The following is a 143,505-nucleotide window of genomic DNA, read 5'->3' as shown; positions in this document are numbered from 1 at the left end:
AATATTGATGATGGAGTTGTTTATTAATTTCATAAAATATTCTCTAATTTATTTTTTATTTGGGGTTTTCATAAACTGTGAGCCCAAAATTATAACAAATAAAGGCTTGAAATATCTCACTTTGCATGTAGTGGGGAAATAATATATTTGTTTCACCTTAAGTTGAATTTACTACGAATGAAGTTTTGCAATATATTCAAATTGTCCGACCTTCACCTGTATATTATGACATCAATAAATAAGAGCATAATATGTGTCTGTATTGGTTCAATACGGAACGCAACTTTTAATTCTTAATTACGTAACATTTCCGTATTTTAAGGGACGGGTGGCAACCCTGATGTAGACTGAATTTCTTTTGTACATGCCGAAAGTCAGTTTCGTAATTTCCCTTTTTAAAAGAGACTTTTATTTGGATAATAATAATAATAATAATAATAATGATAATAATAATAATAATAATAATAATAATAATAATAATAATAATAACACTAATCTTGTGAAAATGCAAAGACAAAAACAAACACCTGCTTTGTGTTTTCATCATGTTTATTTTATTTTTTTTTACTTTTTCTTTAAAAAAATGACAGGGACCAAGTGTTTTGGAAGCCCCTCCCTCCCGCTCTGTTCCCCAGCCGGCTAGATCGACTCTAAACAACCAGCAAAGAAAAATAGTTGTATGGACAATTGATAATATACACCCCATATACAGCAATACATAGTGGTCTACCATAATGTTACCAATAATACGCAACCTCCAATGAGGCCTTAATTCAAACTGCTGCCACTGATGTGGTTCAATTCAATAGCAACTGACAACCGATGACGGCTGTGACTTTGACTAGTGTGGGCGGAGTTCAGGGTGCCAACAGCTGCCTTTCTTTACACGACCAATGGCTCAGCTGATCGCCGAAACAGATGGCGTCTTTTTTTAATCTGTGTGAAGACTCAGCCGCTGACCTGAACTCTCCCTTTAAACCACTCAGATTCAGTCAAAGTGCAAAGTTTAGGAGGCACTGACACACCGCTATGAACGCCGCCGACGGTCTCCATCCTCAACTCTCATCTGGATGAGAGAAAGATTGTGTCTGGTTCACGTAAACCAGTTCAAGATGCAGGTCCAGACACAGGAAGAGGACTTTATGAGCCTGACTGTAGTCAGTCTGCCGTTTGGTTTTTTCATAGAGTTAAACTTTTTTTTTTTTTTTAAAGAGAAAAAGAAATCCACCTCAGTTCCAGCAAGTTCAAGTCCCGTTTATGAATTTGACTTCAATGTTTCTTGAACATTTCACATCAGCTCTCATATGGTAACAGCCAGTGACTAACCGCGTGAATGTGTGTGTGCGTATGTGTGTTTGCGTGTGCCAGTGACCCCCTGCAGTGGTAAATACAGCATAGAGAAGTAGGTGCATGAAATAAAGACGGAGCCTGTACACAGTGTGAGCGACCGCTTGTCCATCCGTGTGCGTCTGCGGCTACAGGCACGACTCCCAGTGCAGTTGCAGGTCCGTGCTGTCCAGAAAATCTGCCGAGAACACGCTGGGCGGAGTGTGGGGGGCCAGGGGGGCTAAACTTGTCCCTCCATCCCTTTCCCCCGCCGCCCCTCCTCCCCCGCCCCCCCCTGCGTGGCCCTCGCCCCCTCCGGCTGCGCTCCCCACCATGGGGATGTCCAGCCACTCCATGCTGTCCAGAGTCGGGTCGCCGAAGTCCAGCCCCGGGGAGTGAGGGGAGAAGCCCAGGTCCGACGTGTCCATGGGGGAGGGGGGGTGCTCCAGGATGCTGGGCGTGCTCAGCATCTGGCTGTGCAGGTCGTCCATCAGCGTCAGGCCGCCGTCCGGCTCCATGCCCAGCAGCGAGGAGCCCGTGGTGCTCTCCAGGAAGTCCTCCAGGCGCCCGCTGCCGGTGCAGGCCTCGCCCACGGACGACCGGGGGGACAAGAGCGGCTCTGCCATGGTGGGAGGGGAGAGGTGGAGCGGGGACGGGGCGGCAGCCGGGGAGGGGGGGTCGGAGTGGAGCGGGGCGAGGGACGGGTCTGGGTTGGCCTTGAAACCGGGGATTTCTGAGGGAAACGGATAAACGCCATTAATACAAGCTGACGGATGATATGTTGTACATAGGGCTGTTCGATTTTGCCCAAAAATAAAATCTCGATTTTTTTTCTCTCAAAATCCGATTTTCGATTACGATTATTTTGTGAATTGACAAAAGGCAAAGAAATGATTTCAAATATGCTGTTTTTTTATTGAACATTTGCCCCATTGGGGTTTAAGTGCAAACTTTGCTCTTATTAAACCAAAAATGAATGAATAAAGTGCAAAACTCTGTAAAATAAGCACCTGCAAATATACAGTAAGTTATATTTCCAATTAAATAAAACAAGACATTTTCTAATTAAACTAAACTGGGTCTTTGCATGCTAAATAATAATGCAACCCATGAAGGAGGTAGAGGTGTGTAATGTCAGTCATTACATTTGCTATTCACATTTGCAAGTTTTTTGCAAGGAACACGAGCCGGTCTACCGCATCTGGCTTGAGGGATGCCCGGTGGCATGTTACAACGCCCCCTCCTACACTAAAGAGCCTCTCCCATGGGGCACTTGTCGCAGGTATTGAGAGGTATTTCCATCAATCATTAATATTGTATCAATCATTAATATGTGTGCAAACAAGGTTAAAAAAAAAAAGTGAAAAATCGATTTTCACGTTTTTCACGTTTTAACATCGTTCTAATTACATAATCGCGATTACGATTTAAAATCGATTAATCAAACAGCCCTAGTTTTACATTTCTCTTCTTAAATTTTGCCACGGAGTTTATTACCTCCACTCTTGAGCAGGATGTCAAACAGGTCGTCCATCTGCTGGCTGTTCACGCCATTCTCCTGCAGGCAGAGAGGATCGTTCATCAGACACCGTTCACACAAACAATCCAGCCCAGCTTTCACTTCTGGTAATATATACGGGTTAAATGGCAAATAAAGTGTGATTTTTCAAAAACACGCTGAGGAGAACCCGGCCACAACAGCATTTTTTATCTAGCTCTCAAATAAAGCAAAGCAAAGCAACTTATTTGGGCTTTTCCCTTAGAACAGTGGATCTTTGAGCTCCTCGTGCTGATTTGGCTCTCGTTTGACAACAGATCCCTGATCATCGGGGCCCGGGACCTGCTCTGTGGGAGTATTTCCTTGACACTGTTTGGCTTAAGGTTTTTCTCCCACAGGGAGTTTTTACCTGCCATTGTTTATGTTATGTTTATGTAATAATTGCTCGTGGTTTATGTTCTGGGTCTCTGGAAAGCACCTAGAGACAACTTCTGTTGTAATAGACCAGTGGTCGGCAACCCGCGGCTCTAGAGCCGCATGCGGCTCTTAAGCGCTGCCCTAGTGGCTCCTGGAGCTTTTCAAGAATATTGGACCTTTTTTTTTTTTTTTTTCCTTTTTTTTTCTTTTTTTTTCTCTTTTTTTCTCCTTTTTTCTCTTTTTTTTCTTTTTTCATTTTTTTCTTCTTTTTTCCCTTTTTTCTCTCTTTTTTCATCCTCTTGCCTTTCATTTTTAATCTCGACATTTCGATTTTTTTCTCAAAAATTTGACTTTTTTCTCAACATTTCGACTTCTTTCTCGACATTTCAACTTTTTTCTCGAGATTGTACTTCAACATTAATCTCAACATTTCGACTTTTTTCTCGACATTTTGACTTTTTTGTCGACATTTCGACTTTTTTCTCGAGATTGTACTTCAACATTAATCTCAACATTTTGACTCTTTTTCGGAATTTTGACTTTTTTCTCAACATTTCAACTTTTTTCTCGAATTGCATAATGAAAGAAAAATCTTCCCCCAGTTATAACTAATATAGAAACATGCAGCATGTGTTTGCCTTCATTCTAACGCTGATACAAGACTTCAGAGGCTTCACAGGCTCCAGACATATTTGTTTTTTGTGTTTTTGGTCCAATGTGGCTCTTTCAACATTTTGGGTTGCCGACCCCTGGGATAGACGCTATATAAATAAAATGTAATTGAATTGAGTAGCTGGGGAACAACAACGTCTTGGGTTGGGACATTTCGGGACGGGATGGAGATGGAAATCGATCAGCGACCTTCCAGCTGGAGGTCAATGGGCTCCCACTATTATTCTATTTGCTTCATATGATGAGAAACATGTAATTTCAAAACTTTCGTCTTCCATTGTAGGACATTATTTTCACCCATTTCTTAGATTTTGAAGGGATCTGTTACGTGGCATCTATCTTCAGCCATGTCCACTTCTTCACAAACTTTAATCTAAGTCAGCTTTTTGTCGAATTTTACAAAAAAAAAACAACATCGACAAAGAACAAATGTAGTTTTCATCCACTACAACAGGACACGTTGTTTAAAAGCCTTTTTACGACAAGTGCAGTTCTCATTTTCTCACGAAGGGTAACACTTGACTGACGGCGCTATTTATTCTCCCTGCAGACGTTTCACGTCTAAATGCGGCACATTTATAACGGCAACAAGCTGCATTCTGGGAACCCGACAATGACGAAAGCAGAGTCAAATTGCACGGGCAGAGAAATCAGAAAGGAAACGCATAGAGTGGAGCGCGGAGGAACACTACATGCTACAGATGAAAAGGCAGCGGGAGAAGATGTGACGCTGAAGTGTTGGTTAGGAGTTCAACTCCAGCTTCTCCATCTGACCTCCATCTTTGGTAGGGCAACACGAGTGCACAGCTCAGAGGCAGAAGATGGAAAACCGAGGCACACACAAAACAAACAACAAAATCAATGCAGCAAGCATGAAGGAAAGAAATGACAAGCTCGAGGACATACTTTGGAGTGCTGAGAAGGAAGGAAGGTGCTGGGTTTTGGAGAGGGAGGGGTGAACAGTGTGTGTCGGTCATAAGGCAGACATACTTCCTCTCTCTGCCAGGGTGGTGTGATCAAGAGATGAAATGAGGGAAGAGAAACAAAAAAAAACAAGGAAAAAAACAAGGAGAGAGTTTAGAACATGTGAAGAGGGGTGTCTGAGTGAGAGAAGAGACTGGTGGGATCTCCTCCGCAGAGGTGTCATCTCTACCTTGAGAGAGGACATCAGGTGGCTTTGGCTTTCAGTGTCTGACATGTCGTCGAAGAAAGGGTGCAGGTTGGGTGGAGCGGTGTGCGGCAGGGCGGGCTGGGGGACGCCGTTGGCATCCAGGTGCAGCCCTGCTTTCTGTCCCTGAAGAAAGACACATTCAGACTAAACAATGGCCCATTTGATCACTTTAGATTTCTCTCAATCTCTCCAGTGACACCTGGTGTCTGACGTTACAATCTTACATTCCTCTCATTGGATGCGTTTGTTGGAAATAAGATACGTTTAAAAGGAAAAAATTGAATGTATAAAGGAAGCATCTTCAATAAGGACAAATTAAAAAGGAAAATAATGTGAAAATTTACCTTTTTGTTTGGTTGGCTCACAGATTCGGCCTCTGGCTTTTCTTTTGATGGGTTGTCAGTGCTGGGGAGTTTACTGGGAGTCGACTGCAATCTCTAAAAATCACAATAACATATGAATATTTTGATTTACTGTTATGATAGCTTGCCAGAAAAAGTAAAAACATCATACAGTTCAAAAATAGTTTAAAACACATCATGATTAGTAAATACCAACAAGATTAAAGGATAAGACGCAAGAGAGAGAATTATGGAATTATGCACGGAATAATTACTGATCTTTTTGTCCTTGTTTTAATCAGGACTATTTACTATTTATTTTTCCTTTTTTTTCTTTTCTTACTGGTTCTCTGTTGTTACATATATTTTTCTTTCGTGTTTGCTTCTTTTTTGGGTGGAAATGCTAGAAAGCATTTGTTATAGAAAGTTTAAATAATAACAATGTGAAGGTTAAAGGGTAGGCATTTATAAGCTCAGAGCTTCAGCCTACTCCTTTTCGATCCAAATGATTACACGACATGTTATGAATGAGTGTACCATACTGAGCACGTGATCGAAATAAATAAATAAATAAATACTGGATCCGTCTACCAGAGCAGCATTAACGGCAGGCTACGAGACAAAAAGCCTCAGTCTCTTCACAACTTTACAAATTAAAAGGTCAACACCCTCAAAGTGAGCTTGTATTTCTACGTTTCAGGCGGTGCAATCCTCGCCGTTACCTGCAGCGTGATGCGTCCGTTAGTCTTGGCCAGTGAGGAGATGCCGTTCTGCCCCTCTGTGCCTTGACTGGTCAGAGCGATCAGGTAGTGATTGCCGTTGCTATCGGTGACCAGGGTGGGAGTGCCGTTCGCCTTGAAGAGGTCGAGTGAAATGGCTTGAGTGTGGAGCGGCGTGCCGTTCTGTTGGTTGATGATAACTGGAGTCACCTGGAAACACAGACCAAACACCGTGTTTCTCTATTTTAGTGCTGTTGCCGTTTTTTAAGGCTCTTATGAACACAGTTCAAATCATGTGATGGCTGCATCACCTGTTGTGTCGTTGCTGCTGCTGCTGCTGCTGCGGCTGCTGCTGCTGCTGTCTGCTGTTTCTGCAGCCTGTGCTGAGCTCTCTGCAGCTTCCTCTGCTGGGCTTGGCTCGCTCCGGGCTTGTGGCCCGTCACAGTCTGGTTTTGGATCTGCAGCTGAACCTGCTTCAGCTGAACCTGGTTCTTCTGCTGGGCTTGGACTTGCCCCTGGGTTTGCTTGACCTGGGTCTGTTGCACCGGCTTCTGCTGTGCCAGTTTCTGCTGTGCTAACTTCTGCTGGGCCCGGAGCTGTTTCTGCTGGGTTTGCTCTATGATGAGCTTCTGCAGTTGCTGCTGCTGGAGCAGGATTTGAGCCTCTTTCTTCTTCTGCAGCTGCAGTTGTTTTTGAGGGTTGGGTTTTGCCTCCGCCACCTTCTGCAGCTGCACCTGATTCTGCGGCTGCAAAGGTTGCGGCTGCTGCTTCTGCTGCTCGGCCTGCTGGACCTGGAGCCGATGAATCTGCTGCAACCTCAACAGGGTTTCTTGAGAGCACTGCATCTGCTGAGCCGGCTTCTTTGTCTGGGCCTCCTCCGTTACTCCCTCCATCCCGTCCGCAGGCTCCACCTCCTTCTTCACCGTCACCACGATGCCGTTAGGGAGCGTCGGGGGCTGAATGGCTGAAGCTTTTATTAGAGTTTGGAGTTTCACCTCCGGGGATGTTCTGCTCTTCTCACTCCCCTCCTTCTTCACCGCTATCCCCCCGCCCGTTTTGCCTTGCTCCAGCTGGGACCTCAGAGTCTCCACCAGTCTCTGCTTCTGCCTCAGCATCCTGGTCAGCTCCTCGATCTGTTTGTCCTTCTCCTGGAGCATCATGTCTTTGTCCAAAGAGGACGTGTCCATCGCCATTCCACACAGAGTCTCTGGCAGCTGGACCGAGGAAGGTGAAGACTTGGACAGGCTGCACGAGCTCTGAATCTCCTCTTTAACTACGGAGAGTGTGGAGCCGGTCGATGGATGTTGAGGGGAGTGGTGAAGCGTGAGCTGGGTGAGGGGAGAACTCACCTTAAGGTTAACAAAACAAGACAAGTGTTAGGGCTGGGCGATATGGACCAAAAGTCATATCTCGATATTTTCTAGCTAGATGGCGATACTCGATATATATCTCAATATTTTTTCTGTGCCATAATTGGGGTTTCCCCCAAAGCATTATAGCATAGCATCTCTGTTAGCTTCATTTTTTACTGAGGCTAACCCTTAAAAAAACAGTCAGTTTTAATACAAAGCCTCGTGCCAAATGTCACACAGGTTCCTTTATTAACAGAGGTCTGCATAATATCAAAATGTATAAAACAAATGAAATAAAAATAAACTGCCTGCATATATAGAATAAAAATGCTTCTTGAATAAAATAAAACAAATATCCCTTTCCTGCATAACAATTAAATTAAAATACACTGTGCAATTAATACAATGTAGACAGTAACAGGCAGACTTTTCCACTGAGGTTGACAGTTGTGCAAATAACAAAACATTTGTGCAAATCTCAAATAAAACATTCAAGTCAATTTGTCACAAAATAAGCTATATCAAAATCATTAAAAAAAAATGTAAAAAAAAAAAACATTTTTTTTTTTTAAATCGATATAAACGATATTGTATCGTACCATATCGTGTTTGAAAATATATCGATATATATTAAAATCTCGATATATCGCCCAGCCCTAACAAGGGTGTTAATGGAGGACAAACTTCTAGCAAGAACAAAGAAGACCATTTCCAACTCACCATCTCCCCAAACATGTCTCCATTACAGCTCGTCTCATCGGGACTCATTCCAGCCAACGAGCGCTCAGATGGCGTGGGCGACACCGGAGGGCTGGAGCTGGTGCTGCCGAAGCGCATGACCCGCCCCGGGACAGCCTGGCCCAACGAGGACAGCGCTAGCTTGAAACTGCTCTCTACAGACGGCTGCTCGGGGGTGGAAGACGGGTTCGAGGACGTGGTGGTGGAAGCGGCAGAGACGGCCCCCTGCTGGCCTGATTGCGGTGCGCCACTTTTCAGAGCCGCTGCGGTGCCATTATTTTGTTCTTGGTAGTTGCGGAGCCTCTCAATCAGGTCATTCTTAGTGCCAGAAACGGTCAGGCCTCGCAATTTCAGTTCTTGTTTCAGCTCAGCAACCTGGAGGAGGAGAAAGCAGAGAGGAACTTGAAAAAGGGGCTGTTGACCTAAAATGAGTATTGACGGATCCAGAGAGGTCTCAGTTCAGCTGAACTTTACTTAACTGGACCTTTAAAGGGCACAGACGTGCTAATGTTTCAGGTAAACACATGTTTTATTTCTGAATTGTGGTGAAAAGTATCAAATTCAAATCATAAGATTTCAAACTTTTAAACCTAGACATCAAAACTATTTTTAATTTATGTTACTGTTTTTGAGAAGAAACTGAAGCATTTCTAATAGTGAGCTGAAAAGTTGCAAATTAACACAGAGTAACTATGTGATTAAGTAAAGGAAGCAACAATCTGATTTAAGACGAGTCTTTTCTTAAACTTGATGTCATATGAAAGCAAAAAGCTCAGCGAGTATCCGTGTGAGTCTTGTAAACGCTTATAAAAGGCATCGAGGCCTTTAGATGTTTAATCAAGCCTGTTTCAGGCATGTGCAAAAGAGAGTTGGCACAAGTTTCTTCAAATTTTTTATTTGACTAAAAGCTTTGTTAAAAAAGAAACATTTAAATCCAGAGGACTCTGGAAATCTGTCCACTAAAACATTTTGTTTCTCAGCATTTGAAAAATAGTACCAAACAATATAAAAACCTCTGGCAGGGATAAACCTTATACTTTTATTGTAAATTATTTTTCAGGGGAATTTAAGGAAAATCCTGTTTACTATTTATTTCTACTATTTAATTATTATTTCATGAGTGCAAACTTTCATTAGGATCTAATACAAAGGATCTGAACAGCAGCAATTTAAATAGTAATAAACAGCAGCAAAATGTAAATGGATGCTCGTACAAGCATTTCTTTCCCTTCTCCTCCACTGCGTTACAAGTCCGTACAGGCCGACTACCACTGTCAAGTTAAACCAACTTTATTCATCAAGCACTTTAAAAAACATCAACCACTGACCAAAGTGTTGTCACACAAACTACTGTCACCAAAGGAGACGAGTTCATGGCCTCGATCTCTAACTGTTGCCTATTTTGCCGTCACTATATAAGTACCGGTCCAGTTCTGTGTGAGCAGAGGTTATTCTAGGTGGACTGTCGCAGGTGCTGACATTAAGTACCTAAACCTGCACACGTATAGCCCATTCTAACTCAAAAACTGCATCCATTCAAGTTGTTTTGGTCCCTAACAAAAAACTCACTACATGGGTGTAATTTCTGGTACTGAGAGAAGTTTAGTTACTTTGAATTCGTCCAGGTTGGCTGGCAGCGTAGCCGGTTTGGCTCCTCCCACTCCAGGCTGACTCTGACGAGTGTTGGAGGTCTGACCTGAGGGGGCCGTGGTGGTGGTGGTGTTAACGCTGCGGGAGGGAGAAGGCCCGGAGCTGCTCGCAGGAGGCTGCTCCGACTGTGGCCTGCAAGGACAGTTGAGTAGAACACACATCAACATACACGTTGGATCCTTTTCAGATGTTTTACGCTGAATTTCACCGGCTGCATAAGCAGTCACAAATGATAAACAGTCATGCAGCGCTGAGAAAGAGTCATTTTTAGATCTGACTTCTGCTTTCAGAAATGCGCACTACAGACTCAACAGAAGACAAGAAAACAAACACAAACTTAAAGGAAAGAAGAAACAGGCAGCAAGCATTAGGGCTGGGCGATATATCGAGATTTTAATATATATCGATATATTTTCAAACACGATATGGTACGAGACAATATCGTTTATATCGATTTAAAAAAAAAATATATATATATATATATATTTGTTTTTTTACAATTTTATTTTAATGATTTTGATATAGCTTATTTTGTGACAAATTGACTTGAATGTTTTATTTGAGATTTGCACAAATGTTTTGTTATTTGCACAACTGTCAACCTCAGTGGAAAAGTCTGCCTGTTACTGTCTACATTGTATTAATTGCACAGTGTATTTTAAATTAATTGTTATGCAGGAAAGGGATATTTGTTTTATTTTATTCAAGAAACATTTTTATTCTATATATGCAGGCAGTTTATTTTTATTTAATTTGTTTTATACATTTTGATATTGTGCAGACCTCTGTTAATAAGTGTACCTGTGTGACATTTGGCACGAGGCTTTTTATTAAAACTGACTGTTTTTTTAAGGGTTTGCTTCAGAAAAAAATGAAGCTAACAAAGATGCTAACAGAGATGCTATGCTATAATGCTTTGGGGGAAACCCCAATTAAGGCACAGAAAAAATATCGAGATATATATCGAGTATCGCCATTTAGCTAGAAAATATCGAGATATGACTTTTGGTCCATATCGCCCAGCCCTAGCAAGCATTGATCTGCACTTCCACGTCACACAGCAGCGTGTATAAAGACACTCACTTGGGAGGGGCGGGCAGGATGGTGTGGTAGTTGTAGTGCTGCTGCTGCTGATTGATTATCTGCAGCTGCAGGAAGAGCTGCTGCTGGTGGAGCAGCTTCGCATAGGATGAATCCATCTGAGGCGGCCTCTCCTTGTCTGCCTTCTGGTCTGGAGGGATGTACTGGTGGTACTTGAGCTTCTTCACCTTCGGTCAGAAAGAGAAAAGCCTACAAGTCAAGTCAAGTTTATTTATACAGCATGTTTAAAACAACCTCAGTTGACCATAAGTGGTGGTGTACAGACTCTTGGATATGTATCAGTCATTTTTGAAATGCAATATAAAAAAAAATCAGGCTGATGCTTCACACCTCTCCTGTAAAGCGGTAATGCTAGTGTTCATCTGTAACTCCTGGTAAGGCCCCGTCCTCGCCCTTTACTCTGTATTTGTCATCAACAGAGTGAGCTGCAGACTCACAACAGATCCCGATGGTTGCAATATTTGTGACTATTTTCCTACAGGCACAAGACTGGTCTTACCTGGGGATCTGCGGTCATTTCTACCGAGGACTGATTAAAAAATTCCGCCGCGAGTTACCCACCGTATTTCAGCAGGTCATTAGATCATTTTAATGCACACCTCAATAATTCACTGATTTGCAAGAAAAAAATCCTCTAGTCGCCTTTTCTGCCTTCTTATTGGCTTAACTATGGCAGGTGCAGTAGATAACGTGATGATATTAACCTTTACCCACCACATATGGCCTGATGATACGAATCAAGACAGCATTAAGCCTCACATGGAGATCAATGAAAGCAAGAAGCTCAGATCCAGTAGAGGATTGACGATGACATGAAACAAAATTCCTGTCTACTAATAAACTCAAAGCCTCGAGGCTACAACCAAAGACCAGTTACCTGATAGCTCTAATTCAACTTTCAAAGTTTAAGTTGATTAAAGGGTAACTGTTAAAGAAAACGCAAAGCCTTGACGGGAGATGGGAGCTGCGTTCACTGCGAAATTTATACGCGGGACCTTAAATATATAAAGAACGTTCTATTTAATCATATGAGATATACCGGTAACTGGTGTCGGTGGATATGTCCAGAAAATAATAAGACAACTAAACCGTGCAATGCTTTCACTGACAGATACAATCAATTCCTGAAATTCCTGCTGTTCAGGTGCACACAGGTTACGTATGTGAAGACATGCAGAAGGTGTTCAGTTATCCCTGAATAAAACTTTGTAATGCCAAGAACAACTGATGACATAAAAACAGTAAGAGGTCGGGGGCTTTCAGTAAAGAAACACGAGTGGCCGGTTTACTGCAGCCGGAGGAAGGGACTCTTCTGATTTTAACACACATTTCTGTGAAAATATGATTTAAAAAAAGAAAATCTCATAACAAAACTTTGAAGTTAAGAGAAGAGAAGTGACTTATTGTTGTAACTTAAAAGGAACAGATACCGAAACCACAACAAAAAAAAAGCTCTTAGTTCTCAAGCCGCACTTGAAAAGTATAAATATAGACAAATATAATACTTCATTTTGAAATGCTGTGAATGCTTATACCCCAACCGAACTCCGGCTGTATTTCTGTACCATATCAGTTATGAATCCTCCCTCAGTGTCTGCTAAAATGATAATGAGACACAGCCTTCTCTGACCTTGGGTTTGCTGTCCTTTGCTTTCTTCAGTCTTTGTGGGGGACGGTCTGAACTCGTCTTGGATTGCGACTGCTGCCAAAAAACCACGACAAATGGGGTTGGGGAGGAGGAAGTAAGGAAATGAAGAGATGAGGAAGGGTGAGCCAGTTATAGCTGCTCCACATATAGAGATCAAGGTCACAATTATTGTAAGTCATGAAATGTGCAGGATGTTCAACCCAAAACACCCAGGAGATGCCTTGGTGTCGGAAAGACCCGCGTACCTTGACCTGCCCACTAGAGGAGCGGGAGGAGGAGGAGGTCACCGTCGTCCCATTCGTTACTTTGGGGAGCGGAGAGGAGTCCGACCCGTTCACAAGGGGGGGAGGAGGCGGCGGAGGAGGAGGAGGGGGAGGAGGAGGAGGAGGGGCCTGTGTAAGAAACTGAAGAGAAAGTACATTACTCTACTTAGCTGTGTGATACATCCAAATTGAGTTCAAATGAGTGAATAATACCTGTGAGGGGGAAACGTCCCCGCTCTGGCTGAGCCCATCGGAGGGGGACAGCTGAGCGGCGGCGCTCAAGGGGGAGTCGTGACTGGTGAGCTGGTCCGGCGACAGAGCATCGCTGCTGTCTTCGTCCAAGGATGAGCTCTCCCCCCCGGCTCCCTTTGGGGAATCTGCAACAACAGGGACATTTTTACAAAGATCAACGACCCTGTTTGTTTGATCGGGGCATCTATCTCGTTACATTAACGTAAAAATTCCAATCCTGTAACTTTTGCACAGACTCATATCCGGCACTTTACAAACCTCATTGTACATTTCTGTCTATACCTTTTACCTATCCTAAGTTCCTAAGTCACTTTTGTACAGACTCACCCGGCACTTTAAAACCTCATTTTGTACATTTCCGGTCTACATTTTATTTTACTGTTTATACTTTTTATTGTTTATACATTTAATTTAATTTTATCTCGTACATATTGCTTTTATAATTGTATTGTGTTGCACCAATCACCATAACAAATTCCTCGTGTGAAAACTTGGCAATAAACCCTTTTCTGATTCTGATTCTGATTCTATGGCTTGTTAATCATTTTAAAACGAAGTTTCAAACTGAAAGTCGCTGCTGTTTAGCAATCGGCTATGTCTTCCTGTGGAGAAGTTTTACAACACAGTTGGTCTCGTCTTACAAAACAGGAGCGTGTCCAAACAGAGGCGCTACGCAAGTTCTGTAAGGGTGTTGATGTTGGTGTCGCATCCAGCAGGATGATGGATCGCGTAGCAACAACAGCCGTGGACGTGGATGCTGCGACCAATCACGTATCGCGTTTTCACACTGAAATTAGAACTTCTCAGAAACCCTCTGCTTTAAGAGGAAACATGCTTTAACCTGGATGCAACACGTTGTCATCACCAGGCAACGTTCAGCGGGGATGTAATTCACTCTGTAGTGGATTTTTTCTTGCCGAATCCTGCACCTGACCTGAGTGTTGCTTAATATTGTGCAAGTGTGCGTGTGTTATGCCTTCCTGTATCAGCATGCTTCTCTGAATGTCGCAAATGTTCCAGATGGAGTCGTCTTAGTGTTCTGGCGAGTCATGCATCCGCTGCATGGTTCATGTGTACAGTATGCATGCGTTTCGGCAGAGATGTGTTAATGGTCACGAATGTGACGACGTGCATTTAAATACCAGCACACAGTCAGAGAGGGAGAAGTCTTTGAAGGTCTGAGGTGAGTGTACTTACCCAGCAGAGGGCAGTTGACAGACAGTATGTTCTTGTGCACCAGTTCGATGGGACCTGGCCGGTGAGAGATCTTATCGTTGAGGTCGTCCGCGAGTCGCGCTCGCTTCAGCTGAAGCTGCTTGGCCTGCAGAGACGGCTCTGCTGACGTCTCTGTGGTGGACAAATATTTACTGATCAAAGGATTTATTCATTGACCCTCAGCACACAAAAGACACCACTAAGTGAGTAGGTCTGAAGTTACAGAAACAGAAGGGGAATATAGAGAAAATACTGTCATAGGAAGCTGGCTTTCTGAAGATAACAGATATTGAGCTTTTGGTAGATTTTACCACTTCCTCCATTTGAATTCGAACTCGGTTTAAAAGACCAAATTAGAAGATAAAGAGATGGTTGAAACTGATGCACACACGACAATTGTCATTTTTATCTGTACACATAGAAACTGCAGAGACGATTGAGAAGAATGAAAGCGTGTGTGAAACCTACTCAGCAGTCATTTGCAGTTGAATCAAATACTTTATAGACCTCATACATATTCCTCAAAATTTCTGTTCGAACACATAAAACTGAAGCAGTGAGTGTGCATTAACCTTATCACAAGGAACTGGTTCTGTTTCGCTGAAAGCATGCTTCCTTCTCAGGCTTCGTACAGTCCTCCTGACTAGCATTTATTTTTGACAATACAAAGGATAAGCATCTGAGATCACTTTCACTTCTGGGCTGAAACGTACCCTCCAGAATGTGCATCCTGACGAGCTCAGAGCGCTCCGGACGACTCCGGATCTTCCTCTTCAGGTAGTCCTCGGTCTGGTGAGGGAAAACACAGGTGGTGCAAAATGAGAGAACATTAAGAGAAGGAAATAATAAAAAAGCAAAGGCTGGAGGACAGGAAGCAGTCTGACTCTAATATAACCTTAATGTTTATACATCACACTGAGTAGGGATCTCACCAGAATCCACGAAACCATGACAACCCTTTGTTTACTTTTCTTTACAAAGGTTACTGGTAGAGTTTCTGCAGCTTTCACTTTTACAGCTAAATTTACCTCTACATAAACCTCTACAAACCAAGATGGTTGCACTACAACCCAACTGGAAGGGAGGGTTTCATTCATGAATGTTGCCACTTCACAATTTTGCAAATATTGCACCAATTGAATTTTGTCTTGAGCACTTCGCCTCGCTGAAGTCATGCAGAAAAGTGACTGCAGCCGTGACACTCACCCGTGCACGCTCCAGACTCCTCCGCTGCTCGTGAAATGCTGCCGGGCTCTTCAGGGCTGCATGGAGAGGTGAGGAGGGAGGGAGGGAGGGAGAAAAAGCGAGAGGGAGATTGAGATGAATACGGCTCACTCAGACTGATGTGAGTCGCGATGCTCCTTTCACCAAGTGACAACGTGAGAACAGATACAGCTAGAGTGCAAGAAAGACCCAAAGCAGAAGTGAAGGTCAGAAGTTTTATTCTCAACCACACACTCTGACAACATCTTAGCAGAACAAAAGGCTTCTGCCCCGTCTGAAAGCATAAAAGCATATTTTCTGCCGCAGATGCCACCGAGAAGATGTTTTCAGGAGTGTTTACATAAGAGTTCTGATATGACAACATTCACTGGGGCTATTACAATCCCAGACCTATAAAAAGTATAAACAATATGCAGAGCTCTTATTTATGGGGCTGTATATCTTTATAAAATATGGGGTTGTGCACAAAACTTTAGCAGGCGTTATTATTAACGAAGCAAATACCAGAAACACCTCCTGGAGTCATGTGAACGTAAATCTAGGGACACGGCAGGCTTTCCTAAACATTCACTCTGTAGTTTGGGTGACTGAGGTTGCTTTATAGGAAGTACTCCTTTACTGAGACGGAATATTTATGTAATTTGCATCTTTTTTTCCCAGGAGTACAATGTTATTGGTCAAGTAAAAATAGGATTTTTTTTTTTGTTAGTTCCAAACTATCACAAAGTCAAGCATCTCAAAAATGCGACGCATGACAGCTTGGCGGCTATCTGAAGGAAGGAGACCGTGTGCCTGACAGCTGCTGACAACTGTGTGAGGTTTCTCGGCGACATGGTTCTGGTGACGGTGGCTCGGCCTGTGAGGCTGTAAGGACGTGAAAAGTGAGGAGTTGGACACGCTCATTTAGAAAAGCTGCAGGTTCAGTTTCTGGCTTTATCAGGCCCGGATATAGGAATTACTAACATGTAGAGATCAAGTTTATAAGTCCAGCCACTATCTCGCGACAACCCTGAATAGATAGGTTGAGTAAACTGTTGAGAAGTAAACAACCAACTCTGGCACTGCTCCAAAGACTTTTCAGTGATTTCCATCAGAAAACCACACCACTGTTTATACTTGCCTTCTTCCTTTACTTACGTATCCTGAAATCGCTATACAGCTTCCCCGTTTAATTTCTTTGATAAGGTTTATTTACAAACCACAGCCCATTCTTCCATTAAGAGCCAAATATAATTCATAATTTCTCAAATGTGGATCCTCGAACCTCCATTAATGATGGAATAATGATGATCCTCCTCTTTTTCTTTTTCTTGACCGTTTGAACCACAGCTCTACTTTCTCCCATGTGCCAGGACACCTTGTGCAAATAGGTGTAAACTGTTCTTTTCAATGCAATGAAAACAATTAATTTAGCAAAATTATTATAAATTAATTGATAATAGCTTTTAAAGCAGGACAGCCTGGATGGTATGGTGTCACATTGATTGTTCAATGCCAATAGGATAGAAAATATGCACACATGCAGGTATTTCTATCATCACTTGTGGTTGAAAGAACAAAGAAGCTCAAGAGATAAAAAAAAAAAAAAAAAAAAAAACTGCTCAAAATATGGTCATGCATGTATGTGGTGTCATGTGTGCATGCAAAAGTTTCTGCCCGGCCACCCGTGGATGCTATTTGCACCCTCTAGAGCCTCTAAAGCTCTGGTCTTGAAGCAGATTTCGGCTGATTTTAAAACAGTTTGAAAGGTTTGGACCAGGGACTGTACCATTCAGCCTGTGGTTGGTCTTTTTCTGTGCAATTCACACCTGTGAAAATGTGCACAGGAGCTTTAATTGTCAAACAACTTTGCAGGAAGCCCAAGATTGCACCACCTTTTAAAAAAAAAACGTAGCAGGCTCAAACTATTAGCTTGTCAACACAGCTATCGGTCTCCACCCAAAAACATTCAAATGTCAGATTGAGTAACCTCACAGAACCAAACCATTTTCAAATAATAAAACTTTGGAGAAAAATATAGTCCAGACGCAAGGAGTTTGGAGAGGTTTTTCCGATTTTATCTGCTCCATCCACAACGTTTGAATCAGACACCCAACCTCTTGGTCTTCTGGCACTTTTTCACTACAGATGTCAACATCAACGTTTAGTGAGGCAGAACAACAAAAGAGTACATTTGATTTGGGGAAGGATATCAGGGCAGCAGCAGTTGGAGTGGCGTAACAGTGCAATTGTCTGAAGCTGGTGAAATCCCTGCCAAAGATGTGATAGAGAGCAATCTGGCTACAGGAGGGTGGCAACTCTGTTCTCTACAGATGGCTGGGTGGAGGGTCAGAGCAATTCCTCATTTCACAACCTGTTCCACTTGTGAAGTAACAAAATATTAAAAATGGCACAAAACATCAAGAAGACCACTGTAAGTGATTAAAATCTACATTTTATTTTCTATTTTGTAAACAGTGATGTAATACTTCTTGCATATGAAGAGACTAAACAAGTATTAAAATGATACGGTAACAGTCGGTTATTGTAAACTAAAAGATGAGATTCTTCAGTGTTAAGTCATCTCACCTTTTTTTGCAGCGATGAATTCCAAATTTTCCACTTAAACTACAAAGACGGTAGTTTATCTTAACCTCTGTAGTTGCCAGTGGATTTTAAAAGATATTTAAAGTAAATTCAGAGTGCAAACTAATGTTTGAGTTAAAAACCAAACTCAGACTATAACTACAGTATAATGGTCAACCTGTCCCTTGTTCCTGCTTCGATGGTTTGCTAATGCAAGTCATCACATAATGTCACAATTTTAGTTAGTTTGCAAAACAATAAGCAATCATCTAAAAAAAATGTCCGCACAGTTAACTTGCGTGATTTGTGAAATGATCATAAATATAGCTGTACATCTGGCGATACACAAAGAACCAATCTACTAGAATTAGACCAAATAGAAACTGCTGAGGTTGTCATAATTGATCTAATGAATCGGGCATACTCAGTAAAAGATGTTGGCCCTAATGGCCGGTGTACACTGCACGATTTTGGGCTGCAAAAGATGACGTTGTGAAAGACGAGTGACAAAATCTTTCAGCATAGATTCATTGTTAGGTGTAAACAGTTCGATGACGGCCATCTCAAAGGTCTCCCGATCTAAAATGACCTTTAAACAGTGTTAGAAATCCCCAGTTTTTGCCACCCGACTAACTGACTAAAGTGTAACATTAATTGGTGTACAAATGAATCTGAATTGTTTTTTATAGTCAACCATGACTGGGACCACATCCTAATTTTTTGACGTATTTGTACGGTTAATTTTCTTGTTCAGCTTATTGTTGACCGTTTACCGTCATCATGCGCTGATGACGCCATTCTTCAACCCCTCGTAGCCTTTGTTTCAGTGCGTCTCGTCATCGTGCAGTTTACACATACCATCCTTGGCATTGAACCTCCAGATTAAGTAGATGCAAAAAAAGCAGTGTGAAACGTAATAATCTTATACAACTACCGAAACTGCAGCACGAAGGAACTTTAGGGCACAATGAGTGTTCAGTTACCAGGAACAAAAACACTGAAAAATAACCTGGAAAGAAAAGTTTCAGCACATAATCTAACACTGATGACAGTGTTCTTTTACGTAAAGTCCAGAATCCTGAAAAAGACACAATCTCCGCAAAATATCTCAGTTTGATAGCCAAAGGGTGTAAACCAAATGCTAAGACACTAGACATATGTTTTGCATAACAAACGGTCACAGACTGTTCTTTTTAGCAATGTGGGACAAGAAATCTTAAAAGAAAATCTACAGAGCTCCTCCGCGGCATTTGTGAGATCGTGTGATCTGCAGAAGAACATCTGATGTGGATGGAAACTTACTGATTCACACCACCTCCCGCTGTAAGAGGTGGTGTGAACATTACATACTGCTGCAAGAGCTGACCCTCTTCCCCTCCCAACATTAACCATGTCCTCTACAGCTGCACCACTCAGGGCTGTTACTATAATATAAACTACAAAAAAGACAACTTGCATAACTGGTCAACCGTCCAACAACAAATTATTTTCAAAACCAATTCATTGTATTAAACTGAAACATTTGGCAAGATGGTCTGGTCAAATTTATCACGAGGTGGAAACATTCACTGCTTTCTAATGTTTTATAAACCCAAACAAAAAATGGGTTGTTATGATCACAGAACACAAAAGCATCAAGTGCTTGTTATTTAATAAAGGAACATTATCATTGCAGCCTGACGAGTGTGGTAACTGCATTTGCAAAATGTTTTCCAGCTGTAAAACAAAAGCTTAATTTTGACATAATGCCATTTTCAGAGTGACTTACTTAAGCATTCACTTGGGTGAGCAGCTATTTCTATAACAGTGTCATCATGTTCCACAAAAACAAAACTGAAAATAGAGTCCAGAGAGGAGTGTTTATATGATCTTTACTGTCCCTTGATGGCAGTCAACAAAGTCCTCATTTTAAAAGCAGTCTTGTCAAGATCACAACATGAGCTCTTTTCGTTTTCCCTCCGTTGTATTTTGTTTCCTCTATAAATCTCCACATTAAAAAGGATTGTGTCAGTAAAACCGTCTACCAGTCCATGTTGGACCAAGTGCAGCAACTGTGTGATGCAAAGCCAGGTGGAGGACGACACGGAGAAGATTTGCTGGAACTAAATGGTTGAATGTGATGGTCTAAGATGTCGACTAAAACAAGCCCTGGGTCTCCTCCAAGAGCGTATTCTGTTCTCCGGGGCCATAATTTACACAAACTTCCCCAGGTTAGCGACAGCATGGGACATTTTAGTTTAGTGCCAGCTGATTCCCTGCTGGCTGGATGGCGAAAAGAGCAACATTTAACTATTATGAAAAACACGTTTTTTACATATGTAAAGTGGTCTCCCCTCAGCCTGCCAACTCAGAGAAGGATGAAAGCAACCAAATTCTGCAGTGTCTGTACAGCCGCCCGGATGAGCCATCCAGTCTGATGTGGCTTCTACGAGCCGTTCAGATTCTGCTCCCTTTCGTTACGTAACCAAAATGCAAACCACGCCCACAAATAAACACCGTGTCCTAACTGCATGCGAGCGTCCGACTATCGCGACGCACTGCATGACATCGGACGCTCTCTGTCCATCTCCCTCCAGCCAGCTGCCACTTTATTGAGGTTTTTGTAGTGAAATGAGGAGGTATCATAGAGATAACTTCTCATTTCAACTAACTGGACCAGCCGTTCCTCATCCATGACTGTTTGCATGACTGTTTCCTACAGCGCTTTCAACCGGCTTTCAACGCGAACGACAGGAAGAAAATAGAAGCAGGGCGTCCGACAAATGTTCAGCTCAAAACGGCGCGCTGCGTCATGGTGTGCAGCGCTGCGTCGCTGCGGCCAGTTAGGACAGTCCAATTGAAAATAAAGCAATGGAAGTGATTTTGTCGCTGATGCTCGCTCGCATCGCATGCAGTTAGGACACAGTAACTCTGCCGGCCGGAGCTTCCGCCATTTTTTCGTAGTGGTGTATTAAGGCAGCCAATCAGCACAGAGCCTCATTATCATAGCCTCGCCCACTCAGAATCCCGCATAGATAACGAGGTTAGAGAATGGGAAGATAAAGACATGGCTCAGAGGCTGAATTTCTAATTTATTTAGCAAAAACAATCAAAAGTTTGTTTTTAAGACATTCAAAGCCTGTTTAAAATAGGTATTAGATGCCATAATAGGTCCCCTTTAAGTTGATAAATTATATCTGGGATGCTGCTCACGTCAAACAGTTTTCAGATCAAGCAGCATGATCGAAGTAGTTCTGGTACCCAGAAAAAACTAAACTTGTTCCCCCATCTCCTCCTCTTGAGATGCAACTGCTACTTTTCTTCTGATCAGAAATAGTAAATTAATAGTTTAAAAAAAAAAAGCTTGGTTCCCGGAGAAAAGGGAAAAAAGTAATCCAGTTCAATCCACGGTCACAAATGATCCTGAAGAGTTTTTAATCTGAAAGATTGACCTGAACTGTTGAGTTGCCACAGCAACAAGAGTGAACAGAGTAAAAACCACTATTTTATCCTTGTTTGGATATATTTTACAAGTCAGTCTCTCATATTCTGTTGCAGTTGATTTACAGAAGCTGTTAGATGATAAGGGTATTGGATTGTTAAATTTATTGCCTCGTGTTTGCATTGAAAAAGGCCTCATGAGAGTTACTTTAGTGCAACAATCCTAACGTGAGTAGAAAAATGTAAGAATACCTGCACTGACCTAAGCTGGGGACGTGAATTAAATGTGACTAAATACAATGATCAAAATCCTTGTTTTCATACAAGCCGTCTCCACAGACCTTCTTGCTAGCCTGCGCGATCAAAATAAAGACAGCTGTCGCAATTCAAGGAAATGTGGTACATCTGTCCATCTAAATGGGCACATCAGTCACCCTTTCCTGTTCTCCACCTCCTTGCGGAGAACCCAGTCTCAACAATCACATGTCTGATGAGAATGAACCGTCATATACATATAAGTGAATGTGACTGAATGTTGACTGCTGCATGTTTTTGACTGAATGTCATCTGTGAAATGTCTTGCATTTGTTTTATAAATGCGAAATGAAGGCTTAAAAAAAGAAAATATCTGCCTACTGCGATGAGCGATATTCTTGTAACAGGAAGTGAATAGAGACGAGGAGGAAGCTGCACTACATGATAGCAAAGTGTTGCAAAGAGACAAGCAAGTATGACACAATTTACATACTTAAACTGACAATTCATATCAAGGCTCATATTTTCTGCAAAATACTGAAAAGAAAACGAAAAACAAAACCGTCTCAACCTTCCCAGACCTGCATCCCATGACACAATGAAATATCAGACCAGAGCAGTTAAAAACACTGATTCAGTTTCATTTGCAATGTAGTGACAGTAACTGTAACTTGTGACAGTAACAGTAAGCTTTGGTGAGACTCAGTTTAAGCTTTTTTCGCAATATCTGCAATTCCTGCATCATTAGAAGGCACACCACCATAACACGTATGTGCATGTTGAAACTATTGTGGCCATGCTGACGAAACAGTATGCAACTTTGCAGAATATAGCACATTTTGAATAATTTAAAAAAGACTGCATCGCATCACTTACGTGGCATGATCCCTTGACTGACCAGCTCCTCGCGTGTGCGTCTCTGCTGAAGCTTGAGCTGGAGGACTGCATGGAGACAGGAGAGGTGAGGAGAGAGGAAGAGAAAGTCAGTCGGGTCGCTGAGAGTAAGAATCTGCAGGTATGGAGCTCGAAGCCTCGCGATCAGCCCTCCGATCACAACATTTAGGTAAATAAGCAGACAGCAGGAAGGAACATGGATGCTTTTAGACCGACGTGAGGAGAACCTGCACTCTCTGGTGGCCGCTTCATCCTCCCATTTCCCTCTTCTTTCGTCATTTCTTTTTTTTTTTAAAAGTCACAAGAAGGCGGTCTAAAAAAAAAATAGTACAAGTGGGTGTGTTCTCACAACTACTCACTTCCTTTTTCTAGGGCTTTTTCTTTTGTACACCAAGTGTGCATAGATGCGTGAGAAAAAAACACTAATCATTCATAGGGATTTAAACTGCAAAAGCAAGTGGAGTCGAAACAATGCAACACTACAGTTTTGAAAAATGTAACGGAGCACTGTTGGAAAAAAAATACAAAAACAGATGAGAGAAATGGGCATATGGGCTGATTGTGGTGTCATGTCAAAACAGGAAGCACTTGTTGCATAATGCAGGGGTCAGGAGAGTTTTTAAGGAACACAATGCTTGGCAAAATGAGCCATGTCTGACCTCTCTGCACACAGAGCGCCATTGTTATGAACTACATAAACTTAAAGTGAAAAGGACTGGATATGCAGTCTTACTCATATTAGCACATTTTAAATCAAAACAGATCTTTTTTCAACAACAGCTGACTGTTAAAGTGGATAGCAATTATAAAAACAGGTTAAGACAATAGCAGCAAATAAATGGACCGTATGATAAACACTGCTGGCCGTGGCAGAAATTTACTGTACACTTGTTTGTGACGTAAGACGGTTTTTCTTTTTTACGTTCCTCATAACCAATCAGGGTGTATAGTTTCACTGTGCTTATTGGCATGAGTCTGTTTCTATTTTAAAACTTAAGATTAGATATGTGCTTACTGCCCACGTGTGTTTTAGTTTGCAGAATTAACTAAAAGGAGGAGTGAGTATGTTATTAGAGTAATACTATTCTAACTAGAATAAACTGTCATCGACAGGCCATTGTTTTATAGTTGTCGCTGCTGAAAGGGTGTGTGTGATCTCTGTGTGAGGTGTAACACACCACTCAAGCATCCAGAGCATTTCTGGCCAGGGTTGTTTGCTACTTTGAGGATAAGCAGCACCTGTTCCTTCCCACCAAAAAAACAAAAAAGGTAAAAAAAAAATGACATCATTGGTGCTCGCAGGTTAGCTGTCAGTTAGCAGCTGCTGTGTTGAGTTGCTGTTATGACAATGTAGGCCTGGGCATCAACACTGCAACGCGGGGGAATTAACGGCAGAGTCGAGCTCCTAAATGTCATCCTTCGGCTCTTAATCCTTGCCGACTATCCCGGCTCTGTTCTGTTGTTTTTATAAGAGTACGCTCTACATGTACGTCTTCAGCGTTCAGTCCGACGCTGGAATCTTCTCTGGAAGCAATAACACGTCAGCTCACATTCAGCAACGTAAACACGGAGACCTAAACACTGCCGGGCAAGTTTATACATGGTGCACGTTCCACTCATGCAGCAGTTAGGTGCCAAACATAAGCCTGCGTATATGCACACAAATAAAAACACATGGACACAAATCAGTGCACAGTCCATGCTGGGACTTTATTCTTGGAAAGAGAATCGTACACTTTCCTTTTATGTTTCATCACATCTCAAAGCTTCTATTCTCTCCTGCACTTCTTTACTTTTCCCATTTATTCTTCAAGTTTGAAGGAAAAGCTTACTGGAAGCATAAATACTGTCTTCTAGACCAGCGTTGGCTTTTATTGCTCGACTTTAAAGCAGCACAAAGGAACATTTGCAACATTTGCATATTTTTTCAACTCAGCAGGTCCCCCTGTAGCCATGGAGGTTAGGTCACTGAAATGACACTGTCCAAGATGTTCTCTCAAGCGATGCAGAGTTCTTGCAAGAGGCAACTAGGTCATGAGTCCAAAGTTACTTTGGACTGACTTTTGGCAACAGTAGAGACCAGAGCAGCGGGAGCTAGATAAAGATGAAAATAAAGTCCTTTGTGCTGCTTTAATGAAAGAAAAAAAAACATATCTTGATTACTTGAGACAATGCAAGTGTAAAACACTGATAACAGTACCATGTGTAAAAAGTAGGGATGGCTATTGACTGCTGCTATAAAGTGATAACACGTTTCCAGAGTAGTCAATACTGAAGGTTTATCACGAGCTCCGGGACAAACCCTTTATTTTATCTATCCAACTGAATCATGCAAGTCATTTAAGAGTCATAATTTTTATAGAGGTCATACAATCACCATTGTACATCATAGAATAAGGAAGGTAAACATGTGAATGTGCCAGAGCCGTTGCTGAGTTAACCCTTAAAAGACTTTCAGCCAGTAGAGTCAATCCAGTAGAGCTGCATTGGTTAAGGTTTCTTCCTACGGTGCGAAAGTTGTCTCGACAACCAGAGATAAATTGTTACTTGTACCGTTCTTCTATATAACTAATAATATTTCGCGTGGCTGTCTAAATGCACCCCATTTTAGTATTCTTAGAACATTAAAGCAGCAGGAGATAAAACAAACACTGATAGGTTTTCAAATAACAGCATCGGGTCAATGATGGCATCAGTTCATGTGAACATAAAAGTGTCATGTGTAACGAGTAACGCAGTCAAAGTAGATCTGAGGTCATTATATCAAAACAAGTGGAGGCACAGTGAACCATCAGAGAGCAGGAAGTGTGTCTGAGGTTATGCAAACAAGCTTAAATGTGTTCTGTGAACAAGACTTTGGTTCTAATTAACGGTTCAATGATTAGTCGATATTTTTGACAAAAATGTTTAAAAAAACAGTCACCAATTAAATTAATTAATCGACTATTGTCGGCAAAAAAATGTAAACAGAGTGAGGGATCTTCTCCTTTCCTATCTCTGCTGAGTTAAGAGTAGTACAGCGCCAAGAGAACAATTCGACTGGCAGCAAAGTTTATTAAAATATGTTGTTTTGTATTTTTTAATTAGCACATCATTTAAACAACCTCAAGCTAAATTTAAAAGCTGAGAGCTTAATCGGAACCATTTAATAATGAGATTCACAATCCGATTAGTCGACAAATCGTTTCAATAGTCGATGACTATTCGACTATCAGAATAGTCGTTAGCCGCAGCCATCTTCCTGATGTAAAGACAACCACAGAGAAAATAAAGGACATGCAAGACATTTCAGTCTGGTTATAGTTTGATACCATTTATTCTACATATTTACACGTCATGTTTTACAATAATTAAGTATTACCTACAAAAGTGTCAATAAATATTGATACTGATAATCAGTACTGGTGTCGGTACAAATAAGAGTAAAACTACGAGTACTTGACAACAAGTATCACAGTGAAGGAAAACAAATACGGAACACATGGAGATGTAGGAAGTGATAGTCCTCGCACCATTAATGGAAATTGGATGCAGGACTTGTGAAGTGTGCATAAACACTCCTGAGCTGATGTTATGTAATTCAGTAACTTTGTTATGATAGTCTTTCTGCAGAATTCTGACTTATTAAACGGTGTATAAACTTCAAAGGCTGTGACCTTATTTTACCCTGCTCGAGCTTTCTTTTGCAAAGGGAACTTCACAACACTAAACATTCCTCATGAGCAGAGCAAACAATCAGTGTAAACTCACGCTTCAGATGAAATGGTTAATGAGCTGATCATTGTTAGTTTATAAATGCTTAAATAAAAAAAAAAAGGAAAAAGAAGACTATTTTTTCTGCCTTATGAAAACGAAGACGCACACCGGAACTTAAAATCAGGTTTGAGGGCCATTTTGGTTAATTTAAGACGAGGATAAAAAGGCAGGGCACTTTTACTGGGATAGTAGGCCACAGCTTCAGCCTGCCTCTGTACTCAGAAAAGCTGGAGGGAAGCAACCCAGAGTGACATGCAGGAAGACTGCAGAGATGGCAACCTTTACACATTTTCAGATAAAGCTGAGACAACTATAACCACAGTCCTCCGGTTTTCTCGAAGACGGTTTGCTCACTCAATTCAAAACTGTGATCTCCAGGTTGCAGAACAGCTCATTTTTAACCACCGTCTCCACGTGCTGGCTGAAGAGTCGCAATGAATTTAAAATCATACATTACAGCCTCAATCCTAACCAACCATTTTATTTTGAAGATATGAGTGTATATCTACTTAATTCAATGTTTTAGTGCTCTCATCTCTTGTCTGAATAGTTATTACAATAGTTATTACTAAGTTAATACAAGAGCTTCTGCTGCTTGAACTAAATCAGTTCAATACTTAAATACAGCCCTCATGCTGCCACACACTTGCAGAATGTTAATCAGTTACTACAGAAAACAACTGGAACATTAAAATAAGCCGGAAAGAAGGATTCAAGGATTAAAACGTAAGGACGGAGAATCATTACTGCAGTTGCAGGAGGAGACTAGTGAAGTAGAGCCAGAGTGCTGGTGGCCAACTGGGCTAATCCTGCAGCACTCGTGTGTCAGTGGCTCTGACTAAACATGTCTGAGTTCAACCCGTCCCCAGAAAAACCCTGGCTTGTCACAACTAAGCCTAAACACAAGTCACCCACGGCAAATGCTCCACACATCAGCGAGAGTAGAAAGAAGCAGAGAGCAGGGACGATGCAAGGTTAAGGCCATTCACACCCCAGAATGATGCCCACTGCATCTCGCTGCCGCATCGTGACAAGGAGCCAGACGACAATAAGGGGAGGTGCAGTGCATACTAATTATCTCAAAGTTCAAGGAGTGTGAGTCAAATTCCCAGCGCTAACACTATCTGCAGTCCATGGCACTCAGCCTTTCTCTGTCTAATGTGGTGCTTATTTGAAGAATTGAACCAAGTCAAAAAACAAAAAGACGTGGAATAATCTGAGAGTTCAATTCAAGTACATTCAACAACTCTGCAATGAGTTAAGTTATAATGATCTCTCTTTTTGCTGTCCAGATTCCACCATCTTTCCCTTCCCTGTTGTGTCTCGTCATCCGTGACTGATGCACAAATGCAAGTCGTGCCAAATTCGGCTACATTACCCTTTATTATTATTGATATTACTCAAATGTTGGAATAAGATGCTTCTGTGAAGCCTGAGCAACCTCTAAATACACAAACAGTTTCTGTAAATGTCATACCATTACATCCAATACATTCCCACACATAAAAAGCTAAAACTTTTTATTGGTATTCACTATAAGCTAGTGGCCCCGCAGAGATTTTGTCCATTAGTGCTCCGAAAGTGCAACGCCTTTTTTCATGATTAGGCCCCAGTATTCTTTGTCATCATGCCCAAATTGTTAAACGCCTACCGATGCTTTTAACTCTACTCCACTGACAGTAATGGCCACAGAAAAGAGGCTGTGAAGAACAAAAATCCTTTAAAAAAAATGCACAAACACTTCCTTGGGCAGGTTTAATCTCGATTCAATTGGAAATGTTACTTTAAAATCGGGCATTTACACATGCCGCTGCTTCTTAATTTAGTGCAGGGGCCAAATATACTCTATTGAAAGAGTTGCAGGGAAGATATACAACCTCCTCAACTTCTGACACCAACCAATTATCCAAATAGCTTATATTTGACAAAGTTCCATTAAGGATTTAAATAAAATATCTAAGTACTGATACAACGCTCTATAAGAGGCAGCCACACACATAAAGTATCAAATATCTTGTGTGTGACTCCAGGTGGCCCACCTTCTTTCAGGCTGTGATAGACAAGTCTGTCGTGATCCATCTTCAAGCTTTCCTTCTCCATGTCATCTGCCAGTGGGGGAGAATCCAGGGGGGAGGGTTTGAAGGAGAGGCAGTGGTTGGTGTCCAGCATTATCATTCAAAATGGAGATCAATTACTTGGTAAACATTGAACTTCTTGTTCAAAAGCTGTCCTCCTCCAAAGTCTCGAGTGTTAGTGAAGAGGGAAGGTTGTCCTTTCTGTCCATGGGTCAGATGCACATCAAAAGCTTTGGACAACTCCACTTCAAGTGAGAGACTGTCTCCAGTTAAATGATAACGGCAAGGAAAAACACTTCTGCTGCCTCGGCGCTCCACTCCCACTCCGTCTCAGTACCAGGGTGATCGATTGGTCTGTCTCTGCTTCACTCCCTTTCTGTTTTGGCTCCCGATCTCTCCTTCCACTCCTTTCAATGGAAGCCAGCGAGTCACGACGGATCCGTTATGCGGTTTTTTCCAGGGAAGCCAGGGTTAGGAAATCCACAGGGTGAGTCGTGGGCAAAAAAGAACAAGTATGCCAAGGGGAGGAAAGTGAAAAAGAGGCCAGCGGCCAAGGAAGAGAGGACGACAGTGAGCTCAGCGCAGAGTCCCCGGCGAGACTGCTTTAGCTGCAGCTCCTCCTGAATCTAACACACACACACACACACACACACACACACATACACACACACACACAAGCAATAAGTGTTGCTGATAAAGTTCTCCTGCTCAGCTGTTGCCATTCATTCACGGTTACAAGCTCAGGGGGGCTGCCACATGCAAACCCCCTCCCCGTTCAATACAAAGACACCATACAAACCAAAATCACAGCAACGACACAGGGAACGTGTTTTTGTACAACGGCTCTGGCTAACCAGCCTTCCTCTCTAGTCAACCTATGGACAGTTTTTATTGGATGGGCAGAAACGGCAACAGCCGCGGTAACTTCATCCAACACAAACAACCATTGTCGAATATGTTTGTGTACATTTGATGCTGGGATGAACCACACGCCCTCAGAGATTGGTGCTCAGCCATTCACCACTGAACTGAACAAACGTTTCCTGGACAGTGGCTCCTCGGGTCGTACAGAACGTGACTGCATCCCGGTCTCGTCTCAAAATGTTCTGATTCTCATGCCGTCCAAGCCCTAAAACCAAACTCTATGCAGCTCGTGCAGAATGCTGATGCGAACGGCGCGCGTGCCCCCCACCTCCGATCTGTTTTAAATAGCCAGACCAGCTGGCCATAGGGGGGCTATATTCAGCTTGGTATCACCTGTGCACCAGCAGGATAATGTTACTTTGGGGCACAAACATCACACAGCCAGCAGACACACAAGAGAAGGTTAAGCCTCCCTTCCCTGGACTAAATTAATGCTTTAATAAACATACCATAAAGAAAGAATGAATCGCTTGCATACCTTTTCTTTTGTCTTCACATGATACTAAGAGAGGAGGTGAAAACAAAAAAATCAAATGTTAAAATCAAGCAGACTTTGGTTGGTACTTCAAGGCTTACTAAATAAGTACACTTCCCCCGTCCACGTGGCAAACATGAGCGAAGCCCACCTGAAAACACAGACGACACCTTAAACAAACGGTGTCTGGTAACTACAATTGCTGTCTGTTATGACTGCGGGATTAAAGTCCACCTGCTGCCATGATTCACAGTCTGGGCAGGAAACGCAGAGATGACAACACACACACTGGGATTAGGCTGTTAATGTGTGAGTTGAACCAATCTCAGCAACACACACCAAACAGGCGCTGAAGATGGCATGAGTAGCATGTCCATTTATTTTCATTCAGACCAAAATCATTCTCTTTTTTTGGTTTTTGGCAGCTTTCCTGAATCAAATCACACTCTCTGTTATCATCTTAACTAACATAATTCATTCTGAAAGACCGTTACTATATTCCACACGAAACTCTCGTCACTCAATGGGAAACAATGATTAACAGCTCAACGGTAACATATGAATACATTCTCTGTTATTTGATAGTCGTCATTACTGCACCTACAGTTGGAGGGGAGTTTTTATGGTTTTAGGCCTTGGCGGCCAGAGCGTGAGGGAAGTACATTTTACAGTTTCCATGACCCAATTCTTCTTTGAATTAGCAGTTATTCAGTAGACTTAGACTACAGGCATTAACGGTCACCCTGAGCTGTTCTGAAAGTGCCTGACCATGCCATAGATATTGAGAATGGCCAAGCAGTCAGGCCGTGTGAAAAAACAGCTCTCACGGAGAGGAGGGACAATATATTTATTTACTTATTTTAAACAATGCAACGGCTCATATTATCAGTGTTGCTTTGAGGGGAACGAGTGGCGCCAACAGGGCAGTCAAAACTACAATTATCCTCTCATCTTCACACAGCTTATGAATTACAGTGTTGAATGGTATGACTGAATGCACATTTAAAAGTGGAGCAAACAAAGGAAATATGATGTGAAATCTCATCAGTTCTGTACATTTTATTAGGCTGGCCAGCCAGCCTAATAATATTGTTTTTGCAAAGAATTGGTTTGGTTCCACTGGATTTGACTTGGACTGGCCAGATCAGAAGAAGAAACCACTCCTCATTGGGCAGAGACAGTGAAATCATGTGATAAATGTCCAATATGGCATTTGTTGGAGTAGGAATGACAGTGAATGACTGTTCTCAGCTTTGCATTTAAAAAATTGTTGATCAAAGGTATTATTAGCAATTCTGCATCCATCTACATTGTTTTCAACAGTTATTCTTTTTAAGACGTTGCATAAAGCCTGCCCCCATCCCATTGCAATTGGTTCAGCATGTCCTGTACTGGTTTTACTGTAATGTCCCCTCTTGTGTAGTAGCCACTACACAAGAGGGGATTTTCTAATCGTGAATGGGTACGGCTGATCAGACTAGGATTTTAGTGCGGGTCCAAACGATTGTGACGGAAACACTTTACGTTCTTTAGTGAAGAAGTTAAGAAATGGCCAAAGACATTGAGATTTATCACGTGAGAACAAAAAAGATCAAATGTACCAGTCTGTCCAGAACATTTGTAGAGAAAATAAAATCTTTGTGGAATTAACTAGTCAATGAACTGGTGCCAAACAGAGTTTAAAGTGTGTAGCAGCAGTATCTCTGCAGAACATGTTTGCATGCTGTTGGTGCACAGATAGGACAAGAATAGAATACTGGATCGTTGTCTCAACTATTTGACTTAGTGGTTGTTTTAACCTTTCACGAGAAAAATTGAGCGTCATAGTTCTGTCTTTATGAACATTCCAGGAAAACTATTTGACCCTGGACACTCTTATCTGAGTATTTCTTTTTTTAATTTTTTTTATCTTTCACTTCAACTATTTCTGAGAACTGAAAAAAGGGAAGAATGAAAGGATGACTAGAAAAGAGACAAATGTAACGACAACAATGCAGTAACCCAGTCAAACATATGCATCGTATTTCTTTTTGTCTAAAGTAATAAAAAGGATTGTATTTTTAAATATTATTTTAAAAAAAAGGATTTGTGTTCCTGTTTTTGCATATGACATATAATCTTTTCACATTTTTTTCCCACTATTGACAATCCCTCTAAACAGCTGTACTGTAAAATCCCAAAGTACTTTGAAATGCTTCAACAACAACTGAAACAGAGATTTCCTGATTGTTGGACAACCTGACCTATGTGCAAGCTCCCCCAAAGACTGGCACTGCAGGTCAACAGCACACAAACAACACTATGTTGATCTATCTTAGACTCCCATGGACAAATTATCTTCCTGTTATGAAAAGCCTTGTACATTTACTTCCTTCTTTTTTTAATTAAAATATGACCAGGTTGCATTTTGGTCAAAAGTAATATCTGTATTTGTTGTCTCTTCTTAACCTCTATGCATTTAAAAAAAACGATACTGCAAAGCTGACATCAAAACATACCGACATTTACATAATTTCTTATAATGTTTATTTGATTAAGGTGAAACATAAATAGGAAACCAATATTTCAGTTACAATGTGGAAGATGCTAAAAGTCCCGACCAAAGTGTCTACAGTTGAATGAATTAATTGGCTGGAATTTTTGGTGTTTTTACTTGTTCCTTGACCAGATTCTTTTATTTTTCCTTCAACAAATCTACGACACTATCATTTTTGTTGGGCAACCTTCTGAACCTGGCACTAATGTATGAAGATATTTGGAATATGTCACTTAATCCAAGAAAGGTTTTCATAAAACAAAGTATTTTAATGTCCAACTTGATGAGAAACTGCAAACAACTGCCAACAACTGCCTACGCTATTTTCCCACGATGTGCTTCTATTTTGAAATAGTGCCTTTAAAGTAACAGGACAAGTTTAACACAGAAACAAATGTACAAAAAGTAAATCTTTTTATTTTTTTTAAATGCAGAAAACACATCCTGACCTGCCACAAACCAACCATTAACATTCCAGCCTTGAGAACAGAAGGTGTTTTTCTTCCCCTGTACTTCCTAGTTACCCGCACCCACTCTGCTGCGGTATTTACCAGCAATCTCTGCATCTGGCTGGGACTCAACTCTCACATCGGACTCGCTTTTCATTAATAGTTACCCAGTGACATTTTTGAACTGTAAAGAAATAAAATCTGAGGGGAACTATTTAACAATATGTCAACCGAAGCAATGTCACGCAGGGTACCTTAAGCTCCATGGCAACCATGTGTGCAATCATGAGTGAAGGATGTGGAATCTAGCACAAAACCCAAATGTAAACAATGCAAAAGCAAGACCGCACGTAACTTACTGCGCTCATGTTTGTACTTAAAGGAGTAAACACGCTGCCAGAGGTCTGTAACCAACTATGTGCTTGGAGATGAAGTCCTTTTGAAAGAACCAACGCAACATCTACATGAACTGCAGAACTTTAGTTTAACAGAGGCATTTTCTTTATTAGTGCAATTATATACAAGTGATTATCATTATTTTTCTTTTTTCTTTTACAAATATACATATGCAAGGAAAATTCATGATGCATATCAAAGATATTAGTTAAATGGTAAAAGGCCCAGTCTTGCATGGCCCTTTTTGAGGACTATTTTGGATTGCACAAAGTGTAAGACGTGTTTCTCATTAACCACCTGAAACACACACTTAAACAGTGTTTATTATTATCTTATACCTTCTATGTACGGTAAACTCACAGACCTCTTTCTTAGATACTAGCAAAGTGGCTGGTGAGTGTATATTTCACATGCCTCTCCTCCACATACACGAGTCAACCGTACCGGACTTTATGGGTCTGCAATGTTCAGCCACAGTATGAACAGCCACATGTGAGTGCACCTCTAAACCTGATGAAGCGTAACAAGTCTAAGTTTGAGATATTTGGGTCTGTGCAAAAGGAAAATATGAATATATTTTGACATTGCGCCAGTTTTCTTCGTAGGTGATTGGAGCAGTCATGAAAACCCCAAAGATACCAGACCTTTCTAAAGTAATATAAAAAGAAGTTTCAATGATGTAGTAAAAACAAGTTAATGAATAAAAACTCAGCCATAATGTTTTACAACAGCCTATCCCATCTTAACAGGAGATAAAACTTGATATGATTTGACCTGCAATGCCACTGATAACTGATAAATATGCATAAAGGAGGCATGCATGCTGCAGTCATGGGACTGTTTGCATTCTTCACCTTTTACTTTTTCTAAAAGTAGGTTTGTTGAGGTTTTATATGAACATCATAAAGCCACTAAGCTCTGTCTATTTTTAGTGAAACTGCATGCATTCCAAGGTCTCAATAAATACTATCTTTCTGCAATTACAACTGTGATTCCAGTGTTTTACGACATGTTTGTAAACAAAATAAATGATGGAGAAAATGATTCTGAATTAAAGCCATTTTGGTATCTTTAAACTTCGGAAGTAATAGCGTGCCGTCTGAGAGGTCCTTGTTAACAGAGCTGAAGGTTCTTTGTTGACCACCGTGGAGCAGCACTGTTATGTGACACAGTCTCGTCAATAACAGCCGTTAAAAATCAGCCCAACTGACGTCCAACTGCAAAACAGAAAGAACTGAGGGAGGAGGATAGCGGAGGTCGTGTCCAACGTATGAGACTTTGAAAGGGGAGAGGACACTGGGGAGGGAATACAGTGGAAGTGCTGGGAAGGGTGTTCTCCACGCAGTGATGACGGCTTTGTAACAGACTGTTACATAACTCAGACATCTGAAAATCATTTTTATTGTAACAAACCCCCTAACCTCCTTCCCTACTTGCAGAGGAGACATCATTTTCTTTTCTTTATTACATCTCGTTTTCCGCTCTGTCCTATAACAGAAACTGTTATAGGACAGTAACAGAACTACCAAGTCATGTGAGTTTTAACAGATCTTACTTTTTTGTTTGTTTATAAGAGAGTATTTACTTTACTCAAACTGTGTTCCTGAAAGTTTTTCCATCATCTCTCTTAGATTTTGTAGACATGTTCCTCCTGTCCTCTCCTTTTTCCGTTACTATATACTATAACAGCTAATAAAAGCCGGGCTGTCAATTTGCTTCAGCATCAAGGTTTTTATTAGACCATTAATGGGGCCACTATTACCGGTTTCTTTTTTTTTTTTTAAACCAAGATGGAGATGCAAAATGAAGTGTACATGAAAAAGATTTAAGAGAGGTGGTCATTCTGACATTATTTAACCTCCATGTCAACCGTTTCTTTCCTTTCACAAACATCTAATATACACTTTTAATCGTAAAAGGTTTTGTGTTCATTTTAGACAGAGGAATCCTAGCAAGCCCACTTGTTCAGACTTCTAATTGGGCTGTCAATCACTAACATTTAACATGTTCAATGAGGCCTGTAGGTTCTGTAGGATATAGATCTTGGGATTGTGTATTTCTCTTGAGAATTGCACAGTCTGACATTTGAGTTGTCCAATTCCAGGAAGATTTGCATTTCCCACTGGTGAATAATCTTTCTCACTGCAGAACGTTCAACTCCAGATTTTCCGGAAATGCTTTCATCGTGGTATTGTGATAACATATACGTAAATGTGCCAGGCCATCCGACTGCTAAAACGTCTGCTTTTATAGAAGTCTCCACACCAGTCGATGATCAATTCATTAAAGGCTCTTAGCCTTCCATGTCAGCAGTAAGGGGGTACTCAGTATTGACCACACCAATTCTTCTCTTTTGTGGCTCATATTTGTTAAAGAAACAACAGTGAACAAAGGTATTAAGTTATATACCTTTGTTAGTCTGAGGGACTATTTACCAGATGATATTTATGTTGGTCTCCCAAAATTAATGCATAATCAGATAGATAAAATATAAACAAAGAAAAGGGGAGGTACTAACTGAATTTGTTGCTTTGGGTCAGGCAAAGTTTTTTTTGTACCTTTTCTTTGGCAAGTTATGAAGAAATTTGGAAGACTGAGGAAAAGTGGTTGATTCTCACTCACTTCCACTGATAAATTGTAGAATTGACATGTTAAATCCAACATCTGTCACATCTGCACTCAAATCCAAATACATTTGTTTCACTTATATGTCAAAAATGAACACATGATAAAGTGTAGCCTTCAGCCTTTAGTTCTGCTGTTGCTGGTATGAAAATGATCTCATGGCTTCTGTATGAGTCACACTAACAAAACAAGAGTCCTGTCAGTTCACAGTGACCTCTGCTGCACTCACTAGCAAACGTTAAGTGCTGTTGGTAGGTGAGTCACAGGCTAATGGCTGTTCTATTATTCACAAACACCACAGCAACTCAGTTAGACAAGGTAAATTAGACCAAGGAGAGGATATGCATCCTCTGTTTCAGATGCTTGAGTGTTTTCACGCAGCAACAGATTTGGCCCTCCGACACGTGGGCCCTAAAACTGTGTGTGTGAGCATGACTGAACCAAATTTAAAGCAGATATTTAAATGTTTGCATGGAATAATTTGATTTGGTGCTTTCTTTTCTATCTGCTTCAATTTTTATTCCAGTGTTTTTACAGCTTGTGAAACCATAATGTGCAAGACAAGATTAGTCCTGTGATCTGAAGTCTCCATCCATCTCATTAAGATCAAGTACGCATTTGGCTAAAGAACATTGCTTTGATAAGATGCTACCCAAACACTCATTATAAATGTGCATATTTGAACGTTTATGCAGCTGCACCCAAACTAAATGGCACAAAGTATGACTTGTTTACTTGTTTAATTCTTGATGTAGTTTGACATTTTTGAATACAAGTGTCTGCAAGACTGTTACTTGCAGGTAGGCAACAGTTGCATCTACTAACAAAAACGTGCATCAGTACTCATCTCCCTGGAACTGAATGTTCTTTTTATTACAGAAAGTGATGTTGTAAGAAAGATGAGATAGTGCATGAGTGGGCTTGTACCTGTGGGTGTGCAGAAATCGTGTTGCTGTTGCTGCGAGCTGATGAAGTGCTTTTCTTTGGCCTCGGGCAACAGATCCGAGTGAAGATGTTTGGCTACACTCTGTGACTTCTCATTATCTACCAGGAATTTACTAGATCAAATCAAATATATGAATATGTTTGCACGCGTTGAAAAACTTTGCCGTCAGGACACTGTGTGAAAATGATAGGCTACTAATTCCTGCGAGGGTGTGTCCAGGTGTCGACATCCACATGAGGTGCGATATGTGTGTGTGTGAAAACGTCTGTGTTTTGGTTAATCATGCACGGTCCTGTCGGTGTTTGACATGTGCTGGAGACATTTAGGATGTTAAGTCGCTTGCAAAACTTGCTTTGATTACATAAGACTGGTTTTGCCTGTATGTTTGTGAGGGACCCGTTTACAGCACTCAACACTCAAACCATTTGGTCTCCAGTTGTTTATATTCAACTTTTTTTTTTTTTATGTTCCTTGGAAACAGAAATTTGTGTGAGATCTTTTTTTTCCAAACATGCAGTCATCCTTCTATTATCAAGTTACACATCCTCAACTAGACTAGAGTTACTTAGAGCTAAAAGCATCCCGTTGTCGGCGCACGTTTATCCTCGTAATTAGATGTGATGTAATGTAATTTATTTTTCAGGTCCTCTAATATTTTTGAACCACATGGGAAGGTGGAGATTATCCAACATTACGATCGAGTCGAAGGTGGAAAAGTAAAGAGGGCATGCAGCTGGACTCTGACTGCAGCAGCTCTGTGCATGGACTAAAAGATTAATGTGACTTCCTTAGTTTGTTATGACATTTTTAAGCTTTTCTTTGTAATAATATCTAGATTTAGTCCTTAGTCCTCCCATTTCTTGCCATGGATCAGTCTTGCCCGTTCCCATCCCTCCTACTCTCAGGCCTGGAAGGGTACTGTGGGGCCTCTGCTACTGGCAGCCTCCCAGTCTGTTACATAACGGTACCATCAGCTCCCTGAATCACTGCTGGGCTAAGCGAGCCGCGGCCAGGCTGCAGATCTAGCCATCACCTCTTAAACACTGGCAAGCAGCACAAGCTCCTGGCTGTGAGGAGCCTTTGAGCTGCTCAGATTATGTTGGCGTTTTTTGCATTTGTGAGAGCAAGCTGGTCATTTCTGCCACCTGTCAAACGAGACCGCAACATAAACTGAGTCAACATCAACTAATGATCACCGTTTGTCACAATGCATGAGCGGGGACGAAGAGGTGTGTGAGTTTTATTGATTATTGTTTACAAATCTAAATGGACTAGTGTTTAAAATAAAACAAAAAACAGAAGCTATCTAAGGGAATTTCAGCACCTTCATACATCCTATTTGAGTTTCTTTTTTGTCTTTTGACAATCTGAAAGTAGTTACTTCAGTTCTCGTCAAACACTGATGGTATGTAGAACCTTCCAGTGGTCCTTGTTTGTTTTTAACGCTGCAGAGGTTACTGGTTTTAAATGAATTATTGTATCTGAAATCATTCCCCATCAATTGCTCCCCGTTCATGCTTTTTGCAGACACAGTTGGCATCTGTCTCACACCATTTCTCTTCTACGAACTTCTTTCTAGTCTCAGTGGTAGCTGAAGTCGTCGGTGTCGTTATCCTGGAACAATCTGTTCTGACCGAAATGAGCGTGTCATTTCCACTTGAATCTGGAGCAGAATCGGTGATTCCTCTAACCTACTTTCGTCCAGCTCCGTCCCCTATTCTCCCCTTCTTCGGCTAACGTCCACCTCTGGGGCTGCATGTGGACCCGGCCCTGCTGCCTGCAGCCAGAGCTTTGGAGGAGGTGCTGATCTGGCAGGACAGTAAACAGCTGCTGTGACTGACGGCTTTTCTTCTGGGAAGAAGGAAGAACCTTAGCCTGGCCTGTTTAACTCGCCCTGAGGACACTCATTTATTTACATATGTTCATACTATATTAACTCTCTCTTTTTTAAAGTATATTGCAGCAAATCATTATGCACGATTTAAATTAAGAGAGATAAAAATACTAAGTTTCCAGCCTGAGCCAAGAGCTTTGGTTGCTAATGTAATATAATGTGGTATATAATGTTTTAATAAACTTCTGCATCTATGAAAACTCATTATTCTCATTCTACAAAGTGCTCCACTGTTTAGGATTGCAGTTCAAATATGCTTTACATTTACTGATACCTGGTTGTTGGGTTTTTTTTAGCAAATTTAAGCTCAAGATCAAGTTTGTAGGTAACATTCAGTCATGAAAAGAGTGAACGTTGTACTCAGACTTTACCTGACTGAATGGTCATGTCCCTCTGCACCATGCTTGGGAAGGTTCACCTTCCCGGCGAGATCAGCAACTCATATTCCCCAAACAGTAACATCAAGCAGCGTGATCAATCCCAGCAGCGGCGCCAGACAGCAGAGCAGACGTCCAGAAGAAGAAAAGCCAGGGCGCTTCCCCTTGACAGGCTGCTGGGAGTTCAGAGGTAGCAGCACACCTCACGCTCTGCTCTCTGGACTGCATCTACAAGTGTGTGCATGTCTCCACAGAGAGGGCGTGTATAGGTCTGCGTGTTTGTCCATTATTGCATCTTGGGTGACAGCAAGGTCCACCCACCAGGCTCCAGTGTCTGCTGTTACACCTTCAATCTCTCAAGTTCCCATATACTTCTAAGCTCTTCCTCAGCCAGTTCAAAAAAAAGGAAAAAAAAGGAAAAAAAGCAAGCTGGTGCCTGGCCTCGCCTCCTCAAGTACAAGTAGCACACCCCCTCTTTTCTTCATTTCCATTTTTCCCCTCCCTTTCCTTCTGTTCCCCCTGAGAAGTTATGCAATACTGCCATTTCAGATACATCCTCCCCCTCCTCTGAACTTCCTCCTCCTCCTCCTCCTCCTCCTCCTCCTCCTCCTCCTCCTCCTCCTCCTCCTCCTCCTCCTCCTCCTCCTCCTCCTCCTCCTCCTCCTCCTCCTCCTCCTCCTCCTCCTCCTCCTCCTCCTCCTCCTCCTCCTCCTCCTCCTCTTGTTGCTCTTCCAGCCCATACTCCCATACTCAATCTAACAACCCCAACAAAAAGTTTCCAACAATCTCAATCAAACTATCATGAAGTCACCACCTTCGTTTGCTGCAGAACATCTTGAGGGAAAGTTTGTCACCGGGAAGTGAGCTAATATAAAAAGCTTTTAAGACTTTTTGTACCAGCCCTCACAACCCGAATCAAAGCTGATCTCTCTTACACACACACGCCTGAACATCTGTCTCAAATTCTCACCCTAATAAACATGTCACGTCTCGCTATACGCAACAACAACTCGCTCTGCATGATCTGTTGTAAAAGATAAAGCTTTGATAAGCTTTACTACGAGCTATGCTGTACTTCACTGCATCTGCGCATGTCTCTGAAAAGAATTGTGATTCCAGATTGGCTGCAGGCGTGCCTGCATCGACATGTCGGCCTCGGACTGGCAGAGTAGAGCGTAAGGAACAGTCCAACAAGAGCAGAGGTTGTCTAATTTGGGAGTGGTGACCCGAGGCTGTGAAAGAGAGTGTATTTGTGTGCAAAGAAAACATGTCCTATGACAAGCAGTCCCAGAATTATTCTTTATTAGCATTAGCATTTAAATGGTGTGATCATCACTGGATATATGCCTTATGTCTCATTGTATCTCTTGTTAGTACCCTACTACAGCTATGGGGTTTATATGACCTGTATTGTGGTAGCCTCACATTTTTAGCATGTGTATTTTCATGCATTACTCTCTGCCAATGTTGATTGACAGGCCTGCAGACTGTAAATCATTCACAGCTCCCGCCCTGCCCAGCCTTCCTCCAGCCAAAGCCAGGTCAAACGTCCAAAACAAAGACACCCAGCACCCTGCTGGGAACAACAGCCAATACGACTGGCTCCTCTGAAAAAGCTAAGGTGTGTGTGTTTGTTTAGACGTCAGTTACACTATCTTGGGTCTGAGCAATCTTTTGATATCTCTACTTATCTGACTGAATGTGTTTATGACTTAGCCGTCTATCCGTTCAGAAGCATTGATATGCTAAAGAGGGTGCTTTGCAAATACCAAGATGCTCCTGCTGATTTCGCTTGCTTTACTTTGGGCTAAACTGTACTTAAACTGATGACAGAGATTGTAGTTGATCTAAGGTGGCATTCAATGATTGAAGAAAGGAGGAGCTGAAACACACCGAAGAAGCTGTGAACAGAACATACAGTAGAATATGCATGAATCCAGCCAGGTGAACTTTTTCATCGTAACGCAAACCATAGGAAGTTCTACAATCCTTCCTGTGGGAGATTCCAGCACTCCACGCTCAAAGATGAGCTATCTCCAGACACAAAACAGGCCTACCAAGCGTCGACTCCACAGGGCAAACATGCAGCACACTTTAATCTACTTGCAGAAGGTCAGCACAGAGGAGCAAGCCAATTCATGCTGAAGCTTCATCATTCCCTTCTGTCTGAAGATGTAAAAGGACACAACCTGCTAAATATGCACCGCTTCACCTTCACACTTCCATCTCTACCTCGGTTGCCTCTCGGTGGTCACTTAGGTGAACAAGTGAACAAGGCACACAATCTAAAATATGTAGCTTCTGCCACTTAGATAAGTGTTTTCCCACTTTCTAACCGCTCTATCTTATACAGCATTTTGTCTAAGCATACGTTTTTGACGATTGAATTCCTTCCCCGGAAGACCATTCACTGTGAAAATTCACTCATAGCCATTTCCACTGGTACAGAACTACAGATCTAATCGTAATGGGACAGTATTGGGCTTTATATGATAAGTTATGCAGGAGCATCCAAGAGCAACTACTCAAAATAATCAAGATGGCTGCAGAATTACTAATAACACCCTGGATTAAAAAGTTTTTACTGGAAAACGGACAAACACATGCCACTTAGGATGTCTTTTGTTCACACCATGGTTAATACTGGGCTAGGTGTCACTTTGCCTTCTCAACAGCTTTGATGCTGTGATTGGTTTTGTAACTATCCAGTGGTGTTCAGAGGCAATCATAGTCAAATCCAGAGGAACAGGTCTAATCGTTTGCATTGAAAAAGAAAATCATTAGGACGACTGGCCATCTTGCACCTTAGATGTTTATTTGTATATATGTCAACAAGTACCACATTTGTTTATTTGTTTATTTACTGCTTAAAGAGCGAAACAACCAGAGTCAAATTCCTTGTTGGACAATGTTGGAACCTGGCCAATAAAGATGATTCTGATTCTGATTTTGATTCTGATCTTGATTTACCCCTGCTCAGCATTGTTTAGAAATCATTATTACGTGTTGATGGCAAACAGGTCAAAAGGTAAATGTCTTTCAAGCAATACTTCAGAGAACCGTGGAAAAATAAAGGAAAAATCTGCGGTGCGAAGTGTCACTGTTGAAAATGTTCTAAAGCAACCTGAAAACACCACTGCTAACATTTTGTTTTGTTTTTCTACTTTTTCTGGGGAAGTTTTAGGCTCAAAAATAGCTTTGCATCCAAAACATGCAAATGGGGTTATTTAGGAAGCCGTAACATTGAACAGCCTTTTGTACAGCCCAGGGAAGCTACCAGGACAAAAATAAACTGCAACTCTCCTTTACCCTAGACCCAACATTTAGTGTGAATGTAAACATACTTTATTGGACGTTACAAACGAGGTTGGTTCCTGCTCCTACCAAAGCTTTGAAATCTGTACAAAACTCACCCCAAAAAGGCCAAACAGTATTATTAAAATTAATAAATAAACAAAAAAAAAGCATTGCGGTCTCACCATTCTTGCGCTCCTGCAGAGGCATGGGATGGGAAGCAGGCTGAAGAGACAGCTCCTGAAGCTCGTTGGTCACGGCCTCGCTCTGAGGGCTCGGGGCCAACCCCGATGTGACCACGACTTCCATCGTGCCAGGATATGGCTCCTCCCTTTTGCACGAGTCTATTGTTGCCAGGTTGATGGAGAGGGACCTGGAATAAAAATATGGAATTAGTCATTTTACATCCAATAAAAAAAGATCAGGATACATATTGTGATTAAACCCATCATTAACAATTAAATGGATTTTCTATTTTAAAAAAGGTGCAATTGGTTTAAGTACTGGGTGTGCAGAAAAGAAAAAAACAAACTTCAACACTGGTCATGACTGTTATTTCCCACTTATATCGCTTATTACCTAGCAACAGAGCATGTGGGCTTTCATGGTTAATAGTTTTACATTATCTTTTTTTTCATGAACTCATTTCTGTGTATAAATTTGGCAGTTCGAACAGATATAAATAGATGGACGTACATCCGCAAGCCACAGCCTTCATGTCTGATCACGTACTGTGGTGCCAACATACCCAAGTCAGTTTGTACCGAAATGCTAAACGTACAAAACAAGAGTCACGCACCTTCGTTCTTTCACTTTCTACAGACAAACTAAATGTTTTTAAATAAAACATCCAGCTAGTCGGTAACCAGTTGAACAGTACATTTAAAAAGGTGTTCAGAGATGATTTGAAAGCTATGATAACTAGGACTGAGGGGATTAAGCTTCCTTGTTCTTTCCCCATCTCCCACAGACAACTGAGGAAAGAGGAGGAATGCAGGGCTGTAGGCTAGGGATTAAATCAGCCACCGGGAAAGAATTTGCATGTTTCAACTAAACAACTGTTGCTGTGGCAGCTGTTTTAGAAAGGTCATCATCATCTTTTTAACCTCAGCTCAACTTTCATACATTTAAACCCATCCCATGATACATCAACATTGCTGGAACAATCTCAAAAAGGGGACCAGAACAGTTAAAATCCCCTGGGGATGATAAAGATCAAGCATGAGACAAACTTTACCCTCAAATCTAGCACATGACATCAGACACCTGAATTGACGGAGGAACATGAACCTTTTTATCATATTCTTGATATAAGTTGGGGGGCAGGAAACACACGCGCAGAATACTTAGAAATCCAAACTTTTCTAGTCTGCAAGCACATCGAGATGACGCAGTTGCCAGGAAGTATGCCTTTGAAGTGGGAGTTTATCACTGAGACTGCAGAATACCCAAAGGCACCAATTTGTGCAGCCTCTAAGGTAAATAAAACCCATGTAGAAACAAGCACCAAAATGTTTAGGACCACAAGCTTAATCAAACCATTAAAAGACCAACAACCAACTGAACAAGCCCAAATTATAAAACTAACAAATGCTACGAGTGTGGATAAATAAATCCATTATCGTCCATAAACTTATTATGTCACTGCATGCCAGAATCAGAATCATTAGGTCAGATTGATAAGAAACAGGGATTGGTCAAAAAAACTGCAATTAAGCATATCTGATAAATGTGTCAAAAAGAAGTTGACACAAATTTAATCCTAGTCAACTAAAGCATTAACAGGAAATAAATAAATAAAGTTTTACACTGACACGTGCATTGTGAAAAACTGTTTGATCTTGACATTAATCCAAGATTGAATTTCAAATTTAATCTCACTATCAAGTACTGCTGCAGACGTCTGAACGGACATGAAATAGGACATTTTCACTTCACGTTCCTGATGTAGGGATGCTTGCATGTTTTTTTGTTATGTTTATCAGTCAGTATGTTTACGTGCAAAGTTTACTCAAAGTCAAACAAGCTCTTTGACTGGACTCCGTTCTTTGACTCCGAGTGTGTCAGACTCAAGTCACAACAGGTGGCAACATGCCTGCATTTGGAAAACTTGGCCTTTTTTTTCCTCGGTTGTGCAAAGCAAGACTGCATCTAAACATTTTTAAGCTTCACTTTTACGACTTCCGTGCCAATATTAGGTATTTGATTACTAAATACCAAAAGACATTCAGTGCTCAGGTGCAGCATGTAGTGACAAAGTATGATTAGATTATTTCTTAAATCCAGCAAATTACTTTACAACATAGATCAGCATACAGTAAAGCTTGATCATCTACAATTTCACTTTAGTGTAACTTCATTGGTTTAGAGTTTTCCTTGTGGTTATTTATGTGCCAAATACTCACCATGACATATTATCCTGTTTGTTTTAATCTTACTTAAACTCCACCTTAAGAGTACAGGCAATGTGGAATATTGACTTTGTTTCAGTTTTTAAGACTGATCTCAAAACCTACTTATGTTCTGCTGCAAACTCTGCTGTTTTATGTTGTTTAAATTGTGTTTTTATATTTTGATTGTTGTACGGCGACCTTGAGTGTTATGAAAGGCGCCAAACAAATAAAGTGTATTATTATTATTAATGTTTTAAGGAAGCGTGAAGTTGTTCTAAAGAAACTGTATTTCCATGCAACCAAGTGCATCAATTGCCATTTTTTTATTGAATCAATATAATTATGTTGCCAAGTGCTTTTTTCTTTTTTTGTTTAAATAAAACAATGTGTATTTACTGTCAAAGGTGAGTGTTCGCTGTGAGGCAGAAAGACACTGACTTCATAACTGAAATATTTGTATACTGTGCATCCCTAAAGATTGCCTTTACGTAATCATAAAAGTAAAAGTTAATTTATTACATGTGGATATGTAAAAAAAAAAAAAAAAAAAACCAAGGCTGTTTCATGTTAGGCGCATTGAGTTGTAATAGGTTTTATGTCAGATTCCCTTCCTAACGCAACCTTGCTTTTTTTATCAACTGTATCAACTGCTGTCACAGTAGTTACCCTGTAGTTGACTTGGGCAGGTGACAGGTGATCTGCTGCCGTGATCCCGACAGGAAAAAGTTGAGAAAAAAAGAGATAGACTGCATTTGAGCCAGCTTACGAACCTGCCAATCCTCTTTGAGTTTCTGCAAATCTAATTCACCATCTGCCAAAAAGACGTCTGACTTAGTGACAAAGGCATGGATGAAGTTTGCATGTCGAGTTAGACCTGATCACATTAGAGGCTTTAAAAGAAATGTTGCAGGCAGCTGTGCCGGGATTAGCGCAGGTAGACAAAAGCCTTTAAAGCTAAGGGCAAAATGTAAATCAGGAAACAGGTTTAGAGTGGTAAGAAGAAAAAAAAAAAAAAACAACATATAAGGGGAATTCAGAGGTTGAAAAAGAAATGTGATCAGGACCTGATCTGAAACAAAATGGTTTTAAATTTTCATCCATGACCAACAGTGAAACCCACCGTGATGAGAAAGAGAGATAACATGCACAGCACTTAAGCTTGAGATGCTTATCTCCCTTCAGCCAAACATGAAACGGAAAGTAACCCTGGCTTTGCATCTCTGCTGTTAAGGTGTCTCTTTACAATCTGGCATTTCATCTGCATAAATTGCCCAGTGGATGTTTGGTTATTTTATCCCAAATTTCACCTGGCAGATGGCTGCCGTCTTAACACGCTCTTGTGCACCGCACTGAGGAAAGACAGAAGCCCACACTCCTCTCCAGACGCCCACACTCGTCTCTCGGATATGTAAAACAAGAAAGCCGGTACACACAGATGCACGCATGCCCTGGCAGCTTCGGTTCTTTGAAATCGAAACAAAGAAAAACCAGCACTGACAGCAGCTTCTCAGATCCCAACTTCCAGGTAAAGGACTCCAACCTGCACCTGAAATAAGCAAACACTTACCTGTGTTATAAAATGTGGAGGAAGGGGAAGGATTCCATCTCATCAAGGCGATGATCCAAGCGGCTCTGTTAAAAAATAAACAAATAAAATAAATAAGAAGAATTGAAGCAGTCTATTTACATGTTTTGCGCTGCTCTAGTACATAAATGGGCTATGATGATGATCATGATGACGATGATGATGATTGCCTTTAAGTTCCTGGGATCCACAATCTCTCGGGACCTGAAGTGGACCACCCACATTAACTCTGTCAGGAAGAAGCTCAGCAGAGGTTGTACTTCCTGCGTCAGCTCAGGAAGTTTAACCTGTCACAGCAGCTGCTGACCACCTTCTACTCTGCCATCATACAGTCTGTTCTCTGCACGTCCATCACTGTCTGGTTCGGATCAGCCACCAAACTAGACAGGCACAGACTGCAACTGACAATTAGGTCTGCGGAGAGGATAATTGGGACTAACCTCCCATCTATCCAGGACCTGTACCTGTCCAGGATCAGGAAACGGGCAGGTAACATCTCTGCAGACCCCTCACACCCAGGACACAGTCTGTTTGACCTGCTCCCCTCTGGACGGCGCTACAGAGCTCTGTACGCCAAAACCTCCAGACATAGAGACAGTTTCTTCCCCCAAGCTGTTGCTCTGATGAACTCTCAACACTCATAGAGTCTCAGAGTAATCAACCACTGTGCAATAATAATAATAATAATAATAATAATAGTAATAATAGTAATAATAATAACCACAATCATATGCTGTAACAATGCACCTTTCAATAACCATGTCTACCTCATACTGCTGCACCTTTCACTTTTTTTTTTTTTTTTTTCTAAATTGTATATATGTTAATAAGAGTCATTTGTCTATTTACTGTACAGTGAGCGAAACTTTAACTTTCTCTAGTGTCTTTCTTCTTTTTGACTCTTTAGACTCTCAAAAAACTCAAATCGTCTCAATTTTGAGTATATTTTTCATGCATTTGATGACATTCTTTTCAAAAGTTGTGTAACTAAAACATAATTACTTAAAATTGTGTTTATACGCAGCAAATGGTTTCATATTTGGGGGCAAATTCACATTCCTGTTATTATGTACAAAGAAAGGTGAAACTGTTATTTGCAGCTGGTGTGCTTGTAGCCTTTTCTGTACGATATTTCCTCTGAAGTGCCTCTTTGGTTAGTATTTACATTAGTATTTACAGTTTCTTCCTCCAAGCTGTTGCTCTGATGAACTCTCATCACTCATAGAGTCTCAGAGTAATCAATCACTGTGCAATAATAATAATAATAATAATATTAATAATAATAATAATAATAACCACAATCATAGGCTGTAACAATGCACTTTTAAACATGGATTAAATGGAATAACCTCATACTGCTGCACCTTTCACCTTTTTTTAAATTATATACATGTTAATAAGAGCCATTCGTCTATTTACTGTTTGTAACTATTTAAATCTGGGTTGCCACCTTTCAGAAATAGAAATAAGGGACGCCCCGATTTCAGCCCAAAAAAAGCCCCAAAACTTCTAAACTGCATAAAAATGTGTTTATTTTATTTGAAAAAACAAAATGTTTTGATTTAAAGTTTAAAGTGCTTTAATAGCATTGAACTTGCAGGACTGTACAGACAGCCAACCATACTAGCAACTGAAATATCCTCCTATTCTATGTATGTCCACATCAGCCCAGATGTAGAATATAGCCTACAGGTGAAGAATATGGTGTAAAAATTAATTTATTTCAATAATTCAACTAAAATATGGTGTAAAAGTTAATTTATTTCAATAATTCAACTAGAATATGGTGTAAAAGTTAATTTATTTCAATAATTCAACTAGAATATGGTGTAAAGGTTAATTTATTTCAATAATTCAACTAGAATATGGTGTAAAAGTTAATGTATTTCAATAATTCAACTTAAAAGGTGAAACTAATATATTACCTAGTCTTATTACATGTGAGGCAAGATATGTTAAACCTTTATTTGTTATAATTTTGATGATGGAGTTGTTTATTAATTTCATAAAATATTGTCTAATTTATTTTTTATTTGGGGTTTTCATAAACTGTGAGCCATGATCACCAAAATTATAACAAATAAAGGCTTGAAATATCTCACTTTGCATGTAGTGGGAAATAATATATTTGTTTCACCTTAAGTTGAATTTACTACGAATTAAGTTTTGCAATATATTCAAATTTTCAGACCTTCACCTGTATACTATGACATCAATAAATAAGAGCATAATATGTGTCTGTATTGGTTCAATACGGAACGCAACTTTAAATTCCCAATTACGGAACAATTCCGTATTTTAAGGGACGGGTGGCAACCCTGGTGAGGGGAAAAAAACAAAAACAAATCCCCTGTCTGGCATGTTGATACTTGGCCAATAAAGCTGCTGATGATGATGATGATGAGCAGCAGTGTCTGGATCACTGCGCTTGCTCCACATGTAAAGAAATATCCATGAACAGATGAGAAATAAACATGTAGTTAAGTAAGGGAGCCATGGAGTGAGCTGGAGCCTTGCAGCTTCAGGAGGCCCGAGCACAGATGTCATGGATCTGCAGCTGTCACTGTCCAAAACACACACACACTCACGCTAAGCTATTGTTAGCCTGTCTGGGTGGGAGTTCACCTAAAAACATCCTCAACACGGACTAGAAAAGTCAAGCTGCGATGAAAAAAGATGGCACACACAGAGAAAGAGTGAGAGAAGCACGACAAGATGGACATTAAAGCCTCAATTATGGTTCCGCGTTAAATCGACGCAGAGCCTACGCCGTAAGCTACGGCGTAAAGTACGCGGCGACATGCCCCGGCTCTGCGTTGGTGTAACGCGGAACCATGAATCAGCCTTAAGACGAAGTCGGCGCTACCTAAATGAGACAAGCCTAGCACACCATAGCAGCACGGCTAATCGCCGCCTATAAGAGTATTGTTACAACTAACTCCCTATACACGTGGATACAGCTCCGGGGGATCTATTCATGCCATATATCCGCGCTTACCCTTCATGTTCGCTGCTGTGGGTTGAGTCTGATGGTAAACAGCTCCGGCATCACAAAGGAAACTTTAACCGGAAAACCTCGTCTGGGTGAGAGAGCTGCTTCCTCCACGACGTCACCCCCCTCCCCACGGGCTCTACTAACTCACGGGTTATTACTGCCGTGACGGGACACGGCCACAGCCCACACTACAGCGACCTCGGGAGAAAAGCAGACACGATCAACTTAGAAAAAGTACAGGTTTTGGATCATTAAAGATGACGCTCCATCACTGTGCGGGTTGTGTTTGTCTCCCTCTGGTGGCCAACATTGTGAACTGCAAGGCAAGGCAAGTTTATTTGTACAGCACAATTCAACACAAGGTAATTCAAAGGGCTTTACATCAACATTAAAAGCAGCAAGACACAATTAAACAGTAAATAACAAATAAAATGAAATAAAATGATAAGAAAAGAGGTAAAATAATAAAAAGCACAAGTTGTTAAAAAGTAAGGGCAGTAGAGTACAGCAGGTAAGTATTTAATTTTTATGCAACAGTCTCCCTGACCATCTAAGGGCGACACAGAAAAAAAAATATATATATATAAACAAACTTCAGATAGTGCAGAACAGAGCAGCTCGCCTTGCACTCGGGTGTTCTATGAGAAAGGGTGTTGACCAAATGCATTGTGATCTTGCTTGGATGAAAGTAGAGGACAGATTAACACACAATTTACTAACATTATTCAGGAATATAACTGTGTCGAAACAACCAAACTGCCTGTACTCAAAAATAACCTTTTCCCAAAACAGACATGATCACAGGACAAGACAAGTTAGCTGGGGTCATATTTCTATTCCATTACCGAGATCAAATGCAATGAAAAGAACGTGTATGTACAGGGCCATCTCACAGTGGAACAGGTTGCCATATACCATAACTAAAGCAACAAGCAGAGACAGTTTCAAAAAGCAACTAAAAAGGTTATTTTTGGGTACAGACATAAACAATGGTTAATATATATGTTTGATATACATTTTGTGATTTATTGTGCGGAAAATACAGCTCAATGTAGTTGCAGGTTGTGAAGGTTACCACTACAGTGATGTGGCTGGTGTAATGATGTGGGTGGGATGTGGGGGGGGGGGGGGGGGGGTTAATGGAGTGATGTAATTGTAATTACTTATGTATTTAGTTATGTATTCATACATTTAGTACAAGTACTATAGGAAGTATATATATTTATAATTGTGCTTTTATATGAATGTATTTTAATTTTTATGGACCCCAGGAAGACTAGTTGGCAAACAACAAAACAAAAACAGACACTGGACCCTTTTAAGACTGGCCTAAAAACCTTTTTATTCAGGAAGGTGTTTTTTAAGTTGAGTTTTATGACTTATTGTTGTTAGTTTTATCTATGTACTGGCTCTGTGGCACTCTGAGATTTTTGGATGAAGAGTGCCTTACAAATAGAATGCATTATTATTATTATTATTATTATTATTATTATTATTATTATTATTATTATTATTATTATTATTATTATTATTATGGTACAGGCTGCGTGGTTGGTAACCCCATCATCAACCACCTGATGTACGCTGATGATTTAGTTATTTTTTCACCATATAGTGCTGGTCTTCAACAGCTACTGAGGGTCTGCTCACAATATGGCCTCGACTTTGACATTCTCTACAATGCAAAGAAAAGCAACATAATGATCGTCAGGACCAAAGAGGACAGCAAACTGTCATTTCCTGACTTCTTTTTGTCTGGCACTGTCCTCAAAGTGTGCAATGAGATTAAATACTGGGAACACTACATTAATGACGACCTGTCCGATGATGGGGACATTTATAGACAGTGTCGTGCATTGTATGCGCAAGCGAACACACTTATACCCAAATTTGGTGTGTGCTCTGTACCTGTGAAGGCTGCACTTTTTAGAGCTTATTGTACCCCCATGTATACTGCTCACTTGTGGCGTCACTATAAAAAGAGCAGTATGCAGAAACTTCATGTAGCCTGTAATGATGGGATGAGGCTGTTGCTCAAGGTGCCACGCTGGAGCAGTGCAAGTCAGCTGTTTGTCAGTGTCGGTGTGCCTACCTGCACTGCTGTACTGCGTAACCTTATGCATAGATGTATGTGTAGGTTGTCGGACTCTGTGAACAATATAATTTTCACACTGACAAACCCTGCACAGAGCTCAGTCAGGTTCTTCTCCAGAATCTGGAATCATTGGCGTCTCAGCCTTTATGTAAATGTGATGTGATATGTGATTACTGTGGATTTTATCCTTATTTCTTGTACCCTTTGTCTGTTGTCTGTTGTGCTATGGACCTTGTGTCCTTAATAAAGCTTATTATTATTATTATTATTATTATTATGATTATTATTATTATTATTATTATTATTATTATTATTATTATTATTATCATTATTATTATTATTATTATTAATTTAGGAGTATGCTTCAGTAAACAGTAATGTTTTTAGGCCTGATTTGAAGGAGCTGACAGTTGCAGCAGACCTCAGGTCTACAGGAAGTTTGTTCCACCGGTGAGGAGCAGAATAACTGAACGCTGCCTCACCTTGCTTGGTTCTGGTTCTTGGGAACCACAACAAACCAGATCCAGTTGAACCTCAGGGGTCTGGGAGCTTCATAGGAACTAACAGGTCCAGCATGTATTTTGGTCCAAGACCATTCAGGTCTTTGTAGACCAGCAGTAAGATTTTAAACTCTATCCTTTGACTCACTGGAAGCCAGTGTAGTGATTTCATGACCGGTGTAACATGGTCCAGTTTCCTGGTGTTTGTAAGGACTCTGGCGGCAGCGTTCTGGATCAGCTGCAGCTGCCTGATTGATTTCTTGTTAAGGCCTGTAAAGATGCCATTGCAATAATCCAACCTACTGCAGGAGAGAAGACAGCTGCAGGCTTTGCAACTTGCCTTCAAACCTAAAATCAGATTGTATTTCTTAAAGGAAACAGTATACCTATCCAGTATCTGTATTCGCTTATGGGGGTCTGCTGGAGCTTATCCCAGCTCTCTGCAGGAGTACAACCTGAGCCAGTAAACCCCCTCCTGGAGCAAACGGGATGCAAGCAAAGGAGAGCATGCAAATCCACACAGGAAGACCCCTGCTGGAAGTTGAACTAGGAACCTTATGGCTGTAAAGCAGTGGTGTTAACCAACAATTCACAGCGTTTTTCAAAATTTTACTGTATTTTATGAGGTCTGAAATAAATCTTTTTGACGTGTTTTGGTTGGAAAATGTCCTTTAAGCTCTGTGTCGAGCAGGCAGGCACTGGAGTCACAGACTATGTAATTACTGGACAAACTCTCTGAGACTTCACCCATAGGTTTTCTGAAAAGTGGCCTCATTGGCTTCGACCCAGAAGTCAGAATGTCGGCGTTCGGGTTGAGTGAGCCACTGTACTCAGCTCCATCAAGTGCCAGGTATTCAACTTCCAGGTTGATGCCATCCAGGGAGTAGGAAAATACTGGAGTCCATGGGAAGACCACTTTGGTCTGGCTCCAAAGGTTAGTCAGTCCTTATTGACCATCACATTAAAATGTCCAACCTTTCAAATAATATATTTACAGCCTGGTTGTGGGCACTTCAGACATCTGAATATGTGATATCGACCAAAAAGAACATTTCTTTCATAATATGTCCCCTTTATTATGTGTTATTTCATATACTTCATAAAAGATTAAAGGTTTAGTGAGATCCTTGGGGAATTACATTACTATTTATAGTTTGTCAACTGCTAAATATTTTCCACAGATAGATTTTATAAACAGTGAATACAGAGACAGGAGCTTTCATGTTGTATCTTTGTTAACAACCATTTTGTCTTCTTACAATATAAAAACTCAAGCTGAAGTGTATAGTTGCAGGCTTAACTCGTATAATTCACTAAGTTGTCATTGATGCACATACAAATGACTAAATGTGTTAAATGTGTGTTTTTAATTACATCGGCATACTTACAATAATGAATTGGGTAATAATGTACCATAGCTTTACAGTGTTACAGTGTGTCATTCTTTGCTCATTATAGATTTGGGTTTAAAATTTTGTGTCTTTTTAACAAGGAAGTTTTAGATTATTGTATGTATTCAATAATGTGTGAAGGGATTTAAAAAAAAATCACATTTGAATATCTGATTTTGAATTTTTTTTTAAATGTCTGCTGGAATAAAAGGGATAAAGGTGATTAGATATTTAATGAAATGTGTTATTCTTATCAAATCCATTTTTTTAAAGTATGTTACCAGCAAAACATGTCTTATTAATCTTTGTCCTGCAGTGCCATTTAAAGAGATTTTTCCACAATGACCGTCCTTCAATAGATGTTTATTTGGTAACGCTCCAACTGTCAGTTCCTCAACTTTGCAAACAGCTTACCTTTTTTGTGTTCATGTTTGTTTTCTATTGTGTTCCTACTTGTTTGTTTGTTATAGTTGCAGGAGTAACAGCGTCCAAGAAACCATCCAAAAACATGTCCCAAAAGTGGAATAATTGGATATTTTTCTTGTCTAGTCTTTCTATTATTTAAACTTTGCCAGGGAAATTATCAATAAAGCTTCTCCAATATTCAGTGCCCAAGTTGTCATCAAGTATTGTTTTGTTTTTTTTTCTAAACTTATTCTTAAACAGTGGAACCCTGCAAATGTTTGTGTGGGGCGTAGCTTGTCTATTCCTAACTATGAGGGGTCCAAGAAGTCCATCACATGATTTACTGAAACCAAAGCAGCAACAGATTTAAAGCTACACTATGCAACACTACTCCTTCTGAACAAAGGGGGGCAGCATTCCACAAGAATGTTCATGTTCCAGCTCCACAACAAAGTGTATTATAAAAATCGCCGTTATTGGTGCCATTATTCAACATCTTGCATTATAACTTTAGCGTAAGTAGTAAATCTTTAGCGGCGACGGTTTGGCCAATTTACCAATCTACAAGAAACATCGCTAGTTCTGTATCACATCTCATTGTTTGTGGTTTATCCATGTGTCATGTGGCTGATGTCAGACACCAAGCAATCTCACACCGCACAAAACAACCTAGTTGTTTCTATGAAAACGGGTGACGTGAATGAACAGCGATGCAGGCTATGTGCCTATGTGCTATAATTTGTTCAAAAAAGAATAGAGAGCAAAGTTGGATAAATGAATGGATAGACACCTGCTACACAGCAAAAAAAACTTCACCCCACAGTGAGCCAATTCCCTGCTTTCTCATTGGCTGTTGCTGGATGGCTCCAGAAGTGATGGCTCCAGATGCCCCTACCCACCCCCTAACCGTACCAAACAAGTTATCCTTGTTAGATCACTTTCTAATTTCACTGTCATTAACTTTAACGTTCATGTTGCTGACCGAGGCCTGTAGAGTCTCAGATTTAGCTCTTGGGCTTTTTGATGTATCCCTGACCAATAAACACTGATGAGTGGGTGAAATTGAATGAATATCCAGTCCTGTAAAAGTTGGTAAATACAGTAACTTAATTAAATATTTCCACCTGTGAATATTATTTATAATTGTAGCGATGGACTAAAACTTTTTTAGTAGTGGATTTATAACTCTTTTCAGACTGATGAACAGCAAAAAAATGATTGTCCAAGAACCACGTTGATATTTTCAAACACCCAAGAGAAGCAAACTGCTTGTTGTTGTGTATTTGTGTTAAACACTTGTATTCTTACAAAAGTAATGACGCCTACTGATGATCAGTTAAACGTCTGCATTCAAGTCACAGGACCTGCCTGTTAATTAGAGTGAATTCCTGTGGAAGCATTTAGAGGTGTACTCAGGTTAATGACATGGTGTAATGTGTCAACAGGTGTTGGTTATGTGAGGCTGCTTTTATCAGTTTTAAATCACATGCCCAACTTTTTTTACATGACTCTTTTGATTTTAGTTTTAACATCTTCTAATGTGTAGAAATTACTGCTACATATCAAGTACAGATTATCATATACACTGAAAAATTTAAGTTTTAAACAAAGGCTTTAATGTTATTCATTCATTTAAGCCTTTATTTAACATATTTATATAAGGAAATCATTTTCAGTAACTTTGCTGACAAAGTTCTTCTACAAGCATAAATAAAGTTACAATCTTATGTCTGTAAACACACTCAAAGTGGTTCAGAGAAAGTTATGTTTACTATTCTGTTGTATTATCCTTAGTTTTAATAACATTTTTGAATGATTTTGGAAGTGTGGATAATATCTGATGCTGCTCCGCAAAAGGAATCTATGACAATAGTTACTGACTACACAATTGTAGTTTTGTAGCGATGAATTTAGTTACAAATACTAATGGATGTTAAAAACTAACATTAAAGCACTAACCAAGAAGATTCATAAAGGCTTAATAAATAGTGATTTTTACAACAAAATCAACCAGTCGGAAGGGGTTTTGCCTTTGCTGCGCTATTTCATTCTCCAGGCCTGCTGCATGTGGACACGTGAGCAACAAAAGGGGCTTTAAGTTCTTAGCTGTGCAGATACCATCTTCATTCATTCTCTCCATAACAGCCCTAAAGGTAGGGTAAGGGATTTCTGGATGATGTCACGTCTGATGTTTGAAACAAAACAGGGAGCATTACCCCTCGCTCCCTCTCCCTCCAGTGACCGCCTACAAGAACTCTTATGATAAAGGTGTTCAAATTTCCTATATGTACAATATGAATGATCCAATGTTTTCTGCTGATCCAAATGATCCATTTCACCCCAGAAGTCACACATCAGGGTTTTTAGTCATATCTACATCCACTTTAACAGTAACTGTGGAAACAATGACTGCCAGATTTACTTTATCTCTTATGTTTATGTTTAGTACAAAATGTGAAATAGCAGCAACATGTAGCCTAATAACAATTGCTGGTATGATACAATTAAAATGTACAATATAATTAATAGAATGTTAATACTATTAAAATGTGGGCAAAAGATGGTTAATTAGAGGCCAGACCTCTTATAAGGGCTGGGGCATGCTTCAACACAAATAAAAAGTGAGCCAAATTCCATTATAAAGATAAAGACAATCACTTGACAGCATGATATACTGCAACCCTACAATTAAGCTGTTGGATTCATTCACATTGAACCGCATTAGATCAGTCAAGTCTGCTGTTTATATGTTAAGGTTTGCATGCACACATTTATTATAAAAGCCATAATACAAAGAGAAGAGTTTCTATGCAGTTCAGTCAGAGGTTGTTCAGATCTGTTGCAACCCAAACTGCTACAGGAGATCCTTCCTGCCCACAGCAATAACCCTCTACAATGACTCCTTGAAAAGACTTAAATCATGAAAACTACTGCAATGATTAATAAAGTCTTTTTTGAGTTGAACTGAATTTTAATTGAATTGTTTTTTCTCGCCAACTACACAAAAGCAAAAACAGTGTTATTCCATTTGTATGTCATGATAATGTAATTTACACATAAAAATAATAATTTAAACAGGGCATCTAATGAAACAAATTTCTGTCCACGTGTTTTTTTAAGTAAACACACACGGAAAACTGTGTTTTACTCAATATTTAAACTCAGTGATGACCACGGTTTAAGGTTCAGCAAAACTTAAAACTTAAAAAGCTTGAGTTGATTTCTCTCATCTTAACTTTATTTTAAGTATATATCCTAAAGGACGGTTAGATCGACACAGGCCGCCTCAGCAGAGGTTGTACTTCCTGCGCCAGCTCAGCAGCTGCTGACCATCTTCTAAACTGCCATCATACAGTCTGTTCTCTGCACGTCCATCACTGTCTGGTTCGGATCGGCCACCAAACTAGACAGGCACAGACTGCAACGGACAATTAGGTCTGCGGAAAGGATAATTTGGACTAACCTCCATTAATCCATCTATCCAGGACCTGTACCTGTATCAATTTGAAATTGTATATATGTTAATAAGAGCCATTTGTCTATTAACTACTACTACTGTTTGTAACTAACCTGATTATGATTCTGATTATAATTCTGACGACAAGAGTTCAGAAACTGTAATTAAGGGTGGTCCTGAAAAGTAGGGGAAGTGGGGGTATTGGGACAGGCCCCTGGGAAGATTTCAAGTGACCTAAAATCTGTGGCTTCTTTTTTTAGGGGTAGTGATAGAAAGTAGGGCTAGTGGTAGAAAGTAGGGGGTGTATTGGGATTGGCCCTTTATTTATTTATTTATTTATTTTTATTTATTTTTTTTTTTTAGAAACTTTATTGAAAGGTCAGACGTTACAATTAGTGAAAACACATTCAGGTGTTCCCAAGGCAGGTAGTAATGTACATGTCCAATTACAACAGTAATAATAAACAACAATTAAACAAATGTAGTATATACTGTATAATGGCATGACGTTATTAATAGAAAAGACTACAACAGCTGAGTGAATTGAGCATGACGAATAATACAGCATTAGAAATCCAGAAAGAGTAACAAGGGAACATAAAACTGACCCTAATGTGACATATTTTAAAGTGCTTTAACCTAAAGTGCAACAGACTGAATAAAATAAATAATAAACAGACATAATGAAATAAAAGGAACTTATATAAATAAGTAATTAAATTAGTAAAGTAATAAAACTAGTAAGGAAAAAAAGCAGCTTTTATAAGGGGGAATTCAGACTGATTTTTTTCAATTCAGTAGGGAAAATTCTTTAAGAGATCATATACATTTCGTGCCTTAATTGTTGTTATACGTTTTAGAGATTTCAAATACATTTTAAATTCGTTCATAAATACACAAAATTTTGGGGATGATTTTAGTATCCTATTCTTGTGGATACAAAATTTTGCCAAGCAGAGGATTACATTACAACAGAGTTCATCATTTTTGTTGGGATTGGCCCTTTATCCATAGTCCTGTACATTTCCGTAAACAGACTGGTTACCATGGTTTCCACGTACCCGCCCTTAGTGACGCAGCAGCTACTGGCTCCGAGGAGGGTCACTTGAGTGGCGAAGCGCGGCTCCGTCAACACTCGCTGCTGCTGCGGAGGGACGACCATGTCGGAGCCGGAGTCGCTGCGGTGCTCCAGCGTCAGGAACCGTGGAGGCGTTCAAAGGGTTGAGGGAAAACTCCGAGCGAGCGTAGAAAAAGGAGACTATTACGAGGCACATCAGATGTATAGAACTTTATTTTTTAGGTAAGGCTCATCACTGCTTTCCTGGATGGGTTGTAGTTTTAATGTGGCTCCGAGGCCTGGCTGTTCCAGATCATTCTGCTGTCAACCCTGTTGTGACTGCTGCTTCTGATTGGTTGGAGCTCATCGCGGCCCCGCCCACTCGCCATTTCCCGTGTGCTGATTGGACAGGAGTCTTGTCAATCTTAAACAGGGCTGCCGACTACGGCTAAAAGCTATGCTACTGAAAGAAGAGTCACGTTAGCTCATATTCTAATGCGAGCAAGTGAGACAACATAGTTCACGTGCTCTTGTGCAGGATACTTACCCTCAAAATTAAAATAATACAACGGATATCGATTTTGTTAGGGCCAAGTTGTCAGTACTTAAACATGTTGAAGCTGGCCAGCTGTGTTAGCATTTAGCCAGGTAGCCACTTTCTGCTCCGCTGCACTACACACACACACACACACACACACACACACACATACATATATATATATATATATATATATATATATATATATATATATATATAAAATGTAATGTATATGTTCCTGCATAGTTTTTTTCTCTGAACTTTCAGAAGGTTTGATTTTTAGAACAATCTCATAACCATACACCACTAACGTATGTTACCAAACTGGATCCTCCCCCCAGCACTGGCTTGTGATCTTGATGCCTTGTTGGAAGTCAAATTCATTGAAAGCCATACTTTTTCCATGTAATGTAGTTATTTGAGCACCCTTCAACTTTATCTGCATGCACTTTGTCAGTAACCGCTACAGTATTCACTTCTATAACTGTAATAACACTTCACACTTAATACTGCTGCACCTTTCACTTAAAAAAAATATTGTATATATGTTAATAAGAGCTGTCATTTGTCTATTTACAGTAGAGTGAGCGAAAATAACCGAGTTAAATTCTGTGTCTTGTTTGACCTGACTTGGCCAATAAACCTGATTCTGATTCACGTGCAATGATAAAATTCCTGTCTTCCATTAGGTACATGTCGCAGACAAAACACGCCGAGGCCAGAGAACTGATGTACAATGGTGCTCTGCTTTTCTTCAGCTATAACCAGGTACATGCTACACTTTTTTTCTGTCTTAAGATCACTTATATCATGTTAGAATATAGATTAGATTTAAGACTGCTGCGATAATGCATTATCTTCTTTCTTGTAAAGTAAGACTAATGCATTTGTAATGTTGCAGCTTTGAGTTCATCTTTGATTGACAGATTATGATTATTCAGCCAGCAGTTGTTGGTTTAAAGATAAAGTTGGTTGTATATTGCATTTCAGCAAAACAGTGCAGCAGATCTGTCCATGCTGGTGCTGGAGGTTTTGGAGAAGTCTGATGGAAAAGTTGAAGATGAAATATTAGGTTGGTGGCAAACTGTAAATGCTCTGTAGAAACATGCACACGGTTTGATTGATGGGTACATGTGAGCATGCCAGTACTCAGGTGTTGCTTCACGCGGCTGTGGCCTAAAGCTAAATTTCAGTGGATGATTGATTGTTTTCAATTTTCTTTCTTTTTTTGTGTTGACTATTGAAGATGTCATAATGAAGTAATATGATCTGCTTTACAAAATGACAATGAAATGCAATAATATGATATTTCAGATTCCAAGGTTCCTTTTCTTATGTGTCTTTTGGTTTTGGCTGTGTGTGTGTGCGTGTGTGTGTGGTCTACGGAGCAGAAAGCTTGGATAAGCTGTTCAGCCTCATGGACCAGAACTCTCCAGAGAGAGCTGCATTTGTATCCAGAGCCTTGAAGTGGTCCACAGGAGGATCCGGCAAGCTGGGTCATCCAAAATTCCACCAGCTTCTGGCTGTCACCTTGTGGAAAGGTAATCATCTCATCACTTAGCTCATGCTTTGTGAACAGAAATGGCAAGCGGTAGATATGACAAACGTAACAAAAAGTTACTTAAACCAACTTCGTAAGACTAAACGGTACTCTGCTGTCTTACCAAAGTGCAATGCAGTTACTTTTAATGTTAAGAGTTTTTTTTTTTGTGGCATGACAAGCCAGAAAGCCCTGTGGGGATGTTGAAATCACTTCTCTTTTTGCTTGATCCTTCTGTCTTTTTGGACAGGAGAAATGTAAAATAATTAATTTTTTAAAGGGATCTCAATCAGCTTACATGAGCTTGGGCAGGATGACATGCTATTATGTTCCTAATAGACAAACTGAGTTATTAAATATTTCTCAGCTTGTCTTGATAATAATCTATTTATCTTAGCATGACCATGAAATGAGGACTTGTCCAATATTGACATGATCACACAAACACTAAAAGATAGATTGTTTTTTGGATAAAACATTACCAATTGAAGACCTAAATAAAACTTTTATCCTACTCCCCAAAAGTCGTGTCATGACTCTAACAAGGTCATCATGAGGTTGTCGTGAATAACACGCCTCAACACATTGTCTATTTTCGATCCAGGAAGATCCGACACACTTGCATAACCAAGTCATGTTCAGCATCTCAGAATAGATGAATTTTTATTTTTATATTTTCTCTCCAAAGCTGCCTATCTGGTCTTCCTTATCAATCACTGGGTATGTTTGTAGGCACAGAAATATTTTGCTATAATCCCAGTTAAGATCTCACTCTGAATAAGATGCAAGCACATAAGAGGCATTTTCTGATTACCAATAACCTACACTTATAATACTAATCTTGGTGTACTTGTTGCCCTTTTTCCATATGGATGCCACAGTCATGAGACTTAAAATGGATTTATTTTTTATTTCCAGAGCAAAATTACAGCGAGTCACGTTATCACTTCCTTCATTCATCTGATGGGGAGGGCTGTGCGCAGATGCTGGTGGAGTATTCTGCATCGCGAGGGTACCGCAGTGAGGTCGACATGTTTGTGGCGCAGGCCGTCCTACAGTGAGTGAACTGTCAGCAGATGCAACCTAACTTTTTTTTTTTTTTTAAGTTTAAAGTTGACATCATAGCAATTCTCTGCCTGTAAGGCATTGCTTTGAAGTCTGAGTCTTTTTATGTTTTTTTTTTTTATTCTGTCACACTAAAAAAATGTTGTCTTTGTTCTCTCTCCATTGTGTCTTTACATGGATCTCACCAACGCTCCAGGTTCCTCTGCTTAAAGAACAAAAACAGCGCTTCCGTGGTGTTCAGCACTTACACAGAGAAACACCCGTCCATAGAGAAGGGCCCTCCCTTTGTCCAGCCTCTTCTAAACTTTATTTGGTTTCTGCTGCTGGCAGTGGACGGGTGAGGACAAGTCTCGTATTCGGCTCTGGTGCCGTAAGGCTCGTTGTTGAGCATCCTACTCCGATGCATGACGTATTATAAATTGAGACGTTTCTTTTCATGTCTCCAGGGGTAAATTAACAGTTTTCACAGTGTTATGTGAGCAATATCAGCCTTCGCTGAAGAGGGACCCCATGTATAATGAGGTGAGTCTTTCATACTTATGTCTAGAAATATGCCGTGGATTATTTGGTTGCGTTAATATTTTGCGCTGGAAAATTCACAGCCTCTGTTCTTGTCCCTGTCTTCTTCTCTCTTTGGCTCCTCAGTATCTTGACAGAATAGGACAGGTTTTCTTTGGTGTACCACCCAAACAGTCTCCATCGTACGGCGGTCTGCTAGGTGAGTTCGGCAATGCATTTTGAATATGTAGTAGGAGGCGCTCTTGGTGCCACGGTTGTGGCTTTAACGTGAAGCTGTTAGAAGTCTCACCTTCTTGCAATTATTTATAGAACCGTTTTCACAAGCATTTAAAAAACAATATATCCCCATGTACATGTAGTTATGACACTTAACAGGCTCAAAGTGCAGACTGCCTTAACTGATTTAGCAACTACATGTTTCATTACGGGGCTGTATTAACCCACCTGCAAGCCCCGTTGACTTGGATTTGAATATAAAGCCTCGTACTGTAGATGTCGCTAAATATTTCAGCTCTTAATACCATAGTATTGAAATGGATACACAGGCTTTCACCTCACACTTTTTCTTCTTTTTTTTTTTTTTTAAACCGGAGCCAATAATATTCACTGAGCATCTAGTCATGTAAAAGGAGACGCACCTCTTATGCATAATCTCTGACAATGATTCTGACGATACAGGCTCCGTTATGAGGATGTGCAGCATGAGGGTGGCTATAAAAGGCCTTCAGGAAGCCTGGGCTTAAATGATGTATCCAGCCGGTACAAAAAGCTACAAAACTCAGAGTGTGACCTTTTAAAGAGAGACACAGCTTTTGCATGAACTCCAGAGGGTTCCAGGACAGCATCTGATCAGATGTGGGTACGCCTTTTACTGGCATTTTTGATGGAGACCATTAAGGGGTTAAACATACAGTATAACTATAAAGACATTGCTTATGCCAGTGGAAGGTCTGGATGTCACTGCTGCATGTATTTGAATTTAATTATTTTAAATCGGAAGAATAACGACAGGCTCGTTGTGTTCGACAGGAAATCTGCTGAACAGCCTGATGGGTTCTGGTGAGGAGGACGGGGCTGAAGAAGCCCCGGAGGACAGCAGCCCCATTGAACTGGACTGAGTCTGCAACGGAGGACGAGAACAAACAAATGCAAAAAAAGATACAAAAAAAATAAAAATTATAATAATAAAACCAAGAAAAAAGAGGAAGAGCAACCCGTCTCCCTCCTTCACCTCCACAACAGGATCAGGACGGGGCGCTGGTCCGTGCTTTCAGAGGCGTTTGACAAAGGTTTCATCATCCCAACCATCCAATGTAGAATCAGAACAAGCGTCATTCCACCAAAACCTCCCTGTCAGGCACCGTCTGAACCGGCCGCGCCAAAATGCAAACTTCCCCCATGCTGAGCTGTTGTAAGACTCTTTTTTTTTTTTTATCTTAGCCATCATTTCTTGTTTGTTTGGGTCTCTCGCTCTCTGTTTTAGGGATGTATGATTTCTCTTTTTAAACAGGAGATAAACTGTCCTCTCCCTGTGAAATCCTGCACCGAGGAGATGAAAATGTCTGGAGGTGTCTCAGTGGGGAGGACGGAATCTTTAAGTGTAAACCCTGGTCATAGTAACGGGGTTGGTCTGCTCACTACAGTTAACTCGAGTCATTTCTCTCAGAAAGTCTTGCGGAGCTCGATCACAGCCGTGGTGTAGCTGCAGATGGCATTTCTTTTTTTTTTTTTTTTTTTTCAGTAATGTATTCCGTTACAAGTCTCTTCTGTCAGAAATAAACTGTATTTATAGCCAAGGCAGCTCTCATCTTTAGTTTCATGGACATAAAGACATCGGGGCTCTGTGGAAGTTGTTTTCAGAGGCACCTTAAGTATCAAGCCAAACAAACACTTTTGTATTATAGTGTCATTTCTGATCATTTAGTGAACTTCTCCAAACGTGCAGCGGTCTGTGGACAAATGGCTCACTTAAGTTGTGTTTTCAGAACAGCAGGGCTCCAGTACTTATTCAACGCAAAATATTTTTCTTTTTTTTTTCCCCCCATCACAGCTGGAATACTTCAGATTGTGGTCATGAAGTAGTTCATCCGCTCCTCCAGCGCGCCGTAAGAAGCATGAGTCGAACAAAAGCTGCTGTTGGTGTTCAAATCAAAAGGTCCCCAGAAAACACAGCTTTGCTTTCATTTCGTCCGTCTGCTGGGATTCTTGTTTTCTTTTTTAAAATTCTGTGAACTGTGCTCCATGAAGCAAGAGTTAATGTCTGCTTTTATTTAACAAAAACTAGGAATGTCAAGAGGTCTTCCAATATGGAGGGGTCTATGTGCTTTTTTTTTTTGTTATTTCTGTTACCTCAAATGGCAACAGTTTACATATAAAAAAGGTAAAGTAAACAGCAACGGAGCGAGTACATCATAAAATAAATTTGTTATTAGTCAAAACTAGACCCTTTTTTTTGTAATGAGATCACTGATTATTAGCGTTTCTTAATAATTTATTTAATTGTCAGTTTCCTTTTTTGCATCGCATATTTGTTTTACACAAGTTGCTTTAATGCTGTCCCACTTTGTCGTCCCATACGGGACTGGTTGTTGAAGCATCTTTTAAAAGACAGAATAGTGTAGATTCATTAGTATAAATGCTCTGCTGTGGTAGTAACTATTTCACACTGGTGTAGGAAGGGATCAGTCATGTGGCAGTTAAAGGCAGGGTAAGCAATTCTACGTCAGAACACTTTTTTTTGTGTTGTCACAATTGGTGAATATCTCCCGACCACCTCAGAAAGCACTGGAAGGAGTATGAGGGAGGAGTCGGCTCTCTGTCTGATGTGACAGATGTGACGTCATCCAGAAATCTCTTATCCTACCTTTTACTGTTGGAAAACAAAAAAAGACTATGGCAAGGATGGGCAACAATGTATTTAATGGCACATGTAATGAAAAATCACATTTATCTGCAGACTTCTTGGTGAAGAGAGAGAAAAAAAATGAAACACTTTCCGAAAAAGGCCATTCGTCTGGATGACAACACACAGTGTTCATGAACCCTCACGCAAGGTTGCACATTTTCATTTAGTTGAACACTTCACTGGTTTGTCTGGAGTTTTAACATGTTATGGTGGGAACGAACTAAATTGGTGATTTCTTTTCTTTCTTTTTTTTTTTTTTTAAATTAACCTTGAAGTAATCACAATTGATTTGGGGGAAAAATGTGACAAAAGGCCGCCTCTGTAAAGCAAACATCATTGCAGCTGTTTGTCCCTGAGTTTGTCTTTACAGAACTAAAGCGGAGTGTTTTTGCCTTTTCAATTGTTCATGAATTCATTGAATAAACTACAACTGAGATGAGTTTGAGAATGTTAAACAGCTTCCTCTCTTTATTTACTTTAAAACATCATTAATTTACTCTAGACAGTGTTGAAAGAGTCAAATACAACTAGTTTCAATGAGACGAGAAGTTGTCTCTCCCCCCTACAAGCCTGATAACCCAAACCTGCTGCTCAGTTACTGCCATCTGACGGGTCGTGTGCTTGTATCATCCAGTCACCTCCAACATAATGCATTCATAGCCTTTCAAATATCAAGTCTTCCACTATAAGGAACTACTTTCTGCGTCCTGTTCATATTTACAACATCATGGACATTTAAAAGTTCTTCTTTAACAGTTTTATAGACGCTGATGTTCAGGTGCGAGACTGCAGAGCAAGCCTCTGGACTGTATCTGACAGATGAGCCATGTCGGGTTGCTGAGTCTGATGTTTGATGTACTCCAGAGTCCGAACCTGGGGCAGACATCAGCGGAAACATGGTGAGTTAGCGTAACCTTTGTCTGGTGGTAGTCCTTGCTTTTTTAGCAGCGAAGTGTACAAGTTAACTCCAAAAGCTATCTAGGAATACCACTTCTGACCACATGAGGGCAGCATATCAAGAAAGTTCATGTGTCAATCCAGGGTCTGAGGACTGGGAGGGTCCGAGCCGAGGCATAGACCAAAAAACAATGGTCGAAGCATTGGGTCATGTGACCCATTGGGTTCTGAAGGGTGGATTTTTTCTAAGTACAAGCGGCAGCCGTGTGGCTTTGGAAGCCAATGGGAACACGCCCACCGTTTGGAAAGTTTTTATAAGAATGGATGTTAAATAATATTAAAAACATCAGCTAAGTCACCCAGATTCAAATGGCCAACTGTGACTGACATAAGGCCGGCTTCCCAGCCCTGTTCCCAACAAGAAGTTGGAAGAACGCCCTTTAGTGGGACATAACTGTATTACAGAAGTACAGTATTGCCAGCAGCTCTTTTGTCAACACAACAAATCATCATGCCGCCATGTGGTAAGATGTGGCATTGCTACATAGAGTGGCTTTAATATGATCAGAGCCAACGATAGGAACCGATAACACAATTACAGACTGAGCTTCATAAGGAAAATAAATGGTGAACTCACAGAGATGCGGGTGTCACAGTAGCCTTGCTTGTGGCTGAGGTTCCACAGATTTACAGCCAGCTGACTCAGCTTGTTGTTCCTCAGATCACCGTGAGCCAACAGGACACCAAATAGAGCGAAGGCTAGAGCACTTTGGCGACGTACGCTTTGCTGGAGGGAGAAAAAAAAAAAAGTAATCTAATTTTTCCCAAAGCTTAACCACCACTCAGCTTTGGCAGGTAAACTACCTGAAAATGTATTTAAAAGACTTATTTTGCCAAATATTTCATCTAAAAAAGGACCAAAACACAAATTTTAAAAGCAAGTCGTGATTCTGGGGCGTTTCCGTCAGGCCTTACATCGTCCCGGGCCAGAGCCTTCAGGTGGTCCAGGATCTGCCCAATAAGAGTCTCACACAGCTTGTTGATTTCTGATAGAAACTTGGGGTCACCTCCATACAGCGTCTCGTTGGAGTCCACTAGGAGGGGGAAGCAAAACTTTGATTAAGTTTGAATAAAATTGTTGGAAGAAAAAAACTGATTGATCCTACATTCATATCCTATCAAAACAGACAGAGAGAAAACATCACAAGTAGAAGCTGAACTTTCTGGGAGATGCAAATCTTGTCCTCAATTTCTGGAAAAGTCACGTGTGTTTGTGCTCGTTACCTTTGGGGATGGAGTAAAGATACGTTTCCTGACTCATGGCGGCCAGCAGAGGAAGAGCGCTGATGTAAACCCGCACCTTCGCGTCGCTGTTCTCCTCCCAGGTGTAATCCTGAACCATGTTGAGCAAACCACGGACCAAGTAGAGCACCCCATGCTCTGGATGGTCCTGCAAACACAAAAATATCCATCAGGCTGTACGAGGACGTTCTGGGTCTGGTACATCTCCTGCAAGACGACATTTCCACCCTTCATTGAGGAGTCTGATAGACAAAATGGCTCAGTGGGCTCATTTTCAAGACTCCTCTTCCAATACTCTACTGAGAATTGAAAGCGTTACCGGGACAACAAGCAGCGTTGCCAGGAAGTCGTTGATGAAGTCGAGCAGGAAGCTCTCAGAAGAGCGAAGCTTCCCCTCCACGCTGATGGAGCGAGGAACTTCCGGAAGAATACTGACGGCTGCTTTCAAGAAAGCATCCGCTGGAAGAAAGAGAGGAGAAGTGATGGGTAAGAAAGAAGTACAGGAAGGGACGTGATTATAATAATCATAATAATAATAATAAATGTGAAAAAGAGAGTTAATATGGGAGAGAAAAGAAGTAGATCTGAACTCTGAAACTAAAAAGGAAGCTGCTCACCCTGGGAGAGACACTGGTTGGCCAACGCAACCTGACCAGACAGGAGATACAGGTTGAGACGACTGAAGATGCTGCTGAGAGACGGGATGGTGATGAAACTGTAGGCAGCACAGGCCTGGAGCGCAGAGGCAGACAGACAAGTTCATGAACCGGTGATGCTGACTTCATTCCCTGCAGGAGCACACAGCGGTCTGAGCGCTTGTCTACTCACTCTGACAAACGCGGCCGTTTTCCGGGAGTGACTCCCTCTCATCACCCTCTTGGTCTCCATGGCCAGCTGGTTCACCGTCTGGCGAGAACAAGAACACGCATTGAACGTGACAACGGCGCCTCTATGTTTAAATTAAAGCGTAAAGACGGAGGCTTGTACTGACGTGAATGAGCTGCACCAGCACCGGCTCCAGGTTACAGAAGGAGGCTCTGGCCTCCACGCAGAAGCTCAGCTGCTGCTCAAAGTCCCGGCCGAAGGAGACCTGAACGGCATGGCCGAGACAGACACACCAGTTGACTTCACAGAGAAAGCTTCACTAATCTAGAGCTCCACATATTACAACCGGAGTATAATCCCATGAAACATTACCATCCGGACGAAACCGATGATCAACAGAGACAAAGATCTTTTCTCATCGTCGAGAGTCAGGGCGCTGCAATCGAAGAGGACGGCAGTTACTGACAAGATACACGAAACAACAAGCAAATTCAGACACCACTCATATGTAAATACTGTACTTGACGGAGTCGTGCATGGTCTTGCAGATGTGAAGCATGGCGTTGAGGATGACTGGGTCTCTGGTGAGCTCCACCTGGTGTCTGTAAAGGCAAAAAAATAAAAGAAATTCAGGGACAAACACGACTGTATAAAAAGAAATGGACAAGCGCTCTGTGATGTCAACCAAAAATGTTCTGAAGAGTTGTTTTGAAGTCGTTTCTTTCTGGTTAAATAGTAGTAAATGGATGGAAGGAAGAAGCCTGGGAACTGGTTGGAACATGTCTACCTTACCAAATGGGGGTTTTCCACTAGTACCTACTCGGCTCGGCTCTACTCTGGTGTAAAGGTTCTCCATTAGGTGATAGTACTGGTTACTACCTCTTATTTTTCCACAACTACTAGCCCGGGGTCCCAATCAAGCTGAGTTGGGCTGAAAATGCAACGTCACAAGGCAACTGATTGGCCAGAGAGTCTCGCAACTAGTTCACCCCCCCCCCCTGTGGATGTGGAACGAGAAGGAGGCCCCGCCCACATTGAGGTGGTACTTAACTGTAATGGAAAATGACTGAGACCAAGGTGAGTCAAATCGAGTCAGGGGTATTTTAACTCGGCAGAGATCCAGGCAAAGTTAGTCAACAGTTGCTGGTCCAGTTATGGCCCTTTTGCACTAGTCTCGCTTCTCCTCGGTTCTACCCGCCACGGCCCCGTTTTGCGCTTTTGCATTCGGGCTGAGACGGGTAGAGCCGCTCCAAGCAGATACTATTTCTGTAACCATTCTGGCCAGGTTCTATCCGGGCTGAGCAGGGACTATTTCCGACGTCACCACCCTCCGCGCCAGGGATTGGTCGGGGGGCGGGGCCGTCATCACCCTCCGTGCCACTGATTGGTCGGGGGCAGGGCCGTCAAACGTTTGAATCAGGAAGCGGGAGTCAGCGCGAGGCGACTCGCGGCGATTTTATTATAAAGCGCGAAACGTCTGTTTGGTGATCCAACTCTGAAGTGCAGATGTTCATAAACCTGGTGACTGACGAGAGAATTAAAAAAGGGATGTAGACGGGCTGTTTTACTCTCAGCCGCTCGCGGCTCCAGCTGATTTCTGATCAGTGCCGACATGAACAAAGCGGTTGCGCAATCGAGTACGTCACAGCAGCTTCACCCCAACCTGCCCGCTTCTCCCCTGGCTGTGGAAAAACACACGGGTGGAGCCGCGTCGAGCCGAGCCGGGCTGAGGCGAGACTAATGGAAAAGTGGCATTAGTCAACCTGGAAGGTTCCAAGCCAACCTAGAGGGTGTCTAAGCCAGAGGGGTCGGCTGTTTTTAGGACAATGCTGCATATGTTTATTTTCTGCACTAACGTTGAATGTTTTAACATGAGTGTCAGTGCAAATGAACTCACTTTTGGAACCGACCCAAAGTGGGACGTTACCTCCAAGAAATACATCAGTTCAGATAAATATGACAATCCCAAGAAACGTACTTGATGAAGACCTCCATGATAGATTTGCAGACCTCCACCCTCACGCTATCCTTTTGGAACATGTCTAGGAACGGCAGGAACCGCTCCTGAGGAACAGAGAGGTCAAAGGCCGCTGAAATGAGGCAAGACGAGTCCACGTTCTTCGATGTTCATGTCAAACTGCTCACCATGGAGAAGAGGACGGAGAAGTCCTGGAAGTAGGTGAGGATCTTCCTGATCACCGACTGCAGCTGCAAGCGGAGCAAAAACAAAATGGTTACAGAGTAAACGGAGCGCGGATCATGACAGAGGGGTATGGCCGTGTCTACCTGAGGGTAGGCGTCCTCAAACGCTCGGTCAGGGGTCATGTGTTTGATGATATCAGCCAGAACCGTGTTGACCTCTCGTTTCTGAGGGCAAGAAGGAGTTTTAAAGTGAGAGAGCTGCAAATGCTGTCCTATCAATTTGATAACGCTGTTTTCTGCTCACTGTAAAGTGCCGGCAGGTGAACTCCACCCAGATTTCAGCACAGTTGATGTAATCCTGCAAATCCAAAATGCAGTGGTTGAGTCATAATGTGGAGGCTGAGGTTGGTATAACCAGTGTTTCGTGAGAGCCAGCAGCCGTGATGCAGAACCTGGGGACTGCGGACTTTGGTGATGACCTTCCAGGCTTCGTTCAGGATCGTCAGCCTTTCCTGCTCCGGCGGATCTGCGCAGGCCACACCGCGACCCAGAGATCCAAACAGCAGGTGCTGCAGCCGAGACCACAATCAAACATTTATTCACGTTTCAGCCTGATCAGGACATTTCCAAACTTCCACTAATATTTTCTCTGGAAAACCAAAGCCGGTGAGCTCTGACCTTTGGGAACCCGGACTCATCACAGTCTTTGATCATACCGATGAAGTCGGTGGCTCTGGCTGCGACGAACTCCGGCCTGAACGCCCTCATGACCGAATTCAGGAGCAAGGCACTGCGAGGAGAGAAAACGCCATGAGTTTTTTTAATGGAAAACAAAAACTCCTCACTTCCCCTGCAAATGACTGCACACTGCAAGTCTTTGATACGGTACACTCATGGTTTTTTGCGTTTAAAAACTACACAACGTACAGCTGTTCATTTTGTTTGTTCTGAAACAATATGAAGGAGAAATCCCAAAATAAAAAGAGCCACAAGGAAATTATTTATCAATAAATCAGCAATAAGTGTCAACAGCATCTTATAATTAAACATCTTTCTATTGTTGTCAGAATGCATTAATGCTGAATCCAGCTTTCATAAGCTGGTTATTAGAGCCCCAAAATGAAAGGAAATTAATTCACTTATAGGATATGTCAAGCAAAATGTATCATTTTCTTCGTAAAGCAACACGGACATAGTACTTTATCTTTATATCTATCATTTTGTGTATGAGGTCACGAAATTCCTAACAGTTCCTTAGATAACCAAAGAAACAAAAGTTGCACAATCTCAACAGTTTTTGCCTTGTGGTTTTAAAAAAATACCAACAATTTTTGTTTCAGTTTTTTTTCCCTCAAATATGTCAATAATTAGATGAAATATGTCAGTATTATTCATCTTCAGTAAAATTCAATAATTATTTCTCTATGGCTTAAAAATATTGTATCTTCATCTTTCATTATATGAACATTGAGCATCATCAACAAGAGATGATTCATCTTCAAGATTTAACCATTTAGGGGGAGGGGGGGGTTAAAACACATATTTTTTTGCTCCATAAGAAAGAAAGAGGGAACTGAAAAAATGTAACAAACAATATTAATTATCATTATCCTTTGTTACTGAAGGCACTTACTTATTTGCCATCATCTTGCATCTCTCCATCATTTCCGTTAGCAGCGGCTGATACGGACACGACAAAACATGAACATCATAAGTTGCAGTCTGAGCCTCCTCAGCCTTTGACAGTGTTTCAACATTTGCTGATAGTCAGTGTAATTTTGGTGCAGCATAAATAACTCCCATGGAGGTACCTCTGGAGCTCTGTAGGCGATGCACTGCAGGATCCAGTTGATGGCTGGAGAGTAAAGCGTCAGGTATACAGGCACCTCCACCCTCTGCAGGACCAGCTGCTTCTGGACGCTGTCTCCGCTGATCTGCCGGAAGGTGGCCAGCAGGTCGAAGAAGTTTCGGTTCAGGCAGTCTTTCAGGTGGGGCGCCACCTCCATGCCCACCTACGTGTCGGAAAAACATTTTCAATTAAGCGTGAGAGAAGCGGGCTGGAGGAAAAGAGAAACAAAACAAAAAGAAAACAGGGAGGTGGCACATGTCTGACCCTGCAGAGATAAGCTCTGGCGTACGCCGCCACCAGAGGATCTCCAATCCCTCTGATCATGGCCGTCAGCCGAGGGAGGGTCTCCTGAATACCGCTGTGGAGGGCAGAGCAACACAAAGAAGCAAAGATTTCAGAAAAAAATATCTATTTAACCTACATTTTAAAAAACATTAAAGCTAAATATTTATCCTATATCTAAGAAAGAAATGAGGTCAGAGAGACTGACTGATTAAATGTGAACACTCACGATTTGTTGAGGAACCGGTTGCACTTGAGGATGGCAATTTCAACATATCTGCACCAGAGGTTAAAGAGCCACACTTCTATTCATACCACACACTATCAGGATCTAAACAGCAAGTCTAGCCTGGATGAGGTGAAAATACAGTTCGTTTGTTGTTTTTGTCTTTAAAGTAACGTTATTCACGGGATGGTGAGGGATACAGTCTGGGCAGCAGCTCTCTGATGGAGGCGATCTTGAAGAACCAGTTAAGGCACGTCTCTTTAGCGGTGTCGTTCACATCGTCAACCGTGAAGGAGTCTGAGGCCAGAAAGGTAATAAACCAGTCATACGATGCCACCATAGAGGCTGCTTAGAAGCTAGAAGGAAATCCATCCTTACCAGATAAGGGTCTGGGGTCTGAACACATGGTCCAGATTCTGTCATACACCAGGCGGCCTATACACATGCAAAACCATCATCTATTAACTTCACAAGTATTGTTATTATTATTATTTTACAATGAGTGACCAAATAAGAACTCTATACGCACCAAAAGTATCGAGGATATCAGTGATGAGAACAAACTTGCTGGGGTAAAACTGGATCACCGACGTGTCGGACAGGAGCTTGGAGCACTGGAGCCCAGAGGAAAATCAGTGCTGATATTATTAAAGGGTACGTATGGTCAGAAAAATAAAACGTGAGCTTGAAGGGATATATTTGGGTGTCTGAAATAACTAACTACTTTTAAAAAAAAACGTGTTTGGGGTCAGCCAAGTCAGAAAATAAGTAAGATAAGATAAGATTAGTGATGCAAGTAATTCAATAAGGCACTGAAATCTGCAGGTACGATGACATCACAGACCCAGATCTGAGCAGATTTATCCAGTTTCCCAATCTTCACCCAGTTTCAACTCATACTATATTTGCTAAACTGCTGGAGTAAGGATCACACCACTCTAGAGGAGGGGGTGGAGTCAACATTTTATAACCCCGCCCCTTTAAACCAGCTGCTCCAAACAGAGCTGAAAATACAATGTTGAAAAGGGGACCCGCACTGTGTGCCTGCATTATTACGACCAAAGTTCGCCACCAATAGTTAATTAAAACCCCAAGAAACGGTTTCAGCTTTTGAAAAGAAAAAAAAAAAAGGGCCCAACACGACGGGATCAGAGCCTGATTTACCTGGATGACAATCTTCAGGGCTTTGACCTTCTGGTCGGAGGCCCAGGCCTCTTTCAGGGACTGGTTCAGCTCCTCGATGCGGTTGGCGTAATCCTGCTGGGAGAGGTTCAGCAGCTCTCTCTGAGAACCCTGAACACACACAAAGCTTTAGCTGCTCGGTGAAGCACCAGAGGAAGCAGTTTAGGAGGATCCGGTCACGATTTTAATTGACGAAGCATGGCAGATTTCTGGACTTAGACCAGATAAAATATGAAGGAGAAATTCCAAAATAAAAAGAGCCACAAGGAAATTATTTATCAATAAATCAACAATAAGAGTCAGCAGCATCTTATAATTAAACATCTTTCTATTGTTGTCAGAATGCAATAATGCTGAATCCAGCTTTTCATAAGCTGGTTATTAGAGCCCCAAAATGAAAGGAAATGAATTCATTTATAGGATGTGTCAAGCAAAATGTATCATTTTCTTCGTAAAGCAACACGGATATACTACTTTATATCTATCATTTTGTGTACGAGGTCACGAAATTCCTAAAAGTTCCTTAGAAAACCAAAGAAACAAAAGTTGCACAATCTCAACAGTTTTTGCCTTGTGGTTTTAAAAAAATACCAACAATTTTTGTGTCAGTTTTTTCCCCTCAAATATGTCAATAATTAGATGAAATATGTCAGTCTTATTCATCTTCAGTAAAATTCAATAATTATTTCTCTATGGCTCGGTGAAGCACCAGAGGAAGCAGTTTAAGAGGATCCGGTCACGATTTTAATTGACGAAGCATGGCAGATTTCTGGACTTAGACCAGATAAAACTAATACATGCCTGGAAACTCACAGCCAAAAAATGTAAACATACATGTTCAAGAGCGACCCACCTCCTCCAGATCATCCAGCTCTTCCAGGCGAGTACGAACTTTCTCGGAAACAGCGGATGATCCAGGACTGGAGGCTTTTCCTAATCAAAGCAAGAAAGATGCATCAACATAAATAAAAACTTCTACTATAATTGCAGTCTTTAAGTATAGAAGAGTAGCAGCTGGGCAGGAGAGAAACTACACTGAGAAATAATTGAGATTAAAAGCAGATAGAATTAAAAGATGCACAGCTTTTTAGGTCCAATATGTACCGGTTCTGATGGGGTCATGCTGTGCTATCAGTTGATTGAGTTAAACTGAAACGCGGGTCTTACCTCGGTCAGAGTCCATGCACAGATTCTGTAAAGAAAAACACATCAAAATATGGTTTTAATCTCTAAAGTGTGACTGTGTGTGGTAACCAGGGTCTTACAAGGTGTTGAACGCTTTCTAAAGGAAGGTTAAGGACTTTCTGGACAACCTAAGATCACATTTGATACAAAATATCAACAAAATGTAGTGAGCTAGCTCTTATCTTTCCTCTAATGTTCCGTAACACAACATGCGCAGCAGTCGCTCCAGACAAATCACAGTCGCAGAAAACCAGCAGATGATGAGGAGACATTCACCGAATGTGACAAGTGCTCTGGGTAAGAAACAGAATTTCTTACCCTACCTTTAATTTTAATCACCACTGTTTGAAACCCCTTCTCTTGCTTGCTGCAGTCAACTGCAACAAATAATTTTTTGCTTCTGACATTTTTTCAAACAAGAAAATTTGGAAATTTTCCAAATTTGGTCTTCTTAGTGTTATTTTAAAACGTTCTGCCTGAGTTTATAGATGAATTTCATTAAAATGCTGAGGCCCAGGGTTCCAGGTAACATAGATTGAATCAGTACTAATATCTACTTGGAAGATGAGAACAAAAAATTAGATACAGCTGTCACAAATTCATGTACTTCATGAATAATTGTTGACCCTGTTGTTTGTTTTAGTTCTTCAACTAGTTTGTGAAAAAGGGTCTGAAGTGGAACTTTTAACGAGTCTGGAGTCGGTTATGTTAGCGCTGCAGTGACCATGACCACACAAAAGCTTGACATCTGTTACGAAAACGGTGACTGACTCACTATGGACAGTTTTTCGGTGGTGGTGAACCTGGCCAGGATCTCCCCTCGCTTCGATGACCAGGGTTCAAAGTCTGGTCCCACTGCTTCTTCCTCCTTCTCCTTCTTCTTCCTCCCAATGTCCTGAAGGCACAGCATTCATTATCAGCTAAAAACAGCAACATTTGTATTTATTTATTTTCTGTAAAAGAAGCTGTTGGATCCAAATATCAGTTGCAGCATCACGTAGGACGAACTGACCCCTGTGGAGCTGCTGTGTGACATGGACGGAGTCTCGGTGGCGGAGGCGGCTGCAAACATGGACAGGGGGTCAGTGCCGTCCAGCATGGAGCTGAGCGGGTCTGGGGGTGCTGAGGAAGAGGAGGATGAAGATGAGGAGGTGCTGCCTTTGCGGGTTCCACGGCGGGTTTTCGTATCCGTCACCTGGATGGAGAAGACAGAGTCATGGATGTTTACTCTAACGACTGGCTCACGCGATGCAAATTATCTACAGTTACCACGGCAACAGACTGGACTGTGCAAATTATACAATGAACTTTTAAATTTCTGCTTTCATTCTGAGAGGCAGCGTGTTGTTGTGTATTCAAAGAAATAAATAACGTCGTGGAGGTGCGGGCGAGCAGCGGTGCTGATGATACCATGATGGGCTTGAGGGGATGGTAGTCTCCAAACTCGACCGGAACCCCCTCAGGACTGAACCTCTGCAGCTCGTCGTCATAGTTGCGCCAGCGGGATCGCCTGTTTTCACAACAGACAGGAGACACATGCTGTTTGATTATACACAATTATGAAAAATTTATGCTCACAAGACTTCGAATAATTCCCATCAGAGCACGAGAGGTCGCTCCAAACACAGAGCGAGCCCTGTGTATGTTTGTCAAATGAGGAAACTTTACTGGAGGCAGTTCATCTGTAAGCATGGAGCCTTTGCATCTCACGTAGCATCTAGACAGTGGAGCAACTTCTCAAATGTCACGTGCTAGAAATTACACAACCTGATCACAATAAAAGTAACCTTTTGGATTTAACTAAGCAAAAAAGAGCCCATCATTCTGTTACAGTTCTGTTTATTTAACCCCGTTTTATGCAAGCAAGTTGGGGTGTAAATCACAAGTTTCAATACCGAACAGTATAACATTGATTAACTGCATGGTGACTCGATGTTTGCTCGGATCACAAGATCTTGGCAAACAATTTTAATTTGATTCAAATCAGGACCTTATCAACATGAGACAATTTCAAATGTTGACTGAACACAATCCCTTCCATTCAAGTCAAATCACAAAGAGTAACTAAACTAATCAAGTCAGATTTTTACTTTTGAGTTCATAAAATAGAACTTTTATTGTCAATATACAGTACACATTTTCATGAATACAACGACAGTTAAATGAAAATCAAACTCCAAAAAGCCTCTCGGTTACATTCATTTAACCTCTCTTACAGTTTGTTAATTTTTTCTTCTTCTTGGGTCTCTTAATTCTGCAGCCGCAAGTGCAGAATCTATGTGCAAATAAAATATAACTTCTTCATGGGTATATTTGGTTTGTACAACTTGACAGTTCTGATAAATACCACACATCCTGTGGTCGTGGAAAACTGTCAGAGGGATCAAATTATTGGTCTCCGTCAAGCAAACAAGACAATTAAGGATGTCGCTGCTGCAGATACTGAAACCGAGTGAAGACACTTCCATCACATGATGAACCTCTGAAAGGATGGTGGTGCTCTAATATGTTTAAGGATAAACTGTGCTCAGAGGAAACGTTTAATATAATTTAGTCAAATAAAATCCAGAGTAACTCTTACGAGAATGTTAAATGGTGAAAGTAAGAGCACTTCCCCCTTCACAATGTGAAAGAAACATAAGGTACTGGAACTAAAAAGCTGATTACTTGGGTATTATTGTATGCGGCAAGCTTTGGTCCAAAAGCTCTCTTCTCAACCAGGGGCCGGATTCACAAAACATTCTTAAGAAAAAAAATCTTCTTAAGTGTAATTTTTTTCTTAAGTTCAGTCTTAAGAAGAAAAAAGAGAAGAAGTCATATTCTCCAAAAAAGTTCTTAAGTATTTTCTCAACTTTCTTCTTAAGTTTCTTCTTAAGAAAAAACTTAAGAAAAAATTGTATTCTTGAAATAAAAGTTCTCAAATTTGGTCTTGACTTTTTTCTTAACTTTAAGACAACCTTGACCTGTCTTAAAATTTCTTCTGTGAAAAGGCAAGCTTCTAATATCACCTTTTTGAATGAATGAATGAATGAATGAATGATGATGAATGGTTTATTTCGGACAGAATACATTGAAACATTTACATGTTCGTTTCACAAATAAAATAAAAGGTAAATAGAAATGTCCAAAAAAGAAGTAGGCTGAAGCCAAGGTCTTATTATAGCCTATCCTGTGCAGTGTATATCATTCGGTGGATGATAATACACAAATAAGAAAAGAAATATATAAAAAGAAAACAAAGAGAAACTGTCATTGCATTATATTATATAAAAATAGTAATACCAATAATGCAAAAAGGGGTATATAGTGGTGCTATTTTCATGTTAATCTATAATAGGCTATACCAACATAATTAAAACATTTCTTTATAACTGTTTATCATTTTATATTTAAACATTTTTTTGAAAACATAAATTGAGGTACACATTCTTAAATCATTATCACAGCAATTCCACAATTTCACACCTTTCACGGAAACACAGTTTTCAACACATTTTAGACAAGTTTAGACTAGTAGGTCATAGTTTGGGGATATACTTTGTAATTAATTACACAAAAAGCCTGTTAACTGTTTTTTAGCATGTTAGTTAGCATGGTAGTTAATTATTATTAATTTTCCCCAATAGTATTTTTTTTCGCACATTAATCTCATCCACCATAACCTCAAGCTCCTGCTTTGAAAAGTTCCTGCATCTCTTTTTCTCCTTCTCCATGTTTAGTGAGTGACTGACGGTTAAGACGCAAACTACCTGTATATATGTTGTTTGTTGGCGCGTGCAATGCAATGACATTTTAAGAAGTTCTTAAGTAGGAAAAATAAGAATAAAAATAAGAAATTCGTAAGAAATGACAGTTCTTAAGACGGTTCTTAAGAAAATATTGAGGAATTGCACTTAAGAACTTTCTTATGAACTTCTTAATTTTAGATCTTAAGACATTTCTTAAGATCGTTCTTAAGAACATATTGGTGAATCCGACCCCAGGTCTTTAAAGTTTTTTTCATAACAGATGATTGTAAGGGGCTGGGCTAACCCCTCGACTCTTCCTCCATCCTCTTCCCTCCATCCTTTTCCCTCTGAAGGTTTGCACATCCTGAAAATGGTTTCCAGCTTTGTGCCACCCACTTCTGAGGTACAGGTTTAGGTAACAAGATGTAAAGTAAAATACAGGCATAGTTGAGAAGGGTGGATAATACTACTGTAATCTGGGTCTTTGAGGTCACAGGAAAACGTACATCTGAATAACTCACTGCATGCGAGAGGTTTGGGATTTATTTGGGGCTTTTTTAAATGTATTTTTATTGGTAATAGCTGTAAACTAATACAACTGCACTGCCATACATGAACTGACCACTGACCACTGCACCACCATAAGCTACCTCATACTGTGCAATATTCTTTCATCCATTCATGGCAATATTATTTCATTAATTTATGTGCAATATTCTTTCATTTTTATAGTGTATATATATTTATATTGTCTTTTTCTTGTTTGTTTTTTTTACATAGCCTTTTACATGTGTGCTCTTTTATGGAGCTGCTGCTAAATCTAATTATAGGCTACTATAATGACAATAAAGGCTTTCTATTTTGGACAAGGACAATGGACAAGGACCAAGCTACATTGCAAACTCCCCAACAAACTAGGAATACTAGAGATCAACAGAAGTAGTCATAAAAAGATTGGTGATGCAGCCTTTGTTAACTATGCCCCAAAACTGTGGAATGCACTACCCTCAAATATCAGGGAAGCAAACACCTTAGAGATATTCAAAAGGCAGCTTAAAACATATCTGTACACCAAAGCATTTGATTGACCCACACTCATCACCTTCATCACCACCTTCATCATTAAATACCCTAAATACTTGTTCCAGTTCTTACTGCACCGACTTGCACTCTTAACTTACTCTGCACTGTACGCACTACTGTTTAATTTTTTTCTAAACTTTTATATTTTTAAACTTTACATTTTTTTTAACTGTCACTATTTATACTCCATAATGAGATTATGGTAATTCAAGTAACCTATTAGAACGCTAGGATCTGATATGATGTTGATTGTTATTTTATACCTTTCCCTTTATTTAAACTGCACTTGCTGCTTGCCTTATTATTGATGTAAAGCACTTTGAGCTACAATTCTTGTATGAAATGTGCTATACAAATAAAGTTTTATTATTATTATTTTATTCTAAACACCCAAATAAATGGTGCCAAGCAGAGAAGAAAGTCACTTATCAATTAGGCTAATTAAAAACAACAACAAAAAACGCCCTCCTTCTCAAGGATTGGGCTCTGAACTAATGAAAAGGACATAAGGTCTTAGATGAGAACAGATTTACCCTATTTTTTTTTTTTTTTCCTTCCCCAGTGAGACGGGAATATCCTAGGATGACACTGTCAGGGTTCATCGGGTTTAAATTGATTTTAGGGAGAGTGAAAAGTAACACAGTGATTGCCACTGCCGAGTCGAGAGGTCCAGACTGATAATACAGTATATAAGCATTATGCAATGTCATCGGGACAAAATCTATCTAATAAATGCTGTGACAGTGCATACCTTTGTCATATGGTGACAGCAGATGCGTGACTTAATCAAAACTGAATATGTGTGTGCAGAGCTGACTGTACTGTAACACATAAATGTCTGCACAAAGACGTAGAGCATGTTAAGTAGTTACAGGTATTATCTGATGAAATCTTCATGTCAGCATATTTATAATGTCAGCAATTCCCGGGAAACATCTATTTTTAACAACTTTGACACATATCTATACGGTTTGTAACCCTAAAAAACAAACCATAGCCAAAGAAGAACATTTGATTCAAGCACAACTACAGTAATGTTTGGGAATCTTGTTTTGGCTCCTGAAGACTGGTTAGAAAGATGACAAAATATTCACTTCATGACGCCCCAAGATAATTGTACACCGCGTGCATGTATCTGCACTGCGTGGATGTTTTATAATGTCGAGTGCCTTAAAATATAAGCGCGTTAACGGTTTTTTTTTGCAGAATAAATAAGAAAATAGGATCTTACCACTGCACCGCAGCCATTTTCACATCATGTGACTGGACTGAACTGAATTTCCTGGTTGCGCTAAAATTCTATAAAATAGCAGGTTTCGTTTTGAAAGGGGGATTTTGTCATTTTTTTAATAATACAAATTCATTGTAAAATAATAATGCGTCACGCTAACATTTTTTACCCAGAAAAGCATGATTTTAAAGACTGTTTGCGTTACACACTAACTACATTTCCCAGAATACATTGCGCGCTTTCAAGCCTCCAACAGAGAGAAGCTGAAAATAAAGAGGTCCCACTCTGTACTAATATTTCAAGCACTAAACTTTCTTAAAGTATATTTTCGATGTTCAACGAGGGATCTGTTCATCTTTACGTGTTTAGTTAACATCCAAAACCACTATAAATGTTTCGATAATTTGTCTTTGCTCAATGTTTCACATGAGACGTGGTAGTTTAACTCTTCTCACAGCATAATGAAGCATCTGTAAAATACACGAGCTTCGTGAATCCACCCGGTGTTACAGCGTTGTACAGTCGGTGTTGCTGTGGTTGATGTAAACCTCTACATTTATTGATCATGACCTGACTGTAGTGCTTCAGTTTGTCCTCCTGGTTCTCTTGTCCAGGTAAAGTTTGGTCCGTAACGGTTGGATATCGTAATGTCTTATGATTGTTTTTAAAACGACCTCTTGAAACGTCGGTAGCTAGCTCACATTGAAGCATGACACTGTAGCGAATCGGAGGAATGAAGCTGGTTAACAAGATTAGACAGGAAAATGCGTTTGCAAGTTATGAAACTCTCGCAGTGACATATCTCAGGGATTGACATATTCTCTCCGTTTTACAAAATATGTAAATGAGTGTTAAACATTTGCAGCATATAAATGAAAAAATCCCTTTTAAAGGACGTTTTATGGAAAGTTTATGGTTTCCTGACATGTTAACATGTTTTTTGTTTTGTTGGGTTTTTTTTGGGGGGGGGGGGGACATTTCAAATCCACTTTGAAGCCAATGAGGAAATTAGGAAGGTTGCAGTTCCTGTACTGACCACAGGGGGCTCCAAAAGCAAGTCAGTCTCCATTGAGTCCACCTGCTGATACTTGTACTAACAGACCATCATTGCTGGCTTTGGGTTGACTTGGAAGGGTCCAGGGATAAGAGCCAGCAGCTTGTGCTAACCCAACGTCAGCCGAACAGCAGTCATTTCTGATTTTGTCACCGAAATGACATTTGAAACACAAGCTCAAGTTGGAAATGTTTGCCAGCAGCTGTGCAGGTCCTGTCACCGAGATCGGCTGAAGGAGCCCCAGTCCATGAGCCTGTTACGCCCGTAGACTGTGGCTCTCACATGAGCTCTGCTCGTCCTTGTTTTAGCGTCAGCGCAGGGGCGTCAATTGGGTATGGCAAGGTATGGCAGCCGCCACACCTTTGCTTCAAGGGTTAAATGTAAATGTTTGTTTTTTTAAATACATTTATGGAATAACTACAAATGCAAATAAGAACAACATGATCGATTTCACTAGTTATTATACACTGCAAAAACTCAAAATCTTAACAAGAATATTTGTCTTATTTCTAGTTAAAATGTCTCATTTTTAGTCTCATTTTTTTTTTAAAATCCCATTACATTTAAGACAAGACTCAAAAATCTGCCAATGGACCAAGATTGTTTTGCTTCTAATGAGAAGATAAATCTTGTCCCACTGGCATATTTTTCTACTTATTTCAAGTGAAAATTTACTTGAAACAGGTGAAAATGGTCAAATAACAAGTTATTTTTCTGGTGATGACTCTTGTTTTAAGCGTAATGAGATTTTTTGACATAAAATTAGACATTTTAACTAGAAATAAGACAAATATTCCTGGTAAGATTTTGAGTTTTTGCAGTGAGCGAGACTGCATTTGAAAAAGTTCCAATTTTCTTGACCACACAGATAAGCTCCATAGCAGACTTCTGTGATGAGTATTTGCTGGACGTGTTGATTGATACTCTAGTTAAGTTCTGTGACTCGTAACCTTGCCATACCTTAGCTTTGACTGAATTGACGCCACTGCGTCAGCGTGGTCCAGTTTCAGTTATTTTCTGTGTAGCGCCTCACATTACATGGAAAAGGAGGGCTGAAAAGCAGTTGGTTTTAAGGGTGAATTCACTTGTTTTCAGTCTGACTCCCAAACAAAGAGACAGAGATGTGTTATGGTGGACTTTTTGATTTCTCAGTCATTTTAAACACTCAAATGTATGCTCATATGTACGGAAAAATATACGTTTCATAATATGGCGCCACTACTTTGGTGGCATGATCTTCAGAGCATATCAGCAAAAATCAAATACTGTGAAAAAATATCTATATTAAGTTCAGCAAAGCACTTGAATGTGGTTTTAGGGCAAACATGACCATGATCCGTTTTAGGAGTAAAACTGTGGAACTCATTACATAACGACCTTAAATTAGCAAACTCAATAAAAGCATACAAGATATTATTCAAAGCAAAGGTAATGGACACATATATAGAAGCACAATAAGCAAACAAAGAATGTACACATGCATGAGATGAAATGACAACTTAAATTGGTTTTGTCGGTTTCTTTAGCATCTTTTCACTTTCTGTTTTCAGAGCTATCATTATTATTATTATTACTATTACTATTATTACAGTTATTACAGCTATTATTATTATTATTACTATTATTATTTTGTTGTATAACCTCATGATACTTCATTTGTTCCTTCTGTATATTTTATTATGTTAAAAGGTGGGCAAGATAAGCTTTATGCTTCAAGCCCAGACCTTTTCGGTCAAAATAATCACAATGTTGACCAGGGAAAAACCTGTGGATGTTTGTCATCTTGTTTGTTGATTTTTTTGTGATTGACCGAAATAAATATTAACTAACTAACTAAGTAACCTATTTCCCAGAAACTGAAGTGAAGTTCTCAGGATCCTTGCTTTGTTAGATAAAATTAAGAAAGCGTCTATTTATTTTTTAGTAGGAACTAACTGACCTCTGGTTTATCTACTTGTAAAATGATCAGAATAGAGGAAGTCTTATTTATAGCCCCGTCATAACCTCTGAAACAACTCAAAACCAACTGTTTTAAAAAATGGTTACAAAGTCCCACCGTCCAGGGTGAGGACCCTCAAAAAACTCAGTTCCTCCTCAAATGACCAACACATTACTCGACTCTCTAAAAGGGTTGATCGGCTTGTGTCCTTTTGTCTGAAAGACTGCGTCAGAAGAAGAGGACAAAGAAAAGCCTAAGCTGTCTTTTCTACGAGCAGATTTAGGGCAGCAGGTTGCTAGAGAGACTCCAGCATCGCTGTGCGGGACTTCTTCAAGTACCCCTCTGTCTGGTACATATCAGAGAGATTAAAGTGGTAATATAATATACCCTGTTCAGTCAGCTGATGTTCAGCACAGATGTCAGCACAGCGTGTCCTTAGAGAGTGCAGAGTTTATCTTTAACAAAAACCAAGCTAAAGAAGATGAGGGAAAAAACAATCGGATGTTTGGACCACCAAAGTAAAAATGAACAAAATTATATGACATTGTAACAATATGCTCGTATGGGATGCTGTTTTTCCCACTCTCTATGCCACAAAGGTTGCAAGAAACCTGGTAGTCCTGACTGAGGATCAGTTCCTCTCAGAACATGATGCACCTGTCTCTCAGTGGTGTCAGCAGAAAAATCAGGCCGTATCTGAGTCAGTAAGGTACCCGACTTCTTATACAGCTCATGTCTCGACTACGACAGAGCTGCTCTAACAGGTCTCTCTTTGTGCGCTGTGAAACCTTTATAGACGGTCCAGAATCGGCAGCCCGTCTTGCCAAAAAGGACACATGTCACTCCAGTGAACGCCGCTGGCTTCAGCCGCTCAAATCAACCTCGTTTTTCTCACAGCCTTCGTCCAGTCACTTCACCTCAGTCCTTTGGGCTCAGGCTCCTCCTGAACCAGAGTTTGGGACGTCTGTCCTTTGGCACAAGCCTGTCATGAGTCCAGCCTGTTCCCATTCGTGGTTCCACAATGGCCAAATAAAATGCCATTATATCCCCAAATGTTGTTGCAGTGCAGTGCAGTGCTTCTCCCCTCTGTGGGGTTGCCGGTGGCCTGGGTTCCGGGCTCTTCCGTGTCGGCCTCTGGTCTCGCGGGTGGCGGGGTTGCTCCCCCCCACTCCCCCACTATAGATACACTTCAGGTGGAACTTTGTTTGGTTTATTACACACACACACACACACACACACACACACACACACACACACACACACACACACACAGAGCCACTTAGTCACATGCATATACACAAACATACACAGCCACACAAACATATACATATACACACACACACACACACACACACGCATGATCATATACATACACACACACACACACACACATAGACATACACACTGGCTTGTTCACCTGCATACTGGCTCTCTAGTTTTTGGGGTTAGGTAGCGGTAGCGGTAGCTTAGCTCAGACTGCGATCAGATCTCAAGATTTAGGTCGATTGCTGTTGTTGTTTTGGTTGGCTCCGTGCCGGTTTCGTGTTTTGTTTGTTGTTTTTTGTTGCAGATTTCCAGTGCTTGACGTGTGTTTCCGTGTGTTCCTGCTTCCTGGATTGGCAGTGGATGTCGTCACCCTCCCCCCTCCCCCCACAGAAAAAAAAAAAAAATAATTCACTGGGTTTGTATGTGTATATTTATGTATGTGTACGCATATGTATGCGTATATATATGTATATATATTAATTATAGTAATAATGCACTTATATATGCTTTTGGTTTCTACCGTCATGGTATCAATCATTAATATGTGTGCAGACAAGGGAAAAAAAAAATATATATAAATAAATAGATATAAAAACGATTGAAGAAGAGGGAGTATAGCGGAGGGAAAAGCTGGGCTGAAACGTCCAGGCAGGAAGCATCATGAATCTACTGATGGGGGGTGATTGTTGCCAGGCAACAAGTGTGCAGATGTGGTCACATACAGCATCAGGCGGTAAACTCTGGCAGCACACAGCATGGACTGAAACCTACTGCCAGCAGATCAGCATCTGGGATGCAGAGGTGCTCCTTCACAGTAGCCGCTCCAGGATCTCACCATCTGTTATTAATAAACGCTGCAGCGCTCATGTCCCACCGCTACTTCTCTTTTTAAAGTCTTTTGTCTTCCCGTGTCATCTGAGAACTGTGTAGAGAGGTGGAAAATCCCTCCACAGCCATGTCTCGGAAAACATGACACACTTTTCCTGCTTCAGCCGTTTTCCTTCCAAGGGATCTCAAACTCCTAATAATGATCAAGATGAAAAAAATGATTAAAACCTCTTCTCTCTAGTTCTTCCTCTACATCCCTGACCTCTCCTCTTCAGCTTGTCTGCATTCCGGGTTATCCGGGCTGTTTTTTGGAAAGTCCAATCAGCTGTTTTACCTGTGTGAACGACCTTCTGTTGTCATGGCAACTCATCACAGCCGATGTTTAAAAGCGTGAGCATGGGCAGCAAGAATCCCTGTGGCAGAACAGCAGCCAAACCAGCATAGGAAAAAAAAAATGGTTCAAACAGAAATAAAGCTCAATATCTCCAGATTTATACATTTGAAGACGTTTCATATCAGTCACGTTTTCAGTCTCTTTTCAGACACAGATGTCCTGCAGAAGAAAATGTTGACCCTAATTTAATGCTGGTCATCATAGTTGTAGGGAATTTTGAAGAAAGGTGCAGGACTTGTTACGAGTCTCTGCTCCCAGCCCATCATCAATGCCTAACTAAATTAAACGAGTCTTATCAGTGTAATGGATACTTAGTTTGATGAAACCATGCCTCAGGATCAGGTAGCTACTTTATGTACTACTCCAGACATTCACCCCATCGCTCGTTCCTCTTACAGGGTTACCACTTTGCATCTCCCCTCCTCATTTCCTTGGGCCTTCTGGCCTGCAGATCTGAATTTGCTGTGAATTATTAAATGAGAAGTTGTGTTGTGGGGGCTGATGGGTTTTTCTCATCACCCGATAGCCCCTGTTCTCATTAGCTTTGAAGGACAGATGCACACAGAGGATGCGGTCGCTCTGCTCAAATGACTTTAGTGCTTTCTAGGAACAGGAATGCTTTTTAGGAGACCAAGTCATTTGCATTGTGTGCTGCCTCCTCTTTTGCATCAAAGCCCACTCGTCTTCCCGTTGATTACCTTCTGACCAGACAGCCTGAAACCTCTCCGCAGGCTTATTCTCCCGAAGGAGAGGATGGAAAACTCATCGGTCACCGTCAGACTCCATTACGAGGAGCTGCTGTTTTGCATGGCCTGCGTTTGTAACTGCTGGTCCTTGTGTCTCTGTGTTTGTGTGTGTGTGGAAGGTCGAGTGTTTAGGCAGAGAGGAGGAGGAGGAGGAGGAGGTGGTGGTCGTGGTGGCATGCGTATGGGCAGCAGCTGGAGGTGGCAGCTCTCCCGGGCCATGCGACTGGCGCTGCGTTGGTGCCGACTGTGCCGCCTGCAGAGAGGAGGCCTGAGCGGGACCAACAGACCCTGGACGGGCGGCAGGCTGCCGGAGCTGTGGAGCTACAGCAGACTGCTGCTGAACTCCCTGTACTTCAACAGCCTCACTAACTTTGACACGGTGCTGGACTGTGCGTTTGAACCCGTCTACTGGATTGTGGACAACATGACCCGCTGGTTTGGATTGGTAAGCCCTCTATTCCTTCACTTCTACGCTCCTAACTATTCTCTCTACTAGGAATGGGTGATATTTTACCGTTCACGATAAATCGTCAAAAAAATTCCCCACGGTAAGAATTTGTCATCTCGTGGTAAAAAAATGATAAATTCCCGTTGATGACGTTTTTGTGTGAAGCTGATTGAAGGAAGGAAGGAAGGAAGGAAGGAAGGAAGGAAGGAAGGAAGGAAGGAAGGAAGGAAGGAAGGAAGGAAGGAAGGAAGGAAGGAAGGAAGGAAGGAAGGAAGGAAGGAAGGAAGGAAGGAAGGAAGGAAGGAAGGAAGGAAGGAAGGAAGGAAGGAAGGAAGGAAGGAAGGAAGGAAGGAAGGAAGGAAGGAAGGAAGGAAGGAAGGAAGGAAGGAAGGAAGGAAGGAAGGAAGGAAGGAAGGAAGGAAGGAAGGAAGGAAGGAAGGAAGGAAGGAAGGAAGGAAGGAAGGAAGGAAGGAAGGAAGGAAGGAAGGAAGGAAGGAAGGAAGGAAGGAAGGAAGGAAGGAAGGAAGGAAGGAAGGAAGGAAGGAAGGAAGGAAGGAAGGAAGGAAGGAAGGAAGAAATGCATCTGAAAGATAGAAAGGAGAAAGAAATGCATCTGAAAGATAGAAAGGAGAAAGAAATGCATCTGAAAGATAGAAAGGAGAAAGAAATGCATCTGAAAGATAGAAAGGAGAAAGAAACGCATAAGAAAGAAAGAAAGAAAGAAAGACGATAGATTTATAGTTAAAAAGGTGGAGTTGAATTGGTATTTTTTTTTTTATCGTAATTTTTATCGTTATGGGGATAAAGGCCAGAAATTATCGTGATCAATTTATTAGTCCATACCGCCCATCCCTACTCTCTACCCATGCTTCTCTTTTCTCTCAATCTTCCAGGTGTTTGTCTGTCTCGTTGTCCTGCTGACATCCTCCGTCGTGGTCATCGTCTACCTGTTTGTCCTGCCTACAATCTTCAGCACTTACTCCGTGTTCTGGATTTTCTGGCATGTCTGCTGCGGCCACTGGATTCTCGTCATGGTGACGTTCCACTACTACAAGGCCACCACCACCTCCCCCGGACACCCACCCAAGGTGCCACACTCAATCATTTCCAATTGTAGTCCTGGTAAAACAAATATCAAACTTTACCAGTACTTTATTTAAAAATAAAAGTTTGTTTTGGTACAAACGTGTGTGAACATCTGGGACCAGATGCATAAAACTCCAAAAAAAGTAATTGACACGTTGATTCTCTGTGCATAGAGGGAGCTGACTTTCATTCCCATTTATCTGTGAATGGATGTAGATGCTCGCGTATTTCTTTTATTGGAATATGAAGATGACATTTTTATATTTGCAAAACAGTCAAAGGTAGGGTAAGCAATTCTGATCCCCGCTGCAAAACTCATTTCTAGGGGGGAAAAAATGAGGCTCGTGTCAAGAAAACTAGTCTTACATTTTGTCTAGTCACTAGACTCTAGTGGCTAGATTATTTAGCTAATTTTAAGAACTATAGTCAAGAAAGTTTTGCTTACCCCATTAGCAGAATAATTTTTCCGTAATATAAGATAATTCGACTACATTTAGAAATATTATTTCTGGAGTGACTGCAGGGAGATCGAAGAAGGAACCAGCTGCCTTTGTTTTGTTGACATTTTGTTCTAATATCAACGGTGGGACATCATCCAGAAATCACATACACTACCTTTAAATACACAGGCAAATAAAAGAAATAGCAAAGCAGCAGCAAAGTCTTACACAATTTGAAACCGAGGCATTTGTCAGCGTGAGTAGAGACAAGGAAAACTGTTGCTTGTTTGGTGTCTTGGGCTACGTCCATAAAACCGATCCACATCTACACCAGCGTTTCATCTCAGCGTCCTCAGTTCATCCACAGTACAACACTGTCACAGCGTGTCACATGACTATCCATGCACAGAGGGTGTGCATGCACAAGGGAAAGTGGGCTGGATTCCTGTTCCATCTCCATGTTGTTGTTGACAGTCATTAACGTGTGTCTGTCTATCATTTTCTGCTGATGGAGTCACAGTGCTGGCTTGAGGTTCAGAAAAGCAAATCATGAAGTGAATCTGTGCAGCTGCATCATTGTTTCGAGGAGGGTTCAGTCTTGTCCCCCCGGCATTACCTCGTAATGGCTGTTTACACGCTGAAATCAGATCAGTTTTCCCGTTTCTGAAAAGCGAAATTGCTGGAGTTCTGTGAAGACCGTGCATAAAAGTTTAAAGGTTTCAAATGAAAACCTTTTCAGTGTGGATGTAGCCTCAGGGTCTGGGACCATGAACAGAAAATAAACTGCAGAATGAGAGGGAGAAAAGTTCTTTAACATTCAGAGCAAATTAATTTGCAGACGTTTTTTGTTTTGTTTAGAAAGGATTACGAAGGAAGATGCTGACAGTGCACGAAGAACACAGGCATTTTACCTGCAACTCATGAATGAATAGCTTGTGCACTGGGTCATACAGGAAAGACACGTGTACGTACATGTGAAGCATAAATGATGCAATTTGAAAAAGAAATGCAGAGAGTGGAAGTGTAAAGCAACTATCACTTGGTGCCAGAAAATGTCCTTTTTTAATTTGTGTTAGTGATATTTTCTTAGACCACGCAGGACCGTTATACACAGCTTCAGTTATCTGTATCAAGTTTATCCCTCTGGACAATGCAAACAAACAAAATTAGACAAAAATAACTGTTGTGCAGTCGTTGTGAAACCGTTACATTTGATCTTAAATTCTATTTGATCTCATTTTAATCCCATTTCAGGCTCTGAAAATGTGTTGACATGTTTCCTCAGTTTGTGGGGAGGAAATGGTTTATGTAAGATTTTTGTGGTTTTTTTTTACATCATTTTCGCATCCAGCTTCTGTTAGAGAAAAACATCCTCTTCTTTGTGTTTTTCTATTTCAGGACAAACTAAACTTCCCCTCTGTCTCCGTCTGCAAGAAATGTATCACCCCAAAACCAGCAAGGACGCACCACTGCAGCATCTGCAACGTGTAAGCTGCCCGGTTCCACCGCTGGTGAATTAAGTCACTTCTGTCTTTATAATCCATCCCAGGGAAACTAACTCCTTCGTGTTACAGGTGTGTCATGAAGATGGACCACCACTGCCGTATCCTTTAATCCTCTAACTCTGCGTGTTAGGTATTTGCAGCGTTTCCACTTGTTGTACGTGTTTAACTTAAACGTATTTCCAGCCTGGCTGAACAACTGCGTGGGCCACCTGAACCATCGCTACTTCTTCTCCTTCTGCCTCTACATGACCCTGGGCTGCATCTACTGCAGCGTCAGCAGCAGGAACCTGTTTCTGGAGGCTTACAACGCCGTCGAGGTGAGCTGCCGCCATCCCACACACCCTTCTGCTGCTGGACGTCATGTCAGTGTAGGTGTTTGCAGATGGGTACTGGGATACCTGTCTATCTGGACGGGCTGTGATGAAATGTTTGGAATAGCAGCACCTGTCAGATAGGGGTAAGAGAAGCCAGAATTTGGGCTCAGGTGGCAAATGAGGAGGGAAAGAGGAGAGCTGAAAATGATCCTCTGCTCTCATATCTGCCTCTGGTTAGTGATCTTAAAAGTGCACCAGCTGGAACGCAAACAACTCGATGCTTTCATCACCATTTAGGCTTAATGTCTGGTAGGGATGGGCGGTATGGACTAAAAAATGTATCACGATAATTTCTGGCATTTATCCCGATAACGATAAAAATGACGATAAAAAAAAATACCAATTCAACTCCATCTTTTTAACTATAAATCTATCTCGCTCTCAGATACGCCATGTTTGTTACACAAAAACGTCATCAACGGGAATTTATCTTTCTTTCTTTCTTTCTTTCTTTCTTTCTTTCTTTCTTTCTTTCTTTCTTTCTTTCTTTCTTTCTTTCTTTCAGGCTCATTTCCTTCCTTCCTTCCTTCCTCCTTTCCTTGTTTTCTCCCTTCCTTCCTTCCTTCCTTCCTTCCTTCCTTCCTTCCTTCTTTTTTTCCTTCCTTCTTTCCTCCTGCTCTCTCCTTCCTTTTTCCCTTCCTCTTTTCTCCCTTCCTTTCTCCTTTCCTTGTTTTCTCCCTTCCTTCCTTCCTTCCTTCCTTCCTTCCTTCCTTCCTTCCTTCCTCTTTTCTCCCTTCCTTCCTTCCTCCTTCTTTCCTTGTTTTCTTCCTTCCTTCCTTCCTTCCTTCCTTCCTTCCTTCCTTCCTTCCTTCCTTCCTTCCTTCCTTCCTTCCTCTTTTCTCCCTTCCTTCCTTCCTCCTTCTTTCCTTGTTTTCTTCCTTCCTTCCTTCCTTCCTTCCTTCCTTCCTTCCTTCCTTCCTTCCTTCCTTCCTTCCTTCCTTCCTTCCTTCCTTCCTTCCTTCCTTCCTTCCTTCCCTCCTTCCCTCCTTCCTCCCTTCCTTCACATGCGTTGTGCGTGGATTTAACACAGAACCATAAATCAGCTTTACACAAAAACGTCATCAACGGTAATGTATCATTTTTACAGCGAGATGACAAATTCTTACCGTGGGGAATTTTTTTGACGGTTTATCGTGAACGGTAAAATATCGCCCATTCCTAATGTCTGGAGGACGAGTTCATCCAGAGCAGGAAAACCTAAATATCTTCAAGTCATATGTATATTTCCTGCCCGTTTCAGACTTACTATCAGACACCTCCACCAGAGTATAGCCTCAGAGACAACTCTGCTCACAAGAGCATCATCTTCCTCTGGGTCCTGACCAGGTGAGCAACACTCACAACACACCAGGTTGATAATGTCCCTCAGACGGCTCTGGTTGTGACGTTTCCCCGCCCCCTCTCCCGCAGCTCGGTGGCAGTCGCCCTGGGAGGACTCACCCTGTGGCACGCGCTGCTCATCAGCGCAGGAGAGACCAGCGTGGAGCGCCACATCAACCGGAAAGAAGCCAGGAGGCTGAGGGAGAGAGGCAAGGTCGGTCCTGTCTGGTGCCATGTCCAGCTGGAGGGCTGAAAACATCCAGGGAGGGGTTTTACTGCCATGATAAAGGCCAAAGCGGAAGACCGGAAGGAAAAGAGCCTCTGAGCTCCCAGTTCTGTTTTGGAAAATTACTTTTTTTTTTTTTATCTGTATGCAAAAAAAATCCCAAATTAAATGTTTGACTGACAATGTCTTTTAAAAGTTGGCTAAGTAATATGTAACTTTGCTGCTACATTTCCTGATCAAGTCAAGGATGAGCAGAATAAATCATAGACTGCTGCCAGTTGTAAGACAAAGTCATAAATCAGAAGCCTAATAAATAAATCAGAATTACACATAATTTACATTACTGGAATGTAGTAGAAGTATTCAGAAAGTGTAATAAAAATAACTGATCATACAGGTGTCCCCTTGCTGTCCTGTTAGCAAGTTTATTTATGATATGTTTAGTAATTTAGTCTCTAAAAAAATTAAATGAGGAAAAGAAATCATGAAACTTGGTCAGAAGAAGAAAATTCTTCAATGTTTTTCAAAGAAATCTTTGAAAACTTTTTTCTTGCTCTGTTATTGGACTGATTGCACGTAATACACACGCACATTAATAATGTTTAATGTTTTTCCTCTCTCTAGGTGTTCAGAAATCCATACCATCATGGCTTAATAAACAACTGGAGGTTACTTTTGGGTGTGGAGTCAAGAAGGTGAGTTTGGCACCTGAGCTTTCATCTGTAATTCCATTTTAATGCTTATCCGACTCTTGAAGAGTCCTGATTTTGTGTCGTCACTCCATGAGAAACAATAGCGTTTGACCACGTTTGTCTTCAGCCACATTTCACCTCGTTTGTTCTTCTGTTCCTCAGGCACTGGTTGACGCGGGTCCTCTTACCCTCCGGCCATCCTCCCAGCGGAGACGGCATCACGTGGGACTGCACCTTCACCAGGAGAGACCCCATGGCCATCTGACCTCCCGCCTTACGTTGCTCCGGTTTTTCCACATATCAACAACAAACTGGCATTCACACAGCGAGCAATGGTAGCTCGCTCGTTTCTGAGCGTGTGCCTCAGGGAGACGCTCCCTGATATTTTCCACCATTGCCTCATACATTTTCTTTAAACTGACTGCATTGTTCTCAATGAACTGACCAACGGGTGCTGCTGGCCAGCACACGACTACGGCGCGTTCACACCTGGTTGTATTAAAGCAAACTCTGGTATTGGTGCCAATGCTGGTGCAGTTCACTTAAACGTGCTGCTCGGCGTGCACCAAACAAGCGGGCAGAGTCCCTTTTAAAAGGTGGCTGTCAGAGCAAACCAGGATTGACAAATGTCGTCAATCCATCCAGTCAGTTTGTGGAGGCCAAACGAACCGGGACCGTCTTCTAGTGAACTGAACTAAGTGGATCCTTTTCTGCTTTGGTCTGGACCAAAAATACCAAACTGCAGGTGTGAATGCACGTCAAGAGCAGCTGTGCACCAAATACAATTACACCAACTCATCTGTAGGCAAACAATTCAGTCTCAAAAGGGATTTCAACCACGTTTGTGGAGAGGTTTGTTTAAGAAGCCAAAAGGCACATTTTGTCAGACGAAAGCCACCTATTTCCTCTGTGTAACAGCAGAAAGACGTGGGCAGGAATGTGTCTCTAAATCAGCGGCCTTCAGTTAAATATGTAACCTCACAAATCCAGCCGAGCAGGCAGTGCTTGGAAAGGCTGAAACATTACCGTTGGTGCTGGATGTCGCGTTTCCCGCCCAGCAGACCCAGACAGAAGCTTCGTGTGATCCAGTGGAGGTCACACTTATGTAAGAATAGTGATTTATGTTGGATTTTTAAATATCAATTGTGTACAAATATATTAATATTTGGCAACTGCCACATTACTCTATTTCTGTTAAAGCCCCTCTATGTAGCAATACCACCAAGTTCACCTCATTAGGTATTACACGATGTGCTGGACCGCCCCCTCTCATGAGCACAATATTATCAGCACGGCAGATTAAAATGCCCCATGTGGTCAGGGGTGGTATTACTACATAGAGTGCCTTTAAAGCTTCCACATTTAAGATGTATGTTAGATCTTGTCATCTTCTGTTATCCTACAATATTTAAATGTATTTCCAATGTACAAGATATTTGAATTGATGCTGTTCAGCAGTCCAGGTGAGTGATGATGTAAAAGGATGATTGGCAGCTTTTTCAAACATAATGTTGTAATGTCAACAATTAAAACCGCATCACTGATTTGAGATGCTTGTGGGTCTGAGCCAAGAGCTCGTCTGCTTGTTTAGAGGTTCAGTTGTGTACTTTATTAAATATATTTGTATTTGTGGGTTTTGAGTAGAGGACAGATCCAAGTTGGGCAGGAAGATCCTGATAATACAGAATTTAGTTTGTTTTTTTGCAATGTGTCCTGTGATATTTTCAATGTTGTTTACAACTCTGCATGTTTACATTATGAGTTTTGGTGCGTTTTGGTGCCAAAGAGTAGAAAAGAAACATTTTTGTCGGGAATCTGAGGGCGATAAGAAACTCGCCAGCACTTATTCTTTCACATTTCCAAGTTCTTTTGGTTTTTAGTACAGATGTTGATGTGTGCCTCGTTTTGTTGTCCTGTGTTGCAATTAAGTGAATTTGTCACTTCTACACTTTTAATCCCCTTTAAAAATGTCCACAGCAGCAATTTCATGATGTATAGCCTCGATATTAAGTTGCCATGGAAACGTGATGTAATCTGTGAACAGCAGGAGCTGTGCTCCAGTCTCTTTTTAAATAAAACCATTTTTTAAACTTCAAGAAATTAAGATTTTTTTTCCTTCATATACATTGAAACTAAAAATGACAAAGCCTTTTGTGTATATTACAAAGTTTTATTGACATCTTAAGTTAGACACATTAAATATTGTCCATTTCCTTGGCATAAATTGATGAGGTCCAAAATAAACCAGTTTTGTTGAAATTTGTATAAGTTGATATCGCACATCTGTCCAAAGGTTCACAAAATAAAAGGCAAATGTGTGACATTATTCACGTAACTTAATTCGAAGGTCATAAATCCGGGTGTGTAAAGATGTGGAACATCCCGCCGTGAACGACCACAAGACCCCCAGCACATCCACATTTACCAATTTACCAACCAGCAGCAGTTGGGAGTTTTCTCCCCAGTGAAACATTCATAAGTTGAAATAAATAAAGGCTCTGGGTGAATGTGCCGGGTTCAGTGCTGCCCTCATCTGCATCTGCAGAGAAATGAGGATCATTGACTTTCCAACAACCCAAATCCTCAAACACTTCACTTGCTTTGCCTTCTCTCTTACGAGGAACATTGTGGATTTAAAACAGCCCTGACTCTGTTATTAGATGGTATATAGAGTGTAAATGTTCATTAGGGACCAAAATAAGTGAACTAAAGCAGTTTTGAGTGAGAACTGAAAATATGTTTAAAACACTAAACAACGTTGGCCCAGAGGGTGGACTATGTCCAAAATAGTTATTTCAAGGCTATAAGATTCACATGTAATTCCACTTAAGTGACGATGTGAATTGGGTTCCTACATTAAAACAAGGTCCTTTTAACTTTGAAAGTGCAAAAAAAAAAAAAAAGGGACTGCAAGTACAGCTATCTCTGAACGTCCCCACCAGCTTGTTTGGAGTCCGTACAAGTCGACTACAGACGTGCAAACTAGGGTCAAAGGCCTCTGCGTCATAACATTTGCTTATTTCCTCATACATTGTTTATGTATAAATACTGATCCAGAAGCCATGAACTGTCCATCGAGTTTGCAAAACATTTGGTAGTCAACTTGTACGGACTTCAAACAAGGCGGCCACGACCACAGCGAGACGTCTGTACAAACAATCCTTTATATACACCTTCTATGCACCCTGAAAGTTACTTGGCTGAAGTCTGCAGGGACCCATCCACACTTACACTCAACGTAAATGACATGTTTTAGTCTTGTTTCAATGTCACAGCTCCATTTACCTCTGCACTACCATTAATTGCCATTTTGCTACAAACATATTCCATTCTCACTCAAAACTGCTTAGGTTCTTGTCGTTTTGGTCCCTAATGTAAGTTTGCACTCCTCCCCACCTAATAATAGGGCTGTTTTAACTCCATTTCTTTAGCGTAGGAGCTGAAGGGGCCACAGAGCATAACTCCAGCAGCTCCTCAGACATTCAGGGTCTCACAACACCAAGACGGCTTCCTACAAGCTGATATGTAAATACTGAAAGCAAGAAAATGGTGATTTATGATGATGTTTTATTGAACTTTTTTTTAGTTCATTAAAATGGGGATAAGATGTATTTTGAGTAACTACTCAAACTAAAACATTCAAAAAAATTTAATTTTAAATATAAACCTTTGGCACTCTGTCCATCCTGTGTCAAGTATGAATTGGTGATATGTGCCAAATATGTAAGTTTCTCTGCAAGTATGTTATTTATGAAACAGGTTGACGTCTAAAGGGGAGTAAAGACAATGTGAGTGCAAACAGTGACGTGAGTATATGGTAACCTGTTAAGAGACCGAATGGAGATATTGGATGGAACATTTACACCGGGATGACAACACGGAGCTGTTTGTTTTCTTTCTCTCGTTTAGACAACACTCAGTCAGTCATTTACCCGCCCAAATAACAGACGGTTGACTAAGGAATTACTTCATAAAAAAAAGAAAAGGACAGTAACGAGAACAGAGGGACATTGGAGGGGGAGGAGAGGCTGGAGAAATGCTGGGAGATCCAGGAGAGTTTACTGGAGAACGTGGAGCTGCGAAGCCAAGTGCAGCTTTGATACTTCTGGTCCTGGAGTTTCCTCTGAATTTGGTTGGACGTCTGGTGCAGGATCACCTTCCTCCAGGACTTCCTACGAGGAACCTACAATCCAAACAAGTCAGACACACCCTGTTGTGGTGAATCGAGTATATAAAACTGCACAAATTCTTTGTATTGCAGTGGAAAACTGTTCGTTTTGAACTTGAGCTCCACGCAGCTTAAAACTGCCAGTTTTGACATCTCGCTCAGTTCCATGCTGCTATGTAACTGAGGAAGCAGCATCCAGTGACATCTGTAACCGTAGCAGCTGATGCTCACCACTCTGCTCGGGCCTGAACTGCTTCTCTCCTCACCAGCCTCTTCTTGTCATCCAGAGGTGGGGCCAACGCTCGCAGCACTCGAGCCCGAAACGGCAAGACCTGAATCACACCGAGACACAGGATACATGTGAGCCTGCTCAGGAGACGCCAAACGGGTCAAACTAACAATTACTTTCAAGAGGAAACTGCATTGTTCCGTTGTACACATTTAAAGGCAGGGTAAGTGATATCACATCTGTTGCTATTTGAAAAAAAAACATGACGACACAAAGACTTAAGACAACGCAGCCCAACAAGAACTCTTGAGACTGGGGCATCATAAGCAGGTTGTAAATAGCGTGTTATTCTCCTGGAAGGCGTGGTCCTGTTGAAGGATCCGCTCACTGCTGCACAGTCAAGAGCGCCTGCTGCACACTGGCCTGTTCACCTGCATGCTTGCTCTGTAGTTTTTGGGGTTAGTTAGCGGTAGCTTAGCTTAGACTGTGATCAGATCTCGAGATTTGGGTCGATTGCTGCTCGTGTTTTGGTCGGCTCCGTGTCGGTTTTGTGTTTCGTTTGTGGTTTTTGTTGCAGATTTCCAGTGTTTGACGTGTGCCTCCGTGTGTTCTTGCTTCCTGGATTGGCAGTGGATGCCCCCCCCAAAAAAAAAACCTCACTGGGTTTGTATGTGTATATATATGTATGTGTATGCGTATATATGAAATATAGTAATAATTAGGCCTGTGTTGAAAAAAAATCGATTCTCCGATTTTAAATCGATTCTCATATTAATTCCTAAAAATCGATTCATATGTCTTAAGATCGATTAAAAAATAAAATAAAATAATTCTTCATCATTACATTACAACTTTTGGTACTTTTTTGTTTATGCCCAAAAAAGGAATATTTTGTTGGACACGAGAATAACTGGTGCCATGTTTTTACCTTTAAATATGTTTAAAGGTATGAAAACATTAAAGTTTTCAGTTATAATTGCATAAATTGTCTATATGTCTTTGCTTTATATACTGTCTTGGGGTTACATTTGCATAAATGTTAAAAACCAAATTCTCATAAATGGGGAAAATATAAAAGCGATTTCTTTCGTCCTCTGTTTCCTCCCTGGATCTGTTTGATAATTCTGACACACGATGTTTCGGAAAGCAGTTCTATCAGCATTCTGGGAGCTGATTGGTCCTTACAGCATCATTAGCTGCCAATACTTGCTGTTGAATCTCAATATAATACTAGTATTAATATGTTGCAGAACTACAGTCATATAATTCATGCAACAGCTGAAAAAACGGATCGAATTGGATCGAATCGTGATAATCGATTCTGAATCATAAGAATTGGAATCAAATCGATTCTTGTAATAATGCACATATATATGCCTTAGGTTTCTACCGGCATGGTATCAACCATTAATATGTGTGCAGACAAGGTAAAAAAAAAAAAAAAGGAGCGCCTGCTGCAGCATCTCCAGCATCATGACGGAGCCTCCTCCACTCTGACGGTTGAAAACGTCTCCCCCTCACGCTAGTAGCAGAGGCCATCAGGACCGTCCAGGTTCCATTTACTCACAACAACAATTCTTCCATCTTTCAATGTCCCATGTTTGAGTGAAGTTTGTGGCGAGGGAGGAAATGCCTTTGTTCAGCAAACCCTTTGTCCTGCAGTTTTTGGGCTGCAGTCAGCGTCAGTCAGGGCTTTAATCTGGTTCTAGGATCAATCTGCATCTTCAGATTCTCCTGCTTAGCGCAGGTGAACTTCTTTGGGTTTGACGCTCAACTCTCTTGGTGCACAATCCCGCTACGCTCAAAGATGGAAAGCCTTTTTCTCTCAGCCATCAGGTCGTGACAGTGTGAATGCCTGCTTTTGTTTGTTTGAGCAGATTTGAACTTTTCAAAGCTTAAACCTTTGCTCAGCCTGTTTGAGTTAAAACGCAGTTTTCAATAAAACCCCTACTTTATGATTTCTGTTTCTTGCTATTGTTTATTATTTTTACATTTTGAAGCTTTACTTAGAACCTGGTTACGATCAACACTGTCATTTTCCCCTGATCTTAACAGTTTATTCCACATTTCATTTTAAATCCAGCGCGTCATGAATTCCACATTTGAGCTCATTTAGTTTCCAAAGGATGAAAATGTTTATTTTTCTTGTACCTCATGTACGGGGAAGCTGGAGACGGCGTGGATGCAGCGTATTGAAGCAATTCTCACAGTCTGTGAAAACAAAATAAAATCATTATTCCATGTTACATTCTGCATGTATTTTCCAAGTCAGCGTGCACGTAAATCTCTTCCCAACACTGCTGGCTCTCTGTAAAGAGCCTCCTCGTCTGAGCGTTACAGGGGAGAAGGCAGCTCTGAAGAGTGAGCAGGTGACTCTCACTGACCATGACTGGGCTGCAGACGAGGGCCGTGAGCCGGTTGACCAGGGCCTCCAGCTGCTGGATGAGGACTGTTGGGGGGTTGACGAGGACGGGCTCCAGACAGGACAGCGTGGACAGCTGGACGCCCTGGTCGGGACACGTCAAGGCCTCCAGGAGCAGAGAAAGTAACTGCACAAGGAAGATAGAAGTACGTTACTACCGAAGCCTTACAGAAGTTTTCCAACACTACAAACAGCTTCCAACTCACCGCTGGTAGCTCGGTGACTTGAACCTGCTTCGGTAGTTTATTGACGATATTTGACAGAGCCTTCAGGTAGTTGGGCTTTTTCTCTGTTGCACAATGAAAGCAAACAGAAAAACTAAATCAAAGACTTTCCCCACTGCTAAAGCTTGTTTTCTTCTCCGCACCGCCGCCCCTCCCTACCTTGCGGCGCAGCGTTGAAGCCCTGCACCAGCTTGGCTGAATTCTCGCTGAAGAAGCGCTGGCGGTACATGATGCGCACGTCAGCGTGGCAGCTGCGGTTCAGGACATCAGGAGAGTCGCTCATCAGCAGAGAGAAGCCGTCCGCTGCCATCGGACCCAGATCGGCATCGTCGAGCAGAGAGAAGAGCTACACGGTGGGCAAGAGAGGAGTAAAGTTAAAAAAGTGTTTATTTCACATGACAATAAAATAGTACATGATAAAGATTCATCTGGTGGTTTCACCTTGTCAGTCAGAGCTGTGAACAGAGGGTGGTATCGCAAGAGCAGAGCCTTGGCAACCTGGAGACAGAAGCGGACAAGCTGCTTGTTATATGGAGAATAATGTTATAAACACCATTTATTGATTGATATTTCATATCAGTGAAAGTCAAAATAGCAGACTTGAAGAGCTTACAAATTGGGGGGAATGAACAGGAAATCATCTGAGCTGTCACAAGTGGCCAAAAACAACTACTGAATCAATCTCTGCAGACAGTTAAATGGAGAGGAACTGTTGTGCAACTGACTGTAACCACAGATTCAGCAGAAAGTCTGAGTCATCGTTTTACAGACATCCAGAAACTACAGAGAACAAAGTCCGAGATGCATCTGGTTACGACACTAAACCGCCTGCTTCCTTTCAGACTCGAGACACGTTAAAGCGTTACTGTGGATACTGGAGCTGCTTTAATATTTCAGATAAATTCAGTTAGACCAACAATTAGCAACTTCTACAATCTGAATATTAACAGTAAGTAATATTAACAGGTTCTACAAGTCTGTACAGAGAACTAACAGACTCAAATTAGGACTGGACGATATGGTCTCAGATTTTGTTGTAAAATCACAGCCATTTTTCAAGTTTAATCATTTTATTTTCTTTAAAGCCACTCTATGTAGCAATAGCACATCTGACCACATGGGGGCGGCAGATCAGAGACGTCTCTGTCCACATCAGACGTGTCAGCGACTGGCAAAGGACACAATCAAGTTCTATGGGCTCAAATTAATGCCATAAGTATTTTGTATCTGTAAATAAACTTTGTACTTGTAGAAATATTTTGTGCGTGTGCAAAAAATATTTGTACTTGCAAAAAATATTTGTACTTTTAAAAATATTTTGTGGGTGTGCAAAAAATATTTGTACTTCTAGATACAAAGCTTCAAACTTTTTACAAAGCTACAAACTTTTTTTTACAAAAGCTACAAACTTTTTTGTAGCTTTGTAAAAAGTTTGTAGCTTTGTATCTAGAAGTACAAATATTTTTTGCAAGTACAAATATTTTTTGCACACGTACAAAATATTTCTACAAGTACAAAGTTTATTTACAGATACAAAATACTTATGGCATTAATTTGAGCCCATAAAGTTCAGCTTTAACTGGACAAAGTGCTTTTACGCGCAAAAGAAAATTCGACAGGGTGGCTAAAGGGATGAACAAGTTGAAGTACTTGCAAATATACTTTTCAAGTAAGTTCATAATATTTAGGTTGAAAAATGTGATCATAAAACACTATTTATTATTAGAATATAAAGCGAACCATTCTCATAACTCCCGAGCCGCTAAACTGTACAACAGCAGCTGTATTGCCGACCAGCTCACGGTATCAGGTTGTTCCACCACATCTGTAATATTGCTCCACTCCAGATGTGACGTGAGTGCAGAAAAATGATGGCACTAGTGTTGCCTGCGTATTAGCAGATGTATCGGTGCTGCGTTCTCACGCTCTCAGAGGACGATTCAAACAGCTGAGAATATATTTAGGACTCAACCAAAGTCCACAGACGCAACATCCAGACGACGCTGCCAGGTGAAAGATAACGTCACCGTCAGGGAGACACATCACACAGCACATTTTCCTCTCAAGCCCAAACACAACACATTCAATCTGTGAAAACAAGGCTTTATGACAGTTTTTCCCTGGCAGTGTCAGACTGATGGCAAAAACAATAAAACGACCTCATGCACAATAACAGACGTGTGCAATGATTCTCTTTGTAACTTAGTTTTCATTTATAATCAATACTGAATACTGTTATTCCTTTCTTTTCACTCTTATTTTTCTTTATCTGTCCTGTGAGCTTTGCACAAAGACTTCTTATATGCCCAAACTGTGTATGTACAAACTGTAGATGATGTGCCTTTTTTGGGAAACCGTGATGGAGCCATACTAGGTGGAATATTAGTTTTTATTTTAAACGTTCCTGTCTCTAGTTTAAAATAAGAGGATTTTCTCTTATTATACTCTCTATTACATGAGTGGGTGCCATGCTGAGTGTTTTGCAGGGAAACAGAGCTAGTTTTACCCAGATCAGAAGCGTGAAGGCCTGAGTGCGCACGGGGGAGGAAGTGCAGTCCAACTCCCTGCACACTCTCTTCATCGTCCTCTGAATTAGGCTGTCGAGAGATTCACCTGAAGAAAATGAGAACATCGCAGCTTATTAATGGACAACTATCGGCTTTAATACAAATAAAATATCTCTGACAAAAGTTTCCCTTTGCAGCGGACCGTGAGGCCTTTTGTTGATCAGACCAGCGAAGCACTTTGCAGCAGACGCGTACGACAGCCGGTGGCTGCAGGTGCAGCTCATCTCCTCCAGCTGTGTCAGCAGCTGCTCCATCTGGGGCACATCCACCTAAATGACAAGCAGCACTTTAGAATAAATCTGGAAGTCTTCAGAAGAGGAAACGTTTGAAGTTAAATGGAGATGAGGCGTCAGAGGAGACTCACGCTGCGCGGTAACGAGCACACGCAGCCCATGAGCAGACAGACCAGCTGAGACTGACTCCATGACTCCCCCCGCTGGTCCTGGGGAAAACAAACACGCCATTTTCCAGTCAAATACAGAAGTTGTGTGGCCTCATTTCAATAGTTAGTTTTTGTATAAAAATTTAATTGCAAGTACAAATGAGACATGCGTCGACACACACACACAAAAAAAAAAAACACACCTTCAGCAACTTGATGTTTGAAGGGAAGGAGTTGTCGGGCAGGAAGGAGACATCACCATCTAGGAAGAGAGAGACAGCCCTCGACGCCGTCTTTTCCGCCAACCTGACGGCATGAAACAGAGAGGAAACCGCACGCAAATCATGAAACCCCGCTCCCTCTTCAGAGTGCAATGTACACACAAATCAAACCGACCAAAAGAAAATGTGCAACAGAAAGCAGAAACGTTATGTAGCACAGCTGTGTAGTCAGATGTGCAGGCGTGAAAAGATGAGAGGAAATGTGATGAAGACACGGCAGAGTGTGAAAGTGACGGTCAAAGATGCTGGGGCGGATAAGAAAAACATTGAGGGATGCCAGAGTCTGTACTGACATGGGCTGCAGCCTGGAGCAGGAAGTGCTGATGACAGGAACCAGAGCAGACAGGAAGACCTCCTCCACCAGCAGACTGTGGTGACCAGACGACCTCTCACCTGCAGACAGCACTTCATTTACCTTCTCTACCTCCACATTCTAGCATCACAGGTAGTGGCAACTGAATAAACAAGGACAGATTATCTCCGGCTATAATCAGCAGAGAAGATCGGGGCTCGGTCGAGACTGCAACATATGATTAAAGGGAAAATCTGATCCGCTGCTCACCCTGCAGCGCTGCCTGCAGCGCCAGAGACAGCAGGCGGGGGATGATGACGTCATGGAAACACTGCCCCGTCTCCTCGGTGTCTCGAACCTGCTCCGCTATCTTCTGAAGGCTGCGGCACGCCAGCACCACCTCGTCCACGGAGAAACCGACGCTGCCTGAAAGGAGCGAGACGTCACGGTGTCAGTCAGCCAAAGAAAGTCTGGTCTCCGTCGCGTTTGCAAACCTGAATAAATGACTTTCATCAGGCTCCACCTGAAGCAAGAAAAGCGTCTTTCCCGACAGATTACCTGTATGTGCTGAGCTGAGGACCTCCAGGATGACAGGTGTGCTCTCCTGGATGATGCTGGGCTGGATGGACACCGCAGCCAAAGCAGACAAGCACCGCTGTCGCACTGCATGATGGGAATGTAACTCTGAAACGTCTCTGTTGTCCTGAACTGAATGGAGAAAATGCATATTGTGAATTAAGAAAAGAAAAGAACCCATTCAGTCATGTCTAGGGGTGGGCAAAAATATCGATATGGCAATATATCGCGATACTTTTCCAGCCGATTCAATATCGATATTAAAAATTTGAATATCGATTTTTATTTTTTTTTTTTAAATATTTTTTATCCCCGATTTTTTTCCCATTATATCACCCAGTGCTCCTGCCTAAGTGACAGTCCTGGGCATTGCCACTCTACCAACCCTGGGAGGGCCCTGCACTGAGCTCAGGTTTTTTTCCTTAAAAAATGAAAAATAATGGACAGAGGTTTATTTATTTATGGATTTATATCTATACTGACTGATCACTGTGCCTGTCCTTGGTTTTAGTACCATCTTTCTTGTGTTTATTATCATTTGCCACATAATTAAAGCAACCTTATACTAAATTTAATGTTAATTTCATATGATGTAAATAATATGAAAAACATATACAAATATGTTGTAACTTTAGCTTGTATAGTTATAATAAAACATTGTTTTGACTCAGTTTGTCCCATGAATTGTCACTATAATCTGATGAACGTGCAACTTGGATTTTAAGATCCATCACGATCATCTGATGTACTTATATACAACTTGGATTTTAAGATGTCTAATGCATTTTTAAATTTTTCGGTGAACTATGTAGAATATAATAATCGGGATATCGCATAATCGGGATATCGCAATGTGTATCGTATCGTGGCTCAAGTATCGTGATGCGTATCGTATCGTGAGGTCCTTCCCAATACCCACCCCTAGTCATGTCATACTGTAATGTAGTTTATTTTTTTGCAGTGATGCTTGCATGTGCTCACCAGTAAACATTTCCTCCTTCAGTTTTGGGATCATCCTAGTGACGAAGGCGGCCGGTTGCAGTTCTGCTAAGGCTCCAGCACACTCCACCACAGAGACACTGGAGGCAGAAACGTTACAGAGACATGGCACAGGAGGTACATTTACTCCAACCAGTTCAAAATCGATAAAAAATGAGTGCTTGGAAATATATATCTACATATACACGAGTCTGTCCAAAAGAAGCTGACCTGACTCTCTCATCTTCATCCGTCAGCAGCAGTCTGGTCAGATGATCCACAGCAACCTCCACATCAGAGTCTGACAGGAGACCTGGACAGGAGAGGGGTGGTACTTTTAACACTTTAGAAAGAACAAACAAAGCTGTAAGTTGTAGATTTAAGACTTTTGATGGATCTCACCCGTCTGTTGCGCCAGTGAGGTGAGCACAGAGGCTGCAGTGATCTGCAGGCTGGAATTACTCTCAGCCAGAGCTGAAAACACCATGCTGCACAGAGAATCTCTGTAGGCTGAAAACACACTCTCCTCTGAGGACACAAGACAGGAGACGGCTTTAGGACCAGAAAGAAAAATCCAGTCTCAAGTCTTTTAGTTCTTATAGAAACCACTAAAACGCTGTTACACTATAACAAACAAAAAACCACTATGCATCTGCAAAAGCTGTGCTCTAATGTCAGTGAATATTACAAAAGCAGGTTCTCATTTTTATGCCATAAAGTGAATTCTCTACAGCAGTGGTTCTCAAATGGGGGTACGCGTACCTGGGGGTACGTGAAGGCACTACAGGGGGTACGTGAGATTTTAAAATATCCATATATTTAAAAAGTAGCATCCATGCAAAAGTCCTTTAAAAATAAATATCTTCTTTATCTTTATCTTCAGGAGTAGGCTATTCAACTTATGATCCTAAAACCGCAGAGTCTCCCCCACACCAGGATGGTTCCACCTAACCTGTCAAATGCCATCTGGCTTCACCTGTCAATCACTTGGACCAACGATGGAGTCGTGGTTGAAGCACAGCAGCAACATTTTTATGTTTAATAAATCAGTTACTGATGGCACAGTGCTCTGTTTTAGGTCTTTTTTTTTACAACCAAAAGTGCTTTGCGCTGGTTAGGGGGTACTTGGCTGAAAACATATTTCACAGAGGGTACATCACTGAAAAAAGGTTGAGGACCACTGCTCTACAGGACAGAGGAGCTGTATCTGATACTCTGAGCTAAACAGAAGTGAGAGAAACTCACCGCTCTCTGAAGACTGGCCGGTTTTTACCGACTGGAGGAATCGCTGTGACACCTCCAGCAACGTCCGTCTGTGGGAACACTGCTCAAAGATGCAAATATATCGTTAAAGCCTTATTTTATTTCATGAATATGATACACCTAGAACAGAAACTAACCATCGAGACCCTCCCTCCCCACAAAGCTTGATTGTCCTGTTATAAACGTGTCGTTCTCGGCTCTGTCTCACCTGCGTCCGGTTGTTGTACTGCTCTATGAGCGAGGGCATGACGGCCGCCGCTACGATGTGGCTCGCCCTGTTGGAGGCGCTGCAGGACGCCTGCAGCAGCTTGGCGCTGGGCCACACCAGCTTCAAGTCGGGCTCACACAGATGATGTCTGCAGTCTGGAACAACGTCACAGTCATATAAAAGACACACAGCGTCTTCCAGTTATGGGCCGATGATTTAAGTCACATTGCAGATTTTCCTTCAACATGTTACAAACGAGAATCTCTTCTTAAGACTTATATCATTAATATTTGAGGTTTCTATCAAGTGGCACTTGATTAGGAATACCTGTTCGACTGTTCAGTGACAGAAATATCTAATCAGCCAATCACATGACACCAGCTCTTTGCATTTAGCATATAAGTTCACAAAGCTGATTAAAGTAATTTAGAACCACTGTGAGGTCAGAGGGGAATCAGTAGACCGGTTCCAGGTGATAAAAAGGGGGAACCTTGAAGCAGATGTGCAACATCGATGCAACACAGGCTCAAAACCGGAAAATATATGTCTGGAAACATGCTGCCTGATGAGGATTCATTTCTGTGGAAACATCTGGATGGATCAGGATTTACCTTTAAACTTGAAAAAAACGGATCCATCTTGCCTCGCATCAACGGTCCAGGCTGGCGGTGTTGGTATAAAGGTGAGGGATGTATTTTTGTGATACACTTGAAGCCCTGTTTTACTTTTGAGCATGATGACGAGGTCGGTACCAGCGCAGAAGCTACAGAACCACAGTTTACTCCGTACAGACAGCCGGCTGAGCAGGACTGTTAAGGCTGGAAATTACTTGCTGTTTGAGCCTGTGTTTATGCTGCCATGTGCGTTAATGTCCGCTCGCACAGACAACCAGCTGCGTTAAGAAACGGACCTCGCTCGAGCCACGCGAGGAGAGCGGCTCGTACTGTAATGCAGAATTATGATTCCACCTATTACAGACGTCACTGTTAAAGTACATGATCTTTCTTCGCACGTATCCTTCCATCTCCAGTCAACTGTGTGCTGGCAAAACGTGCAGATCATTGAATCGCCAGACACGTTACACACAGACAAGGACACACTCATACACACTAATACACACGCCCACCCGTGCACAACCAGTGTTCAGTGTTTTGGATATTTCAGCTTAAATTTCAAAACGTTAACTGACGTTTGCATAGATGTAACTGACGTTTGCATAGAGTAACTGATCACACACCAGCATGTCTGAGGGTCTAAGTTTCAAAGAATGAGGGTAGTTCAAAAAGCAAAACGAGGTCCGAGGTTCAAGGTTGAAGATTGGCCTGTGGACGTTTGTGTCACTCAAACAGGAATCAATCCAGCGTCTGCTGATGTGTTAGACAGCCAACGCGGTAAACTGAGACAGGAAGTGCAGCTGGTTAAACTACAAAAGAAGGCAGTCATTGTGGTAGAAAGACAAAAAAAAAAAAAAAGAGGGGGGGTTCCTGCCAAGCAGCTCAGCAGCTGGAGCAGCATTACACTGCAGAAAACAGTCCCACTGCTGTTTTCAAAGACATCCGACACCCATCCGCCCCCCCTGCGATACATTTCATTATGCGTCCGGCGAAATGTGCATTTTTTTATTTTTGGGTGTTTGTTCAAGTGTGAAAGGAAATAAGGCTTCACCTTTGAGAACAAGATCCAGGAAGGAGCTGAGGGAGTCTTCAGAGTCGGAGTTGAGGACTGAGCGAGAAAGGCAGGAAGTGAGCGCGATGAGCGCAGCGAGGGCTGCCGACTCGATCTTCTCGCTGGATGTCTGGAACACCTGCAGGAACCCAACAAGAGGTGAATCCTCAAGTAGTTTGGAAGCTCAAACAGCAGTTAAGGGGTTTAATTTCATGCCATTTCAACTAATGTGTAAACTTCTACATTTAATGTCATGATACGACGAGTATTTGTAACAACCTGTAAGAAAAGAATCTCTGATTGAACAAAGTCTGAAATTATAACTTTATATCCGTTAACAGCCGCTGATCCGAGTTCAGGTCGCTGGGGGACACAGCCTAAGCAGAGAACCAGACCTAAATCTCCAGAACCACCTCCTCTAAGCTTCCCAAGGTGCCCCCAAGCCACCTGAGAGATGTTCCTGGTCCACCTAAGGGCCTCCGTCCTGGTTGGACAGGCCCACCTCCCCGGGGAAGAGTCCAAGAGTCATCCTGACATCACGCCTGAACCACCTCAGCTGGCTCCTCTCGATATAGAAGAGCAGCAACTGTAATCTGAGTTTCTCCCAAAATTACAGAACTTCTAGCCTTGTCTCTAAGGGAAAGTCCAGCCACCCTTCTTTCCAGCTGCTTGCACCCGTGATCGTATTCTTTCAGTCAAAGTTCATGACCAGAGGTGATGGTAGGAACATCTTTTTGCCTCAACTCTTTTGTCACTAAAACGGGGTAGAGTCTGGATTACTGCAGACGCCACATCAACCCGCTTGTCGATCTCCTGCTCCCTTCAGTCCCTGCTCATGGACGAGACGCCAACATGACCAAACTCTTCTACCTGAGGCAGCACCTCACCACCAACCCGGAGGAGGAATTCCTCCCTTTTCCGCCTGAAAACCACGGTCTCAGATCTGATGGTGCTGGTTTTCATTGCCACCGCTAGCTGAAGGTCTTGGCTCGACAAAGCCAGCAGGATTTCAACATGAAGCAAAGAATAAATCCATAGACCCCCCAAAATTCAGTCCTGAAGAGTTACAAACAGAATCTGTGCAGCTCTGCAATAGATGCAGCCATGTTTCATACCATACGAGACTGGCTTCCTGTACATCCAAATACAAGATGCACCATTTCTCTAATTCAGTTTTTTTTGCAAATTTTAGAATTTTTGTCTCTTTTCTTTTCTTTTCTTTTAGTCTCTTAAAAAGCGAAACGCGCCACTATACGTAGACTTTAAACCTGCATGAAAACATGTATACTGTACAAAGGTTACTACAATGTCTACAAAGAAGAAAAAAGTCTATTTGAACATTTTAAACATTTCTTCACAGAGTGGAAACAACACACACACTGACACACGTGTCTGTCTGATTATAAATCTCTTCCAAACAAACCTCTCGGCGCAGCGACGCCCACAGTCCCTCGAGGAATTCAGCCAAGTCCTTGTGTTCATACTGTTGCACCCCAGCGGTCTGAAAGACATTGGGTATCAGAGCTGAGAAACCTACTTTCACATTTACTGTAAAAGCCTTCTTCAGGTTACTAAAGCCGGGAAATGTTTGTATCCGAGCTGGTATTTCGGTCAGAGGGACGGAGGAAGATTCTCACCAGCGTCTGCAGCGAGTCCAGCTTCGCACTCTGAACATCTGAGTCCAGCTTCTCGATGAGGAGAGGCAACAGAAACTGGAAGAGAGGAAGGGAATCAAATCGAGACAAGAAACCCTCTTTACACAAAACTGGCCACAAACCTTCCAAACTATGGCCTAAGATGATGAGCATAATCCTCTCCTACCTCAGCAAACTGTGGCGTCCCCGTGAGGACGGCCCTCAGCGCCCGGATCAGTTCCTCCTTGGTGATCCCGTGAGGATCGTTGGCGGGCTGGAGTGGGTGATTATGGGAAGATGAAGGTGAAGGAAGGAGAGATCAGAAGGAGATTATGAGATTTTCAAAAAAGAGCCCATAAAAAGGTGACTGGAAGTTACATCTAGTCTATTTAGTCTTTTAACCCCTCAGCTATCAGTATTTGCTGTTTTTTGTTGTTGTTTTTTTAAAGTCACGTAAATGAGTCAAACTGACAATGTAAATGACAATAGGTGAAAACATTGACAGAGACAAAGAAACAAAACATGTTGCTTTCAACCTCCACCCCTCTGATTAGGGCCAAATACTCTTCGGCCCTAATCGGTTACGACGTCAAACCAGCTGAGCAAACAGAGACTTACTGGGTTGAAATCGATGGGGAAATAGCAGGACGTCACCTCGAACAGCTCCTCTGTGAATTTACCTGACAGGCAGACGGGGAAATAACAGGAGGCAAAAACAGTTACGTGACCGCTTTAAGACAGAGGCAGTAGCACGAGGAGGCAACGTGCTCTCACCGAGATCGTATCCTCTGACAGTGATGTTTTTGGCAATCTGAAAGGCTAACAGGAGGTTGCGAGGATCCCTCTCTCCATCCATGGATTGGACGAACCCGAAAACAAAGTCGGCTCCTAACCCCTTCAGCTCTGTGGAAAATTGAAGCAGGAACACAAAAGCTACTATCATATTCACAGTTGATTAAATGGCAGCGCGCATCCATCTCACACACACTGAATTAACAATGAGCCAAACAACCCAGAAGGTGAGAAGGAGAGTTTAACGGCGCTCACATGAAAACTGTGATTATTCAGCCATCTGACTTTTGTTTTAACACATAACCGTCTTGTTTCCTGCATCAGAGCTGCTCTTGTTTCACTCAGCCTGCTGCTCATCAGACACCAACCTGCTCAGTATCTCTCACCTGCTTCTCTGGTTTCCATGAGGTTGATGAGCATGTTGTAGACGCACGCTCTCTCTGCAAGCATCAGCGACTGCAGGAAAATAAGCATTTTATTCAGTAATGAGCCCTTAAAATGCAGTTGGACTCATTTACCACAAACCAAAATAAGAGGAGAGGGGTTTCAGAATGCACAGGTAAAAATATCATTATAAACACACTTTTTGTTTATATTCAGAGACACCTTACTGATGTTTATTTAAATAAACAACTTGTGTACTGTTCATTTCTATTGATAAACTGTCATTATTCCTAATGACCAAATCATGATTCTTTTACATTGACTTCCCTAAATAGCTACTTATATCTCAAATGTAGTGACATGTGAGCCTCACCTGTACATGAACATCCTGAAACAAAGACCTCAGCATCGACACAGCTGAGCCAGGAGGCAACTTGTTGCATTTTGTCTGGAAAAATAAAAAAAGAAACAAATATACACAAAGTTGGTCCCTACTTCTAAACCTCTTTGATTTCTTGTGACTTGCACATGTGTACATTCATATCTCACAGGGATTTGAAGTGTTGTCATGACAGCTAATCAAACCCAAGAAGTCTCACCAGTACTTGCAGTCCCCGTAAAACAGGCGGCGTGACGACATAATGGTCCTTCAGGCGGTTTTCATAGAAGGCAAGGAGCACTTCCACTGTGCAGAACCAACACAGAGGAGCACGATGGTGAGACAATCACTCTTCATATCAACATGTTGTATGATTGCCTTGTAGCACTGAGAAAAATAAAAATGCAAGAGGTGCACCTTCTCTCTGTGTGAGATCCTCATACTTCTCCTGTAAGACTTCAGAGAGGAGCTGGACTCCCCGGGCTCGGGTGTGAGGCTGAGAGCTGGTCAGGCTGAGTCTACAGCAGCAAAGAAAGTCAAACTGTGAATAAGAGCAACTTGGAGATTAAACAGCTGAGCAATGTGGGCATTTTCAAACTGCATTGACAAAGAGAACATGTAACTGTAGATGAGTGAGGTGGCTGAAGCCTGCAGCTGAACACTTCAATTTAGTGTTATTTATAATAGAATAGAAAAGCATCAGAAGCATTATCATTAGTAGTAAATTTAAAGAAATAGTTGAGTTACAGACGTTATTAGTTATGCATAGGGCAAAAAGAAAATTATTACCAAGTAATCTACAGCAGTTGTTTGTTTTTTCAAATCCAGAAGATATAGAACATAGAAGGAAATATAATTTCAAACATCAGCATGCAAGGACCACTCTTAAGCAGATGTGTACATCGGTTGTGGGAGTAAAACTGTGGAACTCTCTACAGAATGATTTAAAGGAATGCACAAATTCACTTAGGTTCAAAAAAATGTATAAAGATAAAATATTTAAGTTATATGATCATGAATAGACTGGGAATTAAGCAGTATTATTAATATATGTGGTTGGTTCTATTTAAGTGTATATTTTTGTAAATATTGGTTACATTGACTGTTCTTTTTGTTTTGGTATTTAATAAGGGGCAGGTAACATAAGACTTGTCTTCATCCTGCTCCTTTTCGGTCATGGGTGTGTAGATTGACCACCATGCACGAAACGAAATAAATAAAATAAAATAAAATAAAAATTAGTATGCGCATGCGTAGAGAGCAGCTTACCCTAGTGCTTCCACTAACTGCAGTATTGTAAACTGTCCATCTTTGAGACCTGAACAAAGAGCAAAGTTTAGTGAAATGCAGCAGCAAAAAAAGACATGACACCAAACCTAAAGCAGGCAAACATGTAACCAAGTTATCTCCAGCAACTAACTGCGACGAGGGTTCAAAGGTAACGTAAGAGGGGTCACTGACGGGATGCGTTCACGGACACAACACCCGCTAGCAGGCTTCATGCGCTTAAATAAACATTATATTCACTGTTATTACTTAATGACAGTACAAGAATACACTAAAGATATGTTCAATGCATATTGCTTCCGCAACAAAATGAGCACATCGGTATTGTAGTGGATGTTTTTTTTCACGAGGTTGCAACGCCGCACACAGGATGTCGAGGAGGCGCTGAGTTAGCTCGTTCAGCCTCTCTCCTTAAAGCTCAGCAACCTCGGTAGGGTTTCCCACAACCACACTCTTCTGCAGACGTGTCGACCAGAGTGTGAGCAACAGTCCTTTACCTTTTGCTGCATCCTTTGCCTTGCTGTCCTGGAGTCCGGAGACAAATTCCTCCACCAGCGCCAGCAGCAGGGAACTGTCCGCAGCCATCGTGCCTGACGCGCTGCTCAGGTCGCGCATGCGCGAAAAGTTAGGCATTAAGCGAAAAAGTCACACATTTGCAAGCGGATATTATTGAATGCAGCTTTTGCAAAACAATAAGTAATTAGGTTTATATCGTTTAAATTGTTTTCATTTCGCTCAGAATGCACAATTTTGTTTGATATTTTGAAGGGGTGTTGCATTCATGGCTGTTCGAATTCTGAACACCAAATGTTACAGTGTCCCATCAAATTACCGCCAATCATGAGAAATTATATTATCTCTGTTGGAAGAAGGGATCCGGACGTTTCTTAACTTGGAAAAGAAAAGAAAAACAAACACAAAAACAATACTAATCCCACGCAATTAAAAAGCTGCACAAAATATAGTACTCAAACCAAAATGAAGCATGCATTATATGATAAATGTATATGGTTAATAGACTATTATTGCACATGTACTAATTTAAGCAGTGTTGTTGCACTAGTTGGCACTAATTTTAAACTATTTGATAATGGACTAATTTTAAAAACTGCTTCATACAAGGATTATTATAAGTATGTGTTGGTTAGGTTATGGTGTTTCTAAATTGCTCATAGGACTGGGCGTGTGGTGGTTTGTCTGTATGTCGTCCTGTGTTGGAACAATGTTGTAAAATGGGATCATGGTGTCCCCCCTGCCTTTTACCTGAAGAGAGCTGATCCCTGTGACCCTGCATTGGTATAATCAGGTTATGGATGGATGGATGGATGCATGGATGGATGCATGGATGGATGGATGGATGGATGGATGGATGGATGGATGGATGGATGGATGGATGGATGGATGGATGGATGGATGGATGGATGGATGGATGGATGGATGGATGGATGGATGGATGGATGGATGGATGGATTTTTATGAAAAGTTATTGTGTTGCTGGCTGGTTGGTTATTTGGTTTGAATGAAGAACGTGTATAAAAAGATAATTAACCCTCCCAATGCTTGTTTTCACAAAACAAGTTTCCAAAACCTTATGAAATACATACAAAAATGATCATGTGTGCAAAAGTTATTAAAGAAAAGTAGCATACCGGTATTTACAATTAATAGAGAGATTTACACAAATATATTGATGAATATTATCACATGTCTATATTTATCAGTTCGTGTCATCAAAGGTTCTAGATTTATGTCTGAGGTGTAGTGAAGAGTATATACACTCATAGAGTCTCAGAGTAATAAATCACTGTGCAATAATAATAATAACTAGGAAATTTTGATATGGGCATGTCCTACTGCCCTCTTGCTGCTTTTGTTTGGGGTAGTACTGGTTGTGTTTAAGGTTGTTCTGGTTTTGTCGGAGGTGGTTCTGGCCATGTTTGGGGTTGTTAATAATGGCCAATAAACCACACCCTCTGTTGTGGGTTGTGTGGTTTAGGGTGATTAATAATGGTCAAGAACTAGTTTAGGGTTGTTAACAAACCGTTAAAGGTTGTTAACCTGCAGGTTGCTGGTTCAAGTCCTGGATCTCTCAATTTTACCTTTGCAATAATAATAATAACCACAATCATATGCTGTAACAATGAACCTTTCAATAACCGTGTCTACCTCATACTGCTGCACCTTTCACTTTTTTATAAATTGTATATATGTTAATAAGAGCTGTCATTTGTCTATTTACTGTACAGTGAGCGAAAATGACCGGAGTCAAATTCCCTGTCTTGTTTGATCTGACTTGGCCAATAAACCTGTGTCTGATTCTAGAATTAGAATGTCTTTATTGTCATTTGTACAGGTACAACGAAATTGGATGCTATCTTCTTTAAGGTGCATGGTTTAAAAAAAATAGATATATTAAAACAACAACTATAAAAATAAATAATCTCTAAAAGGACACAAATAGGAAGACAACATACAGGTATTGCACGATCTATGGCAGGTACGGTTGGGTCAGTATTGCACATGGAAAAAGTTTTTTATTTATTTAGCAGTGTAGTTATGGCTCTGGCATAGGAACTGTTCTTGAGTCTGTTTGTGCGTGATTTCAGTGTCCTGAAACGTCTGCCTGCCTTTGTATTTAAATTTTATTTTTTCAATCTCCCATCCAGATTTTATTAATAGATCCATTTTTTTTTTTTATTGAACATACAATAACACAGTATCATAACATTTTCTCGTAAGGACATTAATACATTTTAAACATGAAGTGGAATGTTGTCATCAAGTATATAAAAAAATAAAAAATAAAATAAAAATGATATATATATATATGATATATATATATATATATATATATATATATATATATATATATAATGTAGCGACCCTGCAGTTATGTTCAGTTATGTTAGTAATGTTGTCATGTTCAGATGTTCTGTTTAATGTTAAGCCTGTGGGTAGAGAACAGGTAGGGGCGGGGTAAGCACGGGAGTTGTGAGTGTGAGTGTGCGCATGCGTAGAGCGGCTGAGCGGCGCCCGTTAGGAGGCGCGTCAGTTGAACAGCTGTTGAGCGGAGTTGAACAGCTGATTGAGTAACTCAGCAGCGTTTTTGTTGTTTTGGCGTGGTTACGGCCATCAGTAACCCATTTCTGTGACAGATAATAAATCTGTTAAACTGGTTTACGCTTCCTCATCCTTCTGATACATCCTGATCGCTACATTTGGTGTCAGAAGTTAAACAACGGATTTTCCTCCACCCTGCTCTGCCAACGTCAGCTCTTCCTCGCCAGTTAAACGTAATGGCAGCACGTCAGGAACGATCCGGAGCTCGCCAGAAGGTCAAACAGGAGGGGATGGACGGTGTATGGCTTGATTATGACAATGCCCCAGAACGTTTGTCTCGCCTTAGACAGACAGCCATAGAGCTGGCTGCTGCTGCCGGTTTCGACTCACCCAGCGCGGGGCGGCGCTCCAGCAGGGGAGCTCCTGCCGAAAGTGACGTGGTGCCGGATGTAACCAAGGATGGTGGCGCCCATTATAACCAGTTCCAGGTGAAAACACCGAAATACAATGGTAAAGCGGACTGGGAAGCCTTCCAGGCTCAATTTGAACTGTTGGCTCAGGCTGTGGGCTGGTCTGAGGACAAAAAGGCACTCCAGCTAGCTCTGTGCCTTACAGAAGAAGCCTTATCCTGCTTGCTCCTACTCAGCCCATCCGAGAGGGCGGACTATGGGGCCTTGGTTGGGGCTCTGAAGCGGCGGTTTGGTCAGTGCAGCCAGCCTGGTGTGCTGCGTTCAGAGCTGTCAAGCAGACAGAGACAGCCAGGGGAGCCGCTCCGCATATTGGCTAATGACATTGAAACCCTGGCACGGAGAGCATACGCCCACATGTCTCCTGAGGTGCAGAGCGAGCTGGCCAGGGACCAGTTCATCCGAGCCATAACCCCAAGAGAGCTGCGCATCCAGACTCAACTGGCACACCCCAGCTCTCTGCAGGAAGCACTGGAGCTGGCGTTGGAGAGAGAGGTCGTTGGAGGAGCAGTAGAGGGCGGCCACCCGGAGAGCAACCCTGTTGTGAGGACGGCGATGCAGGGAGACCCAGGACAAGAGAAACCAGCATGGGCGGCCGAGTTGACTGAACTGATCCGTGCTGTGTCTCTACAATCACCACAGAGCGGCACCCGCCCTCGCCGGGGCCCCCTTGTGTGTTGGCTGTGTGGCCAGGCTGGCCATATAAGCGTGAGGTGCCCCAGGCGTGCTGATATTCAGGGAAACGCCCCCGGGTCTGTGTAAATGGGACGACACAGACCCCCACCCCGGTGTCCCACCCTGCCTTGATTTCATTGGACGGAGCCCAGCCACACGGACGGGGGAGCGGGGCTCCACTCCCCCCAGAAGCAGATGACATCGCTGAGTCTGTGAGGGTGGTTGGTTGGACTCACATGGGGGATTTCTGCCATGTTCCAGTCACCCTGGCAGGGGCTCCATGTACGGCCCTTGTCGACACCGGCTCCACAGCTACATTAATGAGACCGGACGTGGTTCCAGCAGGGACACAGTTGACACCCACTCTTGTGAAGCTGCGAACAGTGACTGGTGGGTTAGCCCCCATGCTTGGGAAAGGGGTTGTGGCTATACGGGTGGGGGGGCTGTCAGTGTCTTTTAAGGTGTGGGTTGCAGAAGTACAGGACCCCTGTATATTAGGACTGGACTTCCTGAGGGCTGCTCGCTGTGTGCTAGATCTGGGGAAGAACACACTGGCCTTTCCAGGGGGTCCCACAGTTGAAATGGTGCACCCCACGCTAGCCACGTCACCACACCCACCAACCTCGAGAGTGGCTGAAACACACCCCCCGCTCCAAATCCCCCCTCCTGCAGCAATGCCCCCCAACACCAATGCTACCCCCAGCCCCGCCCCCAGCCTCACCCCCACTCAACAACCCACAGCTCTGGGAGTGGACAGACTGGCAGCAGTGAGGGAGGTGTGGAAACGCAGCTGTGATAGCTTGGAACCTGAGCAGCAGGAGGAGCTGTGGCAGGTATTGTGGGAGTTTAAGGACATTTTTGCTTTGACAGAAGAGGAGGTGGGCCTGACACACTTGGTGCAGCACGAAATTGACACTGGCGATGCACGGCCCATCAAAACACGCCCCCGCCGCCTCCCCCTGGCCCATCAGACAGCAGCAGACAGTGCTATTGATGAGATGTTGTCAACTGGCATCATTGAACCCTCTGACAGCCCCTGGGCCTCGGGGGTTGTGATGGTCAATAAGAAAAGGAGTCCAAAGATGAGATTCTGCATGGACCACAGACCGCTGAATAGTGTGACCAAGAAAGACTCATACCCGCTGCCCCGCATCGACGAGTGTCTGGACTTAGTGTCCGGCTCGTCCTGGTTCTCCTCCCTAGACCTGCGCAGCGGGTATTGGCAGGTGCCCCTCAGTCCTGAAGCTAGACCAAAGACAGCTTTTTGCACTGGACGGGGGCTGTGGCAGTTTCGAGTTCTCTGCTTCGGCCTGTGCAACGCCCCGGCCACGTTTGAACGGCTAATGGAAAAAGTGCTGGCCGACGTCCCCCGACAGAAGTGCCTGGTCTACCTGGACGATATCCTGGTCCACGGGAGCTCCTTCCAAGCGGCCTTAGGAGCTCTGCGACAGGTTCTACAGAGGATAGCAGCAGCGGGGCTGAAGCTCCACCCCGACAAGTGCTGCTTCATGAGGAGAGAGTTGGAGTTCTTGGGACACAGAGTCGGAGGAGAAGGCATCAGCACCTTGGAGGACAAGGTGCGGGCAGTAAAGGACTGGCCAGCCCCCACTAATCTACGGGAGCTGAAGAGTTTCCTTGGACTTGCGTCTTATTACAGGCGGTTCGTGCGTGGCTTCTCTTGTATAGCCGCACCCCTGTTCTGCCTGCAACGGAAAGACTGTGATTTTGCCTGGACTCTTGAGTGCGAGCTGGCCTTCAGCTCTTTGAAGAAGGCCTTGACGGAGTCTCCCATCCTCACCCCCCCAGACCTCAACCTACCGTTTGTCCTGGACACAGATGCCAGTGATGTTGGGATGGGGGCGGTGTTGAGTCAGGTGGGGTCAGAGGGGGAGAAAGTGGTGGCGTACTTCAGCAAAACCTTCAACAAGGCGGAACGGCGCTATTGTGTGACACGCAGAGAGTTGCTTGCAATCGTGAGAGCAATCAGCCACTTCAGGTATTACTTGTGCGGCCTGCCCTTCACGGTGCGGACTGACCACGCAGCCCTCCAGTGGTTAATGTCTTTCAAGGAGCCTGAGGGGCAGATTGCGCGCTGGTTGGAGGAGCTGGCGCCATACGTCTTCACAGTGGAGTACAGGGCTGGGGCTCGCCATACCAATGCTGACGCCATGTCCCGGCGCCCCTGTGCTCCCAGCGGCTGCCGGTACTGCGAAAAGAGAGAGGATCGGGAGAAAGAGCTCCGGGCAGGGGAGGAGCAAGATCACACACACCATGGGGCCGGGCCGGTCTGCAGAGAGACGCAGGTTATCGACCCAACTGACTGGAGAGCGCAGCAGGAACAGGATGCTGATCTACACCCGGTTCTGAGGTGGGTGGAGTCAGGACAAAAGCCACTGTGGAATGAGGTCGCTGGGTGCTCGCCTGCCACCAAAGGACTGTTTTCAAAGTTTGAGGCTCTCCGGCTGATGGATGGAGTGCTTCAGAGAGCCTGGAAAGAGACTGCTACAGGGGAGGATAGGTGGCAGGTGGTGGTCCCCAGAGCTCTGAGGGAATCAGTGCTTAGAGCCTCTCATGGAACCACGGGAGCAGGACACTTTGGCGTCTCCAAAACCCTGCGTCGACTCCGCCAGAGCTTCTACTGGGGCCAGCTCAGGAGGGATGTTGAGGACTTTTGCCGTCGCTGTGACCTTTGTACAGCGCACAAAGGTCCCACTGATCAGTCACGTGCCCAACTTCAACAGCTGGCAGTGGGGGCCCCGATGGAGAGGGTGGCAGTGGACATAATGGGCCCGTTCCCACGTACAGAAAAGGGGAACCGTTATGTCCTGGCCGCTATGGACTATTTTACAAAATGGCCAGAGGCATATGCTATACCCGACCAGGAGGCGGTGACCGTGGTAGATGCTCTGGTGGAGGGCATGTTTGCCAGATTCGGAGCGGCTGAGGTCATCCACAGTGACCAAGGTAGAAACTTTGAGTCTAGAGTGTTCACTGCTATGTGTGACCGGCTGGGCATGCAAAAGACACGGACTACTCCTCTCCATCCGCAGAGTGATGGACTGGTTGAACGTTTCAACAGGACTCTGGCAAAACAACTCGCTATCCTCACCGCGGAGCATCAGCGTGATTGGGACATGCACCTCCCTCTCGTCCTATGGGCCTACAGATCGGCTGTGCAGGATTCCACCTCATGCACACCAGCCCTGCTCATGTTGGGGCGAGAGCTAAGGACACCAGCAGAAATGGCTCTTGGCAGACCCCCAGACACACCGACAGTCCCACCGGGACCGGAATACGCCAGGAGGCTCCAAGATAGGATGGAGTCAGCACATGCTTTTGCCCGTGACCAGTTACAGAAGGCTGGCATGAGACAGAAAAGAAATTACGATACAAGAGCTAGAGGGGGGGACTTCAAGGTCAGGGACCTGGTGTGGGTGTATAGTCCAAGAAGAAAGAAGGGCCGGTGCCCTAAGTTGGACTGTCACTGGGTGGGCCCCTGTGAGGTATTGGAGAAGCTGGGAGAGGTGGTCTACAGGGTCCAGCTGCCACCTAGAGGGAGACGGGTGGTCCTCCACAGAGACAGGCTGGCCCCATACAGAGGTGATGCACGCCCACATCAGCGCCTCAACCCCCCTACACCTTCTCAGAGAAACCAGGCAGTCACACCCCCGGATTCAGTGACTGTGTCCCCCTCTGATTCCCCACACTCTCCCCCACCCACAAACTCACCCCCTGCTCTTAGGCAGGATGTTCCCAGACTGCAGGCGCAGCCGCGTGAGTTCACCCCAAGGCGGCCTCAAAGACTGAGAAGAGCCCCGGGCCACCTCAGAGACTTTTTATGCCACCCCTCGGGGCGAGGGACTTAGTAAGGGGGGGGTAATGTAGCGACCCTGCAGTTATGTTCAGTTATGTTAGTAATGTTGTCATGTTCAGATGTTCTGTTTAATGTTAAGCCTGTGGGTAGAGAACAGGTAGGGGCGGGGTAAGCACGGGAGTTGTGAGTGTGAGTGTGCGCATGCGTAGAGCGGCTGAGCGGCGCCCGTTAGGAGGCGCGTCAGTTGAACAGCTGTTGAGCGGAGTTGAACAGCTGATTGAGTAACTCAGCAGCGTTTTTGTTGTTTTGGCGTGGTTACGGCCATCAGTAACCCATTTCTGTGACAGATAATAAATCTGTTAAACTGGTTTACGCTTCCTCATCCTTCTGATACATCCTGATCGCTACAATATATATATATATATATATATATATATATATATATATATATATATATATATATATATATATATATAGAAATGAAACAAAATAAAACAAACAAAACAAAAAGGGGTTGTTATTTTAAAATACAAGTAAAAAAACATTTGCATATATTTTCAAAATCAGGTATTTGTATTTAAATTGAATATTCCTGCGATGCGTCGCTGTTACCTGCGTTACTTGGTGACGCAAGAGAGCCCACCTGCCTCGGCGCTTGTGCGCATGCGTAAAGAAAAGTTGGGTCTCCTCTCGTCTCTCCGCCTCCAGTCGTCACCTTTAAACTTCACCAGCGCAGCGAGGGAAACGGCTTAAACAACTTTAAGAAGTTCACACTGAAAACTCGGGTAACACGTAGCTACTCGTCTGCCATTTGAAGACCCGACGGAAAGAGAAACGCACCGGAGTGCGCGGAAGTTTGTGTTTACTAGCGTTGTTTCCACCTAGCCGGTTAGCTCCGTTAGCCTGTCGAAGACAAACGTCTGGACTCATTCACGTGGACGTTCACCACCAAATCCACGGGCAAGTTGGACAAAACGCATTTGCTGATTATGTTCTTGATGAGGAATAAAACTGTCTGACTTTTAAACTCCTGTAACCAGGTGCGGGCCACGGGCTGCGAGTGTTTGTGGACTGAAACGTAAACAGCGTGTGTTGATTACTCGTCCTGCAGGTGAAGATCAGATCACTTCTGTTACACATTCTCCTCACTGGTGACGGGTGGCATGCCTGCGACCCTCCCCCCGCCACGGACCTAGTTCATGGCCCCCCCCTGAGCCAGTGAGACCCCGGAGAGCGTGTTCAGCCCAGCACCATGGGGGGCTGCGTGGGCCGGTACCTGGACAGCTGGGAGGACTCCCAGAGCAGAGGCTCGGCCAGGACCGCTGGACGAGGAGGTGAGACACTGCTGTGTGTGTGTGTGTGTGTGTGTGTGTGTGTGTGTGTGTGTGTGTGTGTGTGTGTGTGTGTGAGTGTGTGTGACCACAATCATATGCTGTAACAATGCACCTTTCATTAACCATGTCTACCTCATACTGCTGCACCTTTCACTTATAAATTGTATATATGTTAATAAGAGCAATTTGTCTATTACTGTTTGGAATTATTTAAATCTGGGTTCAGTGAGTGGAAAAATAAAACAAAACAAAAACAAATTCCCTCGGTGCGTCCGAAATGCCATACTAAACAGTATATACTAAAAAGTATACTTAAATTTGGCACACTTTTGGGTAAATATCAGTAGTGTGCATTCATTCGGTACTATTAAGAGCACTCACTTCAGGAAGTGACGTGTCGTAGCAGCACCGCTCTGCTCATTCCCGTTTATTCTGGCCCAAACAAGATGACATTATATAATATTATTATATACGAATATTATAATATTAATATTATATAATAATATTATTACACTTAATATTATACTTATGACATATACGTATCACTTAGCAACCAAACGCCGCTGCATTGCATTGTGGGAATTTTCTGCTCGGCTAGTGTCCATCAATCCACACTAAGGCCGCGTTCAGACTGCAGGCAAATATCCGATTTTTAGCCCATCCAGATTGAAACTGGATGACTCTTTTGAAGTCTGAACAGTCCCAAACCGCATGATATCCGATTTTTGCAAACCAGATGGAAACCACCTCCAGGAGGTAGTTTCATATCCGATCCATATCTCATTTGGGCAGATGCGTGTCAGTCTGAACAGTCCAAACACTCAGATCGGATATGACTGTCCCAGACGCTCCAAACCACCCGCCCATTTCCAGTTGTGGAGCTACTCATCCTTTCACAGAGAGCATGTACAATCTCTGATGTCACGTCAAAAACTATTATTTGTAGTTTGAGTGTTGCAAATTCACATTACAAATCATGTTTTAATAGCAGAAAAAAAGACCGCATTTCCACGTACGGTGTGCGTCGCCGCGTACCCTACGCCGTAGGCTCTGCGTCGGTGTAACGCGGAACCATAAATCAGCCTTCAGTCGCGCTGGAGAGCCTGAACCTGCAGCCCGTCAGCCCCTCTCCTCCTAGGAAGAGAGGGTATGGAGCGGGGCTGCCAGTTATTAATTGCTGGTTCGTTTTGTTAACTCTGAGCTTTGTTGGTTGGTTTGTTAGTTTGCTGGTGGTTTTGTTCTGAACACCTTTCTATGTTTCTTCTATGTTTCTCATTTTGCTGGGACGCCGGGTCCCTCCGCCGATCACACAACTTTTGCTGTATGCGTTCATTTTTATGTCTAAAAATGATGCGCAGTGCCGACCCAATCAGAAACGGTACAGATATTTTGGGATTTTTTATATATATAAAAGAAATAGGCCTACATGACTTCACACAATACACGCGCTGGGTGACGCCTCCGCTCCGACGTCGTTGCTACGGCAACCCGTCAGATCAGTCACTGATGTGGCCCAGTCTGAACAGAGCCATATCCGATATGGACACTTGCTAAAAACAGTGTGGACAGTCAGCCCTGAAAATCAGATATGAGAAGGAATCAGATATATATCCGATTTGCCTGCAGTCTGAACGCGGCCTAATAAAATTCTCCGGAATGAGTATGGATAGAGCATACTATTGAGTACGTAATAATGTTTCGGACGCACTCAAAAATCTCGCATACTCATTTTGCATACTCATTAGGGTGGAAGTATACAATTTCGGACGCAGCCCCTGTCTGGCATGTTCCTACTTGGCCAATAAAGCTTCTTCTTCTTCTTCTACTTAAAGGAGACCTATTATGGCATCTAATACCTATTTTAAACAGGCCTTGAATGTCTTAAAACAAGCTTTTGATTGTTTTGGCTAAATAAATGAGAAATTCAGCCTCTGAGCCATGTCTTCATCTTCCCATTCTCTAACCTCATTATCTATGCGGGATTCTGAGTGGGCGGGGAGGCTGTGATAATGAGGCACTGTGCTGATTGGCTGCCTGAATGACGCGATACACCGCTACGAAAAAATGGTGGAAGCTCCCGCCTGGCAGAGTTAGTTGTCGGCGTGGTTTCACGCATCGGAGGCCAACCGATGTAAATTGCATTTAGGTTATGTAAATTGCATTTAGGTTACGTAACGAAAGGCAGCAGAATCTGAACGGCTCGTAGAAGCCACATCACACTGGATGGCTCATCTGGGCGGCTGTACAGACACTGCAGAATTTGGTTGCTTTCCTCCTTCTCTGAGTTGGCAGGCTGAGGGGAAACCACTTTATATATGTTAAAGCAAGAGAAAACGTGTTTTTCATAATAGGTCCCCTTTAAGGTTCAGCAAAACTTAAAACTGAACAACCTCGAGTTGATTTCTCTCATCATAACTTTATTTTAAGTATATATCCGTTGTGTTGCTGGCTGGTTGGTTTTTTGGTTTGAATGAAGAACGTGTATAAAAAGATAATTAACCCTCCCAATGCTTGTTTTCACAAAACCAGTTTCCAAAACCTATTATTAAAGAAAGGTAGCATATTTACAATTAATAGAGATTTACACAAATATATGGGAGGTACTTAACTGATCAATATATTAAGCACATGTCTATATCAGTTTGTGTCATCAAAGGTTCTAGATTTATCTCTGAGGTGTAGTGAAGGGTATATACGCGCATAGAGTCTCAGAGTAATCAATCACTGTGCAATAATAATAACCTCAATCATATGTAGTAACAATGCACCTTTCAATAACTATGTCTACCTCATACTGCTGCACCTTTCACTTTAAAAAAAAATGTAAATATGTTAATAAGAGTCTTTTGTCTATTTACTGTACCGGAATCAGAATCAGAAAGAAGTTTATTGCCAAATAGTTTAACACACACAAGGAATTTGTTGTGGTGATTGGTGCAATACAAAAGAGCAAATAATATTAAAGGAAAAAAAGTTGGTTCTAAAGTGCCGGAGTAAGGAATCTGTACAGAGGTGACCTAGGATGTGCGTTTCATTTTATTTATTTATTTAAAAAAGGACAACGCACATTAATTAACATGAGCACTTGAGTCCATCATGTAAATGTGCCAGATTTAGCCATACAGGCTAATTTAAATCTGCAGTCCCTGGCAGGTTGATGGCATATATAAACAAAACATTAAAGGAGAACACACCAAATTACTAGAGCACAGAGTACAAACAATTAGTAAAACCATGACATAACTCTGAATAATGACAAACAACATAAATGAAGAACAAGAGCACACAAACAAATTAGCTCACACAAAAGCACAAACATGTAGTAAAAACAATAACCTGACCCCTATACCTGATTATGACAGCACGTTTGATTATCAAGTAACTACTGTTTTGTGTTTTTAGAAAAGGAATGAAGAGATGTGATGTTCCTTAGTTCTATGGGTATAGTGTTCCAGGTATGAGCTTCTCGATAGGAAAAGGCTGACTGCCCAAAGGCACTTTTTCTATGTGCAGTTTTACAATCCCCTCTGGTGGCAACTCTGCTAGATGAGTTTTGATTTTGTTTAATAAACTCATTGAGTGGAGGGGGGTGGGGGCAGACCATGAAGGATTTTATAAACAAGTAAAATGTCTGCAAACTTAATCATATTTCCCCAGTTTACCTAGGATGTGCATTAATGTGACACATAAGGTCAGGATTGGAGTCTTTACGTTAATGTAACGTAGAGTGGGATGGGGGGAAAGTCCGTGGTAGACGGGGGAGAGGGGGGTCCGGGGCCTTGTTGATAAGGCCAGCTGCAGTCGCGAAGAAACTGTTTTTATGGCGTGAGGTTTTGGTCCTGATGGACCGCAGCCTCCTGCCAGAGGGAAGAGTCTGAAACAGTTTGTGTCCGGGTTGGGAGGGGTCTGCTCTGCTGCAATCTTTCCTGCACGCTTCAGAGTCCTGGAAGCGTGCAGGTCCTGGAGAGATGGGAGGTTGCAGCCAATCACCTTCTCTGCAGAGCGGATGATACGCTGCAGCTGCTCCTGTTCTTTACAGTGGCAGCAGCGTACCAGATGGTGATGGAGGAGGTGAGGATGGACTCAATGATGGCGGTGTAGAACTGCACCATCATTTTCTTTGGCAGGTTGAATTTCTTCAACTGCCGCAGGAAGTACATCCTCTGCTGTGCTTTTTTGATGAGCAGTGAGTGAAACAACCAGAGTCAAATTCCCTGTTTGGCATGTTCAAACTTGGTTTCTGAAAATACAAAAAGTGTACATTTGATGAGTTCTTATAACACAAAAGGATACATGGATAGTTTTACTTTATTGATCCCAACCTGGAAAATTCCTGTGTCACAAATTGCCAGATACAAAAGGTAAGGTGTACAAAATTTATATAACATTTTACAAAACCACTTACCAGATGCCTTCCTACAAAGTTGTGCAAGATTTGCAGTATAGATTGAATAAGAGAGACCTGCATATCAAGTCGAACCATCTAAAGTTACTCAAGGAACTTGCTATGTTGAGGTGTTTAACTCCAGTCTTAGTTTTTAGATTGAATGCAGATTTTTTGCAGCTTGCTGGAGAGACGGTGTGGAGAGGTTTGGATCTGTACTGTGTATGCAGTCCCACTTCATCTGTGTGATTGTTTCTGGTCATACATTTGTTTTCCCTTTCTTCTGAACATGTGGTGGCTTTCCTCCACTCCCAGCTGTCCCAGTTAATTCTTATTGTGGTTATTTTTGTTTAAAAAAATGTTTTATCCAGTGCATAAAAATGTGATGACGCTACACCTGCAGTAGGCCTTTACAGTTTTCTCACTCAGCAGCATAACCGTCTACAACACTAGACTTGTCTGCTGAAAGTAGGTAACATGATAATCCTGAGAACAGCATATACGGTAACCGTGCTAGTCATCATGATTTTACAGTTGCAAGAAAAGACTACCCAGAATTCCTCAGTCCATTTAAAATAGAGTTGTACCTTTCATTGTTTTTTTTCTTTGGGTTTCCCTTGAACACACACACTGAGTAACCACCCACAGTACATGTTAGGAAAAGTATGTAAACACTTGAGTTTATAAACACAGAGACCTTTTACTTTAGTAGCAAAAACTGTCAAACAACCAAACAGCGTTGAGAGTTTGGGACCTTCGCTCTACAAAGAGCATTTTTCAAACATCGGTGTTTCAGTTAAAGTGAGATCAGGACTCTGACTTGGTCCTTTATTGTTACTCCTGCGTTTTTTTTTGTAAATTTTTCAAAACATTGTTTTAGTTTTTTTGTGTCAGTGTTTAAAATTTTTAAGAAGTGATTTAAGTGTGTATGTTTTGAAAATGACCATATAGCACTCAAATTGAATCAGGATGAAAGGGTGAAAACACTTGGGCTGTGTTCACACATCTAGCCCATATTAGATTTTAAGCATATCCAGATTGTATCTAGATGTGTTGATGACACGAACAGCCAAAAACCCCATGAAGTGCTGTTTTTCCAAATTGGATTCAAGCCACATAAGGAGGTGGTTTCAAACACTGTTGAATTCCTGTTGAATTATTATTCATTTTTTTGTTCAGATGCATCCAAATCTGAACATTCTGGCTCTTCAAACAGCAGCTTGCGTCATTTCCAACACAACACAAATACCAGAGTGATGGAAGTTGCCCTGTCCATGCACCCAGCTGTACTGTTATATCATAGGAGCCATGTGGGTTAGGGAACGTCAGCAAGGACACACAGACAGTATCATAGCACAAGCAATATAGGCTATGAATGGTCAGTCAGAAATACTGGATTCTGGTCTAATATTCTATAAATCAGAGATTCAACTACTCCTAGTCTGGGCTGTTGATTACTCGGTGTCATGACAAATACAGCAGTCTGCGTTTTTTTGTTTGTTTTAGTAACTCTTCCTTAGCTGATAATCAGACCACACTTTTATGAGTTTTCACTGCAGAAATTCTTATCATTCCGAGGGATTCGCAAACTAACCTCCAACAAAGTAACAGGGATTACACAGATTTTCAAAGTTGATCTTATGCTGTCGGTTTCGCATAAAGGACTTGAGGACGTGTCCGTTAGTTACCTTCCTGGAAGATACCATTCTTCTGAAGATAAACACTGGTCAGCTGCCATGTTTTATTCTTTTACACTCATGTTTGATCGCAGTTGAATCTGGACTGTTGCTTCAGAATTTAGCAGGAATAAAAAGTTATATCTACTACCAGACCAAACTGAACACGTAGGCGCTGCAGAGCTGAGCCGACAAAGACTGCAAGCTTCTGCTCACCTTCCACCTCAGACAGAGGTCTCACTAATATTAAGTGTGACCTTTTCTATTGTAGATGTTGTGGCTGATTAAAAATCTTACTCACTTTCAGATAAATGCAGTCACAATGTAATTTTGGTTAAACCAAAAAAACAAACAACGTCCAGCCATTCCTAACTGTTGAAGAAGAAAATGAATTTGCCCAAATAGTGACGTCATTTCCTGTGGGATTGGCTTGCTTTCAGAATCTTGTCCCGATAGCTTGAGATACACTCATAGTTTTACATATTGATGTGCATAAAGTTTTTTAGTGGCAGTTAAGGACTCTATCCATTAATAATGTGGGTCCAAGCTCTCTTTCTTTCATTTGGTACTGGTGAGTTTGTAAGAGTTTTCAGTTACTTTTTCCAGCAAGGGACAACCTCCAGCTTTAATCAAAGGATTCTTTTTTAGTCTTTCAAGGTGGATTCAAGTTTTGTACATCAGGAAAAAGAGATGTGGGTCATTGTCCTTAAATCAACATCTGACATACTGTACATTTTAGAGGGCAATATGTTGCATACAAACGTGGCTTTTAAAATTAAAGCTCTCACAGCTTACATTCCTTAGGTTTTTGCCGGTGGCTCTTAGTAATTTCCTGCCCTGATTGGTATCAACAAACTTCAGTCAGAAAGAACAAGTCCCATCGTGTTCTACTGCGTCCCTGACTGTCTTCTCCTGGAGACTGAATCCACCATGGCTGACGAAGCCTCAAACAGCCAGACGGCCTCGGGAGAGCTGCAGGAGGTCAAATACACTCAAGGGCTCCTGTACTGTCGCTCAGTTTGTACTATTTGGGTTAATTGAGTCCCGTAGTTGCCATGCAATTAACACTGTGTCCTTATTTTTTTGGGGATGAGGTTGCGATGATTTGCTCTTCACTATTAATACTACAGGTATAATAATGTCTGACTCATGTAGTCTCATTATGATATCCTTTATTTATTTATTTATTTTTTTCTTTCTCATCCTCAAGTTTGAACATATCCGCTTTGTCATTAAATTGCTGTTTCTGTTCATTAAGACATAAAATACTATCTGTTCTTTGGTTACATGTTTCTAGGTGCGGTTGGTTTTCAAGCTAAGGCTGTGGCATGAATCCACATGAAAGCAATATTTCAGAGCATTTTGCTCCTTGTCAGCTGTTAACATTGCTGCTAGTGTGGACTTCTGTCTATCTCGCTTTATCTTTAGTAGCAGAAAGTTGAGGCACCATTGTAGTGATAAGATAAGCAGCCGCAATGATGAGACCTGAAGATGGGAGTGTATGAATGTGCTGTGAAGACAGACGTCAGAGGGACTTCCCATGATTAATGTGCTGTCGTAGGAAACAGAATAAGTCTACCTATTCATTACTCCCCTCGTCCAGAGATAAAGTGTGAGGCTTTTTAAAGTCTCTGCGAGGCCAGAAAGACTTTGTTGGTGGTGAATGTTTTGAACATGTATTTGTTCTACAGGTCTTTTTTTTTTTGGTTTGCTGACATATAGCAAGGAGAGGCGTTTTATTTGTTTGATTATGACACATTTCATTAACACTTGATAAAGCATGTCTCAGTGCTGCCTCATCATGTGCTGCTTGTATAAGCTCAGCTTTTCTCTTTTTGTGCTTCGTCTGTCACTCTGGTTTATTACTTTTGAAAACATGGCAGTTCCTTTTAATAATTTCCTTTTGTTACTGCTTTTTTTTTTTTTTTTTTTTACATATAAACACAAAACCACAATTACTCCCATCCCACATTCTAACACTTCAGCTCTCTGAATGTTCTGAACCATATGGTCCTATAAACCAGGACATTTTGAGCTCTTTTTTTTCTTTTTCCGTTTTCTTTTAAACAGTTTTGCTGCCGGCATTACTGCTGTTTTACTCAATGAACTCAGTTCGTCACTGGTAAATCTTTGTCAAAGATCTTCAGCTTGCATGAGTTTTGCTGATGTCATATGAATAATGTTAAAATTTGTCTTAAACTGTTAAGTGGATGTGTCTGTTAAGAGCGACCAGTCTGAATTTAATTCTTAACCCCATCACACATCCAAGGCTATGTTCAGACTGCTGGTCCAAATTGGCTTTTTTTTTCTTTCCCTAAAGTATATTAAAATATATAAAATACATTCCATGTTTTAAAGGTGCCTGTTACCATCTGCTCAGTCAGGAAATGGTCCCCGGAGACAAGTGAAGCTCTCAGGGACTGTTTTGATCGTACAGACTGGATTGTACTTCTAGAGCCACAGGACAACAACATGGACATGGATAGGAGGAATACATGAACTTCTGTAGGGACACTGTGGTGCCAGTGAAGACCGTTCGCTGTTACCCCAATAATAAACCCTGGGTCGATAGTACCGTCAAGCAGCTTCTCAACCAGAAAAAGAAGTGTGGTTGTTTTTTATGTTTTGATGAGCTGCTGGACAGTTGAATTTCCCTTCGGGGATGAATAAAGTTCTATCTATCTACATTCAAATCATTAAGTATTGCATATTTGAATGTACTTAGTGAATACAATATACCGACTAATAATAATATAACTGATGCTTATTTTAGAAAATTTTAACCAGATTACTTCAACACCACAAACCAACAGATCTACTACCTCAAAGACAAAGTTTAAACTGACAATTAAGGTGATACAAATTTGAAAAAGTAAAATCTTTTTAATATGTTGTTTTTTTTAATTGAACCATTTTAAGATTTTCACAAATCGAATAATAAAAGAAATTGAACGTATCCCGGAGTTAATTTAATCCTGGTTTGAGCAGTTTAAGGATTGTGGCCTTTGCACTGGCCTCGTTTCGCTAAAAGGCAGTGGAACGGTTCTTTGGCCTTGCTGTGATTCAGAAACTAACTTCAGTGTTAGCAGAGATTGCTCCTGCTCCATTTCAAAGTAAACTCACCAAAAGGGTCAAAGAAGTTTAAAACAGATCTGGTGGTGGTACTCTTTTAAGCACATCTTTTCTTAATACCAATCATCTGTGAACTGAGACTGACAACACCTCTGTCTCACACAAAGAATAAGGGGGAAAAAAAAGGTTGATCAGCATCGCTCTGAATAATATGCAGTTAATGGTTTGAATCAGAGCTCTGGGAACAACCGTTAAGGAGTTTTGACATAATGGTTGAAAATATTATTATTTTTATTTATTATTTTAATTTTTCAAAACTGAAAATCATGAGACATTTTTGTTTAAATGAGTCTCTCCTGATGCAGCTGCGGTTATGTATCAGGGCTCAGCCCTGGACAAAGGGCAAATGCGATTTAATAGTTCAGCCCTAGCTTTTTGTGTCATTTATAATGTGACACAAAGTACTTCTGCTACAGAACGGAAGTGATTAGTTTAGAACGCAAAAAACTGTATGCTCTGTGTTGGCCCATAGTTATCATATGGGAGGTAGTTGACATGAAGCTGACTTAATTGGATGCTAAAAATAAAGCAGTAAATTGTAGCTCTACTCTGGACGGCATATTGTCTTGGATACTAGCCAACATGGCTCTAAACGATCATTAATGACAGCAGTCAATACAATTTCACCAGCCTGTTGTTGTTTTAAACATCAGTAGTACGTGCGTAGGTTCACGCTCTAGAGACTCTTAGAAACGATTAAGACTCGGCTTACATAGAGTAAGTGTAGCTTACTAGCTTGAGCTTTCCTGTGGTGATAATTATGTACAACATGTGCACCAACACGGACAACAGCAGACATGTCACTCTCTAAAAGTTGATACAAGTTGTAAACTATAAACCTTAGTTTTCATGTGGAAAGAGGAATTAAATCTTAAAATAAAAATTAATTATGAATTATTAAGCTTTGTGAAAGCTTTAGCGGTAGCATCCGCCGCGTGTGAGGAAACTCTTGTGAGTGAATCAAAACTCTTCACACTAGAACTCCAAATGTCACTCGTGAAGCCGACTGACACGACTGTCGTCCTGCATGAGGCTTTGGACTGTATATAGTTTGGTATAACTCCGACAGGATTTCACAGTGAAATATTTACGACGCGGCAATGCGATGTAGTTCTTTATTTTTTTTGCTGTCGTTTATATTCTGTTATGTTTAGCTGAGTTAGTGGCATTGCTGCACCTCCTTTTTCTTACTCTGCCTTAAGGCTGATTTATGGAGTCTACGCCGTACCCTACGGTGTAGGCTCTGCGTCGATTTAACGCGGAACCATAATTCAGGCTTTAGCTGCAGCCAACTTTGGAAACTCAAGATACTCCTTCGTGTCAAAAACTTTCAAATGTTTTATCAGCAGTGTTGAAATTCTTTCGTAACATTCCTCCTCGGGGTTTCTCCTTTGCATACACTTTGCAAACTGCTAATTTGTTGTCCTTTTCAGACACGGTAAAACTCCCATACCGGTGAGGCCGACGCCCCCTTGGGACAGCCCGGTATGAGATGTGGGAACGCACGCGCGGGTGGCGTTTGTCTTTGTAAACGTCATCAGATCGGCCCGCTCTGAACTATTATTTTCCGATCAAAACCGATAGGGGCATTATCGGCCCGATACCGATCAGTGGCCGATCAATCGGTGCATCTCTAGAATCAACAAGTATTTACTGCAAAGCTTGCAACAGTCGTTTACCAGGATTCCTGCTCCAGTGTTCACCATTTTGGGTGTCTTTTTTTGATACTGATCTGGTCATCTCTGCCTACGTTGTATGCGTCGTTCCTCTTGATTGGTTGTATATCTATGAAGTGCTTTCCAGGGGTAGTTTGTTCTGTGTCCATTACCGCCTTCTGAAAATGAAAGCTGAATGCAGAGATAACTAATTCTTTTTAATGAAGAGTGAAATTCAAGTTTAGTTTATGCCATTTAATTGTGGACTGTTTATTTTTATTCTTCTATTATTATTATTATTACTTGTATTTTGCACTGTGGATCAGAGAGGGCTGTAATGTCATTTGTGCTGTATGTCGAACATATGGCATATGACAGGAAAGCTTGAAACTTGAAAAATTAGGACACCTGGCCAGCCAACATAATTGTATGGATGTAGGTCTAGAAATGACACGGGTGATGGATATGTTTTATTCTTATTCATCCATATTTTGTTTGTTTCTTTGTTTTCATTCTCCCCATTCAGAGTTCACATGCGGTGAATTTTAAATGGCCTTAAACAAATTCAAAGCCGATGGTTGGATGTCTTAGCTTGTATGCTTCTTTCAACTCTGGCTTGTGGTGGATGATATGAGCCAGGCAACATTTGTGGTTATCCTGAATACTCAGCTTTCATTTTTGCATTTCATTTTATTGTATATTACATGAGTCACATCCAGCTCCCTGTTCTTCAGAACACTATCAAAGTGTTCTGCATTTCCTGCTGAATTTCTTTCTGCTTCATTTAGAAAGGAGAAAAAAAAAGTCTTGTAAACAAAAAGTTTCTCTGGATAACTTTAACAGCAAGTATCTCATAGATATTAAACTACAGGTTTCCTTAAGGCTGAATCTAATAATGGCAAACACAACTACATCTAAAAAGTCTACCATTATTTAACATTTGGGACCAAACGGTGGAGCTTCTATAAACAAATATGCAACAGGGGCTTTCCCAGAAACAACTGTCAACATAACTAAATACAGGAAGGTATTTACAAAAATACACCTATGGAAATTGATGTGTCGGATGTAAATTAGAGAAAATGTATTTATTTTTAAATTAAATATGATTAGGTAACAGATAACTGAGAAATGTTAGGTGGCTTAGTGGTTAGCACTGCTGCCTCACTTGGTTCGACTCCCGGGCCGGCAGGAGTCTCCTGGTGTGGAGTTTGCATGTTCTCCTCCTGTGCTTTTGTGGGTTTTCTTGCCCATAGGTGTATGTGTGCAAGCGTGCATAGTTGTTGGTCTGTACGTGGCCCTGTGGTGGACTGGCGACCTGGCCAGGTGAACCCCTGCCTTTCACCTGTAATGAGCTGGGATAAACTCCAGCAGACCCCCGTGACCCGGTACAGGCTCAGAAAATTCTAGTTTGAGTGGATCTCTACAAATGATGCATTTGATTTTCCTTATGCTTTAACTTATTGTCCATTTTGGCCGAAGGAATCCACATTTTAACTATTTGATTGACTTGATTGCCACCGTTTGATTGTGCATGTCCCTGTATGTGAATCTGTGTGAGTTGTTGTGAAATCTGGACCACAGATGCTATTTGCTTCTTATCAAACCACCACTTGGGATTTTCTTCCTTCCAAATGCTAATCCTACACCCGTGCCACTCCTGCAAATTACTCCTCCCGAGCCAGCTGCACTATAAATAATTAGTCTAACAGAAAGGCAACCCCTTTAACTCCCTTTCATTTTCCATCACACTTCTCAACCGTATGTAATTTTAATACTTGATGTAGTGATGAAAAACCCTTAAACTACAAAAGCTGACTTTTTCCCCATCATAAAATGCTGATTCAAACACTGTCTTCTTTTATCATAGGTGTACATACCAGAAATATCACATAGGAAATGATATAAAATTGGTATAGCAGGAGATTTGGAGAGTCACTGTTAAAATAAAAATCTCTATATATAAAATCTCTCTGTATGACCCCCAAATGCTGCCTGTAACTTCAGTAAGTGATCTGTGCTTAATATTGAATGGTGGGAAACACAGGTAAACTTACACAGACTACACATGTTTATTGCAAACGCTGAATGACTTTCTAAGTTTAGTTGCTGATGACACGTTGGGGTGTGGAGGGGTGTCCTCTATCTCTGGAGACGGCCTGTGTTTACTGGCAGCTCTGTTTATTACTCCTCATAGATGAAAGCACATTCATTGTTTAATAATTTTACACACAAATCTGGATCTGTGAAGTTTAATCAATTTTTATGGGGAAAAATAAAAGAAATCTAGTTCATCACACCGATCATGAATATCAAATATTGCCCTCACACTTCAGTTCTGCCCATTGTGGCCATCTGGTGGCAGCAGCGATTGCACAGGTATTTGATAATGTTCTTTTTAAAAGAAATACTACTAAAGAAATGAAATGTCATGCGAACATCCTAGTTTTTATTTCAAAAATACCTTTTAATTAGTGTTATGCAGCAGTGCTTTAATGATTGTCTAATAGACATCAGGGATGAACAAAATCTTGTACTGAGAGATGATGAATGTTCAAATAATTAACCATTGCTCAAAAGGAAACTGCTTTCAAAAGGAAAGATGCACAAAAGTTTTAGAACCAATTTTTTTTTTCAAATTCATTTTTTTAATTCAAAGTGTTCAAGTCCAATGAATAGCTTTAAATGGTACAAAATTAAGTGCTGAACTGCCAGAGTTTTTTTTTGTTTTTTTCTTTTTAAAAGCAAGGTAAGGTCACCCAAAACTGAAAAAAAGAATGCACTTTTCAGAATGATACAGAAGTGTGTGAGACCAACTGTCAACCATGGAGGAGGAAGCGTGGCGGTCTGGGACTGTTTTGCTGGATGTAGGATCTGGTATTCGCTGGGTTGGTCAGGGGTTCATTCTAGAGCAAGATAATGACCCAAAACATAATTCCAAGCTATGCTTGATCTACCCGTTTATGAAAAACGACAACAATAAAAATAAAATAAAAAAACAAGAAGATATTAAGCTTGAAAACATGAAATGGCCCGCTCAGTCTCCAGACTTAACCCTATCAAACTGGTTTGGGATGAACCTGACAGAAGAGTGAAGGAAAAGCAACCTACAAGTTTCAAACACTTATGGAAACTTTTGCAACAGAGTTTAGAAGAACTTTCTAAAGAATATGTGATTTCCATTGTAGAAAGAACGCCCAAGAACGTGTGTTGAGTCGTTATCTCTGCCAAAGGTGGCTACTTTGAGTCAAAAGTTTGGAATACACTTTGGTTTATAAATTGATTCCATGATTTCTTTTTTTAAAGTCTGTTTGTGCTCTATGATTTTATTTCAGAATAAAATGAGACAATGCATAGATTTAAATGAGGAACTGGTAAACTGGGGTGTTCTAAAATGTTTGACCATGGTTTACATACAGTACAGGCACCTTCAGATTCCCGGGGTCGGTAGGTGTTGATGGGTGTTTTCACAGATTAAGTACAGAGAGAATGTAAACGTGTCTTTTCCTATGTCTGACAGGACGTAACGAGCCTCTGAAAAAAGATCGTCCAAAGTGGAAGAGCGACTACCCGATGACAGAGGGGCAGCTACGGAGTAAGCGGGATGAATTCTGGGACACCGCGCCAGCCTTCGAAGGGCGTAAGGAGATCTGGGACGCCCTGAAAGCCGCGGCGGTGGCCCTGGAGTGTAACGACCACGAGTTGGCCCAGGCCATAGTAGACGGAGCGAGCATCACACTGCCACACGGTAGGAGCAAGAAGAACACAGTCTGTGTTCACGTCATTAAAATATACAAAGCGAGTATTCCTGATCTTTTCTGTGCTCTGCCCTCCACAGGGACTCTAACTGAATGCTATGATGAACTCGGGAACCGGTACCAGCTGCCCGTCTACTGCCTGGCGCCTCCTGTCAACCTCATCTCAGAGCGCAGCGACGAGGACCCCAGCGACAGCCCCGAACCCCCCGCAGCATCCAAGAAAGAATTCCAGCTCAAGGTACCATGAGAAGTTACTTTAGGGACGAATTGTCCCATTTATCTATGACTCTATTCTATATGAAGTAAAAATTCAGAATTTTGACAGGAGATTATTTCTATTTCCATTTCCTTTGTAAAGAAAAGATATTTAAGGGGTTTCAAATAGGATGTACCGATCACGTGATCGGAAATTGGGCCCGATCACGTTGTTTCAGACTTGATCGAAATCGGACGTTGCATCCCAATCAGGGATGGGATATGTATTTTATTTTGATCAGCGCATCAAACAGATGATGGAAAAAATGTTAAACAACCGGTGTATCAGCAAGCAGGTCCACGACAACGCTGCTAATATGGAGAAAGCTATGGGTGAGGTGGGGGGGGCAGAGTGTGGGCTGTATCACGTAAAGTGAGTTCAATAAAGTTGCTTGTTTGTGGTGATCTGCGCATGTGCACGGCAGTGTTAGTGGATGTAAATAAATAAAAGTAAAGTTATGGCGATTGAAACCCGAACAAAACGTCTGTGTCAACTTCCTCAGCTGAGTGTTCAGAAAAACGCCACAGGCAGTTTCGCGCATTTTAGCCGACTTTGCATGCATGAGAGCAGCGTGATGACACCCTGCTACCGCGAGGAAGATTGTAGGTCCATCAAACACAAAAGTTTTATTCTTTAAGCCAGAAAAGGACAGTAGGAAGTAAGAGTACAGTCTAAAAATCACATTACTGGCCTTACTTTATGGCACTGTTGCACTTTTATTTGCTTATTTGTTTACATGCCTGCTGGGTATTTTAAGTTGACCGGCTGTTTTTATTTAATTGCAATTTAGGTTTAAATTTGCAGTATTTTTACTATTTTATCGTTGCACTGTTATTACTTGATTGTTCAAGCTACCTCGAAGAAAACTGCACTGTTTAAATGCTAAAATAAGAATAAAAATGAGGGACAACCTGGATCTTTTGTTGGTTTGTTTTGCATTTGATCATCTTTTTAATGTGTTACGAAAGTATCGGATCAAATATCAAATGACTCTGAATCGGATCGGGGTCAAAAACACCTGATCGGGACGTCCCTAGTTTCAACCTCTCTTTAGTCCCTGTGTCTACCGTCCTTCTGGACTCCCAGCATGCACCTGTCTGATCCCTTTCCACCTGCCCTGTAGGTACGACTGTCTACAGGAAAGGACGTGCGTCTCAGCGCCAGCATGGCCGACACCATCGGGCAGCTAAAGAAGCAGCTGCAGGTCCAGGAGGAAATCGACGTTGCTCACCAGCGCTGGTTCTTCTCCGGAAAGCTGCTCACGGACAAGACGCGGCTGCAGGACACTAAGATCCAGAAGGACTTCGTCATCCAGGTCATCGTCAATCCGCAGGCGCTCCGAGGCCCCAGTACGTCACCTATCAACGTCGCCTCCTCACTCTCGTCTGAATAACCGAGGACACACAAGGACGACGAAACAGCAGGCGGAAGGCGACGTAGGAGCAGAGATGACCCCAAATGCTGGATAACTTATTTTTGACAACAGCTGCTTTTACTGGATAAAACTGAACTGTGGAGGTACAAAGCTGGAGCACAAAACAAAAATGATAATAATAAGGGAGAAAACTGAAAAGTGCTGCTTTCTTTAGTTTACCATGTTCAGTGTGGTTTCTTTTCTTCACAAAGACAAGAGTGCTGACACAGCTCCGAGTCTGGAGGTCCATGTCCTCTGAACCATTTTTAATTAAATGAGAACTCTTCTGCTGGTCTGCAGCTCATTCAGCCACAAACACGACATAATCATCACATCTGCATTTGTACTTTTTCTGCCTCTGGCGCTTTGGTCTGCTCTAATGCAGAGTGCCAACAGATGAAACACTGAGGTGTTTGTGTTGGTTCAGGAATCATCCTATGGCTCTGCCCTGCTTTCTTTTTCCTCTGTGACAGAAATGGAAAAGGAAGATGCAATGCCTGATCCTGACCTTTGTTTTTTCTTTTATCAAGGAAATGATGTTAATAGAGCTGTTTTTGCACATTTAAAAGTTCTTACTATTGTGGTAGTCTGTGTGCCTTCTACAAGTAAAAAAAAAGGGTTATCGTCACGGAAGATGCAAGTTTTCGGCTGAACCCTCTGTATTTTCTTGCAATTCAGATCAATCTAAGCTATAACTGCTGCCTTTTTTAACGCTTTCTTAACTCTCGCAGAGAAAATGTATAATGTGTGGATGTGGGAGGGGAAAAGAAATCTGTGTTTGATCTTAAAGGAATATTTTGATTATCTTCAGGAGACCGGTGTCCAAAAATATCAGTCATGCTGTTGGCCTTTAGTATGGAAAGTCCAGTGGGAAAAGTGCTGGCTGCTTGAAGACCACCAGGAGGAAGCCATGCAGCCATTTGTATGACGAGTTTTTCTTCCAGCTCATTTTGTTCACCAGCTTGAGGCGGGGTGGTGGGTCAAAACGGCAACCTCAAGCCCCAGACGTCTGGGGACTGAGGTGTGGATTTTCTTTAACCTTCCATTTATCTTCATTATGTTTTTTTCTTTTTTCTTGTAACTGTTAGTCAGAGTCTTGATCGGTGCGGGAGCCTCTAATCTGAGACGCCCAGATCCCCCTCTCCCTTCCAGCTGCTCCAGATGCAGCAGCTGAGGTGTTTCCAAGTCATCTGAGAGACATAAACTCTCTACCATGTCCTGGGTTTCTGCCCTATGAGATGCACCTGAAATGCCTCCAACAGTCAGTTGAACATAGAAGTATTTGGGCAGCCCTTTAATGTGTCTTGGTCAATTCATGATTTATACAACATTAATGGAAACGAATGAATGGTTGAACCAGAGTCATCATTGTTATTGGCATCATCTCAGTGTTAAATGTCTTGCTTTTGCACCAAAGTTCTCCCCGATTCGGTCTGATCGCTGCCAGATGGCAAAATACTAGTATAAAGTCAAAAATGACCCTAGTTTTGTCACAATTGGCCATCATTACAAAGGACATACGAGCTGGAGAAAGGCTCAGAATCTACGCCGTCAACTTGGTGGCGCTACTGGAAATCCAACCCTCACATTAAACCACTGCAAGAAGAACCCTTTTGATTGATATGAATTCATCTGTATTCAACCATCCAACTGTTTCCTAAATGCAAACTCCAAACGCAATTGTCATTCCTGGTCAGATTAATCCCAATCCTCCCAAAATAGTGATTCAGGCAGTCCAGAGTTGGGGGTTGAGACTTTATGGACGTTTTCTCATGTATTCTGTTTTTCAGACGTAGAAGTTTACAGCACGATGGGCTTAGTTTTTACCCACCACTCCCCTCTCACAGTTGTCCAGCATTATCTTCACAGAGGGACTGCAACTAGTTTTCATTTGTCTTTTCTAACAGGTTCCAGCAGCTCTTAAAGGGATATTTCGTAATCAGTGTATGTGAACTTGAATGAGCGTTGGGCTCTGTTTGTGCAGTGCAATATACATAGCACTCGTATTGTTTGTTTTTTTGTTGTTGTTTTTGTTTTTCATTATTCATCAGATTTCACCGAGCACCAGCCATAACTAACGTCAGACTCCAGGTACAGGGGCGGCAGGGATAATCAGCAGCGCAGGTCACTGGGTTTGTGTGCTTTTTTTTGTGCAAATGTATTCCCAGCGGTCGCCTTGGCTGCTTATGTTTTAAAAAGCATAAAAAAAATGGATGTTTCAGCTGAGCATTATGTCCTCTGCTGTGGAGGCTGGAGCGTCACCGAGTCCAAGGGGTATCCGTGGTGAGGTGCAGCTGGTAATCCGACTGGATGCCTGCACTCGTTTGGTAAACTATCTCCCAGTTAAACCTGGACGAAGTCATTGTTTCATGCTGTTAAAGTGAGAACAAGTTAGAAGGGCTTGCAAAGCTTGAAGGAGGCCTCTCACAGGGTGTGTAGATCCCCATGTGGATGGACCTCAGCCTGCATGGCGTTTTATAGTCCACTTTCAATTCAATTCAGTAGTTTATTTGCTAATACAGGAGGCGCAGATGCTCCTGATGCACCAACATCTATCCAAAGAAAATCCTCACTTGTGGTGTCAGTCAGCATCCCGTTAGTACGTCAGAGCCATGTTTGGACTCGGGCACCAGGGAGTGCTCATTATACTGTTGCCTCTCATCATTGCTGGAAGTCTCAGTCTTGAGAGTTAAATGCAAGACGCATCATAGCGCAGGCGACATTCATATATCATTTTAAAAAAAGAAAAAAGCTGTGAATTTCACTCCATTTCTCCTCCATCAACTTATTTTGGTTCAGGTTTTGCTCTGGGGACTCAGCACTTTATTGAAATGTGGTTCCAAGCATCTTAAAAAATCAAATCTGGACATTTGGAGGAGGTATCTGCACATGAAGTAAGAACCGTCTCAGCTCAAAGTGACTTGCTAGTTTTGCTTTCAGTCGCATTTTCTGTGATTCTCTGCAGCTGGAGTTTGATTTTGACAATTGATTCTTATTTTCTTTAAAACTACGTAAAGAACCCTGGACTAGCCCCAGTTCAGTCAGGAGCAGCACAAATGGCCTCATCCTGTCAAATGTAGGTCCATTTCTACAACATCAAAGCGTGTCTAATTCGACTTGACTCGAACTCTGTACTTTGATGGGACACAGATCCAAGTTGCATTTGAAATTCCTCGATAAGCTAGTTTTAAAAGCCATAATAGGCATTGTTAACAACTATGACTCCATATGTTACTTGCCTTTGATGAACTGACAGTCCTTTAAGTAACAGTGGTTAGACGAAGCTTTGTCATTGTTTCGACACGAGAACAGCCATATTTAAAGAAATCAAAGATGAAATGTATTTCTGCCTTCACCACTTGCGTATCTGTCTAAAATTTGGTTTATATAGTAAAACAAATATTAAGGACATGCCTTGATGACGTCTACAAATTATATTACTATTGGTGAGTTCATTTATATGCTGATTTCACTCTAAATTGTGTTTTTAAACTGTTAAATAAAGTCATAATATTGTCAAAATAAGCCTTTTGATCTTTTTTTTATTTTTTTAGTCCAGAAATGCAGTTTCAAAGGTTTTTTTTTAACCCTTTTATCTACAGAGGTAGATGTGATATTACCACTAGATGGAGCTCTGAACTTGTAAAAACACTTGAATTGAGCTGCTGGTCCAGAGTTAGGAACACTGATTTGTTTCTGGCTTGAGTGTCTTCAGGAATAATTCAGATCATTTGAGGAGACCAAATCTGAGAGGTTCGAGAAGCGGATTTTATATATATATATATATATATATATATATGTATATGTGTGTGTATGTATGTGTGTATATATATATACATATATATATATATATATATATATGTGTATGTACCTTATACATGTGTGTGTGTGTGTGTGAGAGAGAGTTCATGCTGACGAACCTTATTTTTGCATCTTCCTTGTTGCTTCGTGCCATCCGCCGCTGCTAATCCAGGACACGAGAACACACATGGAGGCGCACGTCGAGCACTGGAAATCTGCAAAAAAAACGGAACACAACAGACACGAAACCGGCCAAAACACGAGCAGCAACCGTCCCAAGTCTCGAGATCCAATCACAATCTGAGCTAAACTACTGCGATTAACTAACCCCAAAAACTACAGAGCAAGCATGCAGGTGAACGAGCCGGTGTATATGTCTATATATATATATATATATATATATATATATATATATATATATATATATATATTTGTATATTTGTGCGTGTGTGTGTGTGTGTGTGTGTGTGTGGGCGGGAACTGACAATTTTAAGAAAACCATTGTCTTACTTTAATTTCCTGAACACTCAAACATTCCTTTTCTCTGATTCTGAGCAGCACAGTCTTACTGGACATTTCTCCAAATTTGTGTGTCTGTAGGTGGCGCTCTTTTCTTTTGCTCGCATCTGAGGACATTTATGACGGCTATGATAATCACTTGCTTTCATTCTGTTCTGTAACGCTCTCAGAAAATAACCATTAAAGTTTGGTTGTTTTTACCAGTGGCCTTTTTTGAAAGTGAAGAGTGGCAGATACGGTAGAAAGGGCGGGAGGATGAAGTGCAGCAAAAGGTCACAAACCAGGTCTTGCATCTGAACTTGAATCGCCCCGTGTACGGTCGGTCGTAACCCATAAAGGCAATTTCCTGCTGTAACGTAAATGCTGTACTCAGCATTGACTACAAATCTACAGTAGTGCACGAATGGGGAACTTTTCAAGCAGTGCAGCTTCGTCTTTTTCTGTCCCTCAGATTCAGCAAATGCAGTCAGCAGAGGGTCTCTGGAGGGCTGTGGTGCGCTGGTCCAGCAAAAAGCCCCTATTGATGCAGGAATTTCAGAGGGAGTGCTGTGTTTGCGGTCACTCCCCCAAGTTGGCCTTCCCCAAAAGTCTACTCCTCCACTGACAGACCTAGAATGAACTGACGCCATGGGTCCAAAGGGTCTTAGTCAAAAACTGAAAGTTGTC

General features: G+C 41.7%; 6 protein-coding genes across 13 annotated transcripts; 3 read left to right on the top strand and 3 right to left on the bottom strand.

The window, feature by feature from the left end:
* Window positions 1-516: 516 nt before the first annotated feature.
* mrtfab (myocardin related transcription factor Ab) lies at window positions 517-49,671 on the bottom strand. Of its 7 annotated transcripts, none has more exons than XM_061709327.1 (21): window positions 49,445-49,671; window positions 46,429-46,493; window positions 42,654-42,841; window positions 29,955-29,978; window positions 22,704-22,769; window positions 15,570-15,625; window positions 15,077-15,152; window positions 14,346-14,495; window positions 13,110-13,273; window positions 12,879-13,037; window positions 12,616-12,687; window positions 10,968-11,152; window positions 9,845-10,016; window positions 8,217-8,609; window positions 6,456-7,493; window positions 6,148-6,354; window positions 5,429-5,521; window positions 5,067-5,207; window positions 4,820-4,912; window positions 2,824-2,884; window positions 517-2,059 (listed from the first exon to the last, which is right to left on the bottom strand). In XM_061709327.1, exons 3-21 carry the CDS (start codon window positions 42,775-42,777, stop codon window positions 1,476-1,478), a joined length of 3,858 nt encoding a protein of 1,285 aa, XP_061565311.1. In that variant the 5' UTR covers window positions 42,778-42,841; window positions 46,429-46,493; window positions 49,445-49,671; the 3' UTR covers window positions 517-1,475. The 7 variants fall into 7 exon arrangements, with proteins under 7 accessions (XP_061565311.1, XP_061565312.1, XP_061565314.1 ...); XM_061709328.1 differs by having other exon boundaries at window positions 12,616-12,684; window positions 49,445-49,670; XM_061709330.1 differs by lacking the exon at window positions 29,955-29,978.
* Window positions 49,672-58,410: 8,739 nt separating this feature from the next.
* Window positions 58,411-65,398, top strand: get4 (guided entry of tail-anchored proteins factor 4). Its single transcript, XM_061709229.1, has 9 exons — window positions 58,411-58,589; window positions 59,574-59,652; window positions 59,875-59,956; window positions 60,276-60,425; window positions 61,343-61,481; window positions 61,686-61,826; window positions 61,936-62,011; window positions 62,135-62,207; window positions 63,038-65,398. Exons 1-9 carry the CDS (start codon window positions 58,450-58,452, stop codon window positions 63,124-63,126), a joined length of 969 nt encoding a protein of 322 aa, XP_061565213.1. The 5' UTR covers window positions 58,411-58,449; the 3' UTR covers window positions 63,127-65,398.
* Window positions 64,909-80,868, bottom strand: vps35l (VPS35 endosomal protein sorting factor like). The gene is made up of 30 exons (XM_061709228.1): window positions 80,846-80,868; window positions 76,214-76,313; window positions 75,816-75,998; window positions 75,579-75,698; window positions 74,786-74,810; window positions 74,472-74,551; window positions 73,601-73,729; window positions 72,966-73,050; window positions 72,815-72,871; window positions 72,637-72,733; window positions 72,440-72,487; window positions 72,193-72,286; window positions 71,891-72,091; window positions 71,713-71,759; window positions 70,758-70,869; window positions 70,532-70,648; window positions 70,384-70,437; window positions 70,224-70,304; window positions 70,083-70,145; window positions 69,916-70,001; window positions 68,459-68,539; window positions 68,310-68,373; window positions 68,104-68,202; window positions 67,941-68,018; window positions 67,730-67,844; window positions 67,432-67,571; window positions 67,095-67,260; window positions 66,786-66,904; window positions 66,448-66,597; window positions 64,909-65,786 (listed from the first exon to the last, which is right to left on the bottom strand). The coding sequence occupies exons 1-30, from the start codon at window positions 80,860-80,862 to the stop codon at window positions 65,688-65,690; spliced, it is 2,907 nt and encodes a 968-aa protein (XP_061565212.1). The 5' UTR covers window positions 80,863-80,868; the 3' UTR covers window positions 64,909-65,687.
* Window positions 80,869-81,349: 481 nt separating this feature from the next.
* Window positions 81,350-95,263, top strand: zdhhc16b (zinc finger DHHC-type palmitoyltransferase 16b). Its single transcript, XM_061708041.1, has 10 exons — window positions 81,350-81,459; window positions 87,192-87,517; window positions 88,414-88,608; window positions 90,445-90,533; window positions 90,621-90,649; window positions 90,735-90,868; window positions 92,166-92,251; window positions 92,336-92,459; window positions 93,096-93,166; window positions 93,326-95,263. The coding sequence occupies exons 2-10, from the start codon at window positions 87,248-87,250 to the stop codon at window positions 93,426-93,428; spliced, it is 1,101 nt and encodes a 366-aa protein (XP_061564025.1). The 5' UTR covers window positions 81,350-81,459; window positions 87,192-87,247; the 3' UTR covers window positions 93,429-95,263.
* A 58-nt stretch (window positions 95,264-95,321) lies between these two features.
* Window positions 95,322-113,495, bottom strand: mms19 (MMS19 homolog, cytosolic iron-sulfur assembly component). Of its 2 annotated transcripts, XM_061708038.1 has the most exons (31): window positions 113,392-113,495; window positions 112,877-112,925; window positions 112,025-112,125; window positions 111,828-111,913; window positions 111,602-111,676; window positions 111,231-111,300; window positions 110,827-110,955; window positions 110,671-110,732; window positions 110,240-110,326; window positions 110,056-110,130; window positions 109,842-109,919; window positions 108,419-108,557; window positions 106,754-106,908; window positions 106,528-106,606; window positions 105,685-105,810; window positions 105,514-105,595; window positions 105,286-105,383; window positions 104,287-104,436; window positions 103,999-104,154; window positions 103,730-103,829; window positions 103,359-103,461; window positions 103,138-103,215; window positions 102,916-103,042; window positions 102,713-102,819; window positions 100,648-100,704; window positions 100,366-100,552; window positions 100,189-100,271; window positions 99,945-100,109; window positions 99,712-99,771; window positions 97,563-97,663; window positions 95,322-97,346 (listed from the first exon to the last, which is right to left on the bottom strand). In XM_061708038.1, exons 1-31 carry the CDS (start codon window positions 113,477-113,479, stop codon window positions 97,316-97,318), a joined length of 3,084 nt encoding a protein of 1,027 aa, XP_061564022.1. In that variant the 5' UTR covers window positions 113,480-113,495; the 3' UTR covers window positions 95,322-97,315. The 2 variants fall into 2 exon arrangements, with proteins under 2 accessions (XP_061564022.1, XP_061564023.1); XM_061708039.1 differs by lacking the exon at window positions 112,877-112,925 and having other exon boundaries at window positions 113,392-113,479.
* Window positions 113,496-122,026: 8,531 nt separating this feature from the next.
* Window positions 122,027-142,032, top strand: ubtd1b (ubiquitin domain containing 1b). Its single transcript, XM_061708150.1, has 4 exons — window positions 122,027-122,244; window positions 136,612-136,839; window positions 136,930-137,087; window positions 138,229-142,032. Exons 1-4 carry the CDS (start codon window positions 122,163-122,165, stop codon window positions 138,496-138,498), a joined length of 738 nt encoding a protein of 245 aa, XP_061564134.1. The 5' UTR covers window positions 122,027-122,162; the 3' UTR covers window positions 138,499-142,032.
* The last annotated feature ends 1,473 nt before the right edge of the window (window positions 142,033-143,505 follow it).

The sequence above is a fragment of the Cololabis saira genome, chromosome 19 (genome assembly GCF_033807715.1).
Source record: "Cololabis saira isolate AMF1-May2022 chromosome 19, fColSai1.1, whole genome shotgun sequence".
In the NCBI taxonomy this organism is placed as follows: domain Eukaryota; kingdom Metazoa; phylum Chordata; class Actinopteri; order Beloniformes; family Belonidae; genus Cololabis; species Cololabis saira.
Note: the sequence above shows the minus strand (reverse complement) of the source record. Positions and strands in the feature narration are given on the sequence as shown.

Bases quoted from the DNA above. Each gene is read 5' to 3' on its own strand.
- vps35l (XM_061709228.1), bottom strand. The intron at 72,872-72,965 runs GTGCGTATAGAG...GCATGTGTATAG, and splicing joins TGATATCCTCGATACTTTTG to GCCGCCTGGTGTATGACAGA. The intron at 68,019-68,103 runs GTCAGTACAAGC...TGTTCTCGCCAG, and splicing joins TGCTGGTGCAGCTCATTCAC to ACGGTGAACCAGCTGGCCAT.
- get4 (XM_061709229.1), top strand. From the start codon at position 58,450: ATGTCGGAGCCGGAGTCGCTGCGGTGCTCCAGCGTCAGGAACCGTGGA. The intron at 59,653-59,874 runs GTACATGCTACA...ATTGCATTTCAG, and splicing joins TTTTCTTCAGCTATAACCAG to CAAAACAGTGCAGCAGATCT. The intron at 59,957-60,275 runs GTTGGTGGCAAA...TCTACGGAGCAG, and splicing joins AGTTGAAGATGAAATATTAG to AAAGCTTGGATAAGCTGTTC.
- mrtfab (XM_061709327.1), bottom strand. From the start codon at position 42,777: ATGGAAGTCGTGGTCACATCGGGGTTGGCCCCGAGCCCTCAGAGCGAG. The intron at 15,626-22,703 runs GTAAGTGATGCG...CTCTCCATGCAG, and splicing joins CAGTCAAGGGATCATGCCAC to CCCTGAAGAGCCCGGCAGCA. The intron at 12,688-12,878 runs GTACGCGGGTCT...GTTTTTTGGCAG, and splicing joins CCTCTAGTGGGCAGGTCAAG to CAGTCGCAATCCAAGACGAG.
- mms19 (XM_061708038.1), bottom strand. From the start codon at position 113,479: ATGGCTGCGGACAGTTCCCTGCTGCTGGCGCTGGTGGAGGAATTTGTC. The intron at 112,926-113,391 runs GTAAAGGACTGT...CTCTTTGTTCAG, and splicing joins GGCAAAGGATGCAGCAAAAG to GTCTCAAAGATGGACAGTTT. The intron at 109,920-110,055 runs GTGAGAATCTTC...AATGTCTTTCAG, and splicing joins TGGACTCGCTGCAGACGCTG to ACCGCTGGGGTGCAACAGTA.
- ubtd1b (XM_061708150.1), top strand. From the start codon at position 122,163: ATGGGGGGCTGCGTGGGCCGGTACCTGGACAGCTGGGAGGACTCCCAG. The intron at 136,840-136,929 runs GTAGGAGCAAGA...TGCCCTCCACAG, and splicing joins GAGCATCACACTGCCACACG to GGACTCTAACTGAATGCTAT. The intron at 137,088-138,228 runs GTACCATGAGAA...CCTGCCCTGTAG, and splicing joins AGAAAGAATTCCAGCTCAAG to GTACGACTGTCTACAGGAAA.
- zdhhc16b (XM_061708041.1), top strand. From the start codon at position 87,248: ATGCGTATGGGCAGCAGCTGGAGGTGGCAGCTCTCCCGGGCCATGCGA. The intron at 90,869-92,165 runs GTGAGCTGCCGC...TGCCCGTTTCAG, and splicing joins AGGCTTACAACGCCGTCGAG to ACTTACTATCAGACACCTCC. The intron at 92,460-93,095 runs GTCGGTCCTGTC...TCCTCTCTCTAG, and splicing joins GGCTGAGGGAGAGAGGCAAG to GTGTTCAGAAATCCATACCA.